The sequence below is a fragment of the Heloderma suspectum genome, chromosome 2 (assembly GCF_057233095.1).
Source record: "Heloderma suspectum isolate Gila_16-S chromosome 2, 16-S_ref, whole genome shotgun sequence".
NCBI classification, from domain to species: domain Eukaryota; kingdom Metazoa; phylum Chordata; class Lepidosauria; order Squamata; family Helodermatidae; genus Heloderma; species Heloderma suspectum.
Genome location: NC_139459.1, coordinates 233,694,394 through 233,817,583, shown reverse-complemented (window position 1 = coordinate 233,817,583; position 123,190 = coordinate 233,694,394). Strand labels below are relative to the sequence as shown.

Below are 123,190 nucleotides of genomic sequence, written 5' to 3'. Positions count from 1 at the left end.
CCTCATAGGCGGTGCGCTTTGTCCCCAGCTCCGCGATTGTAGGAGGAGTGGGGGAAAAGGGGGCATTCCTGCAGGCATTCACAACGCTTCCTATGCGCCATCCAGCCTCTCCCCCCCTGCCCCAAGGCTCCCTGACTAGACAACTGAAATTGCCACAAATGCAAGGCAGCCAGAGCACAGAGAAGATCCCCTCCACGCTCTGCCTTGCCCTGCATTGGATAGTCGGTCGCCTCCAAGTTCGGAGGCGTCTGACTATCCCCATAGGTTTGTGCCCTAAACCTCCAATGATGTACTCGTGGCCTACCTGGAATGTATGCTGTCCTCTTCTGTTAATGGAGTTCTTGCCACATGTGGCCTCTAACTCTTCTGCCCACTTTTAGCTGCTGTAGCTATAAACTATAACAAAATGGTGGAATCATAGAATAGTAGGGTTGGAAGGGGCCTGCAAGACCGAGTCCAACCCCCTGCTCAATGCGGGAATCCAAGTCAGAGCATCCCTGACAGATGGCTGTCCAGCCTCGTCTTGAACGCCTCCAGTGTGGGAGAGCCCACCACCTCCCTGGGTAATTGGTTCCATTGTCGTATTGCTCTTACAGTCAGGACGTTTTTCCTGATGTTCAGCCGGAATCTGGCTTCCTGTAACTTGAGCCCATTATTCCGTGTCCTGCCCTCTAGGATGATTGAGAAGAGATCCTGGCCTTCCTCTCTGTGACAGCCTTTCAAGTACTTGTGCTATCATATCTCCCCTCAGTCTTCTCTTCTCAAGGCTAAACAGGCCCAGTTCTTTCAGTCTCTCTTCATAGGGCTTGGTTTCCAGTCCCCTGATCATCTTTGTTGCCCTCCTCTGGACCCTCTCCAGTTTGTCTGCATCCTTCTTAAAGTGCGGTGCCCAGAACTAGACACAGTACTCCAGATGAGGCCTAATCAGTGCTGAGCAGAGGGGAACTAGTACTTCCCGGGATTTGGAAGCTTTGCTTTTATTAATGCATCCCCAAATAGCATTGGCCTTTTTTGCAGGCACATCACATTGGTGGCTCATATTCAGCTTGTTATCGACAACAATTCCAAGATCCTTCTCGCCTGTAGTGTTATTGAGCCATGTAGCCCCCATCTTGTAACTGTGCATTTGGTTTCTTTTTCCTAGGTGCAGAACTTGCCGTTTATCCCTATTACATTTCATTCTGTTTTCTGCCCAGCGCTCCAATCTATCAAGATCACTTTGAATTTTGTTTCTCTCTTCCAGGGTATTAGCTATCCCGCCCAATTTTGCGTCATCAGCAAATTTGATCGGCATTCCCTGCACCTCCTCCTCCAAGTCATTAATAAAAATGTTGAAGAGCACTGGGCCCAGGACTGAGCCCTGCGGTACCCCACTCGTTACCTCTCCCCAGCTTGAGAAGGTCCCATTGATAAGCACTCTTTGAGTCCGATTCTGTAGCCAACTGTGGATCCACCTGATCGTTGTTTCATCTAGCCCACGTTGAGCTAGTTTGCTCACCAGGATATCATGGGGCACTGTGGGAGGTTACCTGATCAAAAAATGAGATCAGATTCGTCTGGCAGGATTCATTCTTGACAATCCATATTGGCTTCGAATAATCACTGTGTTGTTTTAAGGTGCTTACAGATGATTACTTCATAATCTGCTCCAGAATTTTCCCAGGGATTGATGTCAGACTGACTGTTCTGTAGTTCCCAGGTTCCTCCTTTTTACCCATTTTGAAGATAGGGACATTAGCCCTCCTCCAGTCATCTGGCACTTCACCCATCCTCCCTGATTTCTCAAAGAGAATAGACAGCGGTTCTGAGAGTTCTTCTGCCAGTTCCTTTATTACTCTAGGATGCAGTTCATCTGGCCCTGGAGATTTGAACTCATTCAAAGTAATTAGGTGTTCCTTGACCATATGCCTCTCAATCTCAAGCTGCAATCCTGCCCCTTCAGCCTGTACTTCACCTTTGCTAAGGGGGTCATAGACCCTCTTTTGGGAGAAGACTGAGCCAAAGTAGGAATTGAGCACCTCTGCCTTTTGTCATCTGTTATCATTTTGCCATCCTTATTTAATAGCTGAACCACCATTTCTGTCTTTTACTATGCACGTAGCTGAAGAAAACTTTTTGTTGCTTTTAGCATCCCTCGCTAACCTCAGCTCATTCTCAGCTTTAGCCTTCCTGACACCATCCCTGCAATTCTGTGCTACCTGCCTGTACTCTTCCTTTGTTGCTTGGCCCTCCTTCCACTTCCTATGTGTGTCCTTTTTTGTTTTCGGGTCATCTCTAAGCTTTTTGTGAAGCCACATTGGCTTCTTCTGTTGTCTTCCACCTTTTCTTCTTGTCGGAAGTGTTTGTAATTGTGCCTTGAGAATTTCCTTTTTTAAAAGCTCCCACCCATCTTGGACTCCTTTTCTCATTAGAGTCGCTTGCCATGGGACCTTACTAATCATTGTTCTGAGTTTATTAAAATCAGCTTTCCGAAAATCCAGGGTACGTGTTTGGCTACACTTGGCTTTTGCTTCCTTTAGAATCAAGAACTCAAGAATCAAGAACATCAAGAACATGGTCGCTTTCCCCCAGAATTCCTGTAACTGCTACTTGATCCACTAAGTCATCTCTGTTGGTTAGGATCAAGTCAAGGATAGCCGATCCTCTAGTTCCTACCTCTACTTTCTGTAGGAGGAAGTTGTCCGCCACACAAGTCAGGAATTTCCTGGAGGGGCCATGTTTTGCAGAATTTGTCTCCCAACAAATACTGGGGAAATTGAAATCCCCCATTACTACTACATCATGCTTCCTTGAAACATTGGCTATTTGCTTTTCAAGTTTCATCCTTGGCTTCTCCTAGGTAAAGCTTATCACCTGAAGGCAAAGTAGGAGTATGTAGCATAGTTCTAATTCTTCTGCAGGGGCCTGTACGTGATCATGAAGATAAGGAGGGGACTTAAAAGATGTTATCTGTACATCCCACAGGGCAGCCTTCTCCAACCAGATATGTTGGGTTGCAACTCACATCATTCCCAGTCAGCTTCGCCAAGCATGGGGAAGGCTGCCATTTCTGGCTGCAATCAATGCATAAGATTCTTTACGTTAACCTGCCACCTTGTCCCAGTTGAGACATCGCCATCCATGTACTGAAAGTGGAGTGCGCAGTGTTGGCGAGCCCTTAACCCAACAGCCTGCTGCTTGATGCACCATCTCCACCTGTCTCAACTACATTGTACGGGAACTATCTCTGTGCCTGTGGACCTAAAGGAGAATGCAGCCTTCCATGCCTGGGTCAGGAAAGACAGTGTGGCTGCTCATCCTTTCAATTTAGATTTTCTGGGGCATTAAAAGAAGCAAAGTTGATTTGTGCAACAAATTCTGTATAGAGGTAGAGACTAGTGGATAGCTGCTACTGTACCATGCTTTCATTACAGGGTTTTGCTAGAGCAAATAATTGGGTGAGGTGTGATCATTTTGGAAGCCATTCTGCTTCAAGCTGGGCAGGATTTGGTGATAGGTATTTTTTAGAGGTGCCTGAGACCCAGCAGCAAATATCCTAGCAATCACTTTGAGGCAAGGGCACGGGGAATCTGCTAGGGCTTTATGCTCAAGCAGAAAGCCTCTATCGGGCTCCAGCAACAAAAAACAGGTACTGCGGTGTAGCAGCTTAAGCAATGAATCGCCTTGCATAGGCCAAGCATCACAATTATCTAACCAAAACCCTCAGCCATTCCATGCATCCCTCCCCCAGTATGTAGCTACATGTTGCTAAAGGCAAGCATCATTTGAACACAAAGGGCAATCATTTCCCAAGCAGAATGGAAGAGTAAGGGCAAATTCACAAGTCATGACAAGCCACCCTGAAAATAAGCCACAGGTGGTGGGTTGTTCACTTGCTAACCCATGTTATTCCCGAAAGATGATTGGGCACCCTCCGGTTTGCCATGGCTTGGTTCCCCTTAGTCCTCCCAACGGCTCCCAGCATGTATCCCCTCTCATATCCTTGACCCCATGGAGGGAAACATTTCCAGCCTCCCGCTCCGATGGCTGCCCATTTCCTGAGCAATTTTTCCATTTGCTTTAAAAATTATTTTTTAGTGCTACAGAAGTACACAATTTTTTTCCTGTCCACAACTGTGCCATTGTGCACATTCACCTATCTGCTCTTTACTTTCTTCAGTGGTGCAGATCAGCACCTTCTGTATGTGTTGAAATCCCACTTGTCAATTTCATATTCACTGTATTATGTCTTGAACTGACACTTGTTGGTTTCCTCCCCCACTTTAGCACTGCCCTTGACTCTAGAATTGGTTGCTGAACAGGACAGAGCTATTGGGGCAGGTAGGTGGAAATTACTGCAGGAGTATGGGTGTAATTATGCCAGCCCAGAGAAAGCGACAGAAGTGGGGGAGGAAACTGACAACTGTCTGTTCAAGACGTACTGGCAAATAAAATTGACAAGTGGGGGGTTATTCCCCCCCTTTGCAACAACTTTTTGGAGCAATTGCTTTGCTCACAAGCCTTTTTTCTTTTTGGGTGCTTCTCAAGTGCACAAATGGCTTTGTAATTTTTTTAATTAACTTTCCCCAATCCTTTGCAAATTTGCCTGTCTGCTATGTACAGGCTGCAGTAATACAGTTGCCTTGTCAATTTCCTTGTAAATTACCTACTCCTTTTCGGTGCCTACCTTGAAGGAGGAAAGCTGTCAAGGGAAGCTCCAAAGTGGAGTAGGTAATTTACACGGAAGTTGACAAGCCGACTGTACTACTGCAGCCTGTACATAGCAGACAGGCGAATCTGCACACCTGTGCAGGACCAGGGAGGAAAATAATAAAAAAATGATCCCATTTGCGTATTTGGGAAGAACCTAAAAATATTTTTTTTAAGTTGTGAACGAGTTACAAACATTCCCAAGTGCCATTTTAGTATTGATGGAGAGGTGGACATCACTGGTGAGGGAGGAACGAAGCTGGAGGCAGCACCAGCAAGAGCCTGAGGATGGTCGGGCTTTTCACTGCTCTTGGCAGGTGGCTCTGTGGCCCGTGCTGAGAAACTGCTGATGAGCCACCCTACCAGGTTAGCGTGTCACGAAGCCATTCTCCAAGCAAGCTACTCTCACTGACACAACAAGCCATGGGTTCATAGAGGGGCTTGTGCACAGTCAACAGACCGTGCTGAACCGTCCACGCTGGGTTTGGATGTCACAATAAGCCAGGCTGACAAAAACAAGGCTCACAACCCACCATGGCTTATTGTGATGTGTGAGCCCAGTTTTAACTGTAACTTGAAGCTGACTGCATCCAGAAGCTTCATTTGCTGTACAAACCATCATGATGGCATTAAAGTACTCTACAGTTTTTCTGTTCTACGCCACTGCTTGCTTTTATTGTAGGTCTTCTTGGAGGAGATGGAATCCTATTGTCCACTTCCATGGCTATTTTTTTTAAGTCATGAGGTGAAGGCCATGAGAGTTCTGCTGGTTCAGATCAACGTTTTATCCACTTCCACACTTTATTCTCCTCAAGGGCAAGACAATGGCCTCCAGTTGTCTTGGGGACCAGTAGGTCCCCACGCCTTCCCCACTGGAGGCTCCAGCCCCAAGCAGCTGGTATTCTGCCTCAGTCTGAAGGTTCCATTTAGTTATCATGGCTAATTGGATAAGCTTCTCCTCCATGAAACCTGTGGCCATCACTGCATCTTCCAACAGCAGATTCCATACATTAATTATGTAGTGTGTGATAAAGTACTTTCTTGTATGTGTCCTGAATCTACTGCTAGACAATATAATTGGGTGACCCTGAGCAGTTTTAGGGACAGAAGAATGCTCTATTTCCACACCGTGCAGGAGTCATCCCCCTCGTAATAAAAAGTAAAAGCACCAAATGCTTTACTCTTTCCTCATAGGGTATATCAGCACCTTGCTCACTTTGGCTGCCTGGTGTGTATGTTTGTTTCTGCAAAATAACACATCAGCCCCCAACATCAGAATGAACCTCATGTGGCGCGGAGTGGTAGGCAGCAGTATTGCAACTGAAACTCTCCCCACGACCTGAGTTCAATCCCAGTGGAAGCCGGGTCTCGGGTAGCCGGCTCAGCCCTCCATCCTTCCGAGGTCAGTAAAATGAGTACCCAGCTTGTGGGGGGAAAGGTGGTCACGACTGGGGAAGGCAATGGCAAACCACCCCGCTACAGTCTGCCATGAAAACGCCAGCGCAAGCGGCCTCCCTGTAGGGGTCAGTAATGACCCGGTGCTTGCACAGGAGGAGCCTTTCCTTTCCCCAACATCAACTACAAGCAAACAGCTTAAGTACTCCCCAGTACATAAATACCCTGTTTGCTGGGGCAACTTCTGGCTACAGAGCATACTGTATTTATACCTGTGGTATGCCAATAGTGGAATGAGTTTCCCTGCTTCTGTAGGAATACCTGTTGTTAAATTCTAACTCCTTGGCTATTCATCTCTTTTTAAGTGCCAGTAACATTGAAAAAAGTGAAGCTAGGTTCCTCAGTGACTTAGCCAAAGGCAGCAAACCTGACAAGAGGGTATCCAGAAGCACACATATCTAAAGGTAAACTACTGATTGGCTATGCACACCTACATGGGATAAGCGCTATTGAACTGAATGAGAAGTACTTTACATGTATAAGATGAGTCTGTTTATCCCATGCTGTTGTTCAGTAAATGGTGCATCACCTTAGAGTGAAATACGGAGCAAAGTTGGACAGTTGCACTGTCAGAAAGATACATTTCCCTAAATACCCCCCATACTTCTTTCTTGGGTGGGAATGTGGGCTTGGATTGTCACTTTATTTCCATTTCACCATACATCCAAGCTATGACTGAGCAGTAGTTCCAGGAGTGACAAAAACTACTTTGCTACAGGGTCAACTGGTGGGCTGGCTGTAGAATTTTTCCCCTTCTGCCACAGAAGCTCACTTTCACCACCTAAGTCTTATATGACACATTGCAAGTGCCTAATCTTGCTTCAGAAGCAGACCTTCTCCCCTGCTAATACCAGGATTTCAAAATGAGTTTAGTGATTTGCCTCTGATTCACTTTAACCAGGGTTAGCAACAGTTACAGCCAACCTAATTAGAGGTGTGCACACATGCATGAGTGCAAGAGACTATTCAGATGTGAGAGGTGTTGACAATTGTGCAGCCCTATTCCAAAACCCTAGTTTCAGCATTGCATCCAAACTAGGCTTCAAAGAGAGTTTGGATGACGCTATGCTGAACTGAGACTCATCCAAAGTGATGGAGTAGCATGTAAAAGCTTTTGATCAGCTGTAGTACTGAGATGTTGCTATTTCAGTAGAATGGTCCAGATTAATTCCTAGTCATTGGTGTTTATTTTGCCTTCACTGGAGAGCCACACAGAACCAACAATGAAGACTCATATACTGCATCCACCATAAGTTGGACTCTTCTGTCGATTTAGCCCATGTTGAGTAAGTGTTGGTGAGCGATTCCACATATGTCCAACTCAGCACATTGCTAGCCAAGCCCACTTTTTTCACAAGTTTCCTGACCTGGGCAAGTGACAAACCTGTTACAAGACTAGTCTGACATGCACAAATCACTTTTAAAAACCTACTTGCATTGTCATCAGCACATGAATGATCATGTATATCAGCCCTAAGGCTATGCTACAGTATGTCTGTGAGAAAAGGATGTATGATCATGAATCCTTATCAGCCTTTTCACAAACTCTTTCAGTCTTGTGTTGCAAAGTATTGTCTTAAGCTCCTCCCTACAGTAAAATGCTTAAGAGTGCAATCCTATGTATGATTAGACAGAAAAACTAGCATCCCCCGTCAGCATGTCTGACTTGGGGGATCCTGGGAGTTGCAGGACTTTTTTCATCTGAACATGCATAGGATTGTGCCTTAAGACATGCAGCACAACATTCTCCCATCTAGGTCATTCAGAGGAACTTTCAAAGCACTGCACTGGAAAAGCCTCATTTGGTTTTGTCTATTCTAAACTACACCTTTCCATTGCAGATTAATGCCCCCTCCTCCTTCCATCCTGTTTGGAGTCAATGATGCTGAATCAAAAGGGCTATCCAATTTGACTGCTCCATTCTATTCCCCAAAGGACAGCTAAAAGTCACTCCCGCTGTTGAGTCACCTGCTCTGGTTCCAACAGAGTATAACTTCCTACCACCATTCTTGGACAGCTAGTTGCCAACAAAGAGAATACATGTCAGAACCCAAAAAACTTGTTTTTTATTCCCAGCTCTGAACAAAATAGGGTCTAGTGCAATAGGGGGCAACATGCAGCCGGTATGTAAGCCCCTGAGGCACTTTTGTGCTACAACATTGAGAACCTCTGCTTTCAAAGTTCAAACAATAAGTTTCTAGCCCTCATGGTTCCAAAGAAAAATTTGAGAACATAAATTCAGTGTGCTCCTGTCCAACTGTGCATTCCTCTAAGCATGCATATGAGGGTGTCTCTCTAGCTGCATACAGTTCTCTGTTTCTGGGGCCCAACTAATCAGGGTAGGTGTACTTGCACTACATTAATAGCCTGTCTACATTCGATATTTAAAGCCGTTTCAAACCTGATCTGTCATGGCTCCCAAACAAGAAACTAGGAAATGAAATCATATATATGCTCTAAGTTCCTACACAAAATAATTCTCAGCACTGTTCCAGTGTCTATAGTTGTTTTCAGGAAACTATGACAGTGAAACTAGTTTCAAATTAATTTATGGAACAGATGTTTCCTATGGAACCAGGTTACTCAGAGAATGTACACTGTTTTCTCAGAATCACCAGGAGTGCTCAGATTTTGTGTAGTGTGCCCTAGGTAGATCCTCCCCCTTTATCTGATCTTGCAAAGAACAAACGTTACTGTGGTCATTGCACCACCACCACCACCTCGTGTTACAGTCTACCTTTATGGGCTTGGCCTGCTTTAACAAGAGGAGGTCAGTTCCTAGGGTAACAAAGAACAAGGCCCTTGACCAGTTCCTTTCAGACCCATTTTTCTGTCCCCAATACATTTACACTGCTGATATAATCTATAGCTCCTACCTAAGAGCACTAGCTGAGCCACCAATACCAAATATATATATGCATACAGTTACATGTCCTGTGCCACCATAAAGAGCCCCTCTCTAAATTCTACGTGTTTCATGTTAGATTTGTTGGTGATTGTACAATGGTTACTGTACTTTTACCCCCAGTTGATTGATTACAACACTGAAAGTTGAGCCAGAACACCTCAGGTCTATTCCCAACTGTGGGCTAGTCAGAATGCCTTCTACCTCTCCCTAGGTCTCTCCTTTCCAACATTTGATTAGTAACACAACCAGGTGACACATCCCCCTAGAGCACCACATAGAACTCAGGACTTCAACATCTTACACACACTTTCATCCCTTAAACACACATTCATTTTAGCTGTTCCACTACAGGGCTAACAGATCTGGGAATACTAAACCAATCGGGTTGTTTTTCAGTTTAAATATTTATATTTTTTTAAAAATGGGAAGGAAAAATAATAATAATAAAAAGCAGTTGACTCTGGGCAACGACCATGAAAATTGGAAGAAAAGCCTACCCAAACAGAAAAGAGAGTAAAAAGATACTTGATTAAAACCTCCTGACACCTCCAGCAGGCTCTTATCTTTGTCTTGCCAATCACAGCAACAAGGGAGGGAGCAGTTGGGCCATCAAGTGCTACTGTGGGGGGTGGGGCGGGCCGGGGCGGGGTGGGGTGCTGAAGCACAAATTATCTCAGTTAAATTGAGGCTGGGAAGAGAGCAAAACCACATCTCTCTCCACCCTTTCCCAAAACAAACAATGCACCATGGCGAGTGAAAAGCTTGGGGTAGGCAACATAGACAGGATGGGAGAAGAAAGGAATTTTATAGCCCTCCCAGCCCAGTTTTTAATATCTCTGGACCATCGGGGGTAGAGAAGCCACAAAGCTGGGATCACCATTTCTGCCTCCCTCCTCTCACAAGATCTGGTCACAGCCCTTGCCATTCCCACACAGCTGTTGTCTTGTTTTTTCATGGAGGCAGAGGAAGGCTGAAATATCTGAGACAGTAGCGGTGGCGGAGTCCCCATTCTCTCCCCCCCACTTTCACAGGGTGTGCCCGTCCTCAGCCCATGAAGGAGTCACCCTCATCCTCTTCAAAGTGGCACTGCTGCAGCACCTTGATGTGATACTCGTAGATCTTGAGTGCAGGCCCCAGACGGATAGATAGGCCGGTCAGCACATCGGTGCGCTGCATCAGCAGCAGAGACTTCCCATCAATCTCCTGCAGAGGGAGCAATGTAGACACAATGCATCAGGAGGGGTATTAGGGCATTCTGCAGCCTTCCCCAACCTGGTGTCTGCCAGATGTTTTGGATTACAACTCCCATCAGCCCCAACAGGCGTGCCTAACAGGAATGCTGGGAAATGTCACCCAAAACATCTGGAGGGCACCAGGTTGGGGAAGGCTGGCATACAGATTTCCCATTAGGAAGAGGTTTTTCCCTTTCTAGTAAGCAGTGGCAGAGAGTCAAATCTGGTTGACTCAAGTGGTGGCATTAAGAAAGACTTTCCTCCCAAGAGCTGGAGAAGGGGGGTGGGGCGTGTTTGAGAAATACAGTTGGCTCCTATTGCCCCTTGATTTTATGCACATTTTTAGCCAGCTCAAAGACTCAGTTGATAATTTTTAAAGTGCGTATGACATAAGTAAAAATTGAAAAGAACTAAGGTAACTCCATTGGCATAATGCCTAGCAACCAAATGTTAGACCTAAATAAGACCCCTAACAGTCTCCAGATAATGCTCAGAAGTAGACAGAAGCAGAGAGAATTTTGTATTTTTGAAATATCTACAAAAGGTTTTTGAGTCTTTCCTGTCTGAACACTACACACAGGAAATACTAAGAGAACACTCTCTGTTGAACTTAAAGGTTACAATAGGTCATATGGATGGATGGCTCTAAGTCAGAGACAGCCAACTGGTGCTCCCAAACAGCATCCCATGAGATGTACACTTCTAGGTGCAGCTCCCTGGAAAGTAAGGCTGAAACCTGAGCTTAGCCTCTGCCATGGGTGCCCTGGCTTGATGTCATCAACAGGTCCAATGGGGTCAAGCACAGAGCCCAGGTTAAGGAGAGGGGGCTGGAGCAGCCGAATTCCAGACAACAGGTAAGGGCCCATGAATCACCTTGCTGGGAGGACAATGAGGGAGGGTATATACAAACATGCATTAAAACTACAGTCCCTGGACTCTGGAAGCACACTTTGCCGTGTTCTGGACACATGTACCAGGCCCCTCTCACAGCATGAGCTAAGGTCTGCAGGGGCCCAGTGCTGATTGTGATAGCACAACCTCCAGCCAATCAAACTTCCCTTCTGTCCTCAGTTTTATGATCTTTTAAAAATGGATTATACTTCTTTTAAAAAAATGAAAACAAGGTGCTGAAAATTCTGAACGAAAAGTTCAGTGCTTAATTATTCTTTGTCAAAGTGGATAGCCTGCCTGAAGCACGGTGGGTCAGTGGTAGGCAAGTGTGATGCCTGAATCAGAGTTGGAATCCTGGTAAGCATTTCTATCATTTACAAAATAAAGGCAGGAGGAAGACAGGTTCACCATGTGCAAGGAAACCCCACAGCGACTGATGTTTTGATGTAACTTTGTATGTACCCCATCTTGTGTTTTACTTTTCAACGCACAGTCCTCAAGCACACAGGAACTAAAGTGCACACATACAGCCAATCCTTGCTCTACAATACATAGGACCCAAGCCATTCAGGGTATTGTATTTCACTGACATTTTGGCTTGACCATAAATCCCCAAATCTTTCTCCTAGTATCCTCAGCTTCTCACCTGCTCTTGGAAGGCAGTTGCTTGCTCAGCAAACCCAGCTTCTGTGAAATAATCCACCACATCACTCACAGTCCATTCCACTGGATCAGAAGGCTTCTCCTTCACTGAGCTAGGGGGAGAAAGCAAGAGAGATTTCAGACCCATAGACATCTCTTGGCCTCTAACTCCATGAGGAAAAGCTGGGTACTCCTCACCAGCACTTGGATATGAGAGAGTGTGCATGGACCCAGCAAGGAAAGGAACCCACTTTGAGTCATTCCTATGAATTTTCTTCTGTACAGGCCTATAGAAATTTATTTATTTATTATATGTACAAACTGTAATCTGCTCTGGGAATATCACTGAAGAGTGATATAAAAATATCACCCTTCAATTACATTCAGACAGCAGAGTACAAGAACAGCATCACAATTAAAATGTAAATACAAAAAATGTAATAAGCTAAACTCCATAAAACAGCATAAAATAGCAGGATTAAAATTGTAACTAAAAAACAGAAAAACAAGGTCTTTACCTGGACCTAGAAGGGCAATAAGGTAGGCATCAGGTGAACCTCTCTGGGGAGAGCATTCCACAACTGGGGTGCCACCACTGAGAAGGCTCGCGCCCGCTCTCGCACTCTCTCTCTCTCTCTCTCTCTCTCTGGAAGCCACCCGCCTCACTTAAGACAGTAGTGGCACCCACAAGAGCCCCCCCACTGATCATAATGTATTGGTAGGCACATGTGGAGCAATCCTTCAAGTACCTGGCCCTAAGCTGTGATGGGTTTTAAAAGCCAAAACCAGCACTTGGAATTGGTCCAGAAACAGACTGGGAGCCAGTAATACAATCACAACATTCAATGCCAGTTAGTAATCTAGCAGCCGCATTTTACGCTAACTGCAGTTTCTTAATGGTCTTCAAAGATAGCCCCATGTATAGCACAATGAAATAGTCTAACCTGGAGGATACCAGAACATGGATAACTGAGGCCAGGCTAAGAGTAAACCTTTCCCAACAAGTGCAAGGGAAGGCCCCCATTAGGAGAAACCAAAATGGCATCACATTAAGAAGGTAATGTGCAAATCAGTCCTAATGAGGAAGTGGAAGTATTTCAATCACACTGCATCCATTTTGGAATCTAAAAGAAGGGAGCAGACTTGCTTCAGCAGCCAGCACAGGAGGAAGCTGCTGCAGAGGTCTGCAGGATCATCCTGCTTCCACCACACAAGGTCTGTCTTTGGCTCATTCACACTTATCAGCAGCTCCCCTCCCCAGGGCATGCAACATTAAAAGGCACAGAGCTGCTGCTACCAAGAACCAGTTGGTGCGCAGTGGCAGCTACGTTTCCAGAAGCATAGGGCAAGATGAGGGATCGGCTATTTCTGCCAGCTCCTCGGGACGCCACCAACCTGTACTCACCCCTGAAGGACGTCCGCCTGCTCGTCTCCTAGATTCCCAAAGGAGGAGGCAGTGGTGGAGGATCCTTCAGAGGATCACTGGCAGTCATTAAGGAAGGGTTTTTGGTGCCTGCTCAAAACTTACGTGCAGCTGAATGGTCTCCCATCTGCCTGGATGCCAGGTCTCCCAGGAGATGAGGGCACAGAGGGCTCCGCACCTGCAACAGCTGGGGACACTGGGAGAGAGAGAGAAATGGGAAGAGGTCTAGCTCTGTCACAAGGGGATGGGGCTTTAAGAAGCTCACAGATGATGCTGTATGTGAAGACTTCCTGTGGCTGGAGCTCTTCTGAGGCAGGGAAGAATACCACGAGCCAGCTTTAGTTCCATGCCACATATATCTGGAGTCCAGCTCTAGCAGTGCCACCGACCCATAATCCTACTCTCTTCCCCCCACCCCGATATTACTCCTAACCCAACCTTAGGCTCCTAGCCACAGTGATAGATAGGACAGAACCCCACCCCATTTCTTATTCAGAAAAAAAGCCCACTTACCCAACCGAGTTATCACCATCTCAAATGGTGTCTCCCCCCGCCCCCAATCAGAATCTTTTGCCTTGTTCTCTGCGATGTTCCAGGAAAGTCAAGCATGGCCAATCTTTCTCCCAGCCCGCTGCCCCTCCCTCCCTCCTTCCTGCCCACCCCATCATACCTGCTCTGTCTGGCTGCTGATAGGTGCTGGCATCTTTCTTGCTCCCCCCCAGATGGTGACAGGCACTTTCTCCAGGCCAAGAGGCCTTTGTATGACATTGCTCATTTCCTTCATGGTGGGGACGCTCTGATCCTTTGCTCAAGGGCTGCTCCTCAAGGGAGCGCAGGTCTCTGGGGAGGGCACTGCTGGGTGAGACCTCTTTCCCACCATGCTTGTTGTCCTTACAGTCCCCATTCACCTGGCCTGTCCCAGGTCTGCTGTAGTTGCTGGCCTCATAATCTTGTGCCACTTCTGAACCTTCAGACATAGTGGAGACTTCATCCTCTTCTTCCTCCTCTTCCTCCTCTTCCTCGTCACCTTTGACCTCCTCGCCTACCTTCTAGAAACATCAAAACAAGTAAGTGAGGGAGGAAAAAAATCCAGGCCCTACTTCCACAGCCCCCAATTCATTGCTCTTGCCACTAATTCTTCCCCTTTAGGCTTCTCCCCATCTCCTATGTTGATGCCCTAAGCATGTTGTTAACTTAGGCTACAATCCTGTACATGGTTACCTGGGAATAAGCCCCATTAAACTTAGTGGGTCTTACTTCTGAGTAGACATGTCTAGCATTGCATGGTCATCTTTGAGGACAACTCTCATTTTCCAGCCCAGTCAGCTTCCAAGTTACAATGTAATCTTCAGCACAGCAGCCCCTCCTGGTTGGGTTTCCCTTAAATCTGATCAAACATAAGCTATTTTGGAGCAGGTGATGCTGTGAGTCTGAACATGCTGAGATCACAGGCTTCACTGGCCACAGTAAAGGCCTCCAAGTAGTACCATCATATGCTCAAAGGCTCTCTGAAATAGGAGCAGGAACGATCTAATCCAGGGAGAATGAAGAGCAATTAAACCTTGCCCGCAACATCCCTCTACCTGGCTTTGCCGGACAAATCTGCCTAGGTTGATGAAGTCTAAGAATTGCCATCGTCCTCACAAAAAACATTGCCCAAATGAAAGCCCCCTCCCAGGGTGTGTGTGGGGGGTTCTTTTTACTAGACTGTAATCGTATTCTATCCTTGATCCTTGCTGGGTTCCTTACTGGATTGGGTTACATTCCAGAGCTGGTCACCCTCCTGACCAGCACCACATGATTGCCCCCTTTGTGCTCCCCCCAGCCTATCACATTTTCATACACTCACTTACTACTCCCACCACCTCTCGACCTTATTGGAGGTTACAGAACCCTTTAGGTCAAACACAAACTGACTCTTTGTTCTGTGTTTATATGGAGGCTGGTACGATGTGGGGGGGGAGGGGCGGGAGGAGGGGGCGCTGTTCTGGGCCCAACGTGCACCGACGACAAACCCATGTTCTCCGAGGGGGGCCACACGCAGGTGTGCGGAGTTCGCGCGCGCCCCCCGCCCCCCGCACGTTGGAGGGCCTCCCTCCGCTCCTCCTCTTGGGCCCTCAAGTTCCCCGAGCGCTAGGAGGAGTTCGGCCATCCAGCGGCAGTCTTCTCACTTCACCTTCCCAGCATACTTCGGAGAATATTGCCCCGTTTAAATGCAGGCACCAATCCTAGCGCCCCCTCCTGTGCCAGAGCGATCTGATTGGGTGCTGCCCATAACTCTTCCTCCCAGACACACGCACACCTGCACGAGCGCCCGCCGACAACATTTGGGGGGCTGGGCGCCGTCTGCCCTCCTCTGAAGCGGCTCCTCGCTGGCGCCGCCGCCCGCGCCCGCCCCTCCCCCGCAGGCGCTCGGGCACCCCTGCGCGCGCACTCCAGGCGGTCCGTTTCCGTCCGGGGGAGCCTCACCTGCTCCGCTCCGCCGGTGCGTCCCCTTCGCCCCGCGCCAGACACCGCCGCCGCCTCCCAGCCCATCCCCCCCGCGCGCGCCTCGGCGGCCCCTCACCTTGTTCCTGTACGCCCTGGCGTTGGGGGCCCGGGCCTGCGCGCCTCTCTCCGCCCTGGGCAAGGCGACGCTGTTGCTGCCGCCGCCGCCGCCACCACCCAAGCGGGTTCTTTCCAGCCTCTCCTCTTGGAGCAGCCCCTGTGCTCGGCCTCGAGTCACCCGGCCGCCCCCCGGCGCGGCGCCGTCGCCGCCCAAGTAGCGCACGATCTCTCGCAGGCTAACGGGGGAAGGCTCCTCCTGGGCTGGGGGAGGCGGCGGTCGCTCTCGTCCGGTCCGACGAGGCGGCGGCAGCGGAGGCGGCGGCGGCGCGGCTGGCTCTGCGCGAGGCGCTGCACGCTGGGAGGACCGGGGCGTCGCGGTGGCGGCGGGCGCGCTGGGCGGGGAAGTGCGGGCCGGCCGCTGCGGGGCCGCCGGGCTGGCGGCGGGCGCACCGCCCCGCCGGGGCGGTTGGACTCGCGCAGCGTTGCGGTACGAGATGCTTCCCTTGTAGCTGACGCGGAGCACGGCGCGCTGCTGGATGAGCTTTTCCAGCTCGGCGCGGGTGCGCTCCGGCTCCGGGCCGTGCCGCCGGCGCACCATGCGGCAGATGCGCTCCAGGTCCGGGCGCGCCTTGCGCGAGCGCAGCGAGTCGATGGTGTCCAAAATCCACTCTTGGTAGCGCGGCGCCTCCTGGCCCGGGGGCGGCGGCGGGGGCCCGGCCATGGTGTTGCCGCCTCCCCCGGGGCTTCGCTGCCCCCGTGCGGCGCTCCGCCTTGGCCTCAGCCCTCGCCCGCGCGGCGCGAACTGGACCCTCCGCCCGGCAGGCGCTGCTACTGCTGGAAGCGGCGGCGGCGGCGGCGGCAGCGGCGGCGGCGGCGCGCGGGCTGGTCCGGGCAGCGCGAGCTCCTCCCTCCCCTTCCCCCAGCCGCACGCGCCGCCGCCTCCACCACCGCCCGAGCGGGACCCGCAGCCGCTTAAGGAGGCGCTGTTGCCTCCCGTAGCCTCCCTACACTTGGCGGCTTAAGGTGGAGCAGGAAAATTCTCAGTGTCCTCTTAGCGGCCGCGCCGAATAGAAAGAGCGCTCTCTGGCCGCCTCCGTCAGAAGCCGGCAGCAGGAAAGAAAAAAAGGTCCAAGTCTGTTCCATTTATAGCAGCAGGAGTTTGCACCGTGGCTATCAGTGGGAAAGTGAAATAGAAGTTTCCTCCCAGTGGTTTCCTGCAATGCTTAGCTTTCTTTCTCTTCCCACGCCCGTCTTCATTTGCCCCCCCCCCGCCCACTCACCCCCAGTCCCCACGCGAGCCAGTTCCGCACCCCGTTACCCCCTCGGAACCAGAGAAGTGCCTGTCCACACCCTCCCCATCGCTGACCGTTTGTTCTGCCTGCCCTTGTACGCTGTCCTCTGTTACCTACAGCAGACTAATGTGAGCGCTGAAATATGAACGGGGTCCTGTGTTCTTAAAAAGAATATAGGGAGCTGTAAAGAGAGAAATGTGCCTCCTCCCAGACCCCACCAGTACGCCTCTTCCGATGGCATTTGCTACTGGCTACATCATTCAGGTTTCTATTCTGTGCAGTTACATGGATAAAAAGCAAGCGCCACTGAGTGTAAGAGGGACTTGCTTCCAAGTAAACAGACCTAGGATGAGGCTGCACTACTCTTTTAGTTGACACTGAACTGGCTTCTCTTCACAGGAAGATATTCTGCCTTAAAAGTCACACTGCCCAATGTGCCCTCCTGTAGATCTGATCTGGCCCTCACTTTCTAGAAATGTTAGAAGGGAGGCCCTCCGTTTGCTGAATATGTTGCACTTTGATTACTCTTCTTTTTGGCAGAGGCCCAGGTGCATGATTTGATAAGGTAACAAAATAGAAGCTGCTGCTCCTTTTGCAAGTAAGATTAAAAAAAAAAGGAAGCTCCCACCTGTTCCAATATGGGTAAGGAATTGATTGTATTTGTTGGATTTTGCACCTCCCACCACCACCAGACACACCCAGAAAAGGGTTTATTGGACCAGGGAAGAGAAATCATAGCTGTCCATAATAAAACCATTACTGCTGCTTCTTGCATCAGACACATACCTATCCCACCAACCAGCAAGGAGCCTACAAAATAATTAGTTCCACAACAGGGACTGAGGTGTTGTTGATATATTTAGTCTATTCACCTGAACTGTTTCATGGCTAACAGTTTCACACATGCCTCTTCATTCACAGAAGGTGGGTTCCACAGAAGCACACCCAGGGCTGGCCCAAGACATTTTGCTACATTAGGCAGAAGAGCAACCCCACCCACAGTCAAGGGGCATGGGTTCAAGGCCAGGCCAGTTATTTTGGCACCTGAAGCAGAAAAATGCCACCCCCAAAATGCAAAAACTCCCTGCGAGTGAAAGTAATAGTTATTTAATTTATTAACAATGTGATGCCCTTTCAAGACATCCAAAGACAGTTGTCAGAGGCAACTGTGCCCAACAGTAGGATAGGCTGAGGGCCATAGTAAATACAGTGTACCAGCAATTATCCATGTGTAGAAATCATCATCAACTTAGGCATTTATGTCTTGATGGCTTCAGCATACTTGTCCATCTTCTTAACCTGCTTATTAGCTATGTTTCTTTATATCCACTCTAAAGCACTGACAGTTGATTCTTCCAGAGCAAGGAAATTGCTGTAACATGCCACATACACTGATGGTGTTATACAAGTATACATGTGTGCTGATTTGCAACATTCCATCACTCTAGCACAAATTCCCCCAACCTGGTGCCCTCCAGATGGCCATGCTGGCTGGGGGTGATGGGAGTGATAGTCCAATACAACTGGAGGGCATCAGGTTCAGGGAGGTTGCTCAAGCATGACCAAAAACCACAATGCAGATAAAGGAGCACATCTATGTAAACAGGAGTTGTCTTATTTCTCAAAGAGGTATGCAAAGTGCAGAAATCCATTGACCTACAGCAGAGAACATTGCAATAAACACAACCATCCAATGTAATGAGTGGTACTTTGCCAGTCATGGTAGTAATCTGTTTCATGCCGGGGTGGCAGTATCAAGAAGCAGGAAAGGCAGTTGTTTGAACACAGTAACACCCAAGGAAGCCTACAGAATGCCGTACTGATTTTTACAAATGGGGTAACATGATGTTACCATAGTGCTACTGGCAATTGTTATGAGGCAAGCTACTACTGCATTTACACGTTTATTAGTTGAGGATGGTTGGTAATAAAACATTAAAATCATGTGGGTAGGTTCAGCGAGCTATATTCCCAGTTCTCATATAACAACACAGTTAAATCTTGATGGCAGGGTTGTGTGCCTTCTTAGGCCAAGTTCTAACTCAGTTGAATATTTTCACCAACACCATACAACCCTATGAGAGAATTTGCAGTCTACCTCAATTGATAATTTTGCAGCTATAAGACAGACACAGGATTTAGTGATGATGGGGCTGTGGGCAGCAGTGGCTTGGATCCACCTCCTCCATTAATGATGGGAAACAGAGGAAAGGGAAGTAATACGTCCATGTTCACAAGCTGAGTCAGTGACAGGAAGTGGTCAGGAGTGAACTGCCTTCCAGCCATCTTTTTTAGCTGTCCTTTCAAAGGTGGAAATAAATTACATACTCTAGATATTTTGTTTTGTTTTTTAAACCCACCACTCCACATGTTTTACTTTAAAACTCTCACTAGGTTAAGCTAATGATCCCTTCCAAACCAAAGCATGTGTTCTCCCATGAGATATCAAGAACAACTGCTTTGAAAGAGTAACAAAAATACTTGTGCCATCTAACACTGAAGTTTCTCATTTGACGTTTTCCTTAAAACACCAGGTTCAAGGGTCCCACTATTTGTTAGCAAGCAAATAAAAGATTTCCAAACATCCTGAATACAGAGAAGGGTGGGCAGACTTTAGCATTCCTCTCTCTTCCTGTATGGAATTCTGAAACCTATATGCACATCTACATAAATGTTATGGGTTGGATCCAGATTTAGGCACATGCAACTGAGCTGGCAGAAGCAGATTTCCCCGCTGCTCCATTCCACAGCAGCTGCTCCAGCCCCTGAAAATGCTTCACAGAGGGTCAGAGGAACCTCCTGAATAGGGTGGGGTGGGAGAGAGGATCTTTAAGAATCAGGCAGAGATATATTCCATGAGCAGAGCCCTTCCATCCACGAAAGGCAGTTCTTAAATCCAACCCAATGTATACTCAAATCTATGTAAAAGTGCAACTTGTGCAAATCAAAGTCTGTAGATCCCCCAAGAGCCTGCTATGGAATTACAGATCCAACATTTAAATCTTGAAGATATCTAAACTGTTGTGATATAGTTCCTTACTTGGTGCAGCAGAGCCTGTCTAAGGTGACAGGGAAAGGGACAAAAAGCATTAACAAGTCAGTGTCTGCATGATTCAGGTTAGTGCTCCTCTCCATTAAATGTTCTTCAGCATAGTAGTATCTTGCGCACAACATGCTCACATAACAGCCAGAAGTGGTGGATGGGCCTTTAAGATACCTTGCACTGTGGCCGGGTTCCTTGGCCTATAACTTCAGCATAACTTTCATTTGTGGTTTCTAGCTCTCAAAAGTAGCAGTCCTCAAAACTGTTCCCTTCTGAGCAATCTTGTTGAAATAATTTCTAACCTAAGCAACAGTCCAAGGATGCCAGCCTCAAGTCTTGTCCTGCCCTCTCTGAGAAGCCTTACTTTTATGTGGACTGGATAAACAGCCAACATGCTTCAAAATTCTGAGTTGCTGTTAAGACCTTGATGCTCAAAGAATTTCCATTCACTCTCAAAGAGGCAGTTCTCTCCAGCTTTCCAGTGCATCTCATTCTATCACTTTGTTTGAACATAGCTGTCCCTGAAGACAACTGCAGTAAAACTACAAGTGTGTATGTTGTAAGAAAGAAGTCTCTAGCAGCATGAGAAAATGCTCCACAACCTGAGCTAGACAGTGCCACAAACCAGTTAATTCTTTGTAGCCTTAAAAAGAACAAACTTTTGCAAGCCAACCTAAATTTAGATTAAGAAAAATATTGTGACATTTCAACCTACTATAGTTGCTATAAGCCGTGCTGGAAATGAGGGTCTCTCAGCTATGGCCAAAAACAAAGACCCCAAAGGCCAAATGCAGATATTCAGATACCCTGCAATACAGTTCTATCCTTGGTGATAAAGGGGGCAATCCTGCGCATGTTTAGACAGAAAAAATCCCTACAATTCCCAGCATCCCTTAGCCAGCATAGCTTGCTGGGGCATGCTGGGCGTTATAGGACTTTTTTCTGTCTAAGCGTGCATAGCATTGTGCCCTTCGATAACTAGGAGTTCTATCATAGACCACCTATGCTACAAATGGTTGAACCGTTAAAGGAACCCAAACATCCCTTTTGTCTTGAAAGTGGTTTCTATTTTGTCCAGCCCTCAATAGCCTTAAGTGGACTCATTTTGCATTAGGAGATATTGCACAAGACCACAGTACATTGTTATGTAACTAGAAACATGATGATACCTTTATTTCCTATGCAGACAAATAGTGTGTTCTTTTGAAATAAGCAGGGTAGGAGCTTCCTCTATAGACATCAACATGCTATAGGACACAGAAATAGATATTAACATACAGGCCTAGGGAATCTGGCAATTCTGGACTGCTAATGTAAACTTTAGGCAACTGACAAATGATCCCATTTTCACAGCCGTTTGATAACCTTACCTTTCTATCTTTAAAATGCTAGCAGAACCCCGCCCCCCACCAAAAACAAAATATATACAATTAAATAACCTCAATATATCACTCATATTCATATTGTAAAACTGATTGGTTAGTAATTTAAAAATAATTGATGTGTTTCATTGGCCGACATGCCTAAAGCTGACCAAAATATCCAGCCTTCACCTTCAGGCATGTCAGTCAGTTTACAAACTTCATGTGAAGAATCCCAATTTGGGCTGGTTGTGTCAATGGCTAATGCAACTGTATCATGTGAGTACGCATACGGCCTCCTAGGAAATAATATTCTACAACTTGTTGCCATCCAGTGCCATCCTTTAGCATTTGCCATTTTGAAAGCCTGACTACTGTCCCAGATTATTGAATTGTTCAAACTTCTTGTCAATTTAATCCTTGCCTCCCTCCCCCACCTTTTCTTCTCCCCACCATCCTTACCCATCTTATGCCATATTTCAGGAATTGAATTTCATTTTTTTTAAACAAAACTTTATTGGTAATAGTTTCAAATATGTTTACAACAAAGCACACTGTTAAAGAGGAAGTAGGGTTTGTTTGTTTTCTCAGTGAAACAAGTTTTGTTGGATTACATAGAAGTGTTTTTTTCCCCAAGCCAGGGAGTGGGTGGGTATTTAACTCCCACTCTCCCCAACCCAACACGGAGGGGGCTGATGAGCTTCTTGGTGGGAAGAGAATGATGAGGAGTTGGAGGGGCAAGCAAAGCTTGTCTGCTCCTGACAGCGCTTCTGTACGTGTTATATAATTCATCTATCAGTCTAAAGAAGCCTGCTCTGCTCCCCAGCCGTGGAAAGAGAACAGAAGAAACTAAATTGGTGAGTATAGAAAGAGGGTGTTTGGAGTGGGGTAGGTGAAGACAGAACACAAAGAGGCATTGCACTGGAAAGGAGAGGGGAAGAGTCAGAACAATTTAGGGGAGAAAAACAAGTTACCCTCCCCTCCACACCCTTTTGAGACACAGTTCCCTCCGCATCCGTGTCTCAGAGAACAGACTCTAAACAGATGCCACCTCTCATTTCCTATCCGAACTGCAGATCAAAATGGGTCATCTCCCTTGTCAGTATTGCACTGGCTTGCCCAAGTGGATGGGTCTGTCCAGCATTTCTGTTTCTAAACCTCACCCCCTTTACACCAGGACTAGATCTTCTAGCCACCCCTTGACATGTTAGCATAAACATAGAGCAGGTAGATGGAGCCTGTAAGGACTGGAGTAGTGGAGTTTCCATCAATAGACTGGAAACACAGAAGCTGAGGTTTGAGCTGGGACCGGTAGGATCAGATGCAGCTAATGCATCTCACCAGCAATCCCCAATTCCACTTGTACTTTGCCCCATCCTGATTGCTACTACCAAGACGGACAAGCCCCTTTGAACACTGGCAACTGGCTAGATTTTGATATTTCACAGGGTGGACTAGATCCTGCTTGTTTCTCCTCCATTCAAGCAAATACTTCCAAGGGTTGTCTGAAGCAGTGAAGCTGATCTTAAGAGGTATTTTGGATGACCAGGAGCGGGGGAGGTGAGCGCCAAGAAAAAGGGTGTGCGCACATTTAAGACAGACAAATTCAGACAGGGTTCTTTCTCTTATGACTCTTGCTCCAGCTGGCAACCAGTCAATGCCCCCCTCCTGCGGGTGTAAATATTATTGCCTCCCTCTTTCCCAAAAACAGGGGACAAAGATTGGAAATAAAGTGTCTTTCTATCCACAAAAAAAAAAAAAAAAAATATTCATGCTAAAACTCAGCTGTTTTTACAGAGTTAAAATTCCTGCTGAATTTCATTTAACTGTGCTGGAAACAGAGCATATAAAAGCACTGCCCCACCTAGACTGTTAAAAACCTTTTTTTTTCAAGCCAGTCAACTATTTCTTTAAACTTTTTCTTTAAAGTTAATAAAAGGAGCCTTGGGGGGGGGGGCGATAAAAGGACAGGGGTTGTCCCACACAGGGAGGTGAGAAGGTTGCGCCATTACCCCATTCAGTGCTGGTCTAAACACCAAAGTGCTGTGTGGATGCGTTTACTTCTTGCCCTCCCTGCTTCCAGAATGTTTTGCAATGCCCCATGAACCAAACCTTTATAGTTGGTGATGAATTGCAAAATATGCCCTTTCCCCTCAAAAAAAAAAAAAAAAGCCACCAATAAACCAGGGACTGTCCGATTAGGGTCTGTGTATGGGTTGGAGTCAGTGTGAGGAGGAAGGGAATTTGTTTAAAACCTGCCTGAGAGTGGCCGGAAGCCACCTTGTAGCTTGCGGTGGGAGGTGGATAGATGGCACTCAGACTACTGCCTTTTCCACAGCTTCAGCATGAACTCCCCTTTTCTCTCTTCTGCCCAAACAGATCCAGGTGAACCCCAACACTCTCCCACCTCCCAAAATTAACATATATAGGCAAGGAACTCTGGCCCTTGGGGCTGATCAAATCCAGCCCTTCCTTTTCCAGGGGAACAAAAAGCAAGGGGTGGGGCTGGCCCTAAAATTCTGAAAACTCCTTGGCGCACTTCTCAGTGATGGACACTCGGATCTCCTCTTCCTCATAGTCGTCAAAGTTACTTGTGTCGCCGGGGCCTTTGCACTTTGGTATAAAGGGAGCTTCCACCTGTAGAGGGGAGGGGGCAAAGTGAGGGGTTAATAGAGGTCATGCCTTCATGGGTTTATAGAAGATCAATTACACCATTAACTGTGAAATTGGGCTTGCCACCTGGTTATCCCTCTAAGCCCCTTCCCAACTCAAAGTTAAAATAAAAGTGGGTAGAAGATGCAGGAATCTTGACAGCAAGCATGCGGTAGACGCAGCTCAGTCCATCCCACTGGCAATCAGAGCTCAGCAGCCTGTCTCAGTAGCTCCCATGCTCACGTGAGCCAACTAAGGGCTGAAGTAGATGTGCACATGTTTAATAAATGTGCTTGCTCACTTACCTCTATGGGGCAGGGTTGGGGTCTACTATATAGCCTTTGGTTATATACAGAAAAGATTACTGAACCTTACTAGTTCAAAATGAATTCGTGAGGAAGGACAGCAAAACTCGCCCCTTCCCACCTCACCACATTCAGCTGCTTTAACCTGTGTCCTCCTAGGACAGCTCACTTCCAGTATTGAAAGAGGCTGGGGGAGAAATGGCTTAACGCAGCAGAGTGCAGAAAGGTAAGGTGAGAGAGGGGGTGGGTTTTGCTGCTCAACCCCACGCACTCATTTTAATATCAAATGTAGATTTCCCCCTATTTGTGCTTTGCAGATAGACGTGCACGTCTAGTTTGGCCCTGAATCAGGCCCAGCCCCAATGGGAGCAGGGCCCAACTTCTTCCCTCTCCGCAGCTTGGCTACCTCCTCCCTAAGCACAGATGTATTCAGCTGGGCCGGTCCCTTGCTTTTCCCCATTCAGGAGCTCAAACTTCAGCCTCCTTTATTTCCAGAATGTTTGCAAATTGGCCAAGCTAATGGGGGGGGGGGAGGCGTGTGTGCATGAGCGCAGAACTAGAATTGATCACGAGAATGATCAGTCCAGTATATTACATATTCCTGTCCTGGAGCCTCATGCAGTTTTCATGTAAAATTATTCCTGATCTCTGCCTTCTTGTCGTGTTCAAATTGGAGTTGCCTTTACATGTTCGACTAGCAGCGCTTAAACCATGGTGTGCAACATACCACCTGAGGGGGCTTTAGCATTCTGATGCCATTAATAAATGCAGCAGCATGTCTGAAATGTTCAAATTCATGAAGAACAGGTCTAAGATATCTAATAGCTGCTAACTATCAGCACAGATGCAGCAGTGGGTTTTATCCCATGACTCACTGAGCACCACAAGATCGGCTCCAAGATCATACGCCGCTGTTACTGAAAACTTCCCCAACCTGGTGCCCTACAGATGTTTTGGACTTCAACTCCCATCAACCCTAGCTAGCACAGCCAATGATCAGGAATGCTGGGAGTTGTCGTCCAAAACCACTGGAGGACACCAGGCTGGGGAAGGCTGCTCGACAGTATCTACAGACCCAGTGATATCTTCTTTACGTACAGTTTGTCACAAACATAGAGATAATCTTTGTGCGTGGGTAGGGGGACAACAACACTGTTTAAACCACCTTTTGTGACATGCATGTTGCTGAGGACTTCATGGTTCAAGAAGCTGGTGCGTGTGTGCTTGCTTGCATGTCTATATCTAGCAGCTCTAAGCCCAGCAGACATTTGGCATTACTTCTCCAGCAATATAATAAGTGTAAATCTCTGCTTTGGAAGAGAGTGTGTGGGCTGCTGCAGTCAGCCATGGACCCTGCTGCACGGTTGCTTACCTTCCGTTGGTAGATAGCAATCCAATCAGTGGTAGCAAACCACTTGTGGTTCTTGATGTCGTTGACTCCATTTTTGAGGTTGCCAAAGCGTTTAGTGAGGTCTACCTGGAGCAAGTTACGCAACAGGTCTTTCAGGTCTGAGCTGAAGTGAGACGGGAAACGAACCTGGGTGCAAAAGTCAACGACAGATTAATCTTTCTGTCTCCAGGAGAAATCTGAGAGCCACAGGAAGAGGGCAAGTAGTGAGATCCATTATGCTCTATAGCCAAAATGACTAATTCACTCCATATCTGTAATTGCAACATTTACCACAAAACTGGGATCCCAGGTCAGTTATCTTGCACATTCCAAGATTTTATTTTTATAAGAACTTCTGGCTCTTCTGGGCTCCAAGAGAGAAAGGTGCAAATGGTTTTTACTAACAACTGCCAACATAAGAGGAGCACAAGGAAGGTTTTTCGTGACCAACAGAAGATATGGCTCTCTCTTTTTTTAATCTTACATCACCATACTGCCCTGATATAAATCTATGGTGCGACCACACTTAGAATACTGTACACAAGTCTGGTCACTGCACCTCAAAAAAGATATCATAAAGCTGGAAAAACTGGAGAAAGGGGCAACTAAAATGATCAAGGGGCTACAGCAACTCCCCTATGAGTGAAGGTTACAACAGCTGGGATTGTTTAGCTTGGAAAAACGGAGAGTAAGGGGAGACATGATAGCGGTGTACAGAATTATGCATGGTGTGAAGAATATGGAGAGGGAGACATTTTTCTCCCTCTCATATAATACTAGAACCTGGGGTTATCGCATGAAGCTGATTGGTGGGAGATTCAGGTCAGATAAAAGGAAGGACTTCTTCACACAGTGTATAGTCAGACTATGGAATTTGCTACCACAGGATGTAGTGATGGCCACCAATTTGGATGGCTTTAGGGTAGACAAATTCCGGGAGGAGAAGGCTATCAATGGCTACTAGTCCCAATGGCTCTATGCTACCTCTAGTATTAGAGGCCTATATGCCTATATATACAAGTTGCTGGGGAACATGGGCGGGAGGGTGCTGTTGCACACATGTCCTGCTTGTGGGTTTTATGTCAACAGCTGGTCAGCCATTGTATTAACAGAACGCTGGATTAAATGGACCCTTGTTCTGATCCAGCATGGCTGTTCTTATGTACAACCTACCAATCTATTGTAAGGGTTCCATTCCTTTGCTTCCAGCTACCACTCAGGAGTAGGCAGAACATAGATTGGAATCTCAGGTGCATCTCTGGGTGATTCAAAGTAGATTGGCAAGGACTTCTGACTCCCAATTGTTTAACAAAGGCACCAAAGTGACTCCCCACCTCCTCCCCATATTATACTGCTGCAGTGAATAAAGCTGGAGGGGCAATCAGGAGTTAACTTCTATGTATAAGGACTGTGAGCTCTGTCCAGTTCCGGTACTCAAACAAACAAATTCCTGGACTCAGAATTCTTTAACTCTTGCACCTGGCCCTGGCTGGTGAATCTTGGGTTTTAGTAAAAAAAACACACAACCCAAAATAGATCCCACAAACCTGCCCTATTTTAATTAAGACAGAAACCCCAACATAGTAGGACTGGCACTGTTAACAAATGGCAATATGATTCCTGTTATATTATGCTGAAAAACTGTCTCAAAGCAAATTAACTGATTTATCAGATCAAATAAATTAAATATTTGCATAATGCATGTGACCTGCATAATTTATTCTACACCTGATGAACTTGCAGAAGTTGGCTTCTCTGTTCACTGAAGACTTTGCCTTGTGGTCAACTAAAGTGTAAAAGAGGCACAATATTTGCACAATACTGGTTTGCTAGTTTCTTGTAATAGAGCAACTTCCTTCACTCAAATCCCAAACTGATTGGGCAGGGGGGGGCAGTTGGCACAGGAGCTGCTGAAAAGGGGGAATTAACACACACACAAGATAGCATACATGAACCTGAGGCCATCCCCCCACCCCACCCCACTTTAAGTACCAAGAAGAATTTTTAAAGCAATTTGGCAAGAGAAGCTGAGAGTAAGAAGATTCTTTAAAAAAAAAAACCCTCTGGTGCTTCTTGTGCTTGCTTCTGGATATCACCTTTCATCTAAAGGTAAGCTCAGGTTGGCTAGTAGGTTTAAAAGGCTGGGATCAGGACTCCTGGACCTAAGGACCCTTAAGTGTTCTTTTTTCTATGAAAAAACATCAGCAAAGTTACTAGCTGTACTTACAATACACCTAAATCTTGTTCTACACATACAGAGTAATGAATCTTTCATAAACAAAATGTCGGATGGTTAACAGGCTGTGGATTCCTAGGGATGGTTTTAACAGATTAAGGTGAGTCACAAACTAGGTTAGAAATGTGGCACTGGACTGTGTGCATGTCTACTTTACAGTTTTTAAAGAGGTTTAACTGCCATGGTTGCCACCTAAATAATATTAGGCATTGTAGTTCTGTGAGGCAATGAGGATCCCCCAAGGAAAAAACCATACATTTCCTTGGAGGGATGGTGGAAAACAATAACCAGTTTGAATTTGTAGTGTAAAGCATTTGTAGTGCTTTAAATTTGTAGTGTAGACATGCCTTGTATTTGTCGAATACACTTGTTGAATCAGTTTAACATAAACTTAGAATTCTATATAACATGATTAATCCACCAAGATCAAATAGCATCTTTAGGATCACAGAGTCGGTGAATTCTGTTCAATTAATCTAGTAGTAAGAGCAACATATACCCAAATTCCATTTCTTTTTAAAGCAGGGCATGTAATACTGCCTTATGGCTAACCATTCAGCTGGGAGATCTGTGCTGTATTGCCATCATGTCTGTCTATTTTTAATCTTCAGTCATAATTTCATGGTCTGCTTCCCTAAGCAGGACCAAAGCCCTCCTCACAGAGGTGTGAAATCAGATCAGTTTCTTTCTGAGAAGCAAAACTGACCCAAATCCTAAATTTTTCATTATGATGCTTTTGTAATTATTTAAAATATTAATATTTATATCCCATCTTTCCAACAAGGAACTTAAGACAACGTACATGGTCCCCCTGTTTATTCTCACATCAACCCTGTGGGGAAGGTTAGGCTGAGACAGAGCGACTGGCCCAGGGTCACCCATTAAACTTCATAGCTGTATGGGAATTTGAACCTGGGTCTTCCCAGTACTAGGCCAACACTCTAACCACTCTACCTTGGGCAAGGCACCCTCAAAGGGTCCTCTCTCTCAGTGAATCTACCTTCTCACTCCCATTGTCACCAGCTGATACTGGCTTCTCATCCTCCTTCCCATCATTGCTACCACTTGCTTGCTTGATAGTCAAACAGCAAGTAGGCAGTGGCATCTATGACTCATCTTTCTCACTACCACAATTGTTGTCTGGGCCAGAGCAAGAGGCAGGTGAACAAACAGAATGCAGCGGTGAAGAGGAGGAGCAACTCCAGAGAGTTCTTGTCAGTGAGCCCCTGCTGGGGTGTGGGTCTTCGGCAGGTGCCCAACCATGGTGGCTTATTTTCCCTCCCTGTGCATGCTGGTTGCGAGCCACCTAATTAGCATAACTACCCTTACCAGGCACGGGTTGTTTATAAACCACCCTGAAACCCTAGAACAAGCCATGTTTTTCAGGGTGGCTTGTAAACCACCCCAGCCACCCATCCTCGCCGGGTTTGGACATCATGACAACCCACACTCAGTGAGGGTAATTATGCTAATTAGGTGGCTCATGACCTGCACACATGGGGAGGGAAAATAAGCTACTGTGGCTTATTTTCCGTCCATGATGGTGTGAATGTAGTCAGAGCGATATACTTAACATAACAGAAGACTATCTACTCTGACCTGGTTTGCAAGATCACCGCTGCCCACCGTGGCTTAAGTCATGGTGGGCTGTGCCACATGCTGGGCAGTTTTTGAATATTCAAGCTGCAGCTTGTCATGTCATCTGAACCCGGGTGGCAGGGGTTGTGCAAGGGCTAAACAACCCTAGAACATACTATGGGTTATGCAAGGATTGTTTAACTCACACACAACCCCTGTCACCCGGGTTCAAACAACATGACAAGCCACACCTTGAGTATTCAAAATGGCTGCCTGCATGTGTCAGCAAGGGCCGCAGCCCACTGTGGCTTAAATAAATAACTAAACCACAGTGGGCTGTTCAATCATGCAAACTGGCCCAATGTGTGTTGATTCCTCACCAGTGGTTTGATTAAGTATAATAACCCATGGGCTGTTGTAGGGTTATTCAAGGGTTGTTTAACCCTCCAACAAGCCATGCTGCCTGGGTTCAGATGACAAGATAAGGCGCAGCCAGGTGGTGATTATGGAAATCATGCCTGGCACGGTGGCATGTTTTGATTAACGAACTGGCCCATTAAGTTTAAGAGCTGATAAAAAACAGTAGGATCAGTGCTGCTCCTGGCCTAATATCCTGACTCAAACAGTAGCTAGTACCGGTCATTTTGTGTGAGAAATCAAAATCTATAAGTACAGCCTTTTGAAAATTCTTAGGGGAAGTGGCTGGGGTGGAAGAAGAAGAGAAAGAGGTCTAGACTCAGAAGGCATCCTCTGAGAAACCTGGTAAGTCCCAGCCCCAGCTGGCTGACAGCTAGCACTCGCATACTTGTCATCCTTTGAAAGCAAGAGGGCAACATGCATGTGATTCCCACTAGTTTAGCCCATTTGTTGTTTTGGGGGTGGGTGGGAGAGGATGTTCTTCTGACATCCACATTTTCTGCAAGAGTTGCAGGGAGATTCACTAACATTGGTAGAGACTCTATCTGATGCTGTCTCTGTGGACTAAAGGGCTTCAGCACAAATTTGGCAGTTGATATTCAGAAAGTCATAATTTACAGTTACAATGATCATTATCTGGACACCTTCCCCTTTCCCTAGTTTTACCCTATTTAACCTTTAATCCCCAGCAGGCCATCTCCACCTTGCCTTTGTTTGACCATTTAAAGACCCAACTGTGTCATTTGGCCTAACGCTATCATATGTCTTCTAGGAATTACTTAAGCATAAAGGCTTAACACAGCATAGACACTTAACAAACACAGGTCCAGCATTTCATATGGATCCATGCTAGAACTCTACTCAGAAAGTCCGTATTCCACTTCGCCTGTAGTTTTCAAGTCATTTGTTCTCCTCAGTGATGACTAGCCTAAAGATCATCTACTCCAACGCTGACCTGGCAGTTAAAGGGCAGGCCTGTGCTTCACTGCACATTAGAAATGGCTGCACTCTGCAACAAAATTGTAAGAGAACCAGAGATTGGCAGCTTCTCCTGTGCCCCTCAGCTCATGGGCTGCATTTTTCTCCATGCACAAGATGATCCCCATCTTATCATACGTAGGTGTCATATCCTATACAGCATGTAAGCCTCTCTGCTGAAATATTACCTTCCCGGAGACAATTTTCTCATATATCTGAATGGGCTGGTCTGCAAAGAATGGGGGGTAGCCAGCTGCCATCTCGTAGATGAGGACACCCAGGGCCCACCAGTCCACAGCTTTGTTATATCCCTGAAACAGGAAAACAGGCTCAGATCACAAACACCAAGGATGAGCAGCACTTCACTGTGGGGTATAAGAAATGGTAGAGGGTCATGCAAGATACAGAGGAGACAGGCCTCCTCCATGGCTGATCAAGGCACAGAACATTGCTCCTGGATATAGGTAACTCACCTTGCTCAGAATGATTTCAGGAGCCAGATATTCTGGAGTCCCACAAAGGGTCCATGTTCGGCCTTTCACTCGCTTGGCAAAGCCAAAATCTGTCACCTGGAGATAAGAGGGGAAAAGGATGAGGTTTGTCAGCAATACAAATCAAGTGGTGGAGAAGCACACTAACCACAAGCCCCGGATGGGCAGAGATGATGTTTAGGGTGGGAAGTAGAGAAAACAGTAGATTTGCTTTTCAAAGGGAAATGTCTCTTTCTAAGACCAAATGCCAATAACTGCAATATTTTCTAAACATGCATATTTTCCAGGGACAAGAAAAGTGTAACATCTGGTTCTGTGGAGCACATTTGGTTAAGCAGGCACAAGATTGTTTTTTTTGTTTTGTTTTTTGGATCTTTTGTTGGAGTGCTGCATTTCCTTTTAATTAAACACAAATGATAGAAATGCCCCCTCAATGGTTTTTGGCAGTTCCATCATTTTTGTAAGAAGTTAATTATGCTTGGCAAAATTTAGTCATTCCTAAACATGTTAATCGTTTCAGATGTTTGGGGAAAGAAACTGTATGCCCGGACATACTGACACAGGCAGGAACTCCTACAGTGCTGGACAGCAGGACTCCACAGAATGGAGGGAAGCAGCAATACCTCAATGTAGCCCTGCTGGTCAATGAGGAGGTTCTCAGGCTTCAAGTCACGATAGATGAGATCTAGTGAGTGCAGGTACTCAAAAGTCAGCACAATCTGAGCGGCATAGAACCGGGCATGAGGTTCACTGCAAAAAACAAAATGGGGCGGGAGAGGAGAGGCATTTTCATCAGCTACCTTCAACCGACACCAGCTAGGCCTTCACCTTCACTCCTCCCCATGATCCAGTCCCAATGAGTCAGATTTCCCCATGTGTTCAATAGGACCTTCAGTCTTCAACTAGAACTTGGCTCATACACTCCACCATCACTGTTCCCCACCAAACACCTTAAGGAGGGCAACTTTGGGCTGAACACACACAGAAGCTCTTTCCTTATTCCAACATTCTCCAATCTGTACCCAAATCACCAATCTTAAACAACAGTCCCTTGATGAAAAGCAGCCAGCTCCTATGGTCCTGTCAAGCCTGGCCGACTATCCATGAACGTTAATGAGAAACATCAGGAACTCATACCATTGTCTCCGTGCTCTGAAAGCACTGAGCTGTTCCTGACAGTCGCTACCTTCCTACCAAGGAGCATGAGTATTAATGTCAAAGTAAATGCAGCCTCCATCCTATCTATAGATATGTTTAGGTTCTTCCCCAAACTTTATCAAAAGTGAGTAGGGCATGCTGACATTGGAAGGTTGCCCCTACTTGACCTTAAACCAGTGGTAGGCAACTTGTGACTCTCCAGCTGTTTTGTCCTACAACTCCCATCAGCCCTTGCCAGCACACCCAATGGTGAGAGATCAAGGCCAAACACCTGGGGGGCCACAACCTGCCTTAAGCACAGGATAAGAGAAACTAGAAACCCTTTCCCCTTGCTCTAAGCCAGCTAGGAAGCAAACATAGGAAGCCAGTTCCTTCATTCCCACAATGAACAGAGCATCAGCCCACCCTTCCAGTGATGGGAGAGCACACTCACCTGAACCTGCCAATCCGTCGTAGGTGGGAGAACATCTCACCGCCTGGGATGTATTCCATCACCATGTACAGATTCGAGTTATCCTGTAATCAAGTGCGGAAACAACTAAGAGCCAGGGCAAGTCTTGCTTGATCCCACATCCCTGCAGGTTCCAGGCCACAGCTCCCCATTTATTTACAAAAGGCTTACACTGCCATATTCTGCCATACTGCTAAAGGCTGCAAAGGTGCATTCTACACATCCACAGGTATACTCTAGAAAGAGAAACCAGGGTGGTGGTGGCAGGAGAGATTCCTGTATCTTGCAAAGAATTCACTATCCTGCTAATTTCCTTTTTTTTTTTTAATTAAGTCCCTTGCTCTTGTAATTGCAAAGGAAAACCCTACAAACCATTTACATGGTGCCTATGGACCAGAGGTGACTAAGGAACCAGATCCACAGTTTCAGAGTTAAATACTTTGTTCCTCTCCCATGGCTAGCTGCCCACCTCTCCCCAATCTTCCTTCCCTTGTCCATGGCTCACTTACACCACTGACCTGCCCCTTGACCCCCGGCAATAAATTCAAACTCTTTAAAACAAGAATGTGCATATGTGTGGATACCTTCTTGTCTAGTCCCTATTCATTTGCACAGTATATTTTGCACGAAGTTTAGGTTGCTCGCTTGACACAAAATTGCTTTTAATAGCAGAAAGGGTCTTGTTTTTAGTTTTATGTTCTGTGCAAGGTCTCTTCTCTGCCTTGACAAGGCTATCGTAGCCTTAAAACAGCACCTGTTTTGAAAGCCAATTCATAAGTTACTAAGATGGACTGCACCTTCTAGTTCCAGTTCCATACATTACTCTTACTACCAATAGGATTAACTACACATGTTGTCAGGTGCCTAACACTAGGGCTACAATCCTAAGCATACAATACCTCAAAGCAAGTCCCATGAACATCAGTGTGACTTACTGATGAGTAAACATGTATTTAGGATTAAGATACAATTCCCATCTCCACAGTCTATAATTGAAATAAACTATGCAAGGTAGCATGGATTTCTTTGTTGAGATTTTATTCCAACTGAGAGTTTATCATCTGCTGACATTTTATTGTCAAGGGCTGCCCATAGTGGAAGGAAAAGTAGGATGGGGACCAGGGGACATTGGTGGACAGAACAGGTCCCCTCTGGGCGAGGTCTCAAACAGACATGATGTTCCTTGTGGTCTCAGGTTATAGCCACAAAGACTACAAAAATATGCACATTTTCCCTGAAGCAAAGGTTGTGTGTGTTTTTAGTGGCTTTCCCTTTTGTGGCATAGGCAGGGTCTAATGGTTTTTTATATCCTTTCCCTGTAACTGAGGTTAACTAAAGCCTCCAGAAGCCCTGATCTAGAGATTATCCAAATGGCCAAGTCTTGGGAACAGCATGGGTGTCTTCTCATAATCATAGCCCATACTGACATGCTCACTATAGCAGTTTCATAGTGGCTTTATTAGGGTTTCCCTATTCTTATAGTGCCCACTCACATACTTGCAAGAAGTTGTACAACTGCCAGAACGTGCTTTTATGCCACTTTTCACTGGAGGGTGGATTCTTCTCATGAAATGTAGCAGCTGGCAGCTTAAGCAGAAAGAGCTTCTTTCCAGGACTGGCCCTTCCGCACGGAGAGTTCTTCCCCCACCCCACCCCACCAAAAAACACCTTCTTTGGCTCTCATGCTTGTGTAACACAGAAAGAGGCAGCTGCACCCCTCTAAATGTGTGCACACATAACTGGAAAAGAGGCGGGCCCAAAAAGCAGAGGTTCCAGGGCCCATTGCAGGAAAGACAGACACAGGCTACATTGTGTATTCTTCACTTCTGGCACAGGCAATCCACCCACCCAGGCTGCTCCGAGGCAAGCATGCTCTACCAACAGAGGCAGCAGCTACCCAGGGGGAGGCATCCAAACAGCTGGGCATGCCTGATATGTGGGGTGCTCAGCCAGTCAGAAACCCCGACAGACATAGGAAAATTAGCCAGGAAACCCCTCTGATGCCCTGGCAACAGAGGGAGAGCGTACCCAGCAGTTCTAGGTATTGCTCAAGGCAGCACAGAGCAGGGACTCTGTTACTACTCCTTGCCACCATCTCCCTGCTGCTGTGATGGAATCTTCCCTCCCTGATAAGTAATAGCTTGCAAGAGAGGGTTCACAGTACTGCAACAGGCATGACCAGGACTTGGGATGGATATACTCTAATTTGTACCTTTTTCTATCATATGTGTGAATGGACAGATGCAAAATAAGCAGTGCAAGCAGGGATGCTCATAGAGTGTGGTGTCTGAAGATAGATAGATAGATAGATAGATAGATAGATAGATAGATAGATAGATAGATAGATAGCAAGCTGAGGACACTATATGAAGGAAATGCAGGTTGCTTAACTGTAGTTCTTTGAGTGGTCACACATATGGGCTCCGCGCCTGTGCTGAGTCTCTGTCGGGAAACTTCTAAAGCTGAGGGATATTTTGGCAGGAACTCTCCCCCGCTGCCCACCACACATGAACCAGCAGGCTCCCACCCGTTCCCTCAGTTCTGTGAGATCGCCTAGTGCTGCCTTGAAACTGAGGGAAAAATCACACCTCGGCACCAACCTTGAAATCGACACTGACACCAAAGTGGGAACGGTGGGTGGGTTGTGTGAATACAGAGATGACCACTTGAAGAACTACCGTTACAGATAAGCAACCTGCATTTCTTCTTCGTGGCCTCTGCGCATCACACATATGGGAAATTAACAAGCTCACTTACTGGTGGTGGGTAGGTGTCTCATGAAAAGAGTGATGACGGCACAGCTTGTCCAAAAGCAGATTCAGAATGTGCCTTGACATCCAGTTTGTAATGCTTTACAAACGTTGAGGGTTTCAACCATGTTGCTGCTTTACATAAGTCTGACAGTGGCACACCTTTGCCAAAGGTGTGGAATGCACCTGGATGTGGGACAGATGTTCCAAGCCTGACAAGTCATAGGTTAAACCAATAGTTTGCAGAATCCAGGAGGCCAGCCTTTGAGACGAAACAGGTAGGCCCTTTTGGGGACCACCATAGCAAACAAAAAGCTGTTGCATGTTACAGAACGATGCTGTCTATGACTAATAAAAAGCCAATGCTCTCTTTAAATCCAGAGCATGCAACTTCCATTCTAGGTCAGAAGACGGGTCCGAAAAAAAGGTCAGCAGTGATATGGATTGGTTAACATGGAAATCAGAGACCACCTTTGGTAAGAAGTCAATGTCTGGACTCAGGTCACCCTTGTCCTTATGAAAGATCATGTAGGGATGATCCACCCGTAAGGCACAAAGTTCACTAACACATCTGGAGAACATAATGGCAACCAAAAAGGCCACTTTCCATGACAACAACCAAAGCTCCGTAGTGTCCAGAGGTTCAAAGGGCTTCGAAAGAAGGGTGTGCAACCCAACAGAGAGACTCCTCTGAGGTACTAGAGTTCTTACCGGAGGCTCCAAATTCTTTAAGCCCCCCAGGAACTGATGAGTAGTAGGGTGAGTGAACAGGGAAAAACCTTGAACTTGCCCTCTATAAAAAGAAAGAGCTGCTAAATAAACACTTATAGATGATTGTTTAAAACCTTTCTGAAACAAATGATGCAGAAACAAGTGATGCAGAAACAAAAGGACATTTTCAATTGACCGAAGTGGATCGAAACCACTGAGATTTGCAAACTTCAAAAACAACAACCACTTCGCCTCATAGGATTGACATGTAGCTGGTTTCCAAGCCGCATCTAAAACTGCCTGAACCTCGCAAGGGAGTTGGGTACTGGTACTCGTTGCCGAATCCTCCAGGCTGTTGATTTCAGGGTGTCAAGATCTGGGTGCCGGATCCTGCTCTGGTCCCAAGAGATCAGATCTGAGGATTGAGGAAGACACAGGAACTGCCTTTTTGACAGATGCAGCAGGACTGCAAACCATGGTTGCCGCAGCTACCACAGAGCAATCAAAATACCGTCCATTCTGTTGTGTGCTAGCTTTTGGAGCAACCTCGAGAGAAGGGGAAATGGAGGGAGGAGATAAAACAGTTCCCTGTGCCAGTGTATTTGAAAAGCATTGCCCCAGGATGATAGATCGATCCCCGCTCTCATGTAGAATCTCTGGCATATCACATTCGACGGGGTCATGAACAAGTCCGTGGTTGGCCAACCCCATTTCGGGAAGAGATGATGCAGGATGGAGGTAGACATCTGCCACCCGTGGGATGATTTGTATGACTGGCTCAGATTGTCTGCCAAAACACTGTCTTCCCTGGCAATATTAAGAGCGCTGAACAGAATGTCCCAATGGATTGCCCACTGGAACATGGCCATCATGAGACTGACAAGCTCAGATGAATGTGTGCCCCCTTGCTTTTTGATGTGCCACAACACTGCCATATTGTTGGTCAGGATCTGCACATGCCTTCCTCGAAGGTAAGTTTCAAATGCATGAATCGCCTTCCAAATGTCAAGAACTTCCAGGAAATGTATGTGTTCAGGTTCCCTGAATCCGAAGTGGACTGCAGTGAGCTCCCCATCCTGAAAGAGAAGTGTCTGTCATCAATGTCTGTGTAGGGGATGCTTGGACAAAAGGAATACCCCGACATGGGTTGCATCCACCACAGGAGGGAGTCTACTATTTTGTCCGGAATCCTCAAATGACAGCATCAGGTGTCAGTGGTGGAACGGAAGTTTCGGAGCAGCCAGTTCTGTAGTGGTCACATCCGAAGTCTCACCCACTGAACAACAGTGACTGTTGCTGCTATATCAACTGAAGCTGTCAATTCCAAGGCAGATAAGCATGTGCAACCATCAAATCCAGCAGCGCCCCTATGAATTGGAGCCACTGCGTTGGCTTCAAAGTTGACTTCACCCTGTTGACATACAGGCCCAATGCTCCCAGAAGGTTCAGAACAATCTCGATGGTGCAACAGAGGGAATCTTCGAAATCTGAGACAAAAAGCCAATCATCCAGGTAAGGGAAGATTTCGATGCCCTGAAGCCAACGATACACTCACACACACAACTGCCATGCACTTTGTAAAAACTTGTGGGGCGGTTGCTAGACTGAAGGGCAGGACCCGAAACTGGAACATATTGGTACCGATGCTGAAATGCAGGTACCTCTGTTGAGCCTCTGCAATTGCGATCTGGAAATATGCGTCCTTCAGGTCTATGGCAGCAAACCAAGCATTCTTCTGAAGGAGAGAGGGAGGACTGAAGCCAACATGATCATTCTGAATTTTCCTGGAATGATAAACTTATTCAAATTCCTCAAATCCATGATGGGACGGAGGCCTCCGTCCCGGTTTGGAATGGTGAAATACAGGGAGAAAAAACCATTCTCTGGCTGGTATGGAAGAACTCCAAATTGCTCCCTTCTGGAGCAAGGTGGTCATTTCTAAAAGGATAGCTGGCGACAGAGGGGTGACGCGAACAACACCCAACTGAGGAAGGGTATGAAATTCTATCATGTAACCCCGACTGATTATACATAACTCCCAGCTGTCCGTAACTACTCTTTTCCAGATGGACAGGTATCGAGCCAAGACGGACCTGAAGAAAAGTGGGCTGGGAAGATAGGGAACGGCGAGCACTGGAAAGTCAAAGGTGCCTCCTAGGAGAAGAATCAGGCCTTCCACGGTCCTGATGATATTTCAGAGAAGAAGCAGACTGCTTCTTCTGCTGCTGAGGAGGCAGGTACTGAGGATAACGATCAATCTGCTGCTTGGTTGTATACGGTTGATGGCGGAACCACCTGCGCAACTTGCATTGTTGCTGCAGAGGTTGAGGACCCATGCTCATTTTGGGGGTGGTCGTCTTTGCCTTTTGAACAGAGTCCATCTGCTCATCAGTTTTGGCATTAAAGAGCCCTTCGCCATCAAAGGGCAAATCCTCAATTCATGATCGGGCCTCAGGAGTTAAGCATCAAGCACGCCTCTGGAGCACAACAGCACCCACCATTGACTTGGTAATACAATCAGCTTCTTGCAGGGAACTGTTAATCTGCTGCCTGGACAACTTGACAGCTTCCGCGTGAAAAACTCTGGCAAGATCCCTTTGGACTTCTGGGAGATAAGCGGAAAGAAAGTCCATTTTCTTCCACAGGGACAAGTCGTATCTGGCCATCATGTCCTGATAGTTCACCACACGCAGACCAAGGGCAGTGGAAGAGTACAACCATCTCCCCAACAGTTCCAATCTTCTACTCTCCTTGTTGATGGGGGAAGCATGAACTTTCTGCAACCTCCCTTGTGCCGATTCAACCATAATATAATTCAGCTGTGGATGGGAGTATAAAAATGTTGCACCATTGAAGACAGAGCCTTCTACGATTGTTGCACCGTCTGAAGAAGCATTGGAAGGAAGGGGACCACTACCAGTTCCAACAATTCAGTATGAATTGCGTCAAAAACTGGGTCCTGAACATGCTGCTCCGGTTGTTGCAGGTCAATACTGAGCGAATGTGCCAACACCACTAACTTGCTCAGCAAAATTAAACATGTCCTTCGAGGGAGAAGCTTCCTCCTGCACTCCTGCAACATCATCCAGAGAAGGGACCGACGGCGGGACGGAAGAATATGAAGAAGTGTCAGATCAGTAATCATCTGCAGAATTATGAGGCGAGGATGGCTGAGGGCCCGGAACAGGTTAAGGATCAGGCTGTTCCACAGATGCAGGTGGCAGCTGAGTTGGTTTGGACAAAGCAGCCTGGCTTCGCAGTAAGGATGATGAGTGAGGTGGTACAGGCGGCAGCAGAACAAAGTCATCTACCATAGGAGGATGAGAAAGAGTCACTGATGGTCAAGGATGGTGCCAAGAGGAAGAGGCTCCAAAGTATCTTGCCCGATAAGAATAATAATCTTGATCCCAAGAATAATGCCAATCCTCAAAAACATAGCTCCGCAACGGTGGGTAAGACCTCTCCTATCCCAATCTCCATGAGGAAACCTGGACCTCTCTCTATAGGGATAGTCATGACGACAATCATCATACGGAGATTTAAACGCCTCAGGAGGAGAACAGTGATGTCCTTGATCCCTAAAAGGGATGGTAACTGCTGTTGAGAAACCTCTTCCTTCACTGAGGATGACAACTGGCAGTCCTCCAATGGAGTGGCTTCTTGGTTCCAAGATACAGGCTGTGGAGGAGATGGCGCTAATATTTCACCTTCCGACGCCGTAGAAATTGGTTTGATTACAGGAGCGGTTGGTACTGATGGCAGCACCCAGATAGGTGAGTCGAGTAATGGTGGAGGAGTTGGAATCTTCAGTTCCAAAGGCTTATCGCTAACCCTCTTTTTTGTTTGTTTCTTCAGGCTATCAGATCCCTACTTTGGAACCTTAGCCATTTTCAAAATCTTGCTTGTGACCGAGAGTGCTAAAGAGCACCCCGAAGTGAGAGGGTCAACCCCCTCAGCAGAACCTGAGGGATGAGGAGACGATGGCTTTGACAATGACATAGTAGTCACTGTCTTTTCCTTTACATGGGAGTCAGCTGAGCTTTTGGAAACTGTGGTCAACAATATCCTCCTCCACAACTCTGCCTTGAGTTTGACTGACCTGTTCTTCTGAGCCTGTTTGGTAAATGACTGGCACAAAGAACAGGATTCAGGTAAATGACCCTCGCCCAAGCAAAAAGGGCAAAGGGAGTGGGGGTCAGTGGGAAGCAACTTACTCCCACATTTGATGCATTTTCAAAAAGGCGCCTTTGCAGCCATAAGAAGACCGCAGCTGAAATGAACGATGAAAAAAATGAACAAGACAGACGAGGGAATTTTTTATTATTATTACTATTTTTAGGCAACAACCAAAACCAAAACAAGACTAACAAGGAGAGGAAAGAAGGAAAAAGAAGGACAGTGTGGAAAACACTGTCAAAATTCTCCATGAATAGCGGAAGCTCCCAAAGAGGCTACTGCTAGGCGGTCGAAAGAGAACTGAGGGAACGGGTGGGGACCCACTGTACATGCGCAGTGGACAGTGGGGGAGGGCTCCTGCCAAAATGTTCCTCAGCTTTAGAAGTTTCCCGACAGGCTCAGCGCAGGCACAGAGCCCATATGTGTGATGCACAGAGACCACAAAGAAGAACTTGCTTTCTGCAACTACACAGTGCCTCAGATGTGATGCTGTGTGTCCATATGCATGCCCGGAGCCACGCCTCTGATCTCTTCAGAGCTACAGGTGTTCATAGGATCAGAAATCCAGTGGACGGGGGCGGGGAGGAGGGAGAAAGAGGCAGATGTAACACTTGACACCACTTACCTTGAAAGAATACTCTAGCCTGACAAGGAATGGGAAGTTCACAGCCTGGAGTATGCGCTTTTCATTGAGGGTGTGCTCTATCTGCTTCAGCTTTACAACCTGCAAGACAGGAAGTCAGCCAACCAGTCAGGCACAGTTTTCTCCACAACCCCTGGCACAGATACACACACAAAGAGCTCACTGACAGGTCCAGACTCACTTTCTGCTTGTCAAGGATTTTCATGGCAAAGTAACTCCCAGTATCCTTGTGCTTCACGAGCATCACCCTCCCAAAAGAGCCTGTACCCAGGGTCTTGAGCCGGTCAAACTGATCCAGGCTGGCCGTGTTCTGCAAAAGGAGAAAAGAAGCAGAGGAAGAAACCAGCCCTGCAGACTAGATTCTAAGCCATCAAAGTTTGGGGATCTATAAGTGGTCATGGTGGCTCAAGTTGCTGGACTACTAGTTTGTCTGGAAGATTACCCTTCTCAGGCAGCATCATGTTCTGCCTGCTTTATTAAAGAAGCAATTGTTCTTGAAGAGTACCAAGTCTTCATCCTGAAACTTGCAGCTGTCATCAACAATGTTCTTGGGGTTTGGGACACAGTTAAGGTTTCACCACCAGAGGGTGCAAAAGACAAGAGTTTTTAGAGCAAGAAAGACATTCAACCCTCCAAGTGCCTGGTAGCAAGAGAAACAAATTCAACCCACAAAAAGGGATATTTGTGTATGAATTTGGCTCACGGGCCAGAGGTTCCCCATCCATGACATACAACACCAGTACTCACCACACTCAATAAATTGGGAACTAGCAACAATGGGTCAACTTGACAGCCTGGCAAAATTGTTGTAGCTCCAAAATCACACTAACTGCAAAACGTGATGAGATGTAATGGCATCTTTATCCAGCCACTCTATTGCCATGGAGCAGCTATTTTGGCAACCATGTTGTGGGAGTGATTTGCTGAAAAGTCGAAGTGTTGGACTTGGACTTGTTAGTGGAGCAGCCAGGCACTCGCCAGATATTGCAGGGAAGAAAGTACTGTCTACTTTGGAGCCGGGGGGGGGGGGGGGGAGAGATACACACACTGCACTTTCCTATGTGTAACATGGCCTGCTAACACCTAGGAGTATATGTGATGGGCTAAAGGCTTTTGATTCTTCCCTGCAAGCATGGTTTACTAGTTTGAGTAACTGGGATAGCTCTTTACTATTTGCTCCCTGTCATATAAGAATCCTGGGCACTGGCACACCTTGGTGCTTCTTGTTGTCAGATACATCTTGCAAACAATCCTAGAAGTGTACAAGCAAAAGGGGACCAAGCTCAAAGCTGGCTATCCTTCAATCAAGCCACTCTACCTTTCCAGCTTGGACATCTCACTCTCTCTTGCTCCCCTAGGTTCAATCAATCCTCAAATCACTTCCACAAGAGGGGCAACCACAGAATAAACTGGGGACTGAGAAGTCTATTCTTCAGCAGGGCAATTTAGCATCAAGACCATTGCCTTTGGTGTACCTTGCACCAACTGAGATGAAAGGGTTGACAAGATCTTTCTGAGGCCTCATTTAAAAGTGACACTGGCCATGTTTAAAGAACAGAAACAAAAAAACATGCCCATGCCACTTTCCACACTTCCAAGTAAATCAAGGTGTGTACAGCACTACACAACCTGCACTTAGGCCATGGATCCCTGACAACCTAATTTAATGCCACACCAGCTGCATGGAGCCCCACATATTTGCTGTTTGTTTGTGCTTTCACACCCAGTGTTGCTATCAAATTGGGTCTAAGAGCTTAGAACAAAAGTACCAAAACTCAGGTCACTATGCCCAGACAAAGGAAGAAGGGCAAAATATCAAGAGGGAGAGAGTGCCACCATACCTGAGCTGGGTTCTCCCATTTCTTGAGGAACTCTTCTTTGGCTTTGGCAAGAAACTCCTTCACTGTAAGCAAGCAGAGGCAGGGAGAAACTGTATTAACAAGAGAGAATGATGCTTGAAGACCCAAACCACTGAACACTTTTTCGGAGTCTAGGAAGCAAGAGTCCCTTTTAAGCCTGCCAACCTGCATTTATTTGAGCAGCATCTGATGAATGGCCAGGAATTGAGGGATTCAGCCCCAGTGGAGAGGCCAGAAGGGGCAGTCAGCACCTTCCAATAAGTATGGTTGCTGGAACTCACAATTACCTGGAGGGCACAGAGCAGATACACAAAGTCCTCTTTTGGGTTCAGCCTTGAGGCTCCAGATCAGGAATGACAAACTGCCGGCCTGTGGCTGTGTGCACAACAGATACCTACCTAGGAAGTCTGGACTACCACTGGTGCCCCAAAGCCAGCCTGGAGGGTAAAGGAGCTCCTCAACCCTGCTGTACATCATGGCGACTCAACTGTAGGCTTTTCAGAGTGCTGCTCATTTTGGGGGCAAACAACTGCACAGGCCCTGCATGCCACATGTAACTTCAGCCCACATTGGGACCGACGCCACTTAACAGAGAGCAGGCAGTTGCTAAATGCTTGGGATGGGAGGCAGAGGACCCATTCCTCCCTACCCCATAGCCATGCTCCTCATTACAAGGCCTCTGAGATTGGGAGAGATTGAGGGTGTATAAACAGAATGAAGAAATTAGAGCCAAAATCCAGGGAAGAGTGCATGTCTTGTTTGCAGACACATGTTTCCCCTTAGGTTTTCCTTCTCAGAAGGTGACTCCCCAGAGTTCAAAACACACTTCAGGAATTGGACACAATAGCCTTTCAAGATTGGAAGATGCACACATAGGCAGCATTTCCCCTTTAAGAAGGTTCTTCATGCCAGATCCCCAAACTTATTTTTGGAACATGGGAGTTGTGGGGCATCTTCCAAGAATTAAGTTCTGAGAAAAATCTGGGCATGCACTGACCCTTTTGGATCTCAGCCACCACCTTTAGTCACTATATGCTGGGAAGAGAGGAATCATTTGAGACTCTAAGGCTCTTTTAAGCACTCCTCAGCCACGGCTGAGGCACTCATGGAAAAGCAGCTGGGGCAATGTTTAAAGGTCCCCCAAGGTCACCCTGAATGCAAAATCAACCCACTGAGGATCATTATGTTGACAACAGCAGCCAGTGGGCTGGTCACTGCATACCACACCCACTGCACTATGATGTACACAAAGCTGGAACCAAGCCCAGCCCCTAATGCAAGGGTGAACAACACACAGGACGTGGGCCACATGCAGCCCCCCCGGCCTTTTTTGTCCCCCTCCCCCAAGTCACCACTGCTAAATTGGTAATGAATTTTGGCAATGGCAACAAAAAAGGCACTTTTTCACTGTAAAATGGGTGGGCAACTTGTGGCCCTCCAGATCTTTTAGTTTACAACTCCCATCATCCCTCACCATTGACTATGCTGGCTAGAACTGATGGGAGCAGTAGACCAAAACATCTGCAGGGCTACAAGTTGCCCACCCTTGCTTTAAAACAAGGGTCACGGAGAGCAAGCACCTTCTTTTAATGCAAATTCGCACTCCCTTGGGGCTTTGACAGTGCTTTTGCCACAGCCGAATTTCAGCTGCAATTTGGCAGCAGCAGCAATTTCAGTGGTCGGGTATGTGTGGCCCGGGTTCGGGGGGGGGGCAAACTGGCCCAGGATCAGCTGGTTGCCCACCCCTGCCCTAACGGGATACAGTCTTTTGCATGTCTAAGAGTGACTCCCTAATGCTCCAGCATGCACAGTGTATACAAGGCAGGCAGACACTTCATCCCACACATACATGCTGCATGTCACAAATCTGGTTTGCGAAAGCCACAAGAGCATGATGGCAGCAAGCAGTATTACAAAATGGATTCTAGAAAGTGCACAGAAAAGTGACTGAACCCAGCAATTGAACCAAATGGCCCAACGGAATTTCAGTCTGAAAGTCCTTCTTCCGAAGACAACAGCACGTCAAATGCAGCTACATATAAGAACACCCAATTAAATAAGGCAATTTCTAGCTATGATGGTCATGGAGGAAAAATAAACCTTAGAAAGGTGGAGACAATACTTGCTAAAGTTTATGAAGACTTCCAAAGGGGAAAAAAGAAAGGAAAGAAGGAATGCAAGAAAAAAAGAAATTCCTCTCTCTCCCTAATATTCACCAGTACTTCAGGAATCCCTCCCCTCTGCTCTAACTGCACAATAGTGCAATGAAGGAAAGAATATCCCATGCCGTTACCATTCGTACAGATTTTGAACAAAACTGGAGTCCAGCATCTAATCAGTTAATCAAACTTGACTGATTAAAATGATCAAATAATCATGTACTATTCTGTGTATTATGCAGGCTTAACACTGATGCTGGTTGCAACACTTTTAGTTTTGACAGCAAATAAACCAGGTTTATGGGGCCCTGGCAGTAAGACACAGTTTCTGGAAATACCCCCATGACTGGGCTTTAGAAGGCAAGGGCTCTATTCCAGGCTGGATAGATAGAAGTTAGGATGGAGACCAGGCACCAAACTTCTCTTCCCTGCTCCTCCCTTTGAGCAACAGAGTCCTCTCAATACGAAAACATTAGAAAATGGGTGGCAAATACTAGAGCACAAAACTAAGCAGTGTTGCTCCATTATTGAGGGAGGGCTGTCTACACATTCCTAGATTGGTACCCCTTGCTGAGCTGCGAGGGCCTGGAAACCCTACAGACACCCCTACTTTCTATAGGGTTGTCTGGTTTCTACACAATAACCTCAGAAACAAAGACCTCGGGGGCCCTCTATCAATCCCTCATCCAGGAGGGCCAGGCATTGCATATGTTCACTTAAAGCAAACAGGCCAAACAAGCATTTCTCAGCCATGCTAAATTTGTGGGGGTGGGGTGAAGGAATTCATGACCAGCTACAGAAACATCGCTTGGAAGTAGATTCCAGAGACCCTGGCCCCCAGCCCCTTTGCAATTCTCCTCCGCTGGCTAAGCACTTGGAGCTCAGGCAGCCTCAGGGACCACAAAAAAAGGCTCCTTCAGTTCTTCCCCACAGTCCTGGAGCTGCAGTTCCTCCCCACATGAAATCCAAAAGACAGGAAAACAAAGGAGCCCCTTAAACAAGCTGTTCTGAGAAATCAGGCCCTAAGTCACTAGCCTCCTCCCTCTCACAGGACAGGGGCCTTAGAAAGTAAAGACTGCCAGGCACAGCGGAGGGATGTTCTCACAACAGTCCTCCCGCCCAATGTCTTCCTACTGCAGCACAGAGCTGCTGGATTTCCCCAAGACACGCACACAAGCAGACGTGGAGCCGCAGCTCAGCCTGTCTGACCTACTTTCCTTTTGTCTCCAGCTTCATCCATATTACTTACAGCCTACACGTTCCTGCACGGAGCCCAGCCTCCTCCACACTCCTCAGGGAGAGTTGTGATGCCACATAAAGGAAATCTGGCAGTGCTTTGCCCCTTCCTGAGGCCAGCTCAGCATTACACTGAGCTCCATGCGGCCCTCTGAGAAGATGAGCAATCTCTCCCCACCACCCATCTCCAGAACACTAACCTCTTGCATAAGCCATGAGGGGCCTCAGACAGTGATGAGCGCCACAGGCCAGACTGAGCACCATGATCTAATCGGAGGCCCACCTCAGGTAGTCGGCCGCTCTTGCATCACACCCAAGAGCCTCCAACTGAACTCTCACCATCCACTCTGCTGTGTCGTCTAGGCCAGGGAGGGACTAATTCAGCATCCTCAGCAGCTATTCTGTTCTCCAGAAGTTTATTTTGCTGCATAGAGTGAGCCCCTCACATTTGCTCTAGCTCCATAATGAAGTTGGTGCTACCTCATGGTAAGGGCTTCCAAGTTGTTTGTTTATTTCATTTCTATACCGCCCAATAGCCAAAGCTCTCTGGGCGGCTAAGTTATGGAGCATTCCATACAAATGGATGCATTTGCATACAAAAACACAGACAGATGGATGCAATCCTGATGTGTTGAATATCTATGTTCATTTTTCTTACAAGGGAAGTATTGGGCAAAACTCTGACTAACATTTAGATGGGTCACCAGAAGCAGAATACGACTGCCCTAGGGGCTGGATAAGGACCTTGGCAACTAGTGGTTCATCTCTAGTCCAGATTTTTCTCCCAGTTTGCAAGGGAACCTTACCTGAGGGGGGTTAGACTCGATGGCCTTATAGCCCCCTTCCAACCCTATGATTCTATGAAGACACTGTCTTGGAACTGTGCCAAGAGACATCCCTCACAGGCCAAGAGCCCATTTAATAACATCGAGAGGACTTTCTGCACAATCCGTGTGCTCAATAAAAGTTTGTTACACACTGTACTGACATCTCCCCTCAAGGCTGCCCTTTTGTGGTGCAGATATCACGTTGCCCTAGCTTTCAAGCTACATCAGGTGAGTCAGTGTGGCATAGCAGATAGTGCTGAACTTGGGCCAGGAAGATTTGCATCCACGGTCAATCACAAAGCACAACTGGCGAAGCCACACTGCTGAGCCTAATGTAGTTTGCAGTGCTGCTGGGAGGGCAAATTGTGATAACCCCACAGGTGTTGGCCTGAGTTCTTAGGAAGGATGGAACCCAAATGTAATCAAGCAGGAGTAGGCAAACTGGCGCCCTCCAGATATTTGGACTACAACTCCCATACTCCCTGAACATTGGCCATGCTGGATGGGGCTGATGGGAGCTGTAGTCCAAAAACATCTGGAGGGTGCCAGGCTCCCTACCCCTGTAATAAAGTATAAATATATTTGTACCTGCGAAAGTGAGATTCTTCCCCCAGATGGCATAAGCACGGCTACTGCAAAGGCTGTGTGGAATGTCATTGCTTGCGGCCCCCTCTTGCTGGGTATTATTTGGAACATAAGCATGTAAGGATTGCCTTGCAGGATTGGACTACAGGTCCATCTAGTTCAGTATTGTGTTTCCAACAGTGTCTGTCCAGATATCCCAGGAAAACTCACAACCAGGAGAGGAACACAGCCTCCATCCCCTGCTGTTTCATCTCAAGCCCCTCATAAGCAGAGGCATACTGCCTCTGCACATCATGGTTTCTTAAGCCATCGATAGGTTGATCTCCCATGGATGGGTCTAATTCCATTTTAAAGCCATTGTGTCAGTGGCCATCCAAACTCCCTACAGCAACGAATTCCTTAAGTTGACTGTGTAAGATACGAGACAGTACTTACTTTCATTTGTCCTATACTTACTGCCTGTCAAATTATTGGACGGCCTCAAGTTCTAATGTTTTGAGAGACAAATTGGCTCTCCCTTCTGTCTTTGCACCATAATAATTTTATAAACTACCTAAGTAAGAATGAGCCCTGTGCCTTTCTTCAAAGGAAGCTCCATCCGCCTAAACATTTCAGCCACCCATTTCTGTACTTTCTCCCTTTGCATGGTATCCTTTTTGAAATCAGGCCACTAGAATTGCATATGGTACTCTAAGTGTAGGCACACCAGAGATTTATAATGGCATCCTCACGGCTTCATTTTCAGTCCCTTTCATAGTAATTCCAGTATCAGATTTGCCTTTTTCCACTGCGGCAGCACACTGAGCTGACGTCAGTGTGCTTTCTACTATGACCCCAAGTCCCCACTCTCAGTAGTGACAGCTAATTTAGATCCCATCAGTGTATGCGTAGAGTTAGGAGTTTTTTGTCCTAATGTGGAACACTATGCACTTGCTCACTCTGAATCTCATCTGCCATTCCGCGGTGTTTCCAAATCATCCAGCCTGAAGAGTGCCTTTGAAGAAATGCTCACACTATTTTGCAATTTTTTAAAAGGACATTTTAGAGCACGTGCACTCCCCCACACTACACCTCCAGTGCAGGAGTGTTCTGCTAGCCCCTTTCCCCAAAACCTAACAAGCACTATCCTTACTCCCTTCATCTTCCCCACCAATGCCTCACCATTTTGTGAACTTTTGTTCTGTGGTTTGTTTTAAACAATTATTTGGATGCTGTGCAATTACAGGCTTCTGTGCTGGTACATGCATCCTACAAGTTCTCTAAGCAGTGGAACACAGGAAGCTGCCTTATACCATCCAAGTTAGGCCGCTGGGCCATCTAGCTCAGCACCATCTGCACTGGTGAGCAGCAGTTCTCCAGGGTTTCGGACAGAAGTCTTTCCCAGCCAGATCAGGAGACGCCAGGGCTTGAACCTGGGACTTTCTGCATTCAGAGCATGTGATCTTTTACTAAGCTATGATCCTTCCTGTAGCAGCTATTCCCTCCCCCTCTATTACAGCCCAATATGAAGTGCTCTTAAATTGTGGCTACATTACCCAGAGCCTAGATTGCTTTGCCCCAGACTTTTTAGATTCAGGTCTCCCTTCTGAAACACTCTCACTGACCCGAAGAGCTAGGAGCAAGCTGGCTCCCAAAAACTGTATTTTTTAAGACCTTGTTGCTGAAAAAAAATAAGGAATAGGCTTGACCTTAACTCTAGCCTTTTGTCATATCCCTCACCTGGCGACTATTGCTAGTTTTCATTTATTTCAGTTGCTTGAACAGAGAAAATTATTCTAAATTCAAAAGTGCCTATAGACCTCCGCTCTGGGCACTAGGATTCAACCCTACTGCTGTGGCACAAAATCTTAGCATGATCTTGGGATCATCATTTATCCTGCTGGGCACCAGATATAACATCTATGAAGCAGGTGCAATCATACTCTGTGCCTTGTTAAGCCTAACAGCAACTTAGAGATCACCAGCAAAGCCCAAGTATAAATTCATTCATTCACATTCATCCCTTGTCCCTCTCTTCACCCCCCCACCCCTTCCTTCATTTCCTCCACCATAATCACGATGTAGATTGTAAGCTCCTTGAACTAGGGATCTATGTTTTGTGCTTATGTTAAGTTAGTGCTATGGACAGCAATGGCATTATATAAAGAGCAAGTGAGAACTTGCAATTAAATGTTGCAGTGTGTTCCCTACTCTTACCAGGAGCAGCCTGCAACAGGAAGCTTGGAGGTCTGTTTGGAGCTCTCACATCATTTTGTTTTCCAATTTGCCTGAAACATCTCCCATTACACTACAGAATGCTAAATGGCTCAGGATTGGGGCTGGCTACCAGTCCTGAACCCAAGCACTTTATTGCTATACAAAGCCTGGGCGGCGGCGGGGGGAGGTCTTTTATCCTCATGGCATGTTTCTCCCTTTGCTCTCCATCTTCCATCAACATTCTATGGCTCAACAGGCCTCAACCATATATATTATTGCTAGACTCACACAGCCTACCTGACTCCTTTAAACCCGTTTCCTCCTTCCCCAGGATGGAACCAAGAGGTGCCACAGAAAATATGATGACATCCAGGATTTTAGTGTCACTGTGATCAGGCAGCAACCTCCCAGCCCCCACCCTCCCAAAAAAGAATCTTTGCTGTTCAGTGTCAACCTGGAAATTCCCTCTCCAGACAATGAGATGAGTTATTCCAGTATTTTCTTTTCTCTATGCCCTCAACATTCTGTAGATCCTGGAGGTTCACAAGGCTGTCTTGCAGTTAATTTTGTTTTTAATCCACAAACCTATGTTCTTCTGCATGCCTAATATCCCGAGCATGCAGAAATCATTACCTTATTTTTGGGTGGCCCCTTTTCGCTCCCAAACTGGTCAGAACTCAACTACCCAAGTTCCATATTAGAGGGAATTATAATAGGCTCCCATTTTATGGTCTGGATTGCATGGCAAGGGGCTGGTGGATAGATGGGCCCTGCTTTGCCAGAGTGGATTGACCTGGGTGGCCTGTCAGTGCCTTCCAGTTCTGTAATCCTATGAACTTTAAGGGTCACTTAAAGCAGGAGTGGGCAGAAGATAGATCAGGAACTACTGGTAGATCTTTGGATTATTTGCAGTGGATCGGCAAGGTTTCTAAGTTCCAATTCTCTAACCATTAAAAAACTTCCTCCCCCCCCCCCCTAAATTAGTTTGCTGAAAAAAGGATACTTTGGAGGAAAGCAGGGATAGGTTTGTGGGTGAAAGGACTTGTGAGCTTGGTTATGGTATTCATCACAAATTCCTGGGCTGACCATGTGCTCAGAAGCACCCTGTTACTTAATTCTTATTGAATGCCTGCCCATCTGAGCTATTATTTTGCACTTGGCTCCAAATGGTGGGTCTCAGAGTTTGAATAAAAAACAAATCAGACCCCGTGAGCCTGCAGTCTGCCCACTCCTGACTTAAAGTACTGGTCTTCAACTGCTGGGTTGGTATCCAAAACTGAGTCAGGCCCACCTAAGGTGGGACACACCAGGAGTAAAAGCCCCATTTTTTCTTCTGGTGTTTAACATTTTTTTCAAGCGAAGGCGGGAGGCAGGGTGGAGAGGAAAAGAGGAGAAATTGTGGAGGTCAGGCATGGAGAGGACAGTAGGTGGGAATAGGAATTAGAAAAAGATAGGTTGTAAAAAAATGACAAGTGGGTCCCATGTAGATGGCTGGGGTTAACAGTAAGTAGTTTCTAGTCTGAAAAGCTCGAAAACACAGCATGCTTTGTGTCTGACTTTCCAAAGTAGCTCAGTGTTGTTTTAAGCAAAGTGCCTAGAATAAAACAACAACACACCTTTAGCTATGAGAGGTAGCATGCAAATGAGCTGCTAAATGAAGCAAATGGCCCTAGTGCTGTTAGCAGCTATGTTTTAGGGCTCAAAACAGATTTCTTCCAGAGATTTTTACGCCTGAGAATATCCTTCATCCGACCACTAGAGGGCTTTTGCTCCATTCTTGGAATAAGTTAAGCTAACTGGTGTTAGAGACAGTATACAGGAATGGGTGGGCCATGGGCAGGACCCACCAGCCATTTTAGTTCCTACAGATCCCCCCACCCCACCCCCACACACGCATTTTCAAACAATGCCACAACCAGAATTGTGGACTACAACTGAACAAGAATACAACCAATGCTAAGCTGCTGACTGAGTGGAAGCAACAAGGGAAAAAGCGAAAACATGCAACGTGCCTCATTTGGACAAAGCAGCAAGTGTTAAAAGCAGCACTTTTCACAAAAATAGGTCTCCATTACACCAGTCAAGCTGAAAGCACCCCGTAAAAAAAGAAACCTGTGAAAGCATTTTCTATTCATGTCTGTTTGGTCAGACTCCATGAATCCAGCTTATGGAACTAATGGACTGTGTCCAATTGCACAAGTGCCCTAACACACGACCTATGCCAAGATAAACACCAGAGGATAGGGGGCTAATAGAGATGCAGCCATAGTAATCTTTCAAAGCCTCTGGTATCTCCTTCCTCTCCCACTGTATCCAAACACAACTACTAGCCCATAGTGCTGGCAGATAAACCCAGCAGAGAACCATCAAGCAACAAGGCAGGCAATCGCTTTGAGGGTGCTGAGCTCCATGCAACCATTTGACTTAGAGAATTCTCTCCATCAGGCTTCTGTACTCATTCACCACGCAGAAGCTGCTCTGATCAGATACACCATCTCGCCTCTTCTCTCTCTTACCCTCAGAGAGGAACAAAGTAGCAGCTTTTCACCAAAGGAGAGCATCTTGTTCACTGCAGAGCACCCTGAGAAAGCTGCAAGAGCTGGAAAGGTCACCAATAATCCACATGTAATATAATTTGCATACAATTTTCATGTGCACAGCAAAGATGAAGCATCATTTGATGGACAAGTTGCATTTCTTTGCAACTTATTGATAAGAGTTTACTTGCGATGGGGGTAGGAGGGAAATCCAGCCTCCAAATTTCATTTATTTCCTTTTGTACTTAAAGTTGCTCTGTAGCTTAGGCAAGGTCATGGTTCTTGATAAAATACTGGATGGAAAAGTGAACACAAAAGTACGTCTATGCTAGTGATGAAAGCCAAAGTGTTCTTTACAGAAGGCATTTTGTGGTAGAGTAGAAGTTGACACGAGCTTCAAAGAATTGCTGGTGGGACACCATTTGTGTACCACGGCAGATGGTATCTTCTGTATAAAGTAAAAACAAAGCCTAGATTACTCAAGGACATGGACTGTGCTATATATGAGAAGGGAAGGAGCAATCCCTAGGTTACTAGTCATTCTGACCTGGGGGAAATAGTAATCTTTTCCTCTCCCCAAAGAAGGGGGATGGGCTGGAGCTCTAGCAGGAGAGCTCATACTCCACATGCAAAAAATCCCAGGCTCAGTCCCTGGCATCTCTAGGTAGGGCTGAGGAAGGCCCCCTATCTGAAACCCTGAAGAGCAGCTGCCAATCAGTAGACAGTACTGAGCTTGATGGACCAATGGTCCAACTTGGAATAAGACAAGATTCCCATGTTCCTCTCTCTCCCACACACACCCTACTCCCTATTATGATCTTCACGTCGGACTTGGCTCAACCCCCCCCCCCATCTTCCAGGAAGTTTAAACTGCAGTTCGAAGGGGAAAGACCTGTCCAGTAGTAGTGCAAATGATTTGGAACGAGCTCCCTGAAGAGATGTGGTGACGTGCCTCACGTTTTAGAAATGCCAGGCGTTTGAAAAAGGGGGCTTTTTGGAAGCTGCCTGCATTGAATTGCTCTTTGTACCAACAAAATTGTTCTTTGTGTCAGACTACAACTCCCATTATTCCCAGCATTGCCCCTAGGCTGGGGAAAGCTGTACTAAACACCGTGTTCATTCCACCACAGATGTGGTACCCTTCCTCCCCACCACAACCTGGCAGTAAGGAGCCAATCAACTGCCAACAGCATACCCCGCCCAGTGTCCCATTCCCACTGTGTGGTCACTTCCTTGCCACCATTTTCCAAGATTTCCCTCACATTCAGTCTTTCCTCTAGTCCAGTCCAGTCAAACAATTTGCACAGAATATCCAGGCTGCAAGTTGGTCATAAATGTCTTCCTCTGCCCCACCCTTTGTAAACTGGCTGCAACATGCAAACAGCTGGATTTTCTCTCATTGCAATGTACCAACAGATTAGTCCAGGGGTCCTGAAACTTTTCAGGTCAGTGGCCACATTTGGAATTTTGAGTGTTGTGGGTGGTCTCACAAAACGGCTGTCTCGTAGGGAGGAGCTTGCCCATTCATAAAATGGTGAGCATGGCCAGTCACAAAACACTCATTTCCCAGAAGGCAAACCAGAGAGACAAAAAGAAAAGTAACCTGCCCCAAAGCCTATGTACAAGGGTCTGAGTTCTAAAACACTGTTTTGAACCCAGATAAAGATGGTACTGGAGGGCAGCCCTTCACATTGCAGCATACCAGTCTCCCAGGTTTTAAAAAACCATTTAACAAATTTTAAAATAAAAATCAGGAGGTGCAGGGAACCTGGTGAGTGACAAGAGAGGTGTTTGTGGGAACCATTTTGGAGGCCCTGGCTTAGTCCATGATCATAACTTGGTGGGGAGAGAATAGGACCATCACCCAGAAAAATTGCTCTGGGAAAGGACTGAGGTCAATCCGAGCAATGCACACTGAAGTGGGATTACACCAGATCTTGATTCAGCATTTCTCTGGATGTGAAGTTAGAATTTAACCTCACTCCTCTATTTGTCAGCAACTGGAGAGTTAAGTCAAGATATTCTCCAACACAGGGGACCTCCTTCCTCACAAGGTTTCCAAAACAACAACAAAAAGCCATCATCATTTGGGCTAACAAGTCTCTTGAGAGGCAAATCATGGCTTTGGCACATAACTATTGTGTGATCTCAGAGGGATCTTTAAACATCCTAAGAGCCCTGACCCAAAGCAAGCAAAGGCCTGACTTAGTTCTCCCAGGTGCTGGCAATGCATTAGCCTGCATTTTCCTGCCTCTTCCAAAGGATGTACAGTGGCTATCATTATCAGAGGCCACTACAATATCTCTAGCAGAGGGAACCAGTCAACAAAAGATCTGGGAACAAACTGGGAAATTTAAATTCTAAGCTGAGTGCAAGAAGTCTAGACGTCTAGAACACCATCTTTCCACCACCTCTGAAAGTTATTCGATGACTTGAAAAGCAACATCTGCAATTGGAACCAAATTATGAAAGGGTATGAACCTTTACTTCATGTGCAGACTTCATTGTGATTACAATATTTTGAGGGTGTGGAGGGTTTGGGCTTTAATTTTTTTATTGCATTTATATCCCACCCTTCCTCCAAGGGCAGCCAACATCAGGGACAGGCAACTTCCAGGGTTTGGGGCCTGCACTGCCCTCCCAGAACGCACTACAGGTTGCTCACCACCTTCATTGCGCAGGGAGCACGAACCTTGTTCACAAGCGGAATCACGCATCCAGGAAGGTGATTCTCTCCACAGCAACAATTTCGGCAGGGGGCACACAAAAACAGCCATGGCTCCCATGTGCCAACCCCTGCCCTACATGGTTTGATACTGCTGTGTTTTACTCACAACTACCCTGTGACGTAGGTTAGGCTGAGAGATGGCATCTAGTCCAAAGACACTCCATGAGCTTCATGGCTGAATGGGGATTTGAAAATGGGTCTCCCCAGTCCTAGCCCAACACTCTCACCACTACACCACTCTGGATCTATTCTTTACTGGGGACTGAAACAGGAAGGCTGGGATACATGAAAAAAGCAGCATGTGATGCATGACTTATCTTGAGCCAGAGCTCAGCCACTGGGAAGACAATGCCGTTAAGTACACACATGTTGCATTTTCCTCACCACTGGATACACACAGACTACTCCAGTATTATTGGGATTAAGTTACTTGGTCAGAAGGTACAACTTCCATGTAGGCATGAGCAACAGAAAAGGGCCTATACAGAAGACCAATGGTGAAAGTCGGCAGATATGGATTTCCAGGGGGAAAGGTTTCGCCCACATTAATCACCGAGAGCCAAACTACACATGACACTAAGCACATCATTAGAAAGCCAGTCAGCATTAATAGCAGGAACAGGAAGGGGACATTTAAACCTTCCCTTTTCACTGCAATCCCCATGAAAATCCACTCCAACTGACTACCCCCGCACTGCTATTACCCTAGGGGGGGAAAGCTCCTATGAGCTTTTGGAATACTGACAAAATATTGGAGGAATTCCAGGAAATAACAGTCTGCTTCATTACAGCAAACAACCCATTCACATTCTTTCTAGGTGTTCAGCAACTAAGAGTGCTAGCCACTTAGGGAGGGACCATAGCTCACTGGTAGAGCACCAGCTTTGCATGCATACGCTCCCATGTTCAATCCTCAACATCTCCAGGTAGGGCTGGAAAAATTCCTGCCTGAAATCCTGGGGAGCCACTGCCAGTCAGTGTTGACAATACTATTTTACTCAACTGCAATGGGCTGTAATGGATTGGCAAAAGCTATCAGAATTTGCTTTAGATAGCTTGCCAGCAAGGTATATGCTCACAGCCATATAGATTCTTAGATCTCCCCTAGCTGAACCTCCCCTCCCTTACAAGGCCAACATCCTTTTTTTTTAAGGGTCTGGGCATACTATTTGCTATGAACTGGCAGGTTCTCCCTTCATACTAGCATCTAAACAGCAATTACCATTGTAGGAGCAGCAGAAAAAGGCAATAGCCAGAACTACACTATGCTAGTGAAACATAAGCAGCTACAGTACTCTCTGAGAGAAAGCAACCGCTCTAAGCATCTTTTGTTCAGCACTGAAGATTCTTTGATTGGAAAGAAAAGGGGATAAATTCCAAAGTTAGTGGAAATATAATTCAGCAGGGATGTCTCCTGCGAGGCTCACCTTTTAAATTGGAGCATACAGTCAGTTGGAGCAGCCAATTTACTGGAAGGCTCATGTGAGGGGTGTAGATCTAGCTGCTCAAAGAATTTCCTGTGCCAGCACCATAGGTAGGATCACTAAATCCCTGTGTGCCCTCCCACTCTAAGCCCATCTCTCCACATACATTCTTTGCAAGAAACAGATCTACCTAATGTCGGGTGGGGGGGAGAAAAGGAAAGAAGCCAGCAGCCCCTTCACCCCATCTAGGATCCCATTGTTCCTTACCATCCATTCGATGGCCCTCAACCCCAGGATTCCACCGGGTGACCCTGCTGTTCCTGTAGCTGCAAGTATACAGTTAAGAGGTCATAACGGGTGGCAGGGAAGGACTGAACCGATGGCTCATGGGGGACTTTGCCCCTGGTGGCAAAAGCAAACACGGCCCCCACCTGGAGCTCAGCTTGTCCTGGAAGCCAAAGAGAGTCCCCAGCCAGTACAGGGCTGAGTGCAGCTCCAGGGCACGCCTGTTTCGCCTCCTCTCCCTTTCCTTCGACTACATCAGTAAGGACCACGTTATACCCAACGACAGCGATCTACCATAGTGCCAGAAAAGCCCTCTCTGGCAGCACCAGCCACTCCCTTAGACACAACAGCAGACTCTGTCTTGAAGATCCACCATGTACCAAATTCTCAGGAATCCAAGCTGGAGAGCTGAGCTATACCAAGGCAACATGGGTTTCTATCCAGAGATTAGGTAGAGAGAACCATTCCAGATGCTGTGCAAACCACCTCCCCTCAGCAGCGTGACACTTCTCAGAAGTCCAGAAAACAACTGTAAGTGGGGCAGCTGGTTACGAAACAATGCCTACCATCAGCATGCTGGGGGGAGGGGTGGTGGGGCAAGGAATCACATGATGGCAATGCAAAGAGAAATGGCAAGAGAGGGGGGGAGGAAGATACTGCCAGTCACCAAAGGCAGCTCATTCATAGGCCTATCACAAAAGGCTGTTGGGGACCTTCCCCGACTCCCTGCAAAAGCTTGTCCAAGCCAAGGCCAGCCTATATTATTAGGCAAGCTGTGTTTGTTTGTTTCCAAGTAGTGCCTATACATCTCCCTTCTTTTCCTTGGAAGCAAAAGAGGGAGGGAAAGATTTATTATTATTATTTTATTTTATTTCTATACCGCCCAATAGCTGAAGCTCTCTGGTCGGTTCACAAAAATTAAAACCACAAAGCGCAGCATAAAACAATATAAAATATGAATGCTTAAAACCACAAAATAACAGTACAACCAAAATAAAACCTAGCAGCAATGCAGAGATTTAAAATACAGATTTAAAACACCAGAGCTAAAAGACTAGGAAGCTAAAATGCTAAAATACTGGGAGAATAAAAAGGGTTTCACCTGGCACCGGAAGGAGCACAATGTACATGCCAGGTGAACCTCTCTTGGGAGCTCCTTCCACAGTTGGGGTGCCACAGCAGAAAAGGCCCTCTTCCTAGTAGCCACCCAGCTCCCTTCCTTCTCATGGCGAGGGACCCCTGAAGATGATCTTAGGGTCCAGGCAGGCACATATAGGAGGAGGCAGTCCTTCAGATAACCTAACCCCAAGCAGTTTAGGGCTTTGAATGTTAATACCAGCACTTTGAATTGGGCCCAGAAATGGACTGGCAGCCAGATCGCACAAAAAGGGAAAGGCAAGCCCCAAGTTGGTGCAGAGAGAGACCGTTTGTCCCATCAGAATGAAAAAGGCAAGGAACCCATCCTGCAACGGCTCCTTGTTATGGTTTACCAGCCCCACTTTACAGGGGACAGTCCTCTGTTTGAAGACATCCTCTATTTGAATGGCCATCCAATACATGCTTGGTTTAAAAAGAACCATGAGAAAGAAAAGCAGAGCAGGGCCTTGAAGTAGCCCATCAACAGTGAGCATCTGGATAGGAAATTGAGCAGACGCTCTGGTCACAGTCTTCCCCATTATGGTGAAATGTATTGTTTCTATTTAAATTATAGTAATTAGTTGTAAATTTGCATCTATATATAAACATTAGCATATGCACATTTTATGCAAATCTTGGTCTTCTTTTGTCCTCTTTTTGGTGATGTGTAAATGGACAGCCTAATATAGATAGATACACACACTATAGACACATAGATGTGAGTGTGTGTATAGTGACAGATGACATGAAGTTGCACAGAGAAGAGAAAGCCTCCAAAGATTAAGAAGGAGGCACCTCTTAAAAAGCAGAGCAGGTCCCCAACACTTACCAAGGATAGATATCTTCCTGTCTCATGCCATTAAAAATGCAGGTTAACACAGACATAAGATAATGTATATAGGTTCAGTTCCCAATCTGAAAGAACATGCCAAGGAATGGGAAGAGCCGCTTGTTTACACCTCCTGCAGGCGAAGGCCAACGAGATAACAAGGCATGACAGATACACTTAGAATCATAGAATAGTAGGGTTGGAAGGGGCCTACAAGGCCATCGAGTCCAACCCCCTGCTCAATGCAGGAATCTAAGTCAGAGCATCCCTAACAGATGGCTGTCCAGCCTCGTTCTATATTGGGACCCCATGACAGATAGAGGCTACTGCCAATTTAGTAGAGGCTTCAGCATGTGCAGCTTCTCAGCATGGCCTAGCACTCTCAGTAGGTGCTGGCAAAACAGTAGTCAGACCATATCAGAACCCACATGGTAGTACATAAGTATGAAGAAATTGCACACACCTTTGCAGGGGTATGAAGAGTCCGATCTAACATCAGCACAACCTACAACCTCCTCTTGGGATGACATGGAAGCAAGGAAGTACACTAAAGCAGAGAATTCTGTACTATATTGGGACAAATGTGATGAGAGATCCAAGTGTATTTGGGTATGATGAAATGTCAGAGGAGGCCTAAGGCTTCACATTGCTCCCTTTGCCACAGTGCCAGACTCATTTCTCAAGAGAAGAGCAGAACCATAATATTAGGAGGGATTACTGCTACACCCGGTAGCAAAGAGAAAGATAATTTCCCTTCAAAGGATGCTCAAGCATCAGTCTACCATCTCAAATTCTCATGAGCAGAAATGGATAAAAATCATTTTTTCATCTGCTACTTTTTGAGTATCAACTAGCAAGTCAGAATTATGTGACGGTCCCTGCTAGAAGAGCATTCACTATTGGAATCCAGTAGCATGTGGGAGGGAGGCACACTCTGAAGGTGCAAAGTCCTGAAGGCATATGAGCAAATAGCCCAAGTGAATCTGAAGGTAGACAAACCTAAAAGAATGATGATTAGCAAGATCAAGAATGGGAGATGAGATCATTTCAGTGTAAGCAACCTGTTGCCCTCCTGATGTTTTGGACAACTCCCAGAATCACTGATCATTGGCAATGTTGGCTGGAGCTTATGGGAGTTGTAATCCAAAGCATCTGGAAAGTACCAGGTTGCCTACCCCTGGAGTATTTGATGGTGTCCGTTCTTCCCTTGATTACTTAACTCCTGCACATCAGTAGGGCTTAGCCAAAGCATATCAGGAGGGCTGTTCATCAAATCCATTCAATGGGAAGGTCACTACCCAACTTCACACATGGCAAAGATCCTTCCAGCCTTCCGACATCAACATCAGCACCCAAGCCCAGTGTCAGAGGTTGGCAGCATAAGGCAGTTGCCAATGGCCCAAGCCCTCAGGAGAGTACACCAGCTACCCGGCTGCTGTGCCAAAATGCCAGCTACCCTGACACGGCATCATGTCATGGTGAAGCAGCTTCTCCGCGGGGGGGGGGGGAGGGGGGGGGAGAATGCCACGTAGGGCTCAAACAGCGTGAAGCCCAAATAGGCAAAAATCTATACTTCTGCCTGTCGACCTACAGGAAGCCAGCATTATTAGTCCAGATTAGGGATGTACAGATTTCATTAAATCCATTCTGTCCGTGTTTCATGGATTGTCAGGCATCTTTCATTCCATCATCCACTCATTGACAGAATTGGATTTTTTTTACCAGAATTTTGTTCTACTTGCATTAATTCACATTAGCACTAATGTGCACTTGTGCTAATCTGCATTAGTTAATGTGCACCTGCACTTGCGAATTAGCGCAATTCCTCCCCAAAAGTGAAAAGCTGGTCCGCAAGTCTACGGAATCTGTGTGACTCAAAAAAAGCCAGTCCGCAGACTGGATGGGGAATCTGCAGACCAGATTCATAGAAATTTGAACTCATTTGAATCCATTGCAGATTCCTCCAACATCCCTACTCCAGATTCAGTTGGGTCATGTCAGGGACCCAGAGGTATTGCATGGGAAATGATGGCACCAGCAGCACTAATTGCTGGCTAGATCAGCTTGTTTTTCGCTGCTGCTGCTATGCCTACCACCATCACCAAGGTAAGGTAAGGATAGTAAAAATTTATCTGTGAAGACAGTACAAAGTCTGCAGCTTTTGCAAAGCAGGGTAGCACACTGCATGAGGGAAGCAGGACACCCTCCAAAGCCAACAAATATAGTGTTCCAAGGTCAGCACTGGCTTTATAAGAAGAAGTATAGATTTTTACATATTTGGGCTTCACACAATTTGAGCCCTACATGCCACTCTAAATTCTAAAGGAGAGATTCAGAGATGGCTCTGCCATGCAGCAGGTGAAGCAACCTGCTTCAGGCAGCACTAGGGTGGGTGGGCAGGAGGGGAGGAAGATAAATGAAGGCAATGTCTGAATGTTGCGGCCAAAAAAATTTAAGTGTAGGCCAGGCGGTGGGGGGAGGGCACATTTGGGCTCCTCCTCAAGCAGTAAAATATCTCTGGCTGACACGGGAGAGATTCCCAGCTGACCACATCGTATTTTCCTGACACCTCAGTTTGATGGTTCACACAGAGCACACAGGTTTTCCAGTCAGCTGCATTTTCCATGATGGAACTTCCTTTCTCTCAGGGTCTGCCAGTTTAAGTGATGCAGACAGATTTTCAGAAGCAAAGCAGGATGTCCCCATTTGCACTATTATTTGGCGGCCAATTTTAAGGTAGCCTGATTATCTTTCAACTTTGTTTTGGAGGTCCTATTTCCTGCCCTGATCCTTTTGAGAAAGAATATCAGACTTTGATTGCTACCATGGACTCTACTCTTAAAAAAAAAAGAACTGTTCCAGCCACTGGAACCCAATTCTCAAGCCTTTTGATTTTTTCAGCTATTAACATGCATTGCTATTTTGCTGCCCATCCTCTTCCTATTTTAGAATCATGGACTTCCAACAGTTCATGGTTACTTTCTCTTACATGGCCAACTGTTTTCACAGTCTCAAACATTTCCTTCCTGTTAGTCAGATTCTGATCTAAAAATAGCCTGTCCCTCATTGTTTCCTCAACTTTCTGAAGCAGACATTTGTCCAGAACAAGTAGGAGCCGTGTTGATATATCCCACTGAATACTGTTACTGCTTTTGTACTTCCAGCTGGAGTTTCTATGCTAGTGCAGTCTTTTCCTGGTGACAGCTGGAGTGTGGAAACACTTCATACCAGGTGGAAGAATTGCCCAGTGGCTGCCAGGCACTACATGTTACAGCAGCCTTCCTCAACCTGATGTCCTCTATATGTGTTGGATGACAACTCCCAGCATCCCCAGGCAGCATGTCTGGCATGGGGATGTTGGGAGTTGTAGTCCAACATATCTGGAGGACACCAGGTTGAGGAAGGCTGTGTTACAGTGTTAGCAAGGAGGGAGGGGCCATAGCTCAGTGTGACAGAGCACATGCTTTGCATGCAGAAGATCCCAGGTTCAATCCCCGGCTTCTCCAGGTAGGGCGAGGAAAGAATCCTGCCTGAAACCCTGGAGAGCCACTGCCAGTCAATGTCGACAATACTGGGCTAGATGGACCAATGATCTGACTCAGTATAAGGCAGCTTCCTATGTTCCTAATCCATCACATGGAGACCATTCCTAGCCTCCTACACATAATGAAGGCAATACAGATAGGCCCAGCACCAATACAATCCCAACAGTTCATTTTGTCCCACCTGTCTTCCATGAATGATCTCTAATGTTATTCAACTCACAAGAATGCTAGACCACCTTGTTTCTATAATACTGTCTGTTTCCCTTATATTAACGGTTCTATTTCATTATGTATGTTGCAGCATCCTGCTCTTATTTTACTTGCAGTGCTCCTAGTCCTCCTCATTTCTTTAGAAATGCTCCATTATAGGGAGTCTTAAACTATCAAAATACCTTTATATAGGCCCTGACATTTTTCCTTGTCTCATTACATTTCATGTAAAGTATAAAGCTGATTGCATTGTCTGTCACCTTTCTAAGAGTACTTCCGTATCAGCTGCCACCAGGAATGGGCTGCACTAGCTAGGAGTCCCCATTTCAAACTTCACACCGTGGTCAAAGCAACTAGTGCCTCTGTATCTAGGCTTGTGTTATCAACAGGGCCCATCATTACCATAAGGCTTCTCAGATTCCTCGTGTTCCTCCAAGATCCTCTGATGTCTTTGATGCATCTGAAGAGTCATCCACTAGTGTTATTCATGTTCAAGTGAATACCACACTATTGAGAAGCAGTCCAAGGACATGATGAGCTTCAGCTATTTCTCTAAAACTTTAGGTCCAGACACATCTCCAAATTCTAGGACACCTTACCCTATCTGCAGAGGCTTGTATTGCCTCACTCCACTTTTCACAGCAGGCACAGTACTGAACTCCTTCTCTCCTAACAATATTTCCCTTTTTCTCCCTTACGATTGCATATTGTTCTTCCCTTGCCAGTGTCATCTCTTGCCTTTTCAGAATCCATGACTCTTGAGCAGATGTATCAATACAGACAACACCATTCAGCACTGGTATTCAAGTCACCACTTCTTGGCACACTTCCAGAATTGCCATCAGTCGACATTTCATGCACAGCTGGGGGGACCATATAGTATATTCTCTACAGTTTCACAACCACTGCTTTACTGGTGACCATAGGCAGCTGCATGTACATAACTCTCTCTCTCTCTCTCTCTCATTTTTAATAGTACACAAATTCTCGTTTGGTCCTTTCCAAACTAACAGGGTTTTAACGCAACAAGAATGCAGTGGCTACCATGTCACATGCAGGTCAGACACCTTCCTTTAAGGTTGTGCTTCTGTTTTCTGACACTGGGTTTTGCCAACACTCACAGTTATTCTTCTCACCTGGAAAATGCAATTCTTCTCCTGTTTGGGACAGTCTCTGGTGTTATGAATACAGCATGCAATGGGTTTGGGCAAATATTACAGGCACGCTCCACTGGATACTGTTTACAATGTAAACAGAAGCAGCAACAGAGAGCGAGGGACTGCCATCTCCACTCACTGCTCCTTGTACAAGCTGGTCCCCTCCTCCCCACTCACAGAGGCCATTAGAACCTACTGCCCTGTGAAGAAGGCCAGTAGGACCATCTGCTCTGGGGGTGTTAGTACATCGCAGGAGTGACAAGAACCCAGCAGTTTCCAACTAGGCCCCAGAAGGCCAAGGCCCCATCCTGTAAGGCCAACAACTTCCAGTTGCATTACAGCCATTTTGGGGAAGGTCAGGTCACCATGTTATTTCTTAAAGGCCCACCAAAGCTCGTGTGTGTGTGTGGGGGGGTTAAACTCTGCACAGCCCATTTCCACCACAGCTGGTTGTTATAAGAAATGTTTAACATTAAAAATTGCTGCCTGACTTTTCTTCTTCTCCCCCAAACCCCAATCCCCCTTTTCGTTCTATGTCATGTATTTTTAGTTTGTAAGCATGAAGGCAGGGACTATCTTACTTTTATTGTTCTACTAGCTGATATACCCGGCGTTGCCCGGGATGTAATTTTGTCATAGGCACTATTTGTTAGAAACACATTAAGCTAGGTTTACGCTTCTCGGAAAGGCCCCATAAGAAAGGTGAAAAGTTGAATCCACCAGACTTGATTTAAAAAGCACAACAATTATAATGAGCAGATTGAATAAAAAACACTACTAAAAATGCAAGAGACTGAATCTGTAAGCACTACTACAATATAATCCACACTGAATCTCATACCACTATTAAAATGTTAAACAGGCACCACATTTCACATTAAGTGTTAATCACACACAACTAACAGATACATCTGGCATTGAAAGGGGTAAAGATATTTAACACTAACTTGCTTGCTCGCTGGATATTACAGGAAGAGGGGAGAGAAACTAAATGCTCTCCACAGTCAGAAAAGAAACTATGAGTAAAGGGGAGGGAACAAATGGCGGCCAGCCAATCCAAGGTGAAGGAAGTCAGAGTGACTGGGAGAGAGACCGATACTTGTTAGTAAGGGAAAGTATAAATGAAGTAATAATGTAACCCAGTGGCTCCTGTCATACACTCTGGCAAGTGAGAATGTGAAGTACAAGGGGTGGCAACTGTAGGGCCCAAATGGCAGGCTCGGTGGGCCCCTACAGTGTGATTACACCCAGGGCAGCTCCCCCTTATTCCCTGCGTTACAGACAGCCCTGCAGCCAGCCAGAAACACACAAACCCACACACATCACTCACCACTAACAGATACATCTGGCATTGAAAGGGGTAAAGATATTTAACACTAACTTGCTTGCTCGCTGGATATTGCAGGAAGAGGGGAGAGAAACTAAATGCTCTGCACAGTCAGAAAAGAAAGGGTGAGTAAAGGGGAGGGAACAAACGGCAGCCAGCCAATCCAAGGTGAAGGAAGTCAGAGTGAATGGGAGAGAGACCAGTAGAATGAAAGATGGCCAATAGGATGACTTATAGCTGAAATCAGAAACCTGGCCTGTACCATGATTGAGAGGGTGTACTTGTTAGTAAGGAAAAGTATAAACACAGTAATAATGTAACCCAGTGACTCCTGTCATACACTCTGGCAAATGAGAATGTGAAGTAAAAGGGGCAGCAACTGTAGGGCCCAAATGGCAGGCTCAGCGGGCCCCTCCAGTGTGATTACACCCAGGGCAGCTCCCCCTTATTCCCTGCGTTACGGACGGCCCTGCAGCCAGCCACAAACACACAAACCCACACACAATTTTTGACTGACAGACAGACAGACAGATAGATATATGATAGAAGATAGAAGATAAGATACTCTGGGAGCCTCCCTGGCTGAAGATCAGGGTAAAGATGCTTAAACAAATAAATTAAATAGTGAAAATACCACACACACACACACACACACACGGTAAAATACTCCTGGTTGTTTAGGACACAAGGATTTCTACCCTACCCCAAAATGTGTTTTAATTTGTGTTTATTTATAACCCACCTTTCTTCTAGGTAGCTCAAGGTGGCATATACGGTGTCCCCCCCCTCCCTTTATGCTCAACCACTACCCTGTGAGGTTAAGTCAGGCTGAAAGGGTGACTGGCCCACAATGCTTCATGTCTGGGCAGGAACCTGGGTCGACCTAGTCTTAGTCCAACATTCTAACCACTATACCACACTGCTTCGGGTTTAGAGGCTTACTGATCTGCTGTTCAACCACCCCAACACAGAAGCCCTCTGTGGGTGGTGGGGGTGGTATGGGCGCTCCCACCATGTCAAAGAATCAAAGCCTTCCCAATATACTTTCCTCAAATGAATCTGTCTCAGTTAGGTCCTTCTAGGTCCAACATCAGCTCAGACTCAATTGTCTGGGAGGCAGACTTGCTGTATATAGGAGCTTCACCTCCCTTGCCAGGTTTCCTGTCCAACAGAGTCCTAGATTTGGATGACTGCACTTGGTGATCCCCCCTTTGGGGCAAGGTGCTTGAGCAGGTGGTGAATGCCCAATTTCATATATTTCCTATTGAAATGGATCGAGATAACTCATATCAGTCTGGCTTCTGGCCCAGTTTTGCTACTGATGCTACCTTGGTTGCCCTAATAGATGACCTTCACTAAGAGAGAGCACGCATGAGACAGACACACAGGGGGCATGAGACCTTGTTGATTCTCCTGGACCTCCCACTGGCTTGTGACACCATCCATCTTGGTACCCCTCTGGCTCACTTGCTGGACACGCGAATCAGAGGCAGCATGTTCCAATGGTTCCATTTCTATCTCACAAGTCTATTCCAGAACACAAAGCTGGGGAATTTCTGCTCTGCCCTATGGAATTTATGTTTTGGGATGCCACAGGGTCTGTCCCATCTCCCATGCAATTTAACATCTACATGGCACTATTGGTGGAGATCATCTTGCGATTTGGAGTAAGGGACCAACAAAATGCTGAAGACACCCAACTCTATTTCGCATTTTCATCCCTTCTAGGTGAAACAGTGCATGTTTTGAACAGGTGCCTAGGCACAGAGATGGGATCAATGGGGGCCAGTAAACTGAAGCCCAATTGAGAAAATGCAGAGTCTGTTAGTAGTTTGATCAGGGAGTTAGTATTTAGCTGTTTGGAGCTTCACCCCTCAGCACCACAAAAAGGCCAGGTCCACAGGTTGGGGATGCTACTAGATCCACTCTTGTGGCTTCTTTATGATATTCCGGTGACTTTTCTGGCAATATTAGTCTGTGTAGCATATCAGTCCATCTATTTAGTTCAGTGGTTGATTTTAAGTTCATGAGTTCAAGATCTTTGTGCACTAATCCTTTGGTTTCTCCTCCTTTTGGTGTTCACTATTTCTTCTACAGTTCATGGTACTGTGGTTCAACTCATGCCCCTTTTTTGGTGTATACTTTGCGTATGTATGTGTCAAGGTATTACGTATGTAGTACCTCAATCAGTATTATGCTGGCATTGGAACTGGCCATTGCACAAAATAAAGTATGTAGGTGGGAAGCGGCGTGTTACTTTCTGTTCATTCTCCAAGTCTGTCTGGACCCAATCCATTGTAGGGAGTCTCTCAGACCTCTCTACCAAACTTTTATCCCCAATCTAGGACATAGCCATGACTTCCTCATACAGACTTCCAGTTGCATTGAATGAACTTGTGGTAATGCTTGACTATGCAAACTGTTTTATTTTTTAAAAAATGTTCTGCCTTTCTGTCAATATAGTCATCCAAGGTGGCATACAACAAGTAATTAAAAACAATCAGTTACAATAAATACAAAACAAAACATATGAAGCAAGAGTAGCCAATAAGCTGCTAATAAACTGTACATAAGAGCTATTGGAAAACTAAGTGCCTCTGAAAGCTTCACTGAATAAAAATGGCTTTAGTTGGTGCCAAAAAGATAACTATGTAAGAGCCTGATGTATATGCCTGAGAAGGGTATTCCGAAGTCTAGGTGCCACCGCAGAAAAGTCCTTGACCCCCAATAGCTGCCTACTTCAACTCTGATTGTGGGGGCACCAAGAGCAGGGCCTCAGCAGAAGATCTTAACACATGGGCAAGTTCATATGGAACAAATGGTAATTTAGGACTTTAAATGTCAAAATCAGCACTTTGAATTGCACTTGGAAGCAAACTGGTAGTCAGTTTGTTGTTCCATCACTGGCAAAATAGGATCAGCTCTACAGAATCCAGTTAATATTCTCCCACTGCCTTCTGAACCAGTTGAAGTTTCTGCATGCTATTCTTAGACAACCCCTCATGTAATGCTTTGGTTTAAGGGAGTGGAAACAGGACATGTACATGCTCACTTTCTTCAGGGTCAGCCCTACCATCAAGCAGAGTAAGGTGGTTATCTAGGGCAGCAGATATTGGGAGGTGATAGTAAGGTGTTGGAGGAAAGCATTGTGTGCTAAGCGGCCTGGTGCCTGTGCCCCACAAGCTAGCCAGGTGCCTTCAGGTGCGGTGGAGGAGGATGCCCCATGACCAATATTGAAGAGAAATTCAACTGGCGGCCCGGTCAGCTTTTGTACATAGAATAGGAGGGGACATCATCTTGTTTTTCACCTCAGCAGCAAAATGTCCTGGACTAGCCCTGATTCCCTTCTCCCCTGATGTGGCTTGTTCAATAGGACACATCCTGCTTTGTCAAACCATAGTTTTCTACAACATCCAAACCAACAAAATGGAGCTCAAAGAGATTGCTCAGGCCACAGTTTGCCAGTTCAGATATCATGGCAACCTGGTTTGACAAAGCAAGAAGTGTCCTATTAAACTGGACATACAAGAAAGCAAAGTGTGCATGGAGGACAGGAGAACAGCCATGCAGGACCTTTCCCATAATAGCCTCAAGGCTATAGAATGACAACTCCCTGCCCCCATATGCAGCCCGCCCCCAAAACACAAGTCTGTCTATGTCATTTTAAAATAAAAATATACATGGCCCACCTTTTCTCACAGGCTGAAAAAGAGAATGTTAGAAGGTGTTGGCTTTCTACCTTCTGCTGTCCCCTCCCTCCGCCACCATCCCCCTTCCTCTCCTGTGCTTGCTGCTTTTTAAAGTGCGTCCTTTTCAACTGAATTAGGTTACCTCAAATGGTGAGAAAGAGGCAGGGTAAATACATAAAAGGCCCTGTAATTTGAACAGAAATACTCCAAGTTCCCAGCTAGGTAGGCAAAAATTGCAAGAAGTGGCATATACAGACTAAGGATGGTTGCCATTAATAAGCAAGTGAAATGCCCTTCTACTGCTGTGGTGATAAGGCCCTGAAGTTCCCAGCTAGGTAGGCAAAAATGGCAAGAAGTTGCATATACAGACTAAGGATGGTTGCCATTAATAAGCAAGTGAAATGCCCTTCTACTGCTGTGGTGATAAGGCCCTGAAGCCATGGCATCAACATTAAAGAGAAGTGGCAAGAGAGAAGAGTAATGCCCTGAGAACATCCTCCACTAAGTTATCCGCACAACAGAATGAAGACATTTTAGATCCAGGAGGAAGAAACTTACAGCATATTACAAGAACAAAACAAAACAAAAAATTGAATGGCATCAAGGCAGGAAGGAGCCAGAGTGGCTTTTGCTGAATTCTATCTAGCAATTATGAATCCACAGGTGCGGGCAGAATGAGTTAACAAGCTACCCAGAGAAAAAGGTTGAGCACTCATCTACAGGTTGCTTTAATACCAGCCAGTCATGTTCTGCAGAAGGCTCACCCTCAGGCCCCAAATGATAGGATTAGCAGTTGCACGTTGGTTTTTAAACCCTTCAGCCATGATGCAGCAGTGGTGTGGAAAATGAAGGGCAAAGCAGCTTCACCAGAGGCCCAGGACACAGTGACCCTAACCAATTTCCCTGGGAACCTATTTAACAGTCATGTCCCCAACACTGCTGCGCTCAATAGGAATCTGAAGCTGATTCAGGCTAAGAACCAAATTTAGCTGGCAAGCATGGGGTCAAATAGCACCTCCCTCTTTGGCTATTGATTAGTACTTGCCCATCAGCTATTGTGAAGTCAAGGGTGCCAGACCCACTTAAGGTTCAAAGCAGAAGTAGTCTTCCACTATTTACTACTGTGAACTCGGTATAGCATGAGATGGTGGGAAAAGACGGGGTGGGGGTGGGGTGTGTGCTAAGAAACATCCAGCCTCCCTACATCCTCCAAAGCCTTCTTGCTCCAAAGACTTATCCAAACAACCATTCAATGTGAATACACCAACCACATTTTTCCTGCAGCATGAGATTCATAAGCATTGTCAACGGCATAATATGCAGACCTCATGTCAACCAGGCCACAATGGGAAAAGAAAAAGAGAGGAATGGAGCCTAAATGCTTCTTGCTCTGCTTTCAAAGAAAAATGCAGAGCTGTATGTACAGGAGAGGGAGCGTACAGATGCTGTATGACTGAGGTGAATGGTTCTGCTGATCTCCAGCAACACAGCTATCTCAAAGACAGAAATGGAGGCCGGTGGCGGAACACTACAACTGGGGCTTGTTTCAAACTATTTGATATATTGGGGTAGTGCTGATCCAGTAAAGGGGTTTTTTCCAAGAAGACCAAATTCACAAAATGGTACAGGTTTTGTGTGTGAGAGATATGACATGGACAACTACTGGATAGGTAACAAGTGGATTTCATTAAGCAGAATGCATTTGATTGTGTTACAGATGTTGAGTAAATTTAAAGCCTTTTTTAGATTTCTTAAATATACTCCTTTTTCTTGGAGCTTTGTAATGACCAATAGTTAAATTTAAAAAAAACCTAACTGAACTGTGCCTATGACATTTACTGTCTTCTTGGATAATTACCTCTTCACCCCTAACAAAAAGAACTACCAATTTAACTTTTATTGTACAAGTGTGTGCACACACAAGGTAGCTTGGAAGGCCCTTAATGATTTGGAGAGAACCTGCAGGTCCTGGTTTCCAGCTATTACCTTTAAAGTGACACAGTATTTACATTATTCTTGTGACAATGTCTGGACATCCATAGCTCACTGGGTGACTTTGGGCCAGTCACATACTCTCAGCTCAACCTACCTCACAGGGTTGCTGTTGTGAGGATAAAATGGAGAGGAGGAGGATTATGTACGCCACCTTGAGTTCCTTGGAGGAAAAAAGGCGGGATATAAATGTAATAAATAAATAAATAAATAAATAGCTCTTTCCATCTCAGTACTGCCTTGATCTAGCGTAAGAAAACATGAACCTAATTGCTTCCAATTCATTGCTTACATGCCCTGCAGAACCTTGCAACAAAAACTAAATATTGATCAGACTGGTAGATAAGATACAGTTGGCCAAGAGTTGAACCCTCCATTATAGCAAATGTTTCTTGTTCGATTGCAGTGGCTCTTGGGTAGGTTTGCCTTTACATCCACAAATAGGTTATTTCAGAGGATGTTGATTTAGAGTTATCTTGAATTAGAAGCACCCGCCTACAAAAGTAAGGAACTCCAGACTGAATTCAACCACACATCAATGCTGGGAATGCTGGTGTGGAGGATCATATGTTTGGTCCTCACAGGCTACAGGTACCTGCTATTACCTTCCCAAATACACACTTTTAAGTATCATTACATTGGGAGTTGCATGCTCTATTAGTTACAGCTGATCAGTCATCCAGAGAGGCCCTTCTCTAAGCCCTGGCAGGGACAAAGGAGAGGGCCTTTTCAGTGGCTGCACCTCAGTTTTGGAGCTCTCCCCCAACCCCTCAGGGATAGGCCTTTGGCATATTAGATTAAATTTGTCTTTTTTTACTGTTTTAAATGCCTGTCTGGCATTTTGATCAGTTTTTATATGCTCTTTTATGCTTGTATTTTTATGTACTAGTTTCATGTACTTTTTAGCCACTTTAAGTGCCACTGGCAGAAAGGCAGGATATACAACTGAAATAAATTAAATAATAACTATAGTATTTCTTGGAGGCTTGAAACCTGGTCAAGGCCAGGAGATCTAACTGAACACTAAAAAACTAAAACAGTGCCAACACACTAATATACGATACGGCTTTGGAAGGGCAAAGGTGAATTGCTCTTCCAAGGAATCTACTGAGACATAGAGGGAGAAATCAATACTCTTAAGTCAACCTGTGGCTCAGCAGCATCAAGATATAGGAACTGAAGGGTATGGAAAAAAAATCACTTGCACATGCTTGTGCTTTGGAACACAGTTCTTCACACTGTTTAATGCATAGATGGATTACAGATCATGCAGGAGTTTCTGATGCACAGCTGTACTAACTGCCGTATGTGCCTTCTGAACAGGTTTTAACTGCATACCTGACTCTTGCTTTGAAGGAAGGGTTAAAAGACTTCACCCAGAAATCCCTGGTAACTGAGACAACAAGTGAACCTTAAGATTATCAGTCAGGTTCCTGGACTATCATGCCTGTGACATCTACTCTGTATAACTGACATGGGGAGGCTTTGGCAGGATTTAGGAGACCTGGACAAGCAACTGGCCCAGTTAGCACTAGCTTGCAGAAGCGATCAGCTTAGGCAATCAGTTATGTTTAGGCCAAGAGTGCCAATAATTCAACATCAATCCTTGCTTAAATGAACTTCCTGAGCCAGTCTGGCCCTAAGGGGGCAGATGATTAAGGCCTGGAAATCCACTGACAGATGCAGATATGCTATTCCCTCTTCCACAGTGGGTGGGCGCCAGGTGATTTACAAGTAGCATACTTGTTCATTGTTGCAACATAAGCTCAATGAAAGGCAGCAACACTGAAGCTTGGGTTTGGATAGGCCAAATACAGCAAACAATTGCGGGGGGGGGGGGGGAATCTGGGAAAACCCTTGTCTGAAAGGACATCCAAGACACCAACACAATATTTCTGCAGTGCTTATGCAACCTGATTTAAGTAACATGCTTTTCTCAAAAGAGTTTAATAGACATGAAATCCTGAGACAGATGAACTGGCAGACGCAGAAAAATCTAATCACATTGTTGAGTTGCCTAACTGGTTAGTGCCAATGAAACTATGCAGAAAGCTAACCAGCTATCTATCATCTGCAATAAGTTACTCTCAAATATTAACCTTAACTTCGATACTTTAGAGAAATGTTATCCTTCTTTTATAAATGAGAAATTGAAGAAAAATTGCCTTAAAGTGCCACACCCAAAAGCCACCCTTTTTGATCTAATCACATAACAATGACAAGAGCTGGGAAGTGAATGCAGGAGATCTTGCCTCCTAGCTCCCCTGACTACTAGACACTACTCCCTTTCAGCACAGCACTGCTGCTGGCTCTGAACCCTTCATGTGCAAGAGTTTCAGATGCAGCACTGAAGAGGTGCCAATGCCAAAAGATTAAAGGGGCCAAAAAAGAATCTGGCATCAGATGTTCTACAAGCTTCTATTTTAGACCATGGGGCAGTGCCAAAACATTATTGTGACAGCTTTGTTTAAACATACTTGAGGATCCAAGAACAGATTGCATTCACTCCCTCCTGCTTAAAGGAGGCAGTAATGTATAGTCCAGACAATGAAAGGCCTACTTTCTATTTCCACCCCCATCACCTGAGGTAGATCTCTCTGGGAATTAAGATTCTGCCAAGCATAGGAATATATAGAATATGACCTCATACCAAGTCAAGAATTAAAGCCATAGCTTGGGATGGTGGTGGCAGGAAAGAGCAAAAGCCAGAATGATTAGTCCTTGCCTCTCACTCACAGACCTGGTTCACACAATCACCGCATAAGAACATATCAGCCATGCTGGATCTGACCAAGGGTCCATCTAGTCCAGCATTCTGTTCACACAGTGGCCAACGAGCTGCCCATGGGAAACCCACAAGCAGGGCATGAGCACAACAGCACTCTCCTGCCCATGTTCTCCAGCAACTGGCATACATAGGCATACTGCCTCTGATACTGGAAGCAGCACAGAGCCATCAGGAGTAGTAACCATTGATAGCCTTCTCCTACAGGAATTTGTCCAACTCCCTTTTAAAGCCATCGAAAATGGTGGCCATCAATTCACCTATGGTAGTGAATTCCATAGTTTAAATATGTGCTATGTGAAGAAGTACTTCTTTTTATCTGTCCTGAATCTCCCACCAATTAGCTTCATGGGATGATCCCAGGTTCTAGTATTATGAGAGAGGGAGAAATATGTCTCCCTATCCACATTCTCCACACCGTGCATAATTTTGTACACCTCTGTTTCCTTGTATCCTCCTTTTTTCCAAGCTAAACAATCCCAGCTGTTGTAACCTTCCCTCATAGGGGAGTTGCTCCAGCTCCTTGATCATTTTACTCGCCCTTTTCTCCACTTTTTCCAGCTCTACGATATCTTTTTTTAGGTGCGGTGACCAGAACTGCACACCGTATTCCAAGTGTGGTTTATTTAAGCCACAGTGGATTGTGGCACCTGCAGGCACCAGATTGCTGATTCAAGTCCGCTTGCCCCCCAGCTTCTTGCGTCGTCCAAACCCAGTGAGGGTTGCTTGTTGGGGTTGTTAACAAGCCACCCCACAACCCTACAACAGGTCATTGGTTCTGGGTGTTTTGTTAACCACCTCAATGAGCCACCTTCACCAGATTTGGACAACACAAAAAGCCATGCCTGGTGAGGGTAATTATGTTAATCGGGATGGCATGCAACCCGAACGTGCAGGACGGTTAACAAGTCACCATGGCTTATTAACCACTCCAGTGTCATGTGAACCAATCCACAATGTTCCGTCAGCCTAGAAATGAAATTCCCTATATCAAAAAGTCTGGCCAGGCACTTAAAGTGAAACAAGATGAAGTGCCAGAGGAAAGGCTCTCAAAATGGGAACAAAGGTTTGAAATACATAAGTACAAGGAGAATTTGCTTCTTAATAATAGCTCATCTGCCAACACTTGCCCCAAAGTTGAAATTCTCCTCCACATGTGGGAAAACATCCAGGAATGATTGAACTATCCTTATTCTAGGTAAAGTTCTAGATTTCCTCTATTTCTATAGCCCAATACATTCAGTACACTCAAAATGCATATAAACATAACCCAACAGCTGTTTTAGAACAGGTAAAGCTATTTTGGGTAGGGGGGCGGTTGGGAGTAGAAAAGTGACAGGGAGGGGGAACACATTTTCCACTCACCATTTCCCTGTTTCAAATCTCTCCCCACCTCTTCAAGGCTTCCCTCCTGGGAGGGGCCTAGAGCAGGGAAATAGTGGGTTAGAAAAGTGCCCCTTCCCCCATCACTTTTCTGCCCTCAACTGCCCCCAACCAAAATGGCTTTACCGATTGTAAAATGGCTATTGGCTTGCATGTAAGATATAATTTGAGCTTGTCTCCCATCACAAATTAGGCAAATCATCATTGCGATCTGGACCACACCTTCACCCTCTATGTAATAGACCAGTGGTAGCCAACCTGGTGCCCTCCAGATGTTTTGGATTACAACTCCCAAAATTCCTGGCCATGTTGGTTGGGGCTTATGAGAGCTGTAATACAAAACATCTGAAGGGAACCAGGTTACTACCCCTGCAGTAGACACTTGCACAGTTAGAGCCTATAAAGGTGATTCAGTAACAGCCAGGTTCAATCACTTGAGGGCCAGTAGTGAACAGCTGGTTTAGTAGGCTTGCTTGAGAAACGCTGGGGCTGCTCCAAGGCCAAAATCACTGCCACACATATGGAAGCCAGTGTGTCACTAAAAGTGATCCGCCTGCACTTCAAAGCCAGGCAGTTTAGCATGGGAAATGAGGTGGACAGCAGACACAGCCAAAAGGGCTATCAGAACTGTGGTATCCCCATTTGTGGGCTTCTTTGGAAGAGATCAGAGATTGGCTTTAGTGTCCTGTGCCACACTCAGCCACAAATACATGCATGTGCCACCAGGGGAGAATAGCAGCAACATCTCACTCAGGGTCACTGTGGAAGCAGAGCCTCAGGGGACCCCACATCTGTTCCCGCACCCCTGGAAACCACACTCAGTTGTCAACTCACTCTGCTCATTCCAGGCAGCAGTGTGCTCCGATTCATGGGCAGCCTCTCCACAGTCAGACGCCCCTGCATCACTCCGCGGCCCCCAGTAAAAGATCCGCCCTGCCAGACTCTCCAGTTTCTGCAGCGCCGACATCTTACACCCTTTGTTCTTGCTGGAGTTTCGAGAATTCACCTCAGCTCCATGGTTCATGTTGCCCTTTAATTTTAATCACCAATTCTTTCGTCCTCCCCAGCTATCCACTTGCAGCAAACACAATCCGGCAGCTCAGTCAGGATCTAGGAGAGCACTCTCTTCAGGCATTGCTATTTGCCAACAGGTAGGGGCAGGCACAGCACTTTTCCTGTCCCGTAACAGGAAGAGAAGGGTAAAAGCAGCAACTGGAGAGCAGACACAGTCCCGGCCTCAGCAGAGCTCTTTACATTCCCCTCCAGCTGATTGAGACAGGCATTTGGCCTGACCAGATTGCTCTCGACTTCTAACCGGGAGAAAATTTCCATCAAACCCACCTCCCTGGACCAAAGCACTCATGTCAGTTCACAGCAACTGGCATGCAGCTCTCCAGGCAGCAACCATATGCATGCCAGGATTTCCCAACCCCCACTATGTCCAGGAAGGCTCCAAGACAGTCTATTCCATATTCTCTCACAGCGTTCAGAAACAAATGCAGAGAACCTGGTCACTTACACAGCTGGTCAGAGGGTGAACAGCGGGCAGATTTTATTAATACAGAGGGAGAGAGGCCTGCCAAATCAACAGTAGCGATGGCCACGCAATCAGGCTTAAAATAGCTCAGAGATTCTCCGAATCTCTTTCACCCTTAGGGCTAAAGATAGGGCAAATAAGGATCTCATCAGGTAGGGAAGCCCTCCTATTTTCCAATACAGGATGATCCTTCAACAGGCAGGAACAGCAGTTCAGGGGACAGAGCTGTTCAACTAGCCTGATGAAGACACAGCATGTCAAAACAAACAACTAACACTGCAGATGGGACAAGACAGGGTGAGATCCATAAGACACAAGTGCAAAGTAAGAGCTTGTTCAAGCCCATATCCCTTGGATGCTCTTATGTTCTGGAGATGGAAGTCTCCCTTTCTAAATGCCAGTGTAAATACTCATTAGCACAATGGCAGTCACCGTAAGCATGACCTGTGGAATCTATTTCTATGAAGCTTGAAACAGCTTATGTCCAGTAAATGAAGCAAAAAAGATGCATGCGTTACCGCACAGTCCAGAGGGAGCTGATGACTAGTAGAAAATAAATCAGTCTCTTGCTTTGTCCATATCTCAAGTTTAAGAAGCCATTTCTATATGAAGCCACCAACAATAGAGAAAAATGTTGGAAGAGAAGCAGAAAAGGGAGGAGGTACAAGGCAGATGTCTTCCTCAGAGGTTTGCTTGCCAAAGCAATCTAGGTTCAGGGCAAGAATCAGATGTCACAGTGGCCATCTGGAGAACCAAACTATAAGGAACAGGAAGGAGTTATTGCTTTAGCCCCCCAAAACTATGCAAGATGTAACTGACCAGCCGGCCAAACAAGTGCATCCACAGAAAAAGCTGAGTCCAGAACTGGAAGCCGAACTCAGAGTCGCCTTCCCACATACTTCGAGGACTGCTTGGTTCGGCATCCATATCACCATTTCCAGATGACCGCTCTGCTTCCTACACTTTCTGTGCAGATCCAGACTCAGGCTGCATTGCCACTTCTTCCAACTTTGCACCTCTCTGTCATCCCTCAGAGCAGAGCTGGCTGGCCATTCAAAGGAAGTCTACTTCTTTGCACTTCTGAACAAGGACAGCAAGCACAGTGGCAGGGTAGCTTGCAGTATTGTTTCAGGAAAAGCCCCAAAGGAACAGCCTTGAAGTGGGAAGAAGAGAAAAGGCTGGGCATGATGCCAGGTTTGTACAAAGCACTTAAAGGTACAGGCTCCTAACTCTGCATCTGCTCAAACAGCCAGCGTAATTGTCCATGAAGAAACTGCACATTCCCCGACCATTTCAGCACAGGGAATAGAGAGGCTGTGGGTTGTCAATGGAGATACACCAGCTTTAGGACCCAAAGTCTGAATTCTTAGGGTGCAAAAAGGATCCCATTGCTTCTCAGCATTTCAGTTTCAGCAATATCCATGTCTCCTGAGCCACAGCCCAACACAGTATCTCCATACAGATCATAAGACAAGAATCTACTCACTTCCTCTGACAGCAGTCAGATTGGACTGCTGCAATATACTGCTTACTGACCAGTGATTGACCCAGTAAGACTAACTGTTACATAGCTGGAAAATACTTCAAATTCCTATGTGTTAGCAGGCAATTTTTGGACACCCAAGTGAGTTCTTCCAGCCTAAACAGAAAGACAAAACTTCCCAATTACCAACTTAGGCCCTTAATCCTTTGGGAGCGTGTTAGTAAGACTGTTCTTAGTAAAATATTACTAAGTAAAATAGCTGTTTCTGGAAGCCAAACATGGGAAATGTGAAGATTTGTGACTTCTTTATATTACTGTAAGTCAAGTAAATCAATCCAGGTCAATGCAGACAAGATGATATGTGGAAAAGAAGTGGAGCAACCAGTTCCCTTCCTGGACTTTTGACATGAAGGCAGGAACAGAAATCAAGTGCTCAGAGAGGGGTAAAACAAAGAAAAGTTGCCAGGTTTTCTAGCTCACAAGGAGCCTTAATTTGAGGCATTCAAAGGAGCAGGTTCTCAAGTCTAAAGACACACAAAGGGTTAAAACTATGCAGGTGAAGCTTCATTTGATCAGGTGAATTTTTTGTCATCTCAGGGGGTAAATCTCTGGTGGGTTCAGCACAAAAGCTTAAAATATTTTTAATGAGCACGCTGGAATAAATGCAACCAGCCAGAGCAGCAGAAAGCAATGGCTGTATAACAGAGGGAATGGAACACAGATAGGGCGGATCATCCTTGAAGCATTCTGCCTCCTCAGCAAGTTCTTCTGCTTCCCATGCCTCTGACCTAGCTGGTTACTTCTTCACTCCAGCAGTGAACATGCAAGAGCCCAAAGAGAGAGAGAAGATTTAAATGGAAGGGCTGGCTGAGTGTTCAGTTTGAACTGAGAGCCAGTGGGCTACTCAAGTAAATTCAAAGAGAACCCACACACATAACATACAGGCAGGGCCAGAAATATTGGCGCAAGGATAACTGTTTTCACAGTTGGCCTCTGTACACCACCACATTGAAGTTGAAAGGAAACACACCCAGATGGGAGTGAAGTCAGGACTTCCAGCTGTAATTCAAGGGGTTTGACAAAAGTGGGGCATTCAGGAAGGACAGCCAGTGGCATACACACACACACCCATCGTTGGTGGCTCATAAGTAATGGAACAAACCAACATCATTTCAAACTTAAGGATCGCCTTTAATACCTCAATGAAAATCCTTTGCAGACAATGACTGCCTGAAGTTTGGAACCCATGGACATGACCAAATGCTGAGTTTCCTCCCTTGAGTAAAGGCCTTTGCCAGGCCTTTACTGCAGCTGCCTTCAGCTGCTGTTTGTTCGTGGGTCTTTCTGCCTTCAGTCTTGTCTTCAGTAAGTGAAAAGCATGCTCTATTGGGTTGAGATCAGGTGACTGACTTGGCCATTGAAGAACATCCCACTTCCTTGTCTTCAGAAACTCTTGGGTAGCTTCTGCTGTATGTTTTGGGTCATTATCCATCTGCAATATGAAGCGGCATCCTATCAGTTTGGCAGCATTCGGCTGAATCTGAGCAAGAAGTATAGCCCTATACACTTCAGAATTCATCCTGCTGCTTTGATCAGAAGTCAGGTCATCAATAAACATCAGTGACCCGGTCCCATTGGCAGCCATACATGCCCATACCATAACACTGCCTCCACCATGTTTGACAGATGATGTGGTATGCTTTGGATCATGAGCTGTTCCTTTCCTTCTCCATGCTTTTCTCTTCCCATCATTCTGGTACAAGGTAATCTTGGTTTCATCAAAGAATCTTATTCCAGAACTAGGCAGGCTTTTTGAGGTGTTTGCTGGCAAAGGCTAAACTGGCCTTTCGGTTCTTGAGCATTACCAGTGGTTTGCACCTTGTTGTGAAGCCTCTGTATTTACATTCATAAAGCCGTCTCTTGACTGTAGATGTTGACAATGACATGCCTACCTCCTCAAGACCGTTCTTGACCTGGCTAGATGTTGTGAAAGGGTTCCTCTTCACCACGAGCAGAATTCTGCAGTCATCCACTTTAGTTGTGTTCCGTGGTCTGCCAGGCCTTTTGCTGTTGCTGAACTTGCCAGTTAATTCCTTCTTTTTCAGGATGTTCCAAACTGTTGCGTTGGCCACTCCCAATGTTTTCGCTATCTCTCTGATGGGTTTATTTTGTTTCCTCAGCCTAATGATGGCCTCCTTCACTCGCATGGACACCTCTTTGGACCTCATGTTGGGGGTTCCAGTGAACAGCTACCAAATGCAAATGTAATACTCAGAACCACCTCCAGGCCATTTATCTGCTTGATTGGTCATGGGGTACCCAGGAAACAGGCCATACCTGGCCATGCAGCTGCTTGTCAGCCATTCGTTCCATTACTTATGAACCACCGACGATTGGGGGGGGGGGTGTATGCCACTGGCTGTACTTCCTGAATGGTTAGTGCCCCACTTTTGTCAAACTCTTTGAATTGCAGTTGAAAGTCCTGACTTCGCTCCCATCTCGGTGTGTTTCCTTTCAACTTCAATGTGGTGGTGTACAGAGGCCAACTGCCAAAACAGTTATCCTTGCTGCAATATTTCTGACCCTGACTGTATATATCCATAATACCCTTATCCAATATTGCTACATCCAAACTCTGATCATAGTCGCTAGCATATACAATTTTGTGAAGGAAATAAAGGAGCCAAGCATTAACTACTGGGGCCACCCTCCCCAAATTTGGCAAAACTATTGCAGAAGACCATCAGCTACCAACTAACAGATAATTAATGCCTTCCTAATTACATATATTTTGGTAAAGATACACAGATTATGGAAACTAAAGACAACGCACAATTGCTGACAAAGAAGGTGTGCAATTAAATAATTAAAATTAGGGCCAAAGTAGATGACATGCCATTCATGCAATTACCAATTGCGTGAATGGCTTTTTAAAAAGTAACTCGAAGAAGTGGGGAGCAGCAATTCAGACTGGGGCCCTGGCAGAAGGGATGCGGAAGTTTAATCTTTTACCCCCACTGCAGTCCCAGCCCCACACTGGCTATTTCCATTAGAAGAAAAGCTTCCAGACTACACATGGACAACTCCAGCTGCTAAGAGCCAGTCAGAAATAGCCCACTGCTATGGCAAGCAAATTCCAGGACACTGAACCAGTTGAACTACTTCATATACCTTGAACACAGGGGTTAAATTGTCCTGGGGCACGGCACCCCAAGGTGCAGGTGAAGTCAAATTGCACAGCCAACAAATTTGTTACTTTAAAATGGGAAATATCTTAAGTAGTTTAAAACTCAAATATCATTTCCAAGTTCATCTCATCACTGTATATTTTTCAGCTGTACAGATTTGATAGGTAATGGTACCCATTTTCTCATCACGTACCTTGGATAGGAGAATGTACTTCATTTTATCCTCTGCCCAATGCACCTATTGGGCTGTTACAACACTCTCTCTCTTTGGAATGGGATTTCAGAACTTAGAAGCCAGATGCAGAAGTCCTTCCCCCTGCCCATTCCCCTTTCTGATGTGAAAGTGAACATCCACGAGTTATGGACAATTCAAACATTTTTTGATGCAACACTCTACCAACCGATTCTTCTGATAAGAGTTCATTGGCTTACTATGAACCCAATTTCATCTGTCAGATAGTGGGAGCTTGTATCAGTTAAGCAGACTCCCTGGGAAGTTGGGTCCTCCCAACTGGCTGAAAGGATCATCCAACTGAATATTACTTGCTGCAATTCTGAGCAACCTGGAATACTTCCCCAGGAATGAAAATTTTTAGAAACACGACATTCCTATGCAGACACTACAAATGGCATTCTGAGGAAGGCTTCTCAATGGAAACATGGCAGGCTGTATTATTTACAATATTTTATCCTGCCCCTTAACCAAAAAAGTTTCATGAGACAGTTCACAACATGTAAGTTGCTATCCACCATTAAGTCCATAATAAATACAGCAATAAGTAGAAAATATCAAATAAAACCAAGATAAACAGCAGCATCAAACTGAATTAAAAGAAACAGAAAAAGGGTTTTCTAAGAGTCATCAAAGAGAGGGCCCGACTACTGGCCAATCCTTTTCTCCAATTCAGGGATGGCAGTAATTAAAGATGATGTAAACTGATGTGCACAACTAGCTAGCCCACTAAGGGTGCAGTTGTGATGTGCACAACTAGCTAGCCCACTAATCCTACTGCATGTTAGGCAGAAAAAAGTCATACAACTCCCAGCATGCCCCAGCCAGCAATACTTCCTTTCTAAACCTGCAGAGGATTGCAGCCTGACACTTCGCTACCAGAGTTTTCTCTTTCATAGGAGAAATAAAATATGCAAATATGATATTGCACATCAACTTCTCTTTGGCACTCTTCATATTTGTCATTATTTGCAAAACCTTAGTCGATTGAGTCCTCCATAAACCGATAGCCCTGAAAATGGTACACCTATGGTTACCAGAAAGGACAAAAGAATCAACGTGTTTACATATTTTATGCTTCACTAAACTATGAAAGTTAGCTATATCCCTTGAGCTCATTACCCATCCCCAGCGATCGAACTAGACTGGAGTAGAGAGCCACAGATTTCACCTTAATAATGTGTTGTGATCCTCCAGTTAAGTTTCCTACATAGCTCCAGTCACACATTTTCAGAAAAATATTAAGTCTTAAATTACACCTGGAAACTTTTAACAGCAGAGGGGAGAAAGAGCGTAGGTGAGTTGTCTTGGTTTTAAAAATGCAAACAATACATGTTTAAGCATTTCAGTAATGTGTAGAAATAGCTTTCCTTATCAAAATTCCAAACCACTACCAAGCGAAGGCTGTTATAAGTATTAACCAAGCTTTACCCCAATGCTTGCTCCATCAGCATATGCATGCTTAGGATAAGACATGAACAGGTCTACCTGCAATAACTAGCAGAAGATATTAGAATTAGAGTACCACATATTTTCAGCAAACATCTTACTTCAATTCTCAACTAATTCATAAGACTCCCTGAACTCGTATTTTAAAAATATCCAGCAAGTATTTCAAGACAAAGCATCAGCAATTACCCGCAGCTGAAGCTGTATTATAAACACTTGTCCCAAGTTACTTTGCTGTGTCAAGTGCTGCAGTGATCCACCATGAGAGGAACAAAGGGTCACTACATGTGATGCTAAATGTGACAGTCATTAGAAAGCACATCAGGGTTGTGGTTTTATTCAAAAAGAATTAATAGCAGGTGCGACTGGGGTGTGTTTGGCAATTTTCATCAGGAGTGCGGCATGCAGGGAACAGAGACTGAAACCTTCCCACCCCTGCCACAATCTTGAAAATTGAAATGAAAAGCGGGGGGCTGCACCTGCTTTTTTTAAAGCTGCCACGCTTGCTAATTACATGTTTGTGTCACTCTTCTTTGGCCCCAAGGGGAGGGAGGGAGGAGCATGGTGCATCCAAGTCAAAACAGAGCATACAGAAACAGATGGCATTTACTCCTGAGGCACATTCCTCTAGGCACGTGTCTTCCACTACAAGGTAGTATGCAGTGGTTCACTTGGAACTACTTTTTATGAGGACAGCATTACTACAGGCTTAACATGACAGTATGTTCTGCATCTTTCATGCAGGCCTGCAACTAAGCCAATAAGAAGTCCAAACTACTCAGGCAAGCTGTGCCCTTACTTGAGCTAACTCTCCCAAAAGTTTAAAAATTTGTCAGAATGCTGAAGTCTTTGCTGCTTCCTCTAACAATGCAATCCAGTGGTATTCCATGCAAAATGGGAGTTCTATCCAACACAAGTACAGAAAACTCTGAAACATCTATATGGATAGGAGATCACAAAGGATGGTGATCCCATTACATGGCTTTTCCCCACAGCAATATCAGATTATTCCTCCCACAATCCCAAACCCAAGAACGATGCTTTTACATCTTCCCACACACATTATCCACAATCAGGCTGGACAAGCTAGTTTCAGCCTCCGACGCAGCAGGCATGTATAGTGTAAAGAATACTTAAAGTAGCTTTTGACAAAGAGCAGCCAAATTTAACATTACTGCCCACTGTCAATGAGCAGGATATACCAAAGGCTAAAGGGAAGACTTGTATAATAGAACAGCACAGCTCTCAACAATGTAAAGATGTGTCTACAAAAAGCACAAGTTATAAGTTGCAGCTTAAGAATCTCACAAAATACACGTTAGCAGATTTGTGGATGTATATATACATATATATCACATTTTTTATACACGCTCATGTTATTTTCTTTTCTTATGATGCTTAAGAAGATAACTCCTACTATTTTTGATGACTAATCAGTTGGGAATTAGTTGCCCTCTCAAAGTAGGCAAGTCATATCAATTGCTGTGTGAGCAGAATTGCAAGAAGCAGATGAAGACACCAACATAACACCTGCAATAGAATCGGTTTGGACTGAGATGGATACTTCTTGGCAGCCCCCACCCTATACCGCTTTGTTAAGTTTACCTGCAAGATATGCCATTATCCTTACTTGAAAGTAAATGACATTTCACCTAGTGGGACTTACTTCCAAATGTATGTGATTAGGATCGGACTATTTGCCAGATTTTAGCATCTGGTTGCACATAATGCGTTGCTAACAGGTCTCCACTTTCTGAAATTGCGTCCCCCTGCATGCACTTTACACCCTCACCATATCACCATATAAGTATAAAGCCATAGGTTTGCTTGTAAAGACATATCCATGAGTTAAGAGGTCTTGTAAAAGGAGATTTTCCCAACATGAATATTCTCTGACTTAGTAGCACACATTACAACTCTGACATTAACACTTCCACACATTTTCACTCACTGGTGCAATTCTCTGAGCTCGTTCAAATCTTTAATGATTAATGCAGAAAGACAATATACATGCTTATTTGCAAGAAGTGTCATCACTACTTTTCTCCCACCCCCACTCCAAATTAAACACTGAACAAAGAGCACAAGTGGTTCACTTGATCAACAGTTACAAGTGACAGAAAGGCATATGTATCCCATTGCTTCTCTCATTAAAAATGGTAACAGAGATGGTCAAGTCAGAAATTCTGAAACTGGTCAACCAATCTTTAGTAGCATAGCACCTTTGTAAACCATGTGTAACATCTCCCTCTGGTGGCTGGACCACACAGAATGGTGTTAAACTATGGCTCTAAAGCCGCATAACCCCCACCACAAACTGTTCTCTGCAGCCAAGTGTCCTCTGATCTTTTCCTTTCATCTGTAGTACTTCACAGATGCTGGATCATGACCTGGGAGGAGCACAGATGGGATTAAATAATGCTTCTCAACCTGTCACTTCTCAGCCTATATTAAAATGATAAGAGTAAGCTCTGAAGAGTAGAAGGTGGCATAAAGCCTTTCACTCAGTATTCTATTCATACATCGACTATTGGAAGCTGAATGGATACTGACCCAAGTCACGCAGATATATCACAACTTACTCATTCATTTGAAGTGGACCCCAGGGAGTCTGGCCTTAGAAGCAAGCTAGTACATCACATGGACAGTGACATGGAAGGGTTGCATATAACCTTCTTCACATCTTCTGTGCTTTGCAAGTACCCACACTAAGTTACCCAAACTCCACAACAGCGTTGCCTGTTTCACCAATTCTAACAGCTTTTTGATGGATTAAATGTACAAATTTTGAATACTGTATATTTAAAAGGAGTATTTCTCCTAAGCCTTTTATTTATTTTAGCATTACACCCACAATTACAGGGAAAATTAAGTTGTAGTAGCATAAAATCTCAACTTAAGCATTTCGAATGTTCTGGGTGGAAACAACTATGGTGACCACAGTTACAGAAAATATTTTCAGTATGGCCCTAATACTGAACAAGATGGAAAAACTTCCCAGTGTGATCTTTTGGTTTCTCTCCTAGCCATGAATTCTAAGAAATCATCCAATCATCCACAGTGCACTAGCAAAGAGAAAAACGCTGAGAGATTAAAACCTGTGATAAGAAAAATTAAGTTCTTATAGAAACCACATATTTTTTGTAAGTATTTTACCTTCATAGTATTCATCTGCTTTATATGTGTTTCCTACACGGGTAGAAACCCATATAGAACCAGGATGAAAGAACTAGCAATTTATGGCACAATCCTATGTGTGTCTACTTAGAAGTAAGCTCCACAGCACAGTAAGGCTTAGGGGCTGTTCACACAACACACTAACCCGCACTCAGTGAGCTAATGTTTTGAACCATGGGTTGTTCGTTGAACTGTGGGTTAGCGTGTTGTCTGAACGCAGCATGTTTTCGACAGGATGGGTTATTGTGTTATCTGAACGTAGTCAGGGTGGCTTGATAACCATGCAGTGTGGCTTGCTAACCACCCTGAACAACTCAACAACAAACCTTGGGTTCTCAAGGTGGCTTGTTTGAGAAAATAAGCCACACTGCATGGTCCACAAGCCACCCTGGCTGCATTCAGACAACACGATAACCCATGGTTCAACAAACAACCCATCATTCAAAACAATAGACACTCAACCACTAAGTGTGGATTAGCATGTTGTATGAACAGCCCCTCATTCTCAGGTAAGGGACCACTTCCCAAAACAAAACTCACTAGAACGAGGTATTGAGCTCAGATTCATGGGCCAATTCCAGCCTGCCTGCAGACCAAATCCGGCCCTTTGGGACTCCCCAGATGGCCATGCACCCTTTCCCCTTGCCACAACCTCTCAGTTTTTGTACATTCTCCCCCCACTCTAAAAAGCTGAAATGCCTCTAAGACTTAGTTTATTATTTACCTTACATTTATATCTATCCTTTACTAATTACTGGCAGTGGCTTTAAGCTAAAATATTATGATATTTTGGCCCCACCCATCACTAGAAAGCTTCTCCAAAACTGAATTCTGCCCTCAGGTTTAGAGAGGCTCAATACCCCTGCACCTAGAACAAGACAAAAAACAAAACAAAACTCCTTTTAAGATTAGTAGCACCTTTTCCTTAATTTCCAGCTGCTGTATCTTGATTGCTCTGCTCCTTTTCTAGTTAAATAACTTCCACATCTTCCCAAAATTCCCATTCCAGGGCACTAACAACACTCATTCTTCCTTCCAATAAAGCCTCATTTAACCGACACACTTCTTCCGGGCAGAGTTCAAACTCTACAACCTACCAGTTCATAGCAACTGGGCAGTGCTTTTGCTACACAAAAAACCGTCACAGTGTTCCATGTTCAAAACAAGGAAAACCAGACTATTCCAGTTCCCATCTCCAATTCCTAGAAAGCACACCCCATCAATAGTTGAACTCCAATGCATGTCCCACTTTGTGACATCTCAAAAGAAAGAAGCTTAGGTTCAATAACCACCCTTCTCTACAATCACTGTTAAAATTATTTAAATCAACAGCCTCCAGGACCACCTCCCCACCCCGATATTTATCAATACTCTACCATAGGAATTCAAAATACAAACACACACACACACCCCTCCATTCACCATGTTCCATTTTAACAGCACAGTACCCAGAATCACCATTTTCACTGCTGTGGATTTTTAGGGCTTTATACACACAGTTCCAACCCAAATAAAGTCCCATCTCTAGTCTTAGAAACATAAACCTGAATCAGTGGTGGTCCTGACCTCCCACAAGTGCAAACCCACAGAGGTGAACAAGATAGGAAAGAATAATCAGTCTAAGCTAGACTGAATAGCATTTTATAAATCAAAAAGCCTACCTTTTCTTACATCATCAGCCTGCAGAAACCAGATAGCAGCTATATTCTCAAAGCCATTCTTCACCTTCCTAAGTTCCTTGGCTTGGGCCCAGACTGGAGCCAGCTCACATTAGAGTAGAAAGGATCTGTGCTTCTCAGTTCCACTGATCCAGTCAGATTTCCCTCCCCTCCCCGATATTATGATCAGCGCTACAGATCACAAGATAAAGCCCTGATATTCTTCCTTTGGCCTCAGGGGGTTGGCATCAGAGATTTCAGGCCTGTATTCCCTCCACCTCCAACTACCCTCCCAAGACCACCCAGCCTGTTACTCCCCCTCACCTCCAGCCTCCATCTTGCCAGTCTGGAACATGGCTCCTCTGCACTTGGCCTACGGCTCCCCAGAAGGGTCAATCCATGCAACTGCTCATCAATACTCTAGACCACCAATTCAAAGCAGCAAAGGGAAAAACACACCCAATAAGGATTTCTAAACAAGCACTCTAAGGAATGGGGCAAACCATTCTGGGACTAGGGTAATCAGCTACAAGTCTGCCTTTGCCACATACTTTTAAGAAAAGTAAGCAGAGCACGTCAGTTCACAGGCCGACTGGCCTCCAGTGATATCCTATAGACTAGAAGGGTGTGGTCTGATTGCACATGTGTGCATTCATGTATCCAATAGGCTTTTGCATTTGGGTAGGGAAGGGGGGGGCAACGTTTTTACTTGGCAGTGGGGCTTGTCATGAGGAGTGTGCTTCCAACCATGCCTGGTGTGTCAGTTGCGCCATTTTCTGTAAATCAAGGATTTGGTCACCTAGACTGCTGCAATGAGTTGGGGCTGCCTTTGAATAGTACTCAGGAACTTCAATGGCCTGAGAGCCAGTGTGGCATAATGGATAGATTGTGGGATTAGGGAAACCCAAGTTCGAATCCTCATTCAGCCATGAAGCTCACTGGCTGACTTTAGGCCCTCCACACATTCTCTCAGTTTACCTCAGTGTTGTTGCTAGGATAATAAATGGGCATGGTGGCATGTTGTAACATTGTTTTCAGCTTCTTGAAGGAAAGGCAGGATATAAATACAATTAATAAAATGCAGCAACAAAGGTTTTAATGGGCATTCGTTGCAGATAATATATGATCTCTATTCTCAAATATTTGCATCGGTTACATTTGTTTCTGAGCCCAAATCAAAATGTTCTTTAATCCGTAAAACCCTAAATATGAGCACAAATCATCTGAAGGCATACCTCCTCCAATACTTTCCAACATGTGTTTGATGTTCATGTGAAGAAGGCATGCTTAAGATTCCCTTGTTTGTTGTAGTAGGATTAGGGCAACCAGTCCTCTGAGGTGACACCCTCTCTTTCAAACACCATTCCTAGGGAAACGCATTTGGTGACCTCTCTTGTGAGCTTTCAAAAGCGGTATGTTTAAAACCTTCATTTTTAGGTTTTAAACCTAAAAACCCTTCATGGGTTTTTGCCATGTCCACTTGTTTATACCCTTTGTTCTTAAATTCTGTGAAGCAAGCCACCTTTTTAAAGCTAGAGAAGCAGAAGCAATGTGCCTAAACAAAACAAATCAGACTGGATATTGTATTTGCAGCAGCAGCAGCAGCCTTTTTTCCCAAACCTCCATGTATGAGAAGCCCATTAAGAAAGAATAAAAGTCAAATCTATGTAACAACAGCACCTGCCACAATAAGGCCCTAGCCTGTGAGTCTTATCTAATTATCAATAAAATTATTAGTCACTTCAGTGATTTGTCATTTCTATTGTTTTAACAGTTGTACAATACGTTTTTAAAAAATTACCCCTGAGCAAGCACGTTTCGGGCAGAGTGGCTCACAATATAATTCTGTACTCCAGGAGCAGCCTGGCCAGCAGAACGTTAAACTCCTGGGTTTGTTCTCCTGATTAGAATTGCCAGAGAATCTTCTACAGAGACTTTGAAAGTCTCAAGCGCATTATGGCTGAAGGAAGGACCCAACGAGGTCTGCAGATGCCCAGGCCCCTCCCCTATTCCTGCCAATACTGCAAGCCCACCCATTTTCTCCCTCACCTATCCACTGGAATAGAACGTGTTACAAGTTAGAAAGAACAGTGTGGTAACCCCAAAGAGCTTGTCCAAAACTGTTACTCATTTAGACAGCTTCTGCCATCATTTAAACATAATGGGGTTGACTGATACGCCCTCTTTTTTCCACACACTACTCTGCAAAACAAATGTTTGTGATTTAGTAGTGCCCCCTACAGACATAAGTCTAAAATCTTCTCCTGGTCAACCTATCCTGAAAACTAAGCAGGGTAGGATGCACAGGAAATGAACACTCTAGATCAGAAATGTCCGACTCATGGGTGGGAGGGCTAAATTCAGCACAAAGCAGTTGCTCAGGATTCACACCCCATAATTATTCACTGAGAAATATCCATTCATCCCCAAGCTATCAATTCTACCTGACCACCACACTAAAAGCGGGATGGAAGGGAATAGAAATTGTTACTGCAGCTTGGGTAACTTGATCTGTTCTAACACATTTGGAGAATATTACTAAGTAGTATCCCACATTTGCCTTGCTGTTTGTGGCTTCTGTAAGACACAAGCATTTGTCGCTCCCCTCCACACCCCAAGCCAGCTTTCAGAACAGCTTAAGCTCACTCATGACTGCTATAGGGAATAGAGAGCTTCGGCTATTGGGCGGTATAGAAATGAAATAAATAAATAAAATGGGGAATATAGCGGCAGCAATTGGCTGCTTTTTGTCCTATAGTGCTAGGAAGCTGACAAAATTTGAAGTTGGGCCAACAATTGACTAAAATATAGTAGGGGTGATGTCAGCCACTTTGGGAAACCCCTGTAGGACTTGGTATGGCCCTCAGGTCTTATGCTGACCTAACATCTTGCCTGATTAAGAGATATGGAGATCTCAAAAGCTTGCAGATTTTTGTGACCTTGTGAGTTGCCTCATATTACTGTAAGGATTTTGGAATCCTCTTTGTTTTAGTTGATATTGTGAATCAAATGGTTATGCATAAGCTGCCAAGGATCTGTTTGCCAGAGAAAGGTTCACAGAGGCATGAAGACAAGGCATTATACTCACTGGACATGAACTTTGCAACATCTGAGAAAGCAGAGAAGCCAGAAATGCTACCCCATAACCTTCATTTTGTTAAAAGTTAGGTTTCTTTTGTTGTATTCACAGTTACAAAACCAGCGAAGGGGGTGGGGGAGGCATAGAAGGCAACTCCAGGAATGTCCATATTTCTTTTCCAGAAAATTTTAAACAGCATTCAAAAGATGATCTAGAACACTTGAAGCAACTAACAATCAATAACAGTTCAGATGACAGCTAGTTGTTATTCCTAGACTGATGCTTTACAGATTGTGGAGGTTTGGTGGGAACCCTCGTTGCACCCTGACCACGAGGCAGCAGAATGGATCCATACCAGGGGAAGAGAGCAAAGAGACCATCTTGGGGATCAACAAACGCCCAGTCATGGAGAAAGCCCATATATAAATGCTACGTTTTAGTAGTAGCAAGGATACACACACTAAAACGAGAAAACAATCTGGTCTGACAGCAGCCCTGGATTCTAGAAAGGACTACACTGAGGGTTGATAAGCATTCATACTCAAGTTTATTAATTATGCAGGTTTCTCTTAACACACTTTAGCCGCCTCTAACTAGCAAGTACAAGAGTGTGTTTTTACATTGATCAATGCTTACCTACAGCAGGGATCCAATCCATGTTAACAATTTGAATACTGACCGCAGGGGCTGCGGTTATTCTGTTAATGTACAACAAAAGGGTGGTGTAAAACAGCACCCTGAAACTCTTATCACCTAAGGATATCATATATTATGGACTAAAAGACATATATGAAGTACTCATGGTGTACAACACCATGTTTGAAACTGCTATGTTCACTTACACTGTGAATGCATGGCAGGAAACTGCATGGGCTGTGACTCCTGTCCGGTTTCTTTCATTTTCTTGTCTACATCTTCTGAGATAACTTCTTATTTAGAATCACACCCTACTTCCAATATCTTCGCCAACTCCAGGGAGGCCTTTTGCTGCTTGCTAGAATTACTCCCTACTGTGGATTTGCTTTGTTGACTTACTTTAATTGTTCCCTGGTTTTATAGAGTGTTTTATTGTCATTTTAGTGTTGTTAACTGCCTTGGGGGGAGGGGCTTTATATACTGCCTTTTTGCCCTCAGTTTTATAGGAAACTTCACAAAAACATGGCATATTCTAAAACTGTAGTCATTTTCAAGGGACTCAGTAGGTTCTCATTCTTCACCCAAACAGTAATCTTCCTAGAAGCAAAAAGCGTATTCAGTCACAGTAGATGTCTGTACACTCACTGACAGGGGTGCCATTAGGACAGAAGTTGGGACTCTGCCGCTTTATACTCAGTTGTGAGATTATGGGCAAGTCATACCACTTCCACAAAAATCAAGATTCACAGATCTGCAAAGTGAGATGAACCAACTCCACTGCCAACACCGGCAAGATTTTAATCACTAAGCTGTCAGCCAGCAGTTTTGCCCTTCTGTGTAGTTAAATGGAAATAACTATACATTATGGCTTTTAAAACTGGGTTTATATATTCTCAAACTTGAAGGAACCCATTTTTTCAATATAGTTCTGTCAGTGTACATGGCACTGGACAGAGTGCAACAGAAAACAAGACCCAGCTCAAAGGAACTTATTCAGACTTGGGGGAAGTGGGGGTGTAAAAGAAAAATAGAGGGAGGGAAAAAGAATCCTACCTTCTAAGTATTCACATACAGCACTACTGCTTGTAAACTCAATTTGGATGGCTTTAAAAGGGGACTGGACAAATTCCTGGAAGATAAGGCTATCAATGGCTGCTAATCCTGATGGCTCTATGCTACCTTCAGTATCAGAGGCGGCATGCCTATGTACACCAGTTGCTGGGCAACACAGGTGGGCGGGTGCTGTTGCACTCATATCCTGCTTGTGGGATTCCTGCAGGCAGCTAGCTGGCCACTGTGCAAACAGAATGCTGGACCAGCTGGACCACTGGTCTGATCCAGCAGGGCTCTTCTTATGTTCTTACGCCTGGTTCACTATGCTGCTCTTAGACAGAGCTGGCTGAAACCCACAGAAACTGATAGTTGAATACAGTATCATGAGAAATATCAGCTTAAAACCAGATTTCGAGCCCACCAGGCTGCAAAGACAGCTTTGAGGGTGTGGTGGCAATGCCTGGAAGGAATCTCAGAAGCCTGAGGGATGAAGTACGCTGAGCATGGGGCGAGGATTCAGTACCACACATAGGTTTTTGCTCTTCCACTTGACTCATGAAAACAGAAATAAGTATATAAAGGAAGCAAAAGTTACATTTGCATAACTTATAAAAGCTGCAGAATTCAACTACTTTTGGATACAGAACATGAGTAATCGTAGAGCAAGATTTGGAAAAAAAGTTTGTATACCATACATTACCCTACTCTTAAGTAACACATCCAGAGCTCAGCAACAGTATTTTGTATTATTATTACCTATATTAATTTATCCAAAATGTATGCCCTTGCATTTGGGTGGATTAAAATGCATTTAAAAGAGTTTGGTTTACTACGCAACTCATGGCTCTTTGTACAACCCACTTATATTTACTTACCATACCACTAGTGTGTATCAGTTGCAACTTGATCAGCTATTTTCTCTGACAAAAATGGGATAATAGCAAGTAATAATTTGGGAACAGAGTACCTTAAGGACCACCTGGTACTGTAGTATCTTGTGTGCTCCAGTCTACATCTAAAGCCCTTCTCTGGGCAACTCCCCCAACCCGCAAATTAAAGTTAGGCAAGTGTCTACTAGGACTAAGGCCTTTTCAGTTGTGGGTGAAACATCCTCCTCAGGGAGGTCTGCCAGTCCCCAACACTATGAGCCTTCAGATGCCAGATTAAAACTGGACTCTTCAAGACGGCCTTTGGGATGAGTTGATTTGTTGCTCCTGTTCTCTAAATATGAGCTCCTGCTGTAATGTAATATAGTATAGTTGGCTTTTACTACCCTTTCATTTTATCACAAATATGTGTATTTTGATATTTTATTGTTTTAATGTTTTGAGGTAAACTGATTTGAATTATTATATTTAAAAGCAGGGTATATGTTTTTTAAAATAATGAAAAATTAATAAGTATTAGACCAAGAACAGACCCCCACTCCAATAAAATCACATCCACTAGAAGGCTATTTCCTGTTTGCATTTTTCCACACTGAATGGCTAGACCAGTCTTCCCAAACCTACTCTAGATTACAACTCCCAGCACTCCTGACCACTGGCCATGCTGGCTGGGACTGATGGGAGTTGAAGTCCAACACATCTGGAGAGCACCAGATTGGTGAAATCTGGATTATACAATCAATTTAACATTTGTAGTATTTGTTTGTACTGTATTATTCATTTTAAGCAAACAGTTATAGAGCTATAATGGACCTCTGTGCAATGTGGCAGGACCCACTAGAACAGGGGTAAGCAACCTGGTGGCCTCCAGATGTTTTGACAACATCCATAATCCTTGACTATTTGTCTTGCTGGCTGAGGCTGATGGGAGTTGTAGTCCAACACTTCTGGAATGTACCAGGTTACCTACCCCTGCACTAGGTCATATGAATTATGTCAACAGGTACCTATCGAGTTTCTACTTGAAAACCTCCAGTGAAGGAGGTTCACAATAATCTTTTAAGATTAAGTTAGCCAAGTTCACCAAAAAAAGTATAAGAAAATACCAAGGTAGTTACCTTCTGAGTTCATCATAACAGGTGCAAAATTTGCCTGACCAATCTCTTTTCCAGAAGAGTCTATGACTGCCATTTTACATAGAACAATCTAACAGCTTAACCACTGGCACTGGGATGCCATATTTAATAACAGCATTATTGAAACAGTGCTTCCTTTAAGTGCTTAAAAAATCATATACATTACCTGTTTAATTAAAGCTGTGCTCAGTTTAATTGAAGCTATGCTTTGTTTTCCTTTTAATCCTGCCAAATCCGGGGGGGGGGGGTAATTGGGAGAAAAATTATCAGCACAGATGATCCTTTGTGGATCAGATGGCATAACTGCAAAGAAGTTCTTTGCAACAGCAATAGAAGCACAGGCCTGACACTGCTTCCTCTACTCATGCTGCTCAGATTTGCTGACAGCAACAAAAGGGGGCAGATTGAACTGAGTATCTGCAAGGGAGCCCACCTCCTACTGCTGTACACATAGTAGGAGAGCTGCACATAGAGGCGCAGATGCAAGTGTTCCCCAGCAGGCCCAGAACCGAAGCCCTTCAGACTGAATCTAATGCTCTCAAGTTCCTATTTAACCTATACTGTCTGCTCTCATTAACTGTAGAAAATACATTCCCTTCAAATACCATTGGCCTTGTTGGCTAGAGAAGTTGGGAATTGTAGTCCAACACATCTGGAGGGCACCATTTTGGGAAAGGCTGGGATGGGGCATCTAAGCCCTGTACAACTATCTATCAAATCCTTGCAGTTTCAAATCACATCTCACTGTTGTCCCTCACTGAGCTATGCTTCTCCTCACCAAAAAGTACCAATTTGTGCACAAAAATGAGCCAGGTTCATAATGAAGCATAAACACAACCATGTTTATGAAAGACAAGCATGACTATACAAATTATGATTTGTGCATTTTATTTTAAATACAGAATTTGAATTACCTCATTTTGGTAATAGCTGTCTTGCTTTGAAGTTACTGAAGGGAACAAGGGTCAGGCATCTGATGTTCAGAAAATCCAAAAATATGGGCTCATCTAAGTATTAATATGAATTCTCAAAATTCCTGGATGTTGTTCACAACTGAGAAAGTTAATGAAGTATTGAGTAGAAGAATAAATGCATTATTGGTGGGTATTCCAAAACCAGTGTAATAAGTAACGTAAGTCCCTTAAGCGATGCAGGGGTGGCAATTGGTCTATGCCCTGTCTACTTCCCTTTCTAAAGGTAGCATAACCACAAGCCACAGAATAATCCTGCCATATAGCAGGGGTGCCAAACCTCTTTTAGCCCCAGGAACAAGTTCAGTTTTAGAGAAGCTGGGGGGGGGGGGAGAGAACAGGGAAAAGGAGGAGGGGCCAAAATACCAGCATATTTAGCTTAAAGTTCTTACCATCAGTAACGAAGCCTTACGAGAGGCACTTCAAACTTTTAAAATAGGGGGAAATTACACAAAAGCTGGCAACCACCAAAAGATCAGTGGCTGAAGGAAAGGGGTAGGACCAAGGGAAGGGATATGGCCATCTGGAGAACACAGGAGGGCCAGACGCGGCTTGCAGGCCTGAGGTTGAACATCCCTGCTCTACAGGAATCTATTTGGAAAAGGGATTGCTTCAGCCTGAGTAGAACCAACAGGATATTGTTTTCAGAGTAAAATAAGCTAGAAAATGTTTAATCAGAGACAAGAAGTCAGGGCTCCTAGATCCTGTGCACAATTCTAGGAAGGATTTGGGGATGACATGCTGAAGCAAGGACTAAGTCAACGTACACCAAAAGCACACAGTCATGGCTCTCATGTTACTTCCCTTATTCCAGATGAGGTCCAGCATGCTAAGATGTCTAACGTGCAAAGCCCTTGCTTTGCACTTTCCATATACATTCACTAACAACATGTTTTTTTCTGATCTTCTTGTCCCTTTGGAGGAGCCTTAAGGAGTAATGGGCAATTCTATACTTAAAGCATAGTACTGGCACCTAGGAGACCTGGACTGAACTTTCTGCTTTACTGCAAACTTCCTGTTCCATCTTGTACAAATTACTTCTCCCTATCACGCTGTGTCTTTCTCTCTTTTTTTTTAATGAGTACCCTAGCCCAAGTCCAGCTTCAAAGATGCAGAGGAGTTATCAAGTGGATCAGTTCTATAGAATAATCTACAGTGCTTCCAGACTGATGGCTCCCACTGCCACCAATTAAAAGGCATTGTGCAGCAATTGTGTCTTTTTCGCCTTAATTTTTTTTCCTAGTACAGCAGTGGGACAACACAGGCTGATTACAAATGGATCACTGTCATCTGGAAACCCCCCCCCCCAATAAAAATTACATGAATGAGGCAGGCAATTGCACAATAAAGCCTCACCTGCAAGCACCCCTACTGCAGATAAAAAGTCATGGTTTGCATGCCCACTCCTTGGATGCACTGTGACAGGTAAAACCCAGGCTAACCGAACAGACTTGCATGCCACAAGTTCCCAGGAAGACAGGTAAAGGGGGGGGGGGGAGAAAGTAAGTTTTAAATGGTTCTCCAGAAGTCCCATTCCAGCATCAGTTATCTGTTCATCCTGCAAGGCTGCTGATGGCTACCGGATCCTGCCTTCCACTTCCAGCAAGGCAATCCAAGCAGGCGTCTCTGCCTTCCATCTAGGTAAGCTACATACAGACATTCTGCTTTCTTGCTAGTATTTCCATCTGAGGCCACTTTCCTGCCTGACCAACTCAATTCGCAGTTCCAGTCTGCAGCTTCCTTTGGGGGTGGGGTGCAGGGGATACATCCATCTTTCTCTCCTGAATAAAGTAGCCTTCATTTGTGTTTTAACAGGGCCAGCTGTCTATGAATAGGAACCTGTCTTGTCTGCCTAAAAGCAATAGCAGAAAGCATTAGCATCAGTGCATATATTCTGTACCAGACATAGTTAACTAAACAGTCTCAGATAAGAGAGGCTATGCTACTTTTTATATTTACATCTGTTTGATATATTATGGCAGGACAGCTAACATACCAAATATAGGCAAAATAAACACTGCGAGCAGACTTTAAATGCAGCGGCGTGCCTAGCAGAGAAAAACCGGCTGCATTAGAAAGAAACAGAAAGCTAAAAAAGTAGTAATTCAGAAGCATACATAAGAGTCACACATAGGTCGTCCCATGTCACCACTCCCCTCGAACACACACGTGGACCCATCAGACAAAGCATTACAGGAAATGCTGCAGATAAGGGAAGGAAATACTGATAGGAGAATGGGTTGTGTTGAGACGCTTAGGAGAGCGACTCCATGTGGAAAAGCTGCGCCGGCAGGTTCCGGGGGGGGGGGGCATAAAAACACAAGAGGCCTGCCAGATCTGCCCCAGAGATCCACCAGTGCTCTAACTAAACAGCCTGCCAGTCGCCTCTCAGTTGCCCACGAACAGGGTGCGAAGGTAAAGGACGTTCCTGTGGAAAGTGCAAGTTTATGGGATGGCAGGCTTATGCAAAGCGTCTGGCTGGGATCGCCACAGGCACCCGGCGCAGAGACACGGCGGCAAGGCTAAGGCCACACGCGGCCCGGCGACCTGCCTGAGGCTCGCCAGCCAGACCTTACGCTGGCAAGGCTCCCGCAGCGCTCCACGCCGCTGCTCCGCTGTCGGGAACCGGCTCGCCCAGGACCCTGACCGCCGCGCAGCCTCTGCTCCCCGGGAATCGCAGGCGCCCCGGAGCCCGGCTCTCCCACCGCTTTCCAGAGCCGGCTTTCGCCTCTCCCTGGCCGGCACTCACCACTCTCAATCTCGCCGCCCTTCTTGGCCGTGGCCGCGTTGCCCATGGCCAGGCGGGGCCGGGCTTGGGCTTGGGCTGGGCCCGCGGGGAGGGGGCGCTCTCCCCGCTCAGTCGGTCCAGGCGGCAGGAGGCTCCGGCTGGGCCCAGCCAGGCCCAATCCCCCCCCTCCCCTGCCAGACCCGGTGTCGCCTCCGCCCCCTCTCCCCTGGCGGCAGTAGTTGCAGTGGCACCGCCCCGACCTCGCATGCGATTGGCTGCCAAGGCCGCTCTCGCTCCCTCATTGGCCCCACCCCACAGCCCTGAGCCATTATTGGCCCCCAGGTCGTGACGAGTTCCTCGTAGGCGCCCGCCTCCTCCTTGCGCAAAAGTGTCGGGCTGAAGCCGTACGTCCCTACCGGCTTGCGCGATTGGTGAACAGGAGATTTAGAGTCCTGCCCCCTTTGGGGTGGACCCGCTTGTTGGCCGGGCCTAGGGATGAGGGCTCGGGGTTCTATATTTAGAAGGCCGAGATAGTCCGTATTCCACAGAATGTCCATTATAAAGGCTGGAGCTCGGGGTGGGACGAAATGCGTCTCCGGCAGGGGCGGGCAGGGGCGGAGCTTGCAAACCAAAAAACTGGCGATCGGATCGTAAGGTTGGGGTGCTTTTAGTGGGGATTTGGAGGAGCAGCAAATCCATGGATTCCGTTGTGCTGCGGACACGGGGGTTCGCTGTTGCGCAAAGCTGCCCTCGATTGATCAGCGTGGATTAAAAACCGCTTCTTGGCGGTGGCCTTACAACCAATGCAGAATCGGCTTTCTGTGGAGCGTGTGCAGATGAGTTAACGCGTAACACGCTTTGACCGCCCCTTTCTTTGTTAACGCAATTCGGTTGATGCGGACTTTCCCACCCTTTGACTGCATGGGGCCATTTCCTCGTTTACGTCCATCAGTGTTCGTTATTAATTAACCCACAGAGTTCTCTGCTGTTCTTACCCCGCCCATAAACGCGTTGTAAAAGGAAAATGGTATACTCCAGATTTCTGCACCTTTTTAGCTATGTAGACAGTGTGAAACAAAGGCCGTGCAGAGGTGGTTTCTATTTCTCCTAAACATCTGTAGGATTTGCAAAATCTTGCTAAAGTTAGAGGGGGCGGGAGGGAAGAGCCCAGCGCTTATGTAATGTGCTGATCTTATGTAATCACACTGAAGCCTAATGTATTGTGGATTGTTGCATTTTGTGACATACTGCCTGTGGTTTTTGTGAAGGTTTTTGCTGAGCACATTATGTAACAAACATAAACATTCTGGAGAGTCTAGACTCCACATTTTCACAACATTTTATGTTTGGCCATTGTTAACACTTTAAGAGACAAGTCTAGAACATCACCAGCACCACCTCTGCTACTAAAACCAGACAAAACCAAGTCTTGTGTTGTGGCATGTGGCACCTTAAATACTAATACATTTATTATTTGTTACACATTTATTATTGGTTATAATAAATGTGTTACTCTGTAAGGTGCCACACAACTCTTCGTTGTTTTTGCACTAACAGAGCTACTTCTCTGGAAGTTACAACCAGTACCATGAAGCCACAAGGCACAACACGGGACATATAAGGGACGCATCTATCCTCTGAGGATATTGACGATGGATATCCCTCAGTCCACAACGGAGGGATATGGACAGTTGTTAAAGTCAGATGCTGGAAGATCAGGCTAAATAATACACAACACAATAATGTTCTGGTCTATTTGAAGATCTCTTAACAGTAAACTATATATTTTTTACATTTCTATACCACCCACTAGCCAAAGCTAATAGCCAAAGATACATTGAGCACCATGGCTAATAATTTTTCCCCCTTGAGTCTCTGTCCAGCCATGAGACTTTGCTTAATTTCTTCTCAAACATCTTTATCCATTCTTGATCTTGTTTTGCTTCCTTGGTTTTTTCCCTTGATCCCCCCCCCCCCCGCATTCATTTCTCAAATGTTTGGGACAGAATTAGGCCTTCCTGTTTGCCTACCTCTATCCACCAAGTGTTGGAAAGAATTATGACAAAATTGCTCACACTCATGTGAGGGACTTGCAGTGTGATATTAGGCATGTTTACTTAGAAGAGAATTACAATGTATTAAATGTGATAAAGATTGCAACCTAAAGCTTATCACAGTGTATCAGTATGTGCCTCTTAGGGGACACATGCATAATGCCACCTCCCTTCCTTCCTTCCAAATCCTCCTCAAAACCCACTTTTCCCATTGGCACAACCTCCTCATTCCCATGCCGTGCTGTAACTCAGCCTAAGCATTTGTAACTGAAACAATTGCATTTCACTTCCCTGTTTATTATGTTAAAGATTGTTAACCCGCCTTTCAGGGTGCACTGCCATCACAAGGGACTTACAATATTCCTCTGTTTTCCCTGTGCTGAATTTTAGATTGTTAGCTTCGTGGGGTAGGGGTCCTCTTATACTCTGTAAACCACCACACACATGGTGGTAATTAAATTAATGTGTTTCACTGCCATTCCTATAAAATGTTATTTGGTATGTTTATTTTTTAACTTTTATTCTTGGTATAAACATAACAGCTAGACAATATAGCTTATATTGGGTATACAATTTCACTTTCAGTCCATAGATATTACATCATGCTATTCAGTTGGGGCCATCCTTTGTGGCAAGGGTTGTTGTTGCTGTTCAGTCGTTCAGTCTTGTCCGACTCTTCGTGACCCCATGGACCATAGCACGCCAGGCTTTCCTGTCCTGCACTCTCTCCCGGAGCATGCTCAAGTTTGTATTCATTGCATCGGTGACGCTATCTAGCCGTCTCATCCTCTGCTGTCCCCTTCTCCTTTTGCCTTCAGTCTTTCCCAGCATCAGGGTCTTTCCCAGAGAGTTTTCTCTTCGCATTAGGTGGCCAAAATATTTGAGCTTCAGCTTCAGTATCTGTCCTTCCAATGAGCACTCAGGGTTGACTTCCTTTAGGATGGACTGATTTGACCTCCTTGCAGTCCAGGGGACTCGTAAGAGTCTTCTCCAGCACCACAGTTCGAAAGCATCAATGCTTCAGCGCTCAGCCTTCCTTATAGTCCAGCTCTCACAGCCATACATTACTACTGGGAAAACCATAGCTTTGATTAGACGGACCTTGGCTGGAAAGGTGATGTCTCTGCTTCTTACTATGCTGTCTAGGTTTGCCATAGCTTTCCTCCCAAGGAGCAAGCGTCTTTTAATTTCATGGCTACAGTCACCGTCTGCGGTGATCTTGGAGCCCAAGAAAATAAAATCTGTCACTGCTTCCATTTCTTCCCCTTCTATATGCCGAGAAGTGATGGGGCCAGATGCCATGATCTTAGTTTTTTTAATGTTGAGTTTCAAACCAGCTTTTGCACTCTCCTCTTTCACCTTCAACAAGAGGCTCTTGAGATCCTCTTCGCTTTCTGCCATTAGGGTGGTATCGTCTGCGTATCGGAGGTTGTTGATAATTCTCCCGGCAATCTTAATTCCGACCTGTGATTCATCCAACCCGGCGTTTCTCATGATGTACTGTGCATATAAGTTAAATAAGCAGGGTGACAATATGCAACCTTGTTGTACTCCTTTCCCAATTTTGAACCAATCGATTGTTCCATGTCTGGTTCTTACTGTTGCTTCTTGACCCTCGTACAGGTTTCTGAGTTAAATCCAAGGTAACTCTAGTGAAGTCTGCCAGTGCAATGGGACTTTCTCCCTCTCTCATCCTCCCTGGAGCCCTCTGCTCCAGAAAATTTCCCAGCCAACCAGAGCAGATTTTGAGGGTGTATGAAGGGCTACAGGGGAAGGGGGAACCTCCCCCTCCTGGTTTGGTAGTTCCATCAGCAGAATGACACCATTGGATCCAACCCAAAGTATGAAAATACTCCCATTCTAGTATGCTATTCAGTTTGTTTGTTCTACTTCTATCCAGTAGTGTAGTGGCAAATTCAGAAGTGCAGGGTCCCTTCATGATAGTCACAGCCACACCCCCTCACAGCCATGCCCCCTTCTAAAATTATACAACCTTGTAAGATTATACAATACACATGAGCTTTCAGTCAGTTTGTTTGGAGTATCTGGCCACCCTAAATCAGAATTATTAAACGGTCCATTTGCAAAGAAAACCCACACACAAAGTCATGTCCAGCAACTTGCTAGAAAATATTATTTGGTTAATCATAGAATAGTAGGGTTGGAGGGGGCCTAGAAGACCATCAAGTCCAACCCCCTGCTCAATGCAGGAATCCCAAGTCAAAGCATCCCTGACAGATGGCTGTCCAGCCTCATCTTGAATGCTTCCAATGTAGACTAAAAAAGTTAGTCATTTTAAATTCAAGAAACATGATAATCATAGTATATTTACTTTTAATTATTATTATGAAGAGCCATTGCAACCAGGCGTGAAGTAATGCCCCATTAAAATTAATGGAACTTAGTCTGTGGTGACCCATAGCTCCTTTAAGGCTACAATCCTATACATACTTATTTGGGAGTAAATCCCGTTGAACATAATGGTACTTACCTCAGAATAGACAAGCAGGATTGCCCTATAAGGCTACAACCGCAACTACACTCACTAGGTGAGTAAACTGAAGTCCAAATCAGCTCCCCATCAGTAGCCACGGATGTAGACAAAACACACTCAAGTGGTGGGTTAGGAACACACTTTTACTGGAGATAGAACAAACTTACATCTCATGATAAGCTGGCTGTGATCAGCATCACTTGCAGAAGGAAGAAGATAGGAAAGTAGAGGGAGGAGACAAGGAAAAGGCGGAAGAGGGCTCTCATTCCCTCCCACCCTTCAAGTTCAGGTTAAGTGACTCATGGCCCTAGTCCCTCCAACATAAACTCCACTGAACACATTGGGACTTACTTCCGCATAAACAAACCTAGGATCCTACTGTCAGCCAGAGGGGTTGGATCCAATGCCAGGCCCTCTCCTGTGCCTTGAAGGACAAGCTTGATGTGCAAACGAACAGCAGGTGAAAACTTTTCACTGCATGGTGCTAAAACATGGTCCCCTGTCTGCACATCAAGCCCACTAGAATCCCACTCCCACACACAGCAAACCCCACGCATAAGCACGAGCAACAGACAATGGTGGCAGCAGCCCCGCCTGCTCCTGCTGCTGTCTTGGCCAGCAGCAGCATCCCTGAACAGTGGCCAGTGCTACAGGACAATGAGGGCAGAGGGCAGCGGTGGAGAAGAGAACAGCGGCAAACCTCACGCAGCCCACCAGGTGTGCAGGCACCGGGTGGGAATGGCGAGCAGGGTGGGAAAAGGGGCAGGAAGCTGAGGGGCTGCCTGGGGATGGTCAAGTTGCGAGGCATGGCGGCTGCTCAGGGGGTGGAAGGTGGAGAAGCTGAGAGCCGAGGACGAGAATAGGGGGTGCTGAGAGGAGTCTGCAGAGCTCCCTTGGGCTCCCTCTCTTGCCTCCTTTGTCTGGCCAGCTCTGCGTGGTAGGCAAAAGGCAGCCGTCAGTCACTCGCACTCCCTTCCTCTGCTCCCTCCTAGGCGAGAGACAGCCGTCAGTTGCTCACACTCCCTTCCTCTGCTCCCTCCTAGGCAAGAGACAGCTGTCAGTCACTCACACTCCCTTCCTCTGCTCCCTCCTAGGCAAGAGACAGCTGTCAGTTGCCCACACTCCCTTCCTCTGCTCCCTCCTAGGCAAGAGACAGCTGTCAATCACTCGCACTCCCTTCCTCTGCTTACTCCTAGGCTCACACTCCCTTCCTTTGCTCCCTCCTCTTCCCGCCGCATCTGCCCCACAGCAGCAGCAGGAGACTGCAACCCGGCTGGGAGCTGGCTCCAATAAAAGTGCAGGAGCGCAGCACCAGTGTGACTCCAGAGCACTACACCCCTATCTCACCTTTCTACATATAGCACCCAAGGAGACTATCAATCCCATTAATAAAAATGCAACAAAACAGTTTTGTTTTTTTTAAAGCCTGTAATAAGATGATTTTTTTAAAAAGAAGGGCGGATAAAGTCAACGATAAAACATCAAACAATGGCTACATTAAAAACGTTAAGATGAACTGTAAATTTTTTAAAAATTCAAGTCACCCCCTTGTAAACCAAATGCCTGTCTAAATTTTAAAAGAAGTATTTGCTTGACAGTGGAGAGAGATTAGAAAGGAGGTTAGGTGGGTCTCCCTAGGAAAGGAGTTCCAGAGCTTCAGCAGTGAAGACCCTCCTAAATACTCGATACATACAGAGCCCGCTCATGGTTTTGTGTCTAGTTTTACTGAGGCAGGGATCAGTCATCAACACAACATGGGAAAGATGGGTAGGTAGGCCTAACACAATTTATTTACAATATTTGTATACCGCTCCATATCCAAAACAGATTGTGGAGCAGTGAATACAAAAGATAAAACATTAAAAGAATAAAAAGATTAAAACCATATTAAAATTATGCTTTTTTTAAAAAAACAGAATGCCAATAGAAACTGTGGCTGGTGGATTAAGGAATGCCTCCTGCAACAGGGCTGTTTTCAGAGGTGCTGGAAACAACACGATGTTGGTGCCTGCCTGGCCTCCAGGGGCAGGGAGTTCTAAACCACACTCCAATAGCCATACTCAGTGGCCTTCCAGCCCCTGTCCCCAGACCCCCTATTGCATGTGCCTCTCATGGCACCCATCAGGTTCGGCACCCATCCCTGTTTTACACAAAGTCCGTGAGCAACAACTGCACAGAACTCCTTCCCTCACTCCCACCCAGGCCTTAGGCTTGACAATAACAATTGTTAACGGCTCGCACTCCCTTCCTCTGCTTCCTCCTAGGCGAGAGACAGCCGTCAGTCACTTGCACTCCCTTCCTCTGCTCCCTCCTAGGCGAGAGACAGCCGTCAGTCACTCACACTCCCTCTGCTCTCTCCTCCTCCTGCCGCATCTGCCCCACAGCAGCAGCAGGAGACTGCGACCTGGCTGGGATTGGATCCTAACTCCCATGAGCCCACCAATCCCACACTGAAGAGGAGGAAGCCCCACAAAAGGGGTGAGGGCTGCAAGCAGAAGGGAGGGAGCACAGAGTGTTTTTCACACAGTGCATGGCAGGGTGGGAATGTCAGGTATGGAGTAGGAGCAAGGGGGCTGCACTGTGGCAATGGTACGATGAGTGGGAGGGTGGGTCACGGCATGAGAGCACAGCACAAGGCTTGGTCCACCTGGCCAGCAGCTCTGCATTGGGATTGGGTGGCAGCTGCTGCTGAGTGACACATCTTATGGGCGAAATAATTATCCAGCTACCTGATCATGGGCCTGTACAACACAGGCATCCTCTCCCTGCCGAGCCTCTTCCCTGCCAGCCAATGGAATCACAGGAGTCTTCCATGGCCAGGGCCGTCTGCTCAGGTGAGATTCTCCACCCCAGGCCCAACTTGTGGGGCATGGCACACTGCAGCACAGTATTAAACACCTTCTCTGCCTGGCCTCATGACCACTTTACCTCCAGTTCCCTTGGTAATGGGGCACGCATAGTATTGGTGCCCCTCGCTGTGGTTGGCTTGATGTTTCCCCCTCTGCCAGCATGCACACCTCGCCTGCCTCTTCCCCTTGCTTGCTCTGCTGGGCCACACCCTTCACCCACAGATCAGCAGACCCTCTCCCCATCCTCACAGGGCAGCCACGGTATCCCCTCTGCGTCAGCTGTTTGTCTGAGCAACTCATCCACAGTGAGGCTAGGGGAATGTGTCTGATGGTTTCCAGAGACGAGGGGGAAGCACTTGTGATCCGTTTTCTGTCCTGGACTGTTTGTGTGTTTCCCAGAGGGAGAGGGACTCTTTCATACCTTACAGTCTTTTGTACAGCTCGATAGTATGCAGTGTGGCTTTGTAGTGGTGTGGTGTGCAGGTGTATCTAGGGGCCATGCTGAGCTGTCAGGTGTTTGAGGGCGGGCATTTTTTTAGGGTGATAGTTATGACGGGAAAAAAATCTTCTCCATGGGGGTTTCAAACCAATAGTGCTCCAGGACTGTGTGAAGTTACATTTCCAGAGTGTGCCGCAAGGGCATCAGGTCTCAGTCCCTTTGCTCATTAGGCAGCTTCTGCGTATACGAATGTTGACACTGATCATGTGTGCACTGTGGATGGTGCGGCCTCATGGGCTGCCTGTGTTGGTGAGCATGTTGAGGGTGGGGGCTCCTGTTTGCTTGCTGGCAGCATAATTTCCATTGACACCACAGCTGTGAGCGTCTTCTCCCCACCACCCCCCCTGGCACCAACAGCATTGCTGCCCATCCCGTCTAGGGCCAGAGGGGGTTTGGATGCAGTGGATTTTCAGCTGGGGTAACTCAAGCAGATCTGCCTCCTAATGGATCTCTGCACTAAGGATTGCTCTGCCTGCCTTTGCTTGACCACTAAGTCTAGGATTAGGGTGGCCACTTATGCATCACTGAAATAGGAATTGCATCATCAAAAAAGAGGACAAAAGCAGATACCAATTTGCATTTGCAAATTAGGTGCACATTTAGAATAACTGTAATTTAAACAGAAACACAATACATCTCACCATAGTGGGGAAGACTGTGAACAGGTGTTCTGTGTGCCAGCTCAGTCTGCAGTCCAGGTGCTCACTGTTGATGGGCAACTCAAGGCCGCTGCTGCTCTCCCTCCTTATGGTTCTTTGATGTTAAAGCAGACTTGGGACTGGACACCTCTTCAGATACAGGGCTGACAGCTCTCCAAAACAGTGAACTTTCCTCTGTAAAGTAGGACACTTGGACACCCTAAGATATCAATGAGATCTATGCAGTAGACACCAACACTGCACCTTTCCTAGGAAAAGCCACCCCCTGGGTGGACATTTCCTTCTTTCCAGTAACTGGAGGGTCAGAGGAAAGCAGGAATGAGAAGCCAAGGGGTTACACATTGTTGGGGACTAGAAATAGAGAACAGGAATGTTATTATGAGGCAGGATCTCACAAAAATATGGTCACTTCCCTGCTTGGCCTCAGGCCCACCCTTCCTCCTATTTTTCAGCAGCTAAAAGTCTCTGCAGATCTACTTTGGTTTCTGGACCCTTAGAAGAAACTGCCTGTGCATTATACCTTATTTACAACCAATTGGGCTAGAAATAAAGGAGAAAATTTACAGTGCAATCCTATGCAGGTTTTCTCAGAAGTAAACCTGTGTTTTCTATGGGGATTACTCTGTAGTACAGGGGTGGGGGACCTGAATTTCCTTCAACCAGGCCCTCCACAGGCTGATGATGTCAGTGAAGCATGACCGCACCCACTGACATCACCCTGCCCCCACTCGTTTTGCCATTTTCCATGCAAACAGACTTGGCCAGAGCTGAGAAGAGTGGAGGCCAAGCCCTGCTCCCTGAATCCAAGGAGACAGCACAGGCTGGGTGGGGACCTCTGCAGGCCAGATTAGACCCATGGGCCAGAGGTTTCCCTTTCATAGCCAAGCAAGTGTGTTTAGAATTGCAGCCGAGGGGCCATTCCAGATAATTCTTACAAATCTAGGTCATGATACCTGTGCTAACTTATCCAGCCCCAATAGTGTGATTCTTAGTCGACATGTGGATATGGGAGTATACGTCACACGTTCCAGCAAGACTGCCATATTCCTGGTATTGAAACTAAGTTCCAAGGTTGAGCCCTGGCTTTCAACTGAACCCCAATGACCAGACCTCTTATACAGCATCTTATACAACTTCTTTACAGAGCTATGCTATGTGAAACTATTTCATTGGGGACACAACACCACTCTGGATACCCAAAAGTAGCACTTTCCTCCACTGCACTGAAAGGGATTTAACTTGACATTTAATTTTAGCTATCTTGGCTGAATGAGCATGCTCCTTATTAGTCTGATTTTGAGCACAAGACTGAGTTCAAATTAGGTCAATAATCAACACGTCTGAAATCTGAGCATTGAAAACCAGTCATGTTTTTACCAAATTAATGCATTTCAAGCAGTTATGAATATACAATGTTTTCAGATGGGATGCTAATTTCAAATCTGAAGCTACAAGTGCAAATTTATAAAATTAATCAAACATTACAATTAAAAATTTGAATAGTCTTAGATTTTTGTTTCAGCTTTATCTATTAGTATTTTCTTCATCCTTTTCTCTGCTGTGTACTATTTCCAGACTATTTCTATGTTATATCCCCTGGCTAATATTTTGAAAATGTATGTAGGAAAGCAGCCAGAAAGTGGCCAGGGCTGGCGACTTTGAAATAGTGGAAATTTTAAAGGTAAACCGCCACAAATTTAAATCAGTTCCAAACCTATTTGCAGTCTGATCTTAACAGAAAGATCCATCAGCTGGAGGGGGTTAGAATGAGGTGGAGCCCACCCTCCCACTGGTATAAACTGTCCTATGCCACCTCCCCACAACAGATCTCATTCCACCAGCTGACTCAGTGCTAAGGTGGCCACTTACATATCGCCAAAAAGGAGGAATTGCATCACAAAAAAAAGAGGACACCAATTTGCATAGCATTTCCAAATTTCAGTGTACAGGTGCAAATTTAGAAATAATAACTACCATTTAAATAGAAATACAATACATCTCACTATAGTGGAAAAGACTAACCAGACAACCCATGTGCCTGCTCAGTCTGTTGACCAGGAGCTAACTGTTGATAGGCAATTTCAAGGCCCCTCCCTGCTTTCCCTTCTTATAGTTCTTTGACATTAAACCAGACTTGTCAGCCCATCAAATAGAGAGCACCTTCAAATAGAGGACTGTTCTCTGCCAGCTCTCCAAAATGGAGGACTGTCCACTATAAAGTAGGACATCTGGCCACCCTGTCATGCAGCCAGGATATCAACTCTGCTGGGGAAGATCTGCCAGGGGAATGGCCAAAATGGGGATGTGGCATGGGCAGAGAACATTTGCACCTCATCCAAACCCCCTCCATCCACCTCCTGCCATACCCACACTGGAATGATCAAGCTCAGGAGGTAGACTAAATCAACACCCAATCATAGCACAACACCAGTTTATAAATCCCAACAGATTGACCATAACTTAGATGACAGGTTGCATGACATGAGGCTATGACCTGGCTTGCACATAATGCCAAGTCATGGGTTGTTTCACCCATGAACTGGCTGAGCTGCATGCCTGCACCAGAGCGAGTGAATGCACTGCCTCCCGCATGCTCATTGCTTCCACTTTGCATCAGCTTTCATCAGCAATCCAGGAACACCCTATTCCTGGGTTGTTTGATGTGATGTCCGAATCTGGAACTCTGGGTTATTAATAACAAACCACCCAGAGTTTTAACCCAACAACAAACCATGGATTGTTGTTACATGTGAACTGAGCCATGATCTTTCGGACTTCATGTCATGTGCAGTTAGTGCTCACAAAGGGGAACTCTGATGATGGGAACCTATGGGAAAAGGTCACTTTGCACAACGTAGCGGAGCACTCTGCACTCAAAACCCAGACTTTTCTCACACAAAACCTCCAACTCTCTTCACTGTGGAAGTGGGTGTTATCCACTCTGCTAACACTTTTTGCCTGAATCGTATTGTTAACCATGCGTTCCCATTTGGGTCTTGCAAAACAGAGGCTGGAAGCCCTATCCTATAAATGTTGTCTCTACCCAGATAGACCCACAAGAGAACAATTAGAAGAGTCACAGTACACAGTACACCCTTTTCACCTATGGCAGAGAGAGAGGCTGATGCATGAGCACACACAGGTAGCCCCATTCCCACCATAAGATCACCTCAACCACACACTGCCCAGCCTCAACAATGTGCTGAGGATGCTGCCTTCCCTCCCTTTTCTCTTCACAGGCTTCTGGCCAACAGGAATGGATCCAAGATACCACACTGTTGTCCTGAAGGCAGAGGCCTGCCCACGAGCCAGCACACCACAGAAACCAGTGGCTCACGTCTGCTCCAGGTGCAGCTTTCAAACACCAGGGTAACCTCAGTAGACCTGCCTCCTAGATCTCTGCACTTAGGACTGCTCTGTTAGTGGTCGTTGATTCCTGCCAAAGAACCCGGGGAGGGGGGGGGGTGTCTAATTCTATAAGGTCTGGGGATCTCTAATAAGGGATCCCCAGTAGTCTCACTAAAACGCAGTTCCCAAGATACTTTGCAAGGGATCATGGTTACAGTGGCTTTGAACTTATTTCAGTATGTAGTGTGTAGATCCACCCAGAGTGCCCTTGCAGCTTTGCAAGATACGTAACGCTTACTCAATCCTTATCAATTTGACTTTACAAAGGAAGACATATGCAAGATCAAAAATATCCCAGAGAACTCAACAAGCTGTAGAAGCAGTAGGCTATGTTGACCTTTACTTCACCTTGCTATTGGATCCATCTATTTCAAGCATGTGTTGTAGAATCTTCAGGCCAAAATGTTTCTAGTGAGGAATGGGAGCCAAATGGTAACAAATAAACTTGGACCACAGTCTCTCCAAGGTGAATTGCTGGCTATATCACTGCTTTGAGCCAACATGGCAATTTCACCATGTGAAATGATGCCAGATACAAGACAGAATTTATCTGAAAGAAAATGTGGCTCCTGCAGTAGGTGCTGCCAAGGAGTAGGCAAAGCAAATTGCAGTACTGAGGTCGTGCATCAATGTAGTAAATAAGCATCTGATTAAAGGGAGAAGGATGTACTTCCTGCCCACAGCAGGCTATGAAAACTGGATTGGTGCCATCAGTCTTCTTTCCCTGTGGAGATGAGATTAAACAAAACACAACAAAGACAGCTATTGTGCAGCTGTAAGGTTCCCTTCTATTGATGTAAAATATCTGAATTTTGAAGCAGCACATACATTACATAAGCAACCGGTGCTAGGAAGTGAGGAGTCTTTAAGTCTTGAGCAGTTTTGAGACCACAGGGAAACTTCCAGTCTCAAACTAGGCCAGTACAGCAGAAGAATAGCTCTAGTTAATGTTGCTTACCTCCAGAAAGACATTCTGATGCTCCTTAAGGCATATGAAAACGTAAGAAAGGGCTATTCCAACCAGCTTCCTTTTTACTGGCAAAGGCAGCCAAAGCTGAATGAGTTATACACGTACCCTCTTGCATTATTACAATTCCAAAAGGAACTAGAAAGCTCAGCAAAGATCAGGGCTGTACGAACAAGAGACTGTTAGCATCCCCGCCCCACAAAAGGTTCTAGTCTGAATGAATGCAACAAAACCGGGATGCTCAAGAGCAGTGTGGGCACTGTCATACAAATCCTGTATGGGATCCACAGTCTTTTTCTGTTTTCTCAGGAGAGAAAGACCCGCCAGGGTAGCCTGGGGCATTGACAATAAAGGTCTTGAAGTATCAGGACTAACTGCAGCACCAAGGCAAAATAGCTCCATGAATCAGGAAGTGGTATCACAGAAGCTTCCTGCACAAATCAGAAAGGAGATCACAGCTTAAACAAAATATCCATATGGGAAGCAGCACCGCCATAATGATTATAGTAACCGTGTACTTAGCCACTCAGCTGGTTGCCTGTGGCAAGTAAGAGTCACCTGTGGATAACCAAATAGGGAAGCTCTGCAAAAGCTGATTTGTTTTAGCCCACAAATAACTAAGGCAGGTTATACGTGGGCTAGTAAAAATTGATGTGGGAAATTTACTTTTGCGGTCTTATATGTAAGATGAGCTATAGCAATGTCATTGACACAGGATGGTCACCCCATTTTTTAATGCAAAGGGGCATTAAAAATATTGTGCTCAGTTTGACATTAGCAGCGTGGACATTAGCAGACTGGAGAATAAGTATGCAAAGTAAGATCCTTTTCCATAAGCACTTTCAATGCTTTCCTCCACCTCTTCCCCATCCTCACCATGACTGGAGTGGTAGATTTTTTTAATTTATAGTTTCCAAATCCTCTTGCGCCAAGAGAACAGTTACGTTTAGACACAACTTAAAGGAAAGGTGACCTTGAAAAGGATTTAAAAGATACTTTTCTCTTTTTCTCTGACAAGGAAATAAGGTTTGATAAGCGTCTTTCTTGCTGGGGGTTCTTATCCATCAGAAGAACACAGAGATAGGGAAAGTCCACACAGTTTGTGTTGTCAATACCATTAGCACGGCCATGTTCATTCTGGCACCCCCACTCCAATACTGAGCATAGCATTGAGTTGTGCTGGCATAGAATATTAAAGCTGTAAGCAGTGCCAATCAAAGATCCCTGTTGAGTAGAAGGCAGACTAAATAAATATTTTGCACCATTTCCTAAAGAAAATTTTAAAAAATTGAGGAAGACAAGAGGATAGTCCTCATCTAGCCCAATTAATATATTATTCAATAGGAAGTATGGTCCTTACATGGGGACTGAACCATCTCACTTTCAAATAGGAACTGTCCCAATATAAAATGCTGTGGAAGTGTAACTTTTTTGGAGGATGGTCCAGCTTCTTAAAGATTTAATGTGTGGTCTTTTAGCAGAAAACATGTTATCAGGGGTTTTCCTCTACCTCCATTGGGCAGAAAGAATGTTAACTGGCATCACTGCAAAGAAAAATGTTCATGGACTTCCATTTGTACTGACTGAGGAGGAGATCCATGTGCAAGTCCTCACATTCTCCTTCAACTTTCTTTCTTGGATTCCATGCCTCAAAGGGAACCTTGAAGTGTTATGCTGGTTCATCAGCCCCTAGCTAATCAAGATCCATCAATAAGTATCACTTTTGGCCTTAATTACATATGAGGAGGTTGAGCCAGTTTTGTCCTTCATAGAGGAAACCTTGCTGTTATGAAGCATAGAAACACCTGCTCTAAAGTAATTAGGTTCCAGCTTTACAGAGCTTTGTACACTGTACTCAACACCTTGAACTGCACCTGAAAAACTGAAGTCATCACACACTGCCAAGTGCAAATATTATGGGCTCTCTATAGCTAGTATCGTTCAGTAACTGGGCAGCTTGCTTTCTGGGTTAGCTGAAGCTTAAAAATGAGCTAAAAGTAGCTCCAATTTTGAGGTTATGAAGTCCTGAATAATTGTGGCAAATGTGAAATACCTAAGTCTGTGTAGTCAGTCCCTTTCTCACTACATTTGGCTCATAAATATCAGATATGACAACTTCACATACATGAGCTACAGAAGAGGAAATTTTGGTGGACAACTAAGAAATGATAATATGGCTATAAGCAGGAAAAGACGAAGTGTGACAATAGTGGCAAAGTGGCACAAAAGAGCAAGGGTATATTTTAAGAAGCAGCATTAAATGCAGCCAGCTTCAAAAGAATGGTTTGGGGCAAGTGAAGGCCATTCCTGTGAGGAAATCCTGGAATCCCTATGGTCCAGAGCAATGTCTGAGAGACAGAGATCCTTCAAGATTCAGTCTCATTCCCCTATATAAGCACAACAATGCACATTTGTTTTCTGCCAAGTTTTCACCACAATAATGATTCTTGTATACACAATCCAGTAGAAAACACTCGGCAGTGAAAAATGGATATGGGGACAAAGTTCTTAAGACTTCCAAGTTCAGTCTCAATAGTCCCATTGTACTGAGAACTCATGAGTATGAATGTTCGTTACTTTGATGTTCCCAGACTTCAGGTCAGGGAAATTAAAAGTACGTAATACTTGACACAAAAAGTATCTCAAGTATAATTAATATTTATATTTCAAGCTATTTTAAAAGAGGTGCTTTGCTCCAGGTACTTTCTTATTGAGAGGTAAGATCTAGCGCTGCACAGGACATGGCTCTCTATAGTGAAACCTCTGCTTATCTTTAAGTGTGCAATTAAAACATTTATTGATTCAGGCATTCTGTTTTGGAGCTCTTCTCCTAGAGCAGTGCTTTCTTCATCTTTGCATTACTGTTGTCTTCAAGATTGGTTTTTCATTTTCTACTAATATTGTAATGTTTTATTGTACATTGCTTTGAAGTTCCTTGGGCAGAAAGGGCTGCTTTATACAACACCAAAATATGGGTTGATATTTATGATGTCTGATCTGAGCCAAAGGCAAGATGTTTTATAAAATTAAAAAAATAGGTATTAACCTGATACACCACACTCACTTCAGGTGGAAAACAATATTCCGGTCATGACCAACACCTAGAAATCTAGGAATAGCTTGGATCAGGCTGTCACAGAATGCTGCATGTCTGAAAAGTAAAACTTGTCCTGCTTACATGACTTAAATCAATGTTACTTTATACCAGATTAAGTCCCATAGATCTGCTAAGGTAACACCGTACACAGCGATTCAAATGTTTGACCATTCTTGCTTTAAGGAAGCAAGAACTACCCACACCAATCGTTTAACCTTGCCAAATGTTAACTTGTCAAAGTGAGCAGCCACTCACAATAAGATCTATGCAGAGGTTTTTTCATGTATTCAGCTGTAGCTATCACTCGGAAATCACAAAACAGTTTCTTCCAAAAGTTTTATTGGTTGAACATCCATTACACAATGTGAAAATGTTTAAAAGACAGCATACATCTCTTATAACACCAGAGAGAGAAATAGACAGGCCAAGTGCCAGGGCATATAGTCTCTGAAAATAAGGAAGCAGGACTGGAAGCAGGCCAAAAAAACCCTCTCATGCACATGCAATTCCTGGCCTATCAGAAAAGCCATCCTAGTGGGAGCAGAGTTTGTAGAGGCTCTTGCTAAGGGTGGAAAGAGAATATGTACTAACAAGTACCAAGATTGCCTCAAGTGCAGATCTTATGAGAAAGGCATATTCAATACTCCTACAGGCAAGGATATCTGCAGAGGGACTTGTAAACTTAGCTACCACCTAAAGGAGTACTATTCCTACTGACACTGGCCATGGAGAGGACACCTTTTGTGGTAGAAAGGCAGCTAGTGCAAGCTAGATGAGGGAGCTCTCAAAACCAGTGTTAAGACACACATAAAAAGCGGCCTATGCTGCTTTTAACTTATCTTCCAGCAGCATTCATGCTAAGCACAGCAGTAGAAAAATGGTTGTAAAATTAGGACAGGATGATCAACTCCTAAGAAGAGAGGAATCAAGACCGAGAGAGAGAGAGAGAGAGAGAGAGAGAGGTTGAGACTGTCCTGAAATGAAGGTGGCCACTATATTAAGCTCTCAGAAGATGGGTGCTTCCAGTAACAAGGCAGACCTTACTGGTCTCAGATGTCAGAAGATATGGAAGAGGATTCTTGTTTATCCTGTCAAGCTAGACAAGATGCCTGTCAAGTGGCAATGTCAGGAGAGTCCAGGTCCCAACCAGGAAATACTATGGCAGAACTAGAGCAAGGAAGGCAAATCTGTCACAAAAACCAATACAACAGGAGGTCTAAAATGTCTGTCTATATAGACATACCATTTAGGACTTTACCTGCCTCACTGGCCACAGGTACACAAATCCCTCCCAAATTTCCCACAAAAATGTTGTCAGTTGCCCTTCTCTGTGCAGGATTCCTTAGAGTCTTGTGCTTGGATCACATACAGTCCATGGAATTCTCAGGCTGCAGACCCATAGACGGGACCAACCCTTTGATGTAGGCACAACTAGAAGACAGGAAACCATCAGGCTCTGGGTCTACATTTTCAATATTGTCCATCTGGTCTCTAGGACCATCCCAATTGATGTGGAAACGGGTGACTCGGGGGTTGGAGGCCAGAATATTCCTCTGTAGCTGGAAGTAACAAGAGCAGTTAAAGTTACATGGGTTTATACTGGAATCAGCTTCCTAGGCTGACAGCCACTAATTCCTGCAGAATCTCCATAAACTGAGAATGGATTTTTTTAAAGCGCTACTTTATTATAGCAAAGAAGAAATTGATCCTCTGGGTAATGCTTCTATTCTATTACATCAGGGTCATCCCTGTGCAGGGGACCTGCTTACCTTGCACATAGGTTCAAATCTTAAATGCCATTTTGAACCTCACACTCCGTCTTTGAGTGTACAGGCAGCTGGCTCTTAAAAAGTCTGCTGCAATAACCCATCAACTCCCATTTTTATTTATTTATTCATTCATTCATTCCATTTCTATACCGCCCAATAGCCGAAGCTCTCTGGGCAGTTCACAAAAATTAAAACCAAACGGCACACAATAAAACAATTTAAAATATATAGAACATTAAAACCACAATATAACAATACAACCACAATAAAACCTAGCAGCAGTGCAGGAGTTTAAAATACAGATTTAAAACAGCAAAGCTAAAAATTTAGAAAGCTAAAATGCTAAAATGCCTGGGAAAATAAAAAGGTCTTCACCTGGTGCCGAAAGGAATACAATGTAGGTGCCAGGCGAACCTCACTAGGGAGCTCATTCCAGAGCCGGAGTGCCACAGCAGAAAAAGCCCTCCTCCTAGTAGCCACCCGCCTCACTTCCTTTGGCAGGGGCTCACGGAGAAGGGCCGCTGACGATGATCTTAAGGTCCGGGCAGGCACATATGGGAGGAAGCGATCCTTCAGGTAACCTGGCCCCAAGGGCTTTGAGCTTTGAATGTTAACACCAGCACTTTTAATCGGGCCCGGAAATGGACTGGCAGCCAGTGCAGCTGGAAACGTACTGGCGTAATATGAGCTCACAGGCCAGTCCCTGTTAACAATCTTGCTGCCCTATTTTGGCCAGCGGAAGTTTCCAGACCGTTTTCAAAGGCAGCCCCACGTATAACGCATTGCAGTAATCCAGACAAGAAGTTATCAGATCATGGATAACTGTAGCTAGGCTATCTCTGTCCAGATAAGGGCGTAGTTGGTATACCAGCCTAAGCTGATAAAAATTGCTCTGTGCCACTGAGTTCACCTGTGCCTCAAGTAACAGTTCTGGATCCAAGAGCACCCCCAAACTACGAACGTGATCCTTTAGGGGGAGTGCAACCCCCTCCAGAACAGGTTGAATATCACCTAGCCGGGCAGACGAACCACCCACTAACAGTACCTCCGTCTTGTCTGGATTGAGTTCCAGTTTATTGGCCCTCATCCAGTCCATTACCGTGCCCAGGCCCTGATTCAGAACAGCCACTGCCTCACCTGGGTTTGATGAGAAAGAGAGGTAGAGCTGGGTGTCATCCGCATATTGATGGCACCTCAGCTCACACCTCCAGATAACCTCCCCCAGCGGTTACATGTAGATGTTAAACAGCATGGGGGATAAAATAGAGCCCTGTGGGACCCCATGGCACAATTGCCATGGCACAGAGCAATAATCCCCCAGCACCACCTTCTGGAATCGGCCATCCAAGTAGAAGCAGAACCACTGTAGTGCACTGCCTCCAACTCCCAACCCAGACAACCTATCCAGAAGGATACCATAGTCGATGGTATCGAAAGCCGCTGAGAGGTCCAGGAGAATCAACAGGGTCGCACTCCCCCTGTCCCTCTCCCGGCAGAGGTCATCCCACAGGGTGACCAAGGCAGTTTCCATTCCAAAACTAGGCCTGAAGCCTGACTGAAATGTATCTAGATAATCCGTTTCATTCAACAGTGCCTGGAGCTGTCCTACAACCACCCGTTCAAGCACCTTGCCCAGGAAGAGGATGTTGGCCACTGGCCTATAATTGCTAACATCCTCTGGGTCCAGGTTAGGCTTTTTCAGGAGTGGTCTAATTACCGCCTCTTTTAAAGCAGCAGGCACCACTCCCTCTCTCAAGGAGGAATTTACAACCTCCTGGACCCAGCCAGACATCCCCTCCTTGTTTGATTTAATAAGCCATGAAAGGCAAGGGTCAAGCACACAAGTGGTCGATCAGACTTGGCCCTGTCCGCATCCTCAGGCCTCAGTAACTGAAACTCATCCAATAAAACTGGACCAGACGGTGCTCTGAACGCCTCTACCAATGGAACTGCATTAATGGTGGTCCCAATTCATGACGAATCTGAGCAACTTTATCTTCAAAGTGCCATGCAAACTCGTCACAGCGTGCTACCGAGGGTTCCACCGTCTCTCTCCCTGGCCCAGAATGTAACAGGCCGCGAACCACTCGGAAAAGCTCCGCTGGACAACAGTGAGAAGATGCAATGCTGGTGGAAAAGAACTGTCTCTTTTCCACCCTCACCGCCACAGAGTAGGCTTGATAGTGTGCTCTTACCTGTGTTTGGTCAGACTCAGCACGAGTTTTCCTCCACCTGCGTTCTAGCCATCTCCCCTCTTGCTTCATTGCCCTCAGCTCAGGTGTATACCAAGGAGCTGGCCGGGCTCTGCTCAGAGGGAGAGGGCGCTTGGGTGCGATCGTGTTGACCGCCCGAGTCATCTCTGCATTCCACAGAGCGACCTGGGCTTCGACAGGAGCACCAGCCATACCAGCAGGAAAATCCCCCAGAGCCCTCTGGAATCCATCAGAATCCATTAATCTCCGGAGGCAGACAATTTTAATAGGTCCCCCACCCTTGCAGAGGGGGAAGGCTGCCAGAAGTCTAAACCTCAGCAGGAAGTGATCTGTCCATGACAAAGGGACAGATGTTAATTCCTCCACTTTCAGATCACCATCCTCCTGCCCAGTTGAGAACACCAGATCAAGCGTGTGTCCTTTTATATGTGTTGGGCCGATGACATGTTGGGACAGCCCCATGGTTGTCATGGCGGCCATAAAGTCCTGAGCCACCCCGGATACAGCAGCCTCGGCATGGAAGTTGAGATACCCCAGGACCATCATCCTAGGGGTCCTCAACACCAAGTCCAAGACCACCTTCGTCAGCTCAGGCAGGGAGTCTGATGGGCACTGGGGTGGGCGGTACACCAAAAGAATCCATAATCTGTCCTGGGTACAACACAAGGTACAGACACTCAAGATCTGCACTCGAATGAGCAGGAAGCCTGGAGAGGGAGATTGAATTCCTATAGACCATGGCAACCCCCCCTCCCCGACCCTCAAGTCGGTGTTGGTTCTGCACCGAGTACCCAGGAGTGCACAGCTGAGAGAGAGTGACCTCTCCCAGTTCCCCCACCCAGGTCTCAGTAATACATACCAGGTCAGCCCCCTCATACACAATCAAATCATGGAAGAGGGAGATTTTATTTTGGGCTGACCTGGCATTCAGCAGCAGCACCAGCAGACCCGAGGGCAGACTGGTAAGGCTGCCAGGAACCATCAGGTTGGGGGAAGAACCAGAAGAGGGGACAACTGTAAGGTGTCTAGCCCCTCTTCTCCTCAGCTGGCCTGTTAATCCCCCAACACCATACCCCCCCCGCCCGTGACCACAGTTATAGTGGCACCTCCCCGACCCCCTGAGTTGCCCAATAGTCCTCCCAGGCACATATTAAAATGTTAGGGTATAAAATGTTCAACAGTATAAAAGATAAAAGAGATAAAAGAGAACAGCAGCTAAGAAGGAGCAGATAAAGTCCACATTAATTTGCTTTAAACCTTTGGATTTCCCTTTGTCAGAGCATGACCCATCTCAGAAGGAAACCATCAATATCTTCTCAACACGGACTTGAGTAGATACCTAAACATGGTAATCTACACTTGAGATTTAAAGCTCTTCTGTAAACTGCTCTGCAACAGCTGAATCAATCATTTAATTACATCAAGATGTAATTGTAAACAAGGCTTTGTTGTCTATATGCAGTTGTAGCCATCCATTATCACCATTCCATTCTTCAAAAATGTATTTAAGTTGTGCCTTCGCTCCTGGAAAAATCAAAGCTCCATTCTGTATCACAAGGGCTGAACTGCTTGCTTCCCTATTCCTGCATAGTGGCTGGGTCTCAAGGCTACTACGCTGCTTTGTCTGCTATATGGACACATTGCAAGGATTTTGTACTCCCCAAAAGGTACTATATTTTAATGAGGACAAGGAGTTACTATATTTCTTCAAAAATATAGCCACAAATAGAAATGTTTCCCTAAATATAAAAAGCAGGTGAACCACGCTTCCCTGCTTCTATGAACTGTGCTCCATTCCTTCCCTAAAAAGATAGAACCACATCCTTTACGGAAGCGTTCCTTAAGCTTTTTGAAATCGCACATCTTTTACTAGATCTTTCCTGCCCCCAACTTGAGGCTTCACTGAATATACTACCCAGCAATTATGTCTGTGCTGTTTCTTCCCTGCTTGACTATCCTGAGCACCTGCATTCCCCCCAGTTCCTATACAACTTGTGAGAGTCATAAAATAAAGGACAGGGGCTGGCAATCCCACTATGATCTTTCAGGAATTTTCTGAACACCATTGTTTCTCCACAGGACTGAGCCTCAACTGTTAGTAAGCTATTCCCATTAAGATTAAGTAAAGTTATTTGCAATCCTCTCCCCAACCCCATCCCGTTTTTCAGAAACACTGCCTTAAGGCATTTTCTCCTCATCCTGCCTCGAGGGAGCAGATATTGCATAGATAAACCACTTATTTTTTGCTTTCAGCAACAGCCTAAAGGTGCAGTTCACAGAACACTAAGGGTCCCCAATCAAAACTCCCAAGGCAAGGACATGAGTCTCCTGAAGGCCAAGTGGAATGACAGGCTGAGCCTGCTCTTATCATATCATTGTCTCACCTGGGAAAAGTCTGGCTTGAGGGGTGGGTTCTCTCTTAGCTCAGGATCCATATATTCATTGTTGACATAGTACCCAATGCGAATGAACTCCTGACCCAGGTAGGTGCAGGTGATAAGTATCACTGTAACTCCCACAGCATCACTCTCAGGGATAAGATCGGGGTTGGGGGCATTGGCCTGCAGAGGAAAGGGAGAGGAGAATTAAGTTAATTATATTTGCATACTGCCCTTCTTCAAAAGAACTAAGGCCAGCATACACAAGCTTTTCCCCATTTGATCCTCATGGTAATTCTGTGATGTATGTTAGGTCATATTGAATGGTTCATAGTTACCCACTGAGCTTCTAGGCTGAGCCAACATTTGAGCCTAGGTCTACCTGGCCCAAGCTCAAAACGCTATTCACTAGACTTCATTGGATCTTAGAACATAGGAATCTGCCTTATACCAAGCCAGGCTATTGGTCCATCTAGCTCAGTATTATCGACACTGACTGGCGGCAGCTCTCCTGGGTTTCAGACAATGTTTTTCCGCCAGCCCTAGCTGGAGATGCTGAGGACTGAACTTGGGACCTTCTGCATGTAATGCATGTACCCTAACCACTGTTCACTCATTAATTCTTGAATGAATACAGAACCTGGGATGGGCTTATGTTGAAGAAACAAAGTGATAGGTGACATGCCAGCAGACTGGAGTTCATCATCAAGTTTTTATTTATCTCAGTGTTATGCCAAAACAAAAACAAAAAACAAGTACAGTCTCAGGAAATCAAGCAACAGATACACACAATTATCCTCATGTCAGTCTACCATGAGTATAGAAGTTTCATATTAGAACTTAATTAGCAAACTGGAGTCTAGGCAAGGGATGAGCTTATAGCTGATCATAAACTGCAGGCAAGTTAAGCAGCAGAGTGTCCATTTGAAGCTGATGGACTGGGCCCCTAAATTTCATCAGCCTCCATCTCAGCCCACATTTTAACAAAATTGCCATCCTGAAAGCAGTGACCAAAGGGGAGTGGCCATCTGTACTGTTAGGGGATATAAATCCACCAGAATGCAGCCACACAACTTCTCCATTATCTGTTTATTAGTCATACATTTCGTATTTGTGTCAACAGTGCTTCAGCTCTGCAGTGGACTCCTTCCCTGACTTTGATGCTGAACTTTTCCTTGTGCCACTCCTTCCTCCCTACTGAGATAAACCTTGTCTCCTGCTACCAGTTCCCACTGCTGACACACAAACACACTCCTTCATTATCATGGGTTGTTCTAGGGTTATGTGAGTGTTGTTTAACCCTCAAATAACCCACAGCGCCCAGGTTCACTCGCCACAGCTTGCATATTCAAAATAGCGGCCACAGCATGTCTCAGAGCCCTGAAAGTGAATTAACCCACAGTAGTTTATTGTGACATGCGAACCAGCCCTTTCTGTGTTGTTTGTGGTTAACAAATCATGGTTTGTTCGTGCGGCTCAGTCACAAATCACATCAGCCCATGGGTTAAATAAACCATGGGTTAGTGTTATGTATGAACCAGGTCTCTATGCCTTTTCACTTATGCACTGCTAGAAAAATGCCACTTGACCCAAGCACTCTAGGATAGGGCTGGTTAGAAATTTGAACAAAAGAAAATACTTTAAAAGATCTCATTTTGAGCTGTATTAACAGTGTCACTGTAAAGAAGACATAGGAGACAGAATATGAATCAAATTATACTACCTGATCTTCTGCTGGAATATTGTGTATAGCTTTACCACTACAGAGGGGTCAGAGGAAAGCAATAAGGATGATAAAGAGGCCATATGAGAAAAGACTGATGAACTGGCAATGTTACAGATAAAGAAGAATGTTAGAGGGACCTTGCAGTAAAGGAGAGAGGTAGATGAGAGCTTACTTCAAATACAAACATATGTCTCCCAGCTGGAACAGGTCCTACCAGGACTGAGTCAAGAATTTGGTCATATTCCTCACTCTCTGCAGAGCCCACATAGATGATCTTCCATTCCAAGTCTGAAAGATAAAGACAACAGGGGTGCAGTCAGAAAGTGTAGAACCAAATCCTAGATCACTGTGGGGAACGTATTTCCCCACACCCACAGAAAGCCAATACACAGACCTGGTTCACATGTAATAACAACCCATTGTGGGTTTATTTCCCCAAGGGGCTTGTCATCATGGCACTGGCCACCATTTTTAAAATGCAAGTTGCAGCAGGGGTGCGCTGGGGCTTGTTGTTATGTGTGAACTCAGCCAGGGTTGATTGTTAGGGTGGTTTG

General features: G+C 45.6%; 3 protein-coding genes across 6 annotated transcripts in view; all 3 read right to left on the bottom strand.

Moving 5' to 3' along the window:
- Nucleotides 1-8,188: 8,188 nt before the first annotated feature.
- On the bottom strand, nucleotides 8,189-16,769 carry SAMD1 (sterile alpha motif domain containing 1). 2 transcript variants are annotated; one of them, XM_084838498.1, is made up of 5 exons: nucleotides 15,807-16,769; nucleotides 13,911-14,289; nucleotides 13,346-13,436; nucleotides 11,822-11,930; nucleotides 8,189-10,255 (listed from the first exon to the last, which is right to left on the bottom strand). In XM_084838498.1, exons 1-5 carry the CDS (start codon nucleotides 16,506-16,508, stop codon nucleotides 10,097-10,099), a joined length of 1,440 nt encoding a protein of 479 aa, XP_084694624.1. In that variant the 5' UTR covers nucleotides 16,509-16,769; the 3' UTR covers nucleotides 8,189-10,096. The 2 variants fall into 2 exon arrangements, with proteins under 2 accessions (XP_084694624.1, XP_084694623.1); XM_084838497.1 differs by having other exon boundaries at nucleotides 13,911-14,286; nucleotides 15,807-16,695.
- A 4,498-nt stretch (nucleotides 16,770-21,267) lies between these two features.
- Nucleotides 21,268-98,734, bottom strand: PRKACA (protein kinase cAMP-activated catalytic subunit alpha). 3 transcript variants are annotated; one of them, XM_084838494.1, is made up of 10 exons: nucleotides 98,545-98,734; nucleotides 43,261-43,322; nucleotides 41,601-41,729; nucleotides 41,402-41,500; nucleotides 33,122-33,204; nucleotides 32,154-32,280; nucleotides 31,513-31,608; nucleotides 31,228-31,350; nucleotides 25,813-25,977; nucleotides 21,268-24,120 (listed from the first exon to the last, which is right to left on the bottom strand). In XM_084838494.1, exons 1-10 carry the CDS (start codon nucleotides 98,588-98,590, stop codon nucleotides 23,995-23,997), a joined length of 1,056 nt encoding a protein of 351 aa, XP_084694620.1. In that variant the 5' UTR covers nucleotides 98,591-98,734; the 3' UTR covers nucleotides 21,268-23,994. The 3 variants fall into 3 exon arrangements, with proteins under 3 accessions (XP_084694620.1, XP_084694621.1, XP_084694622.1); XM_084838495.1 differs by lacking the exon at nucleotides 98,545-98,734 and adding an exon at nucleotides 88,358-88,483; XM_084838496.1 differs by lacking the exon at nucleotides 98,545-98,734 and adding an exon at nucleotides 76,144-76,357.
- Nucleotides 98,735-114,862: 16,128 nt separating this feature from the next.
- The window catches only part of ASF1B (anti-silencing function 1B histone chaperone), a 13,128-nt gene continuing 4,800 nt past the window's right edge, over nucleotides 114,863-123,190 (bottom strand). The window contains exons 2-4 of the mRNA XM_084838493.1: nucleotides 122,809-122,924; nucleotides 120,917-121,093; nucleotides 114,863-116,109 (exon numbers count right to left, since the gene is read on the bottom strand). Of these exons, the coding sequence (XP_084694619.1) occupies nucleotides 115,912-116,109; nucleotides 120,917-121,093; nucleotides 122,809-122,924 (491 nt within the window). The 3' untranslated portion in view covers nucleotides 114,863-115,911. The remainder of the gene's footprint in view (nucleotides 116,110-120,916; nucleotides 121,094-122,808; nucleotides 122,925-123,190) is intronic.

Coding starts and splice junctions, on each gene's coding strand:
- SAMD1 (XM_084838498.1), bottom strand. CDS start 16,508: ATGGCCGGGCCCCCGCCGCCGCCCCCGGGCCAGGAGGCGCCGCGCTAC. Junction 13,437..13,910: donor TCAGCAGCCAGACAGAGCAG/GTATGATGGGGT, acceptor TCTCTCTCCCAG/TGTCCCCAGCTGTTGCAGGT. Junction 11,931..13,345: donor GGGAGACCATTCAGCTGCAC/GTAAGTTTTGAG, acceptor TTCTCCCCCTAG/CTCAGTGAAGGAGAAGCCTT.
- PRKACA (XM_084838496.1), bottom strand. CDS start 76,333: ATGAACCATGGAGCTGAGGTGAATTCTCGAAACTCCAGCAAGAACAAA. Junction 41,730..43,260: donor AATGGGAGAACCCAGCTCAG/GTATGGTGGCAC, acceptor CTCCTTTTGCAG/AACACGGCCAGCCTGGATCA. Junction 25,978..31,227: donor AGAAAATTGTCTCCGGGAAG/GTAATATTTCAG, acceptor TTTTGCACCCAG/GTTCGTTTCCCGTCTCACTT.